The sequence below is a fragment of the Callionymus lyra genome, chromosome 11 (genome assembly GCF_982586985.1).
Source record: "Callionymus lyra chromosome 11, fCalLyr1.hap1.1, whole genome shotgun sequence".
In the NCBI taxonomy this organism is placed as follows: domain Eukaryota; kingdom Metazoa; phylum Chordata; class Actinopteri; order Syngnathiformes; family Callionymidae; genus Callionymus; species Callionymus lyra.
In genome coordinates this window covers 18,921,613-19,035,068 of record NC_141828.1, presented here as the reverse complement: position 1 = coordinate 19,035,068, position 113,456 = coordinate 18,921,613, and the positions used below count along the sequence as shown (strand labels likewise).

Here is a 113,456-nt window from a genome sequence, read left to right as displayed (position 1 = left end):
TGATTCTCATTCAGTCTGGCTCTCTTTGATAAGACTCTTGACGCCCCTGCTTTATATTTATTTATTTATATAGGCAGATGTTATGTTATGTATTCTCTGAGCAAACAAAAGAAAGCAGAAGATGAAATATAATGCAGAGATGCCTAAATTCATGTTAAAAAAAATATGTATTTTCTTATTAGATAATAGATATAAGTAAAAACAATTTGGGATTTGTTTGGTGTTTTCATGTTGCAGCACAGTGTTATCAGCCTTCATAAGTGAGGAAAACAACTCCAACCTTGTTCTACATACATTATTTATAGCAGAAGCTCTGTGTTCTTCAGTTCATACTCAGTTTTCTCAACTCCGAGAAGATAAATGTGGCTTTTTTTTCCCCCCAAAGTTTCCTCTGGAAAACTTATTCAGAGAACAGCTGGTGTGGTGGTAGTTATTTTTGTTTGGATTTTTTTGTTTGCATCAAACGGGAAAACTTCAGAGATCTATTATGCAATTGTAGAAACTTGAGAGGAAGTCGCCCGCTCTGTAACCTGAGCCTCGTCTCCGGAGACAGAACCGAGGAGACAGCAGCCACGCAGGAGGTCGACTCGGGCTCGTGGATGAGGGAACGCTTACGTCTGTGCCTGCAAAAAACATCCAGACTCACCGAAGCACGTCCACCAGGCTCAAGGACACGTTTGCAGAGGACATTTTATTCGACGGCGCCATTGGTGCAAATGTCTGATGGGCCGTGGCTCGTCCTTTGACCCCTCCTCAGCCGAGCGGAAGGGGGACTGGAGAGGACGACAGGGAAGAGTTCTGTATGTCAGTTTCTTCCATTAAAAAGTTGAACATCTAGATGCCTTCAGGTAAAATGTATTTTCTCAATTTTAAACTTTAAAATCTAAAATACTTACATGTACTTTTTACCTTAAAATAATGTAAAAATAGTTTTCTTACTTCTTTACTTTCAAAATAGTTAATGTTTCCTCCCAGATTTTGTATTTTTCTTATTGCAGTTACTGAAGTTAATGAGAGACTCTCACAGCCTCTACTATCTCCCGCCCCCTGCTGTGAGTTAAACCAGATTATAATCCATGTCATCACATCACAAAGACCCACCTGGGGATAAATGGAATAACACAGAGAAACATGACTTAATTGACTCATTTATAATTATCCTTTTGAGATACATGTGATAAGAAATAACCCTGGTAATGCTGAGTCATCAGAGAGTGATTGATTTTTGTTCATCATTTCTGTCCAATAGTTTGTTTAGTCATCCATTTACTATCAATCAATCATGATCATACTGCATTTATGACTAACGTGTGTCTGTTATTATCAAATATAAGATCTTTATTGTTGATTTCATTCATGATTCAGTTAGTAGTAGAACACATTTCCTATCCTTCCACACTTGCTGAAAGAAAGAAGCCTCTTTTTTTATTGTTAATAGCTTGAATGAACCATTTCTTGCCGCGTGGCCGCCGGTCCCCCAAGCTCGAAACACCCTTTTATTTGTTATAGTACTTTATTCCCCTATTTACACGTGCTGACTTGGCAACAATAAATCAAAGGAATGAGTGTAAATGAATACATTCCAGCACGGCTTGAACCTGTTCCTGTCCCATGTGACTCGGCTCAAAGTGGAACACAGTGTAGGGGAAAAAAAAACATAATTACTTTTCTTGTATAATATACAAACAATGTCCGAGGCCCGACGAAAATCCGCTACACAGGGTCTCAGACTAATAGCTTGTTTGACTCACCTATCATGGTTCGCTTATTTAAACAAGTTTCATGTAAAGAAATGCTAAATAAATGTATTTATTTGTGAACAATTCATCAGTCATCTCATCTGAAGTTAGTTAAATGTGCATTTTTAAAACAACATGAAACTGACAGCTTAGTTTATACTATGGAAGTTTGAATAGTAGTGATGGTCTGATGAAGCTTCATGAAACAGTGTCATGTTGTTTAGAGGTCAGTAGGTGGCGCCATCCGTTTAAAAATGATGTGATGTTACATTAGAACGGTTGTTCAAAGTAAACTCAAACAGAGCAGAGACCGCCATATAGTGGACTCTGACATAATGACACTGCTTCATGTAGCTTCATCAGACCATCACTTGTGAAAAGCTCTTCTTCAGGTGCAAGAGTACATTATTTCTTACCGGTGATACTTCGATTTATTCTTACAAAAATACAAATGTGACACTCCTGCAATCGGTTAAACAAAAACAAAGTGAACCACAAGTTGTCGAGGTGTCATTGTATTTAGAAAATGATGACACACGAAATAATAGTGCAGAGACCGCCATCTAGTGGACTCTGACAATAATCACAATGCTCCATGAAGCTTCATCAGAACATTAATAGTAATTGGTCTAAAAACATTACTTATCTGCAATTAATATGCCATTATCAAGTGTCTGTGCTAATGTAGTGACTAGGAGTTTAATCATGTAATAGTCTTCCATATCCCTAGATGGCAGCAGGTAGGAAAGTGCATTGTACGTATCATTTTTTACAATTTTTGCTGTGGTGTGCCTCGTACCTTGGCTCAAAAAACATTCAAAAACACTTGATTAATCTCGATACTGGGCCGATATGAGCCCATGATTTTAATCTGAAACTTATGTTGATTGAAAAGTGTTAATAATTTTTTTTTTTAAAAAGGGTTGCTTTTTTTTTTTAAGACATGTGCATAGACAGAAGATGAAAGTATTTTTATTGAATACGGACAGTAATGAATCCCTTGAGACACGAGCGGTAAATAAAAGTCAGCAGATTCCTGGTATGGCTCCTGAAACAAAAGACCTGTGCATTGTATGATGTTGAGGAGTAATCCAAAAATGTGCCAGCAAAGCAGTGCAGATAACCACATTACAGGAGAGTCATCATCAGCTGAGCGGGGAGCAGAGAGCCAGCGAGAGATTACACTTTCATCGCTCTAGTAGCCGGGGGCTGCGCTGAACACAGCTAAAGAATATACGATAAAATGATAAAGTGAAGTGACTAATGCGATAATGAAGTGTTGGCGGCGAAAATCTATTCTCGGTGATGACATCGCGGCGCTTTTTACGACGAGTAGGTAGGTGAGTCTGATAATTGTGTCAGATTGAGTCCCACGCCTTTGAAGTGGACAAAAGCGTGTCCGACCCAGAAATGGACGGATTTGGAAAGAGAAAGAAATGACAGCTGGTGAAAGTCAGTGGGTCTCTCCGCAGCAGGAGATTCCTAAATCTGTCTTAGCCCGAACATCAATGGATAAACAGCTCTGGACTCACTTCAAGGCCATGTGACCTGAGAGACGAAAAAAGCGAAAAAGAATCTGTTTATTTTCTCATGATAGCTTGTTATGACCCTGGGTATGCTTTATTATTATTATTATTTTTGGACATGAAGCTTCTGTTTCTTCTCTTCAACTTGGCAGCAGGTGTAAAAGGGGCATGGTCTTCTAAAGATAATGGCTGTGTCCCAAATTGCGCACTTACACTTAGTATTTTGAGTGCACAAGTACGTCCCAAATTGAGTGTTGATCGATGGACACCTTCCACCCTCAACGGCATCTTAGTGACGTAGATGACGCTTAACGGAAGCTACGTCAATGACGGCGTGTATTCGGAGCAGATATTGGCGTTAATATCTTGAGAAAACACACATTTTACCACAAAAGATAAGTAATAACAAAACACAACTTTAAAACTTGTTTCAATTGGCGAAAAGTGCTGTGAAGTGTGGATGATAGTGTTCCAAAGACCGGTTGTAATCAGTATTATAAGTGTGTAGTGCCAGTGTTTGATTTGAGACAGTACTACCCTGTCAACAATTTTCGCACTGGCCAAGGTTGTGCACTTTAATTTTGTACTGTAAACCAGTGCACTCGGAGAAGTGCGCGATTTGGGACACAGCAATAATGCGGTTGTTGACAACATTAGTGTGAGTACCTGTGAGGAAACTGAGTTAAGTTGTGTTTTTGTTATGTCTTGTGTTTTGAAAATATTTTATATTTGTTCTCATTTTGACTGGCATTACAGTCCAGAAGCCCTAATTTAATTTGTGTGAACTTTTTCATTTATCAGCGCATTTTAGTTTTTTGGGACATAACATAATTTGGGGGCCTGTCAATTTTTCTTTTTTTTCGTCTTAGTTGGCAGTTTTGTTTAATAGCATAAGAAAGGAAATTGGATTCATTGATTTTTTTTTTACTTTGAATCCAACCCTAGCCAAGTTGGAAGCCTGTTGTAAATGTGATTTGTTAGTTGTTGCTGCTCATTATGACATTAATGTTTCTTCTTATTTGAAAAAGGCCAAGTTAAAGATCGTGTAAAGCTGGTTGAGTTGGGTCTGATTCCTGGATTAGATCCTTTAAAGGGAGATAAAATGGTGTTACGGACCCACTTCAGGGTATTTCAGTGCATGCTGGCATGACAAGCTGAGCTCACTCTAGTGCTCCGGATACATGAGTAGGAGGTCCAGGGGATGCACTGTTTTAGTACTGTACCAGACATCTGCCCTGTGATGGATTTTTTTTCTCTTTAAAATCCAGTAACTGGCTTAAGACGTTTAAGTCGGGGCTGGCGGGAAGCTTGACGAAATTCACATTACCCGTGAAATCAAACACAGATTTGGGGTCAAATGCATTACAATGTGCTAATCTTCAAGCTCGCATGTGTATGTGTCATTTTGTGTGACCAGTCGAAAATAAAAAGTAGATCAATGTTCATAATGATATGGTGACCAATATAGATGCCAGTGTTTGAGATAAAGAACAGTTATGATGAATATCAAATATAATTTGGAGTAAATAAATATATATTGGCAAAGCGGACTGAAGGCATTTCCAATTTATACGACCGTTTAGGGTCTATATATATACATGTATATTTATATATATATATATATATATATATATATTAGAGTTTGTACTTTAAATAACACTAACCAAATTATATTTTGCACAAAAACTTGTGTTCAAATCTTGATTTGTTGAGGGGGGGTAATTGTTAACAACTGTTGTAAATGTATGTTTTTTTTGTGTCATTATTTAAGCATTACATTAATTTGATTGTTTTAAAACTGCTAGTTTTCTTGGTTTGTTGTTTAAGATTTGTCCATTAGGAACATATTGGCACATTTTCTAGTAAAAACTAGGCATATGAAGCTTCATGAAGCAGTGTCATGTTGTTTTGAGGTCAGTAGGTGGCGCCATCAGTTTAAAAAAATAATGTGATGTTTCATTAGGACAGTTGTTCAAAACTAAGGAAAATACTGCAGAGACTGCCATCTAGTCGAACTCTGAAAATAATGACACTGCTTCATGAAGCTTCATCACTTGTAAAAAGTAACGGCAAAATAAAGTTAATTTGTCAACTTTTCATCATGTGTAAACATTAATTTATAACACATATTCACCACAAACACATTGTAGCTTCTATTATGATGAAGCAGCTGGTGCTGTGGTGATGGAATAGAGGGGGGCTCAAATCAAATTTCGGATAGGGCCATGTAATGGGTGGGCCAGATACATGCATCTTGGTGAAGCTGCGCATTTTTACAATGGGTTACCAGCATTTTTATATCATCTCACCATCAATGTCTTGGTGATATTCCATTATATTGTCTATTGTTATTTTAAATAACGCAATCATTTTTCCTTATCTTCAACTGTGACTCTTCTATCTGTAACTGCTTCTTATAAAACTCGTACATTGCATGTTTGTGTGGTTTAAACTTGACATGCAAGGTCTGACTCTGTAGCACCACATACCGAGGTACCGTTGGATTATTTTCTGACAAGAATGTTTCTCTGTTGGACTGCAGGTCAGAATTCCTGCCCCTACATGCATCAGTGAGTCTGTGTCATTCAAGATTATGTCCCCAGGAGCAAAGTACTTCCCGGTGAAACTGTAGTTTTTTTCGCCACAATTGTTAACCAACACAGTTTTAGGCACCAAAGAAGGTCGTAATTCATGATTTATAATTATTATTATGCTTTTGACCATTGCCTTTATTGATTTTTGTAATTCACTGCAATAATTTGTTTTATCTGTCGTCCTCTTTTAGGATTCCAGTAAGACCGTGAATGAAAACACCATCAAAAAAAAATCTGATCAACAATGCGAGTTTTCCAACATGGTGACGACATCAGGGCGCCACAGAGCATCTTTCCATCTCGCCCAGACTCCGGATTGACAGCCGATGATCGAGGACTTCCACATGCACGCTGGAGATTAAAACACATTCATGATAAAATCGACAACTCCCTTGTGCCTGAACCAATGTTCTCACATCTGTCGTGCATCCACCGCGACGTCCCTGCCAGGTTTACATCCTGTCTTGTTCTGTTGGACAGGTTACTCTCTGTGGAGTTGACAGAGCTTGAAGAGAGGGACGTGAACCAGCAGCACAGGTCTTCACTGTCCATGAAACTGTGTGCTTCTAAGCAAAAAGAGAAACAAGATGGTGGACGTACGGGTTTTTTCGGGAGTCAAAAGAACGGCGATCAATGTGGAGCACCTTCTTTAACGGTGCAACTAAAGAACAAGATGGAAACTGATTCCAGATCGTCCACCTGGTGTCACTTACAACACTCTCTCAGTACCGGCTCAGGTACGGCTCCTCAACCTTCCTATCTCAAGAGTGAAATCTCAAATGAGCCACTGATGTGTGTGTTCTTCTCAGCGGCTCGTATTTTCCAAAGCCTTCTGCAGAAAATCATGTTAGGAGTCGTGGCTGTTTGATCCACGGCTTCCTTTTTGTAGTCTTCCCTTCTTGTTTTCATCTGTTCCTCATGCATTCTTAATCTAATTCAGCGATTTCGTTTTGTGCATGCAACGGAATGAGATAGTTACACAACAATAAATAAACAGCAACACACAAACATATTGTTTATGAAGTAATATTTATTACATTATCATTTATTGTGGTATATTTTTAGCTCGGTGTTAGAATGATCATTAAAGAAACATTAATTTAAAATATACTTTTTTAATTTATGAAGCTTCATGAAGCAGTGTCATTATTTTCAGAGTCCTGTAGATGGCGGTCTCTGCATCATTTTCTCTCAGTTTTGAACAACTGTTCTAATGAAACATCACATCATGTTTAAACTGATGGCGCCACCTACTGATCTCTAAACAACATGACACTGTTTCATGAAGCTTCATCAGACCATCACTATAAAATGGTCCATTTCATGGCAGAAGTATTTTTATATATCGCCCACATTCATTTATTTGTGGCTTTCTATGGTGTTATTTAATATTGTGACTTCTTTATAGACAATAGACATTAACAGGTTGTTTTTTTAAACTGCTTAATGTTAATCTGAGGGACTCAGAGTTATAGAGGTCAGAGAGGTCATCTATCTGTTTGACTGATAGATCATGAGTGATGAAGAGATGGATGAAGGGAGCACATCTGACAAAATGTGATCAATTCATTTAAAAGTCTGTGCAAAAAATATAATGTAGAGATTAGTTCAAAGAACAATATAGATCCAGATTTCCTGAAGAAATCATTAGTCCTAACAGTGTTGATATTATATTTAAATGATTAAACATATATGTTAATATTTTATGACAGAGCATGTTTTTTAATTGGTTATTTCATTCCTACATGTTCGTTTAATGAGTGCGAGAAAGAATTTTGTCTCTTAAAGATATGAAAGGAAGAGTAAAAAACAAACATGGATTCTCTTGTTTGATCCGTTGAAAATGGCAGAACTGCTGTTTGACTCGCGGCCACCCGGAGCAGTGAGTTCACCCTTTTAAAAAAATATCAGCCAAAAAACTTTTTCAATTATTTATCAACATTCCTCAGGTCGATATACAGAATTAATTTTCCAGCGCCACCCACAACCTTTTTCTTGTTCTTTTGAACCGCCGCGTTTGTTCAGGTGCCACCTGCTCACCAATTGTTGAGTTTTTTGTGTGTGTCTGTTTTGTTTTGGTTTTTGTTGCACCGGTGCTTCGAGGAGCATATGATGGTCAGTCACGGCCCGGTGAGCGTCTCTCCATAAAAAAAAGGCACAGGAATGAGGTTACAGGTGCAGGATGGATGCGCCGTCATTTCTACATTATTCATGGACCACACTCGTCTTCCCTCTGGCTCCTCTCCACCAATCCGGAGTGTGTCCGTGGCCCGGTTGGTGATTTGTTCATTTGCTCTCCTCTTCACATCATAAAATCCTGAATGAAACCCGAGAACATGAGAAATGTGATATTACCCACTCTGTGAGGAGGCGCTTCACTCATCCCGACATCAAATAAAACAATAAACCTTTGGATTGAAAAAGAAAGGGGGAAAAAAAAGATCTATTTCAGATTAGAGAATTGTCCAGTGAGAATCCTTTTTCGCTCTTTTATAACCTTTTTATAAAAGGATTCGACTTCCCAGATGATGTTCAACACTGGTTTCGATGACTCTGTCTGCAGAGCGGCGCCGAGCTCAAGTGAGGGATCAAACGGAGAAACGACGGGGACAGGGCTCCGGCTCGGGAAGGAAACGTCGTTATCATTCCCACTCCGAGTCAAATTCTCCGGGAGATTTACCACAAACTCTCACCCTGCAAGTAAGAGGCTCATCATTTTTCACAGATTGCAGAATTAAAGGTGCTGTCAAGGGGTGCTCGGCGGCGAAGTGGTTAGCTCGATCGCATAGCAACACAGTTGCTAGTTAGCTAGACTACCAGCGTCCTTTTTTAGTAGAGTTTGTTTGTTTTCTGAATAGATTTTTGCGTGTCACTCACATTTGTTTAAATGCTAAAGTCTTCCTCTCCAAGATGCAGTAAGTTCCTCATCATCACCCCGTCTGAAATTTCGGCGAACGAGAGGTTACGAGATCGGAGTCAATTATATCTTAATAATGGCTTCACTCCTCCTACAGCCAGCTGTAATCACGCTCCACTTTGTTTATACAACGAGCCCCTTTGAGGTGGAGACTTCCATGATTGATGAACCCGGTGACAAACCCAGATGCTTGACCAATCACAGCAGAGTGGGTGTGGTTATGGTAAACACAATTTAATATTCAGTTTTCAGTGGGCGGGGCTTAAGGACATTTTCTAATGTAAATATTTAAATGAAAATAAACTTTTTTATACAAACAGACACATACTGATGAGTACAGCAGAGGTCCAACATCTATTTAAGACACACTTAAACCAACACATTAGTTTTAAGTGGACCAGTAGAACAAGAAGATGTAGGACACGGAATTTAAAAAGGATGAGAGACACAAAGACATTGAAACGCTTTATATTTCAAGCATATCAAAGAAACAAACAGTGGATTCCTGTTCACTTTAAGCCTGTTAACACCCCGAGGCAGAGGCCCAGTCCATCCTAAGCAGTAAATACCCAGTCAAAAAATTGATGAATGCCCAGACCTGTACATCAGGGGAAACAAAACAACTGCTTTAACACAAGAGTGCCGTCTCCTCGGATCCAGAGGTGGCTTGAGAGAATAAAACCATTTTTATTAGGTTGTAAAAAATCCTTTCAGGCATAACCTCTCTAGTCAATACAATGTGTAACTTTACAAACAACTTGGATAATGTGTTCATAACACCCCACTTGACAGTGTCAGCTAATGATCCTCAAGAGTTTAATCAACCAGATGTGTTTCTACGATCCACATGTTGATCCCAACTCCATCCCAGTTGTTCTCTGCCTCTTCCCCGGCATGGATCTATACCTGGTCCTCAGACCAGCTATTTGGAACTGAATAAGCCTCTTGGTTGGGAGGTGAAACGTCTAAAACTGTTCTTGGTCCAATTGCCTTGATTTGGAACCATTTGGATGGTGTGAGTGTTGTTGTGCCTGTTGCCCCGAGCAGCTGGGAAACAATTAAACCATGACTAGGACCTTCATCATACCATTTCAAATTTCAGGTTATCTATCTGCTGAAATCTAATCAAAGCACAAATTAGTCTACATAAACAAGTGTGTCTCCTCTGCATATACAATATACAAAACCCTGCTGCGAAAATTCTGACCTGCTCTCGTAGAAGAACTCACATTTCCCCGATTGCATTACTGGTTGGGGTCTTGCTTTGTTGAGAAGATTGGAGTGTCAGAACCTAGCACCAATTGTTCCTCCCACTCTTCATAAAAAGCTTGTAAGAGGCAGCCATTTATTTTTCTTCATTGATTTTCTACACACGTTTTATACTTTTAATTGAAGTACAGGTACAGAATACAACTTAAGTGCAGTGATGTGACTAGATGTCATTTATTATTAACAACCTATCAAATGTCAGTTTTTACATTTGTGATTGTGACTAAGATGATTTTTTTTCTAAAGTCGTTTTTGACATGAAAAAACTTTCATATAAAAGTCTGTATAAATCGATTTCCAGAACTCATGTGAAGGAATACTGGGGTAAACAAAGAATCAAAGCCTTTTCAACCAACCAAGTGTGTCCGCCATCATTTATTTATGTTTTTTAGTTCAATAACTTAGTAAATAAAATTATTTAAAAAATGTACAATTCACAAATATTAATGATGTTTGTTTATTTTTGTGTTCCAATTAAACTTCTGCTCAGTCATTACACCTTCAACGCTAAATGATTCAAAATTCCACGAGACCCTAGCAATGTCTGAGGACAAGAGGATACTGTTGACTCTAGCAGCTTTTTAAAACAGGTATTTCGATATATTTGGGTTTTAAATTCAAATTCTAGCAGTTAAGACTTCGTCAAGAGTCATGTGGTCTGTAAACACCAGATTCAAGTACTCTGACAATACTACAAATATATACTTGTTCCTACTGTATCACAATGTATCATATGCTATAACCGTGTTGTCCCTCTGTCGTGATAAGTATCGCATCACCAGTTTTTTGCCAATATAAAGCTCTAGTTCAACTATAATATAATTATTTAAAGTGATGTATTTCTATCATTTTTTTTTTTTTTTTTTGCAAAGGTTAATCAGGTTCTAGTGGTTTTAAAGAGAGATGCTTTTCCAGCTTCCCAAGTCCTAATAAAAATCATAATAAATGGCTGCTGACAAGGACAAGACGGTCCAGTGAGAGGACAATCTAATGTGCAGGTCTGCCCTGGGAGACGTATATTTCCCATGTGAGTGAAGCTGTTGTGCCATTATCTGTGGCTAAAGTGTAATCCCACCATGCAGCCCACACCTCTGAGGAAGCGCTGAAGAGGATTCTCCAAGGTTAAGCAAGAGATTAAGGATAATTCTGAACAGATGAATTTTCGCCTTCTTCCACAGGATTAGTGTCAATGACTTGTACTGAATTCTTCCCACTAACAAGCAGCTTATTGTAGATTTCTTCTTTTTATTCACCTCTTCATCCTCAGGAGGCCTTAGAGCTCTTCAGGCCAGACTTCATCAGTCAATCCCAGGGTCGGGTGAGAAGGATGGAGTGTAGGGCGAGGTCGAGGCGAGGACTGCAGACCCCCGAGCTGGAGCTCATACAAGTTCTGAGGGAGGAACCAGACAAGCAGAGGAAGAACTGTACCACACCGGACCCACTTAGTGGTGAGCTCGATTTTTTTATTGAACTTAATCAACATTATTAAAAAAAAAGTGTCATTAATTTTGTCATTTTTTATTTATTTTTATTTCTAAATACTAAAAACTTATAGTTGATTAAAACAATATCACATTAAGAAAAAATAGAAAATGTTCATAATTCGTTTATTTGGTTATTCTATTTTATTTCAAAATTCTAAATGTTATGTAATAAGCGTTGGAGGTTAACATTGCTCTCAATATGGTTGCGACTCTGCTCTCTGCTGGTATTTTGTAGATACTACAGTTATTTCCAACTGGCACATAGATGGCACATGGCTATAGTTCTACTCATAGGAGTAATAGTAGTTCTAGCAGTAGTAGTCTTAGTTCTACTAATATTAGTAATAGCAGTTCTAGCAGTAGTAGTGATAGTTCTACTAATATTAGTAATAGTAGTTCTAGCAGAAGTAGTAATAGATCTACTAATAGTAGTAATAGTAGTTCTAGCAGTAGTAGTAATAGTTCTAATAATAGAAGTAATAGTAGTTCTAGAAGTAGAAGTAGAAGTTCTACTAATAGTAGTAATAGAAGTTCTAGTAGTAGAAGTAATAATTCTACTAATAGTAGTAATAGTAGTTATAGCAGTAGAAGTAATAGTTCTACTAATAGTATTAATAGTAGTTCTAGCAGTAGTAGTTATAGTTCTAATAATAGAAGTAATAGTAGTTCTAGTAGTAGAATTAATAATTCTACTAATAGTAATGATAGTAGTTCTAGCAGTAGAAGTAATGGTTCTACTAATAGTAGTAATAGAAGTTCTAGTAGTAGAAGTAATAATTCTACTAATAGTAGTAATAGTAGTTCTAGCAGTAGAAGTAATGGTTCTACTAATAGTAGTTCTAGTAGTTCTAGTAGTAAAAGTAATAGTTCTACTAATAGTAGTAATAGTAGTTCTAGCAGTAGTAGTGATAGTTCTACTTATATTAGTAATAGTAGTTCTAGCAGAAGTAGTAATAGATCTACTAATAGTAGTAATAGTAGTTCTAGCAGTAGTAGTAATAGTTCTAATAATATACGTAATAGTAGTTATAGTAGTAGAAGTATAAGTTCTACTAATAGTAGTAATAGAAGTTCTAGTAGTAGAAGTAATAGTTCTACTAATAGTAGTGATAGTAGTTCTAGCAGTAGAAGTAATGGTTCTACTAAAAGTAGTAATAGATGTTCTAGTAGTAAAAGTAATAATTCTACTAATAGTAGTAATAGTAGTTCTAGCAGTAGAAGTAATGTTTCTACTAATAGTAGTTATAGTAATTCTAGTAGTAAAAGTAATAGTTCTACTAATAGTAGTGATAGTAGTTCTTGCAGTATAAGTAATGGTTCTACTAATAGTAGTAATAGTAGTTCTAGCAGTAGAAGTAATAGTTCTACTAATAGTAGTAATAGTAGTTCTAACAGTAGAAGTAATGGTTCAACTAATAGTAGTAATAGAAGTTCTAGTAGTAGAAGTAATAGTAATACTAATAGTAGTAATAGTAGTTCTAGCAGTAGTAGTAACAGTTCTAATAATATAAGTAATAGTAGTTCTAGCAGTAGAAGTAATAGTTCTCCTAATATTAGTAATAGTAGTTCTAGCAGTAGTGGTAATAGTTCTACTAATAGTAGTAATAGTAGTTCTAGCAGTAGTAGTAATAGTTCTAATAATAGAAGTAATAGTAGTTCTAGCAGTAGAAGTAATAGTTCTACTAATAGTAGTAATATTAGTTCTAGCAGTAGAAGTAATGGTTCTGCCAATAGTAGTAATAGTAGTTATAGCAGTAGAAGTAATGGTTCTACTAATAGTAGTAATAGAAGTTCTAGCAGTAGAAGTAATAGTTCTAATAATAGAAGTAATAGTAGTTCTAGCAGTAGAAGTAATGGTTCTACTAATAGTAGTAATAGAAGTTCTAGCAGTAGAAGTAATAGTTCTACTAATAGTAGTAATAGTAGTTCTAGCAGTAGAAGTAATAGTTCTACTAATAGTAGTAATAGAAGTTCTAGCAGTAGAAGTAATAGTTCTAATAATAGTAGTAATAGTAGTTCTAGCAGAAGAAGTAATGGTTCTACTAATAGTAGTAATATAAGTTCTAGCAGTAGAAGTAATAGTTCTAATAATAGTAGTAATAGTAGTTCTAGCAGTAGAAGTAATAGTTCTACTAATAGTAGTAATAGAAGTTCTAGCAGTAGTAGTAATAGTTCTACTAATAGTAGTTCTAGCAGTAGAAGTAATGGTTCTACTAATAGTAGTAATAGACGTTATAGCGGTAGAAGTAATAGTTATACTAATAGTAGTAATAGTAGTTCTAGCAGTAGTAGTAATAGTTCTACTAATAGTAGTGATAGTAGTTCTAGCAGTATAAGTAATGGTTCTACTAATAGTAGTAATAGTAGTTCTAGCAGTAGAAGTAATAGTTCTAATAATAGTAGTAATAGTAGTTCTAACAGTAGAAGTAATGGTTCAACTAATAGTAGTAATAGAAGTTCTAGTAGTAGAAGTAATAGTAATACTAATAGTAGTAATAGTAGTTCTAGCAGTAGTAGTAACAGTTCTAATAATATAAGTAATAGTAGTTCTAGCAGTAGAAGTAATAGTTCTCCTAACATTAGTAATAGTAGTTCTAGCAGTAGTGGTAATAGTTCTACTAATAGTAGTAATAGTAGTTCTAGCAGTAGTAGTAATAGTTCTAATAATAGAAGTAATATTAGTTCTAGCAGTAGAAGTAATAGTTCTACTAATATTAGTAATATTAGTTCTAGCAGTAGAAGTAATGGTTCTGCTAATAGTAGTAATAGTAGTTATAGCAGTAGAAGTAATGGTTCTACTAATAGTAGTAATAGAAGTTCTAGCAGTAGAAGTAATAGTTCTAATAATAGAAGTAATAATAGTTCTAGCAGTAGAAGTAATGGTTCTACTAATAGTAGTAATAGAAGTTCTAGCAGTAGAAGTAATAGTTCTACTAATAGTAGTAATAGTAGTTCTAGCAGTAGAAGTAATAGTTCTACTAATAGTAGTAATAGAAGTTCTAGCAGTAGAAGTAATAGTTCTAATAATAGTAGTAATAGTAGTTCTAGCAGAAGAAGTAATGGTTCTACTAATAGTAGTAATATAAGTTCTAGCAGTAGAAGTAATAGTTCTACTAATAGTAGTAATAGTAGTTCTAGCAGTAGAAGTAATAGTTCTACTAATAGTAGTAATAGAAGTTCTAGCAGTAGTAGTAATAGTTCTACTAATAGTAGTTCTAGCAGTAGAAGTAATGGTTCTACTAATATTAGTAATAGACGTTATAGCAGTAGAAGTAATAGTTATACTAATAGTAGTAATAGTAGTTCTAGCAGTAGTAGTAATAGTTCTACTAATAGTAGTAATAGTAGTTCTAGCAGTAGTAGTAATAGTTCTACTAATAGTAGTAATAGTAGTTCTAGCAGTAGTAGTAATAGTTCTACTAATAGTACTAATAGCAGTTCTGGTACTAGTAATTATAGTTCTACTAATAGTAGTTCTAGTAGTAGTAGTAATAGTTCTACTAATAGTAGTAATAGCAGTTCTGGTAGTAGTAATAATAGTTCTACTAATAGTAGTTCTAACAGTAGAAGTAATGGTTCAACTAATAGTAGTAATAGAAGTTCTAGTAGTAGAAGTAATAGTTATACTAATAGTAGTAATAGTAGTTCTAGCAGTAGTAGTAACAGTTCTAATAATAGAAGTAATAGTAGTTCTAGCAGTAGAAGTAATAGTTATCCTAATATTAGTAATAGTAGTTCTAGCAGTAGTGGTAATAGTTCTACTAATAGTAGTAATAGTAGTTCTAGCAGTAGTATTAATAGTTATAATAATAGAAGTAATAGTAGTTCTAGCAGTAGAAGTAATAGTTATCCTAATATTAGTAATAGTAGTAGTAATAGTTCTCATAATCGAAGTAATAGTAGTTCTAGCAGTAGAAGTAATAGTTCTACTAATAGTAGTAATATTAGTTCTAGCAGTAGAAGTAATGGTTCTGCTAATAGTAGTAATAGTAGTTATAGCAGTAGAAGTAATGGTTCTACTAATAGTAGTAATAGAAGTTCTAGCAGTAGAAGTAATAGTTCTAATAATAAAAGTAATAGTAGTTCTAGCAGTAGAAGTAATGGTTCTACTAATAGTAGTAATAGAAGTTCTAGCAGTAGAAGTAATAGTTCTACTAATAGTAGTAATAGTAGTTCTAGCAGTAGAAGTAATAGTTCTACTAAAAGTAGTAATAGAAGTTCTAGCAGTAGAAGTAATAGTTCTAATAATAGTAGTAATAGTAGTTCTAGCAGAAGAAGTAATAATAGTTCTACTAATAGTAGTTCTAGTAGTAGTAGTAATAGTTCTACTAATAGTAGTAATAGCAGTTCTGGTAGTAGTAATAATAGTTCTACTAATAGTAGTTCTAACAGTAGAAGTAATGGTTCAACTAATAGTAGTAATAGAAGTTCTAGTAGTAGAAGTAATAGTTATACTAATAGTAGTAATAGTAGTTCTAGCAGTAGTAGTAACAGTTCTAATAATAGAAGTAATAGTAGTTCTAGCAGTAGAAGTAAAAGTTATCCTAATATTAGTAATAGTAGTTCTAGCAGTAGTGGTAATAGTTCTACTAATAGTAGTAATAGTAGTTCTAGCAGTAGTATTAATAGTTATAATAATAGAAGTAATAGTAGTTCTAGCAGTAGAAGTAATAGTTATCCTAATATTAGTAATAGTAGTAGTAATAGTTCTCATAATAGAAGTAATAGTAGTTCTAGCAGTAGAAGTAATAGTTCTACTAATAGTAGTAATATTAGTTCTAGCAGTAGAAGTAATGGTTCTGCTAATAGTAGTAATAGTAGTTATAGCAGTAGAAGTAATGGTTCTACTAATAGTAGTAATAGAAGTTCTAGCAGTAGAAGTAATAGTTCTAATAATAAAAGTAATAGTAGTTCTAGCAGTAGAAGTAATGGTTCTACTAATAGTAGTAATAGAAGTTCTAGCAGTAGAAGTAATAGTTCTACTAATAGTAGTAATAGTAGTTCTAGCAGTAGAAGTAATAGTTCTACTAAAAGTAGTAATAGAAGTTCTAGCAGTAGAAGTAATAGTTCTAATAATAGTAGTAATAGTAGTTCTAGCAGAAGAAGTAATAATAGTTCTACTAATAGTAGTTCTAGTAGTAGTAGTAATAGTTCTACTAATAGTAGTAATAGCAGTTCTGGTAGTAGTAGTAATAGTTCTACTAATAGTAGTTCTAGCAGTAGTAGTAATAGTTCTACTAATAGTAGTAATAGCAGTTCTGGTAGTAGTAAAAATAGTTCTACTAATAGTAGTTCTAGTAGTAGTAAGCCATCATGAATAAAGACTGTGGCTAAAGCCTGTGATAAAAGCACCACAATGACAGTTGAAATGATTCTGACTGCGGTCGGTTCCGTGGGTCACGTCTGCTTCATGCTGTGTCAATATTGATTTGGGTTGAAACACAAAGGACTGTGTCGGACGCGTCACCCTCTGTGTTTGTCCAAAAGAGACACAAACATGGCAGTTCACTCCAGTTTACATAATGGATCTGCAAATGAATCCTCAGAACTCTCTGTTTGTGTGTCCTAGATAACCTTTTCAAGCCCAGGGAGAGGTTTATATCTGGCAGAGAGATGCAGCTCCGGTCCCGGCGGTGAGTCTTCCACGCAGTTAATGTCACTTCATATATATGAAGCTCTGAATGTCTCATCCACCCAACAACAGTGGAAGCCCTGACAGGAGTTATGAGTGGACCTCAGAGGTGGTTATCTCTGCACTTCCTTTCCCTTTATCTGCAAAGACACCTGATGTGATGATGCCCTTTTGTAGAAAATCTTTCACCGCAGACACAATCTGACTGCAGCTATCTCTTTACAAATTGGCTGCTGAGAGAGTTCTGTAAGACCAGCCAACCACTGTGTCTGTATCTTATCATTAACATTTCATACATTTTAAAGATAATAATAATAATAATAATAATACCAATAATAATACTAATTATAATAATAATAATAATTATTATTATTATTGTTATTATTTTCTTACAGTAATTACTAGTAATAATGATGATAAGAACAACATAAAATCATTTGAATAATAATGATGCTAATAGTATTAATAAGTCATTCATTTAACATGTCTCTGTCTGCAGGATGTATAAGCTGTTGCCTGAGGTGACAAAGAAGAAAGAAGACGAGAGAAGGAAGGTCGTGACACAGACAAACCGATTGCGAGCTGAAGTCTATAAAAAGGTAAATATAAACCCCTCAGTCTCCTCAGCTCATTTATAAATAATCTTCATGAGTCAGTGTTCATGTGCTTATTTTTTAAATAACAACAAGATGTTTAAATAGCTGTTTAATCTTTTAAAAAAAACATATTCCAGAAAATGTGTCTGGAAACGATATGAAGTATAAGTAGTTCTAGTGGTAGGATTAGCAGTAGTTATAGTAGTGGGAGTAGAGGTAGTTGTAGTAGTAGTTGAAGTAGTAGTAGTTCTAGTAGTACTACTGTTAGTTGTAGTAGTGTAGTAGAAGTTCAAGTAGAACTAGTGGTAGTATTAGCAGTTATGTTAGTAGTAGAAGTAGCTCTTGTATAAGTAGTAGCAGTAGTAGTAGTTCTAGTAGTAGTAGTAGAATTAGTAGAAGCATTAGTTGTTGTTATAGTAGTACTAGAAGTAGTATTTCAAGTAGTATTACTAGTATTTGTTCTAGTATTAGCAGAAGTAGTTCCAGTAGTAGTCGTAGTAGTAGTAGTAGTAGTAGTTCTAGCTATATGCTAGTAATAGCAGTAGTAGTTGGTTAGGTAGTACTAGAATTAGTAGAAGTAGTTCTAGCAATACCAGTAGTAGTCATTTAAGTATTACAAGTGTTATTAAAAGTAGTTCTAGTAGTAGTTGAAATAAACTGAAACTGAAGTAGTAGTAGTAGTAGTTCTAGTAGTACTACTGTTAGTTGTAGTAGTTTAGTAGTTCTATCAGAACTAGTGGTAGTATTTTTATTTATGTTAGTAGTAGAAGTAGATTGTATAGTAGTAGTAGTAGTTCTGGTAATAGTAGTAGAATTGGTAAAAGCAGTAGTCGTTGTTGTAGTAGTACTAGTAGTAGTATTTCTAGTTCTACTAATACTACTAATAGTAGTAGTAGTAGCAGTAGTATTAAATTCAAGCATTCAATATTCTGATGGCACTGATATACTTCCATACAGTAGTAGTTTCCTGCTTCTATTGAAGTGGTCGAACGTTCAGGCAGACTGCCTTCTTACCAGCAGAGGTCGCTATTTGACCGCAAAAAGAAAATGCTTTTAAACTTTGTTTTAGAATTAAATTATCTCAGTTGTGTCACCTTTTATACAAATTCATATCGCATGATACTTTCAAGTCTCATCCTAGTCCTCAAATATATGTATAAATGTCATATGTGTCGTCCTCTGACAGTAAAGACAGTTTGGGCAACAGACTGAAGTATTTAGGACACGGACTGTCACTCAAAGTCGCTCAGCTTCACCTGAGCTCCTATTAGAGCTGAGCTGCAACACTTGACTCGCTGTCAATCATGAGCAGGTGTGAGAGGAACGTGAAGGAGGGTTTTCACTTTCTGGAATTATTACACAGTTGTTGCACAACAGAGAGTCTAGAGTTCAGACGTGTTGACACCATCATTGATCTCCTGCTGAGTGACCTGTTAGAAGCATCTGATGCAGGAACGCTTGGATCATCTGAAGAATCATCAGAGTCTGGAGGGAAAAACACGTATTTTTAGCTTTAAACTTGAACTATGACATGAGCTTTAGAACTTTTAGTTTGATCTTGATACAAATGTAGGATTATTATTTCATTTTTATTTATTTTAAGCTGCAAATCCTGTTTTTTCATACATTCAAAGACTAATAATCTTGAATAAAATCAGTTATTTTAGAGGTTGAGATTAAGCGTCAATAAACTCAATTAAAAAAAATGACAGTAAGAAAAACTCGTTGAAATTTAAAAAATATTTACCTAGTTAAAAGTTCTTGAAGAGTCTTGGTTTTCAGAAGGCCACTAGATGGTACTAGATTCTATAATATTTGCTACTATACAACTAATTCAAGGTATCTATTTCAAACTGAAAAAGTCAAGACTGAACAGTTATGGTTCAAGATGTCGCTAAAAAAAAGGAAGATAATTCCAAGAAATACTTAATGTTTGTTTAATGTACAGACCAAGAATAACATATTCATTATTAAGGACAAGTAGTTGTTGTTCATTTCATGTGTTGACATAATTGAATTCAACTCTAAACATAGCCCAACACACTTGTTTTATCGCATTGTTCTTATAAAAGACATTTAATTTAGTCTGAGTATATTTTAAATACATTTTACTTTCTTAAACAGCTATTTATATGTAAGACATTGGAATTCATTTTTGGTAATACTTCTGTATAAAGTAAGAAATATTGACCAGAAATGAACAAACTCTTTCTTATTTTGTTGATTTTTATATGTTATATGTTGTGTTGCAGAAACTCCTGAACCAAATCCTACAAAGATGAAAAAAAACAACATAAAAAACACCAGATGGGAATTCTGAGTGCGTTCCTTCTCTGGTCATATTTTAACGTCAACTTGAATAAACATGGACGATTCTGAAGAAACATATTCATATTTATCAAGTCATGTCAGGGCATTAGAGTGCTCTTGTTTGTACTATAACGTGATCCAGGACCTGACAAATGTGGTTTGACACAGCTGAGCTTTAAAAGGTTTCACGGATCTGTTTTTTATTTTCCAGGAAATAAAGTGCTTTCAGCTTGACTCCTTTTTTGTGTTTATCGTAACATTCAAAGGAGCTGGATCAATAAACATGATTGTATTTGATTGTTACCAGGCTTTTAATCACTCTATTTATTGTGATTTGAAAAGTATTTTGGATAAAATGGTCTTACAATTGTATTAGCTTCTGAAAATCAAATCAAGGACCATCATATTTACCAGAATCAATACGCATTATCTGCTTTTATTATTTTCTGTGCACAGAACAATTGATTTATTGGTCATTTTGCATCATAGAATAAAATAAAACATCTCAAGGCCACTGCGGAACCATCGTCCTCTAGGAAACTGACTTTCTGGTCGGAGCACGTCGGAAGCGTATCGGTGAGGTCAAGAGTACAGTCAATATTTTTAAAAATGCAGAAGAAAAACTAGCCTCACGCCTGCCTCGAGGCTTCTGGATCCTCCCATCCGGACCCGTGGAATTCCAGGCTAATCGAACTCAGGAGACACCAAGAGCCAGTGAAAGGGGCTTTTGTCGCGAGGCCCCAAGCTTGAGATGACATTGTAACGAGAGGAGACTTGCAGGTCAAGGACTGATATACAGTCGGGGGGGAAACACTCACATATCAGTTGAATTTTTAAAATAAAATTCCTTTAAAAACAAAGCTTAGACCTAATCCAGTGTTGAGAAATTTAACTTCAATAGTCCTCTAAGCTTTAGGAAGTAAAACTGTGAATGTCTTTTAAGAGTTCATGTTTTTAAAAGAAAATAATCAGCAAAATTCATCAGTTTTTGGTTGTGTCTTGTGCTGAGGCACAGTAAAGCATAAAGTAAAGCCTCATACACTTTCAACCGTTTGCCTCCAAACAAAAAGTTTTCAACAGAAGCGGGAGATTCTCTTAGAAGAGCTTTTTCAGCTGCAAAACCACAAACTGCTAAAAGGCCTTTCTTTCTTTATTCTTTGTTTGTCAAAATTCAAGGACTCTGCAGTAAAATACTCTCATGAAGATACTTTTGCTTCTCCTTCTCTTAATTAACCATCTCAAATTGCCAAAAAACGTTTTATTAGTGATGGGTTGATGAAGCTTCATGAAACAGTGTCATGTTGTTTAGAGGTCAGTAGGTGGCGCCATCAGTTTAAAAATGATGTGATGTTTTGTTAGAACAATTGTTCAAAACAAAGGAAAATAGTGCAGAGACCGCCATCTAGTGGACTCTGAAAAAAATTACACTGCTTCATGAAGCTTCATCAGACCATCACTAGTTATTTGTTCTACTTGTTGACGGGGTTTAGATGACAGTGAAATGCTTGCAAGTACATAAAAAAAGTTGAAAGTCCAAAAGTTTCCAAGAGAATTTCAATTTATAAGCCACAGGTTGTCAGGAACTGATCTGGTCTGATGAAGCTTCATGAAGCAGTGTCATTATTTTTAGAGTCCACTAGATGGCGGTCTCTGCACTATTTCCTTTGTTTTGAAGAACTGTTCTAATGAAACATCACATCATTTTTAAACCGATGGCGCCACCTACTGATCTCTAAACAACATGAGACTGTTTCATGAAGCTCCATCAGCTCATCACTCTCAGGAACCTCTTACAAGAACCATAGAAATTGTTGTCTTGTGTATGTTTTTAAAAATGACACGTTGAAAATATGATAATAACTGTCAAATACCTCCTTGGAAAATCTTCCAGTCAACATCAAGGACCACTGAAGAATAACCAGCATGTCACTTATCTAAAAAAAAAAAATCTCCTTCACGTTCACCTCAAGTGGGGTCACCATGGCGTGTGTCTCACTCAACATGTTGACATGACGAGGACACAAAAGGAAAAAAAAAAGAAGAAAGATTTCAAGTGAACTCACATCAATATTTATGGACCTGTATCTGTGTCACCAGCAGAACAGGTTTTGCTGTCCTGCTGCCAGTTCTGGCTGCTGAGCACAGACTGACAGGCTGTTGCACACGACCAGAACATTTCTTATAGGCGGCCGTGCTCTCTCTGTCGCATCTCTGGGGCTGCATGTCACATAGATGTCTCCTCGTAATGCTGACTTTAGTCTGATACCCCTTGACCGTCCTCCCGTTCGCTCTTAGTGACTCAAACGCCCCGGGGGATGAGAATGATGCATCAGTTTAAGATGCCGTTTCATGTAAGTAAGTAAGTAAGTCATTTATATTTGTGGAGCGCTTTTCCAGACTAAGCGCTTAAACAATCAAAACAATACTCAATAAAATATATACTTTAAAAGGTCAAGACAACACAGAGACAAACACAGGAGTCTCAGAAAATCAAGGAAAAACCTGCACAAATAAAAATGTTTTCAGATGTTTCTTGTAGGAGTCAGTAGACTCCATACATGCATGATCATCATCATCATCATGCTGGCACTGTCATCATCATGGTGGCATCATCTTCATCATGGTGGCATCATCATCATCATGGTGGCATCATCATCATCATCATCATGCTGGCACTATCATCATCATGGTGTCACCATCTTCATCATGGTGGCATCATCATCATCATCATGCTGGCACTATCATCATCATGGTGTCACCATCTTCATCATGGTGGCATCATCTTCATCATGGTGGCATCATCTTCATCATGGTGGCATCATCTTCATCATGGTGGCACCATCTTCATCATGGTAGCATCATCATAATCATGGTGTCACCATCTTCATCATGGTGGCATCATCTTCATCATGGTGGCACCATCTTCATCATGGTGGCATCATCATCATCATGCTGGCACTATCATCATCATCGTGTCACCATCTTCATCATGGTGGCATCATCTTCATCATGGTGGCACCATCTTCATCATGGTGGCACCATCTTCATCATGGTAGCATCATCATAATCATGGTGTCACCATCTTCATCATGGTGGCATCATCTTCATCATGGTGGCACCATCTTCATCATGGTGGCATCATCATCATCATGCTGGCACTATCATCATCATGGTGTCACCATCTTCATCATGGTGTCACCATCTTCATAAAGGTGGCATCATCTTCATCATGGTGGCATAATCATCATCATGGTGGCACCATCTTCATCATGGTGGCATCATCTTCATCATGGTGGCATCATCTTCATCATGGTGGCACCATCTTCATCATGGTAGCATCATCATAATCATGGTGTCACCATCTTCATCATGGTGGCATCATCTTCATCATGGTGGCACCATCTTCATCATGGTGGCATCATCATCATCATGCTGGCACTATCATCATCATGGTGTCACCATCTTCATCATGGTGGCATCATCTTCATCATGGTGGCACCATCTTCATCATGGTAGCATCATCATAATCATGGTGTCACCATCTTCATCATGGTGGCATCATCTTCATCATGGTGGCACCATCTTCATCATGGTGGCATCATCATCATCATGCTGGCACTATCATCATCATCGTGTCACCATCTTCATCATGGTGGCATCATCTTCATCATGGTGGCACCATCTTCATCATGGAGGCACCATCTTCATCATGGTAGCATCATCATAATCATGGTGTCACCATCTTCATCATGGTGGCATCATCTTCATCATGGTGGCACCATCTTCATCATGGTGGCATCATCATCATCATGCTGGCACTATCATCATCATGGTGTCACCATCTTCATCATGGTGTCACCATCTTCATAAAGGTGGCATCATCTTCATCATGGTGGCATCATCATCATCATGGTGGCACCATCTTCATCATGGTGGCATCATCTTCATCATGGTGGCATCATCTTCATCATGGTAGCATCATCTTCATCATGGTGTCACCATCTTCATAATGGTGGCATCATCTTCATCATGGTAGCATCATCTTCATCATGGTGTCACCATCTTCATCATGGTGGCATCATCTTCATCATGGTGTCACCATCTTCATAATGGTGGCATCATCTTCATCATGGAGGCATCATCATCATCATGGTGTCACCATCTTCATAATGGTGGCATCATCTTCATCATGGTGTCACCATCTTCATCATGGAGGCATCATCATCATCATGGTGGCATCATCTTCATCATGGTGGCACCATCTTCATCATGATGGCACCATCTTCATCATGGTGGCATCATCTTCATCATGGTGGCATCATCTTCATCATGGTGGCATCATCATCATCATGGTGTCACCATCTTCATCATGCTGGCACCATCTTCATCATGGTGGCACCATCTTCATCATGGTGGCATCATCATCATCATAGTGTCACCATCTTCATCATGCTGGCACTATCATCATCATGGTGTCACCATCTTCATCAAGGTAGCATCATCATCATCATGGTGGCATCATCATCATCATCATGCTGACACTATCATCATCATGGTGTCACCATCTTCATCATGGTGGCATCATCATCATCATGCTGGCACTATCTTCATCATGGTGGCACCATCTTCATCATGGTGGCATCATCTTCATCATCATGCTGACACTATCATCATCATGGTGACACCATCTTCATCATGGTGGCATCATCATCATCATGCTGGCACTATCTTCATCATGGTGTCACCATCTTCATCATGGTGGCATCATCTTCATCATGGTGGCATCATCTTCATCATGGTGGCACCATCTTCATCATGGTAGCATCATCATCATCATGCTGACACTATCATCATCATGGTGTCACCATCTTCATCATGGTGGCATCATCATCATCATGCTGGCACTATCATCATCATGGTGTCTCCATCTTCATCATGGTGTCACCATCTTCATAATGGTGGCATCATCTTCATCATGGTGGCATCATCATCATCATGGTGGCACCATCTTCATCATGGTGGCATCATCTTCATCATGGTGGCATCATCTTCATCATGGTAGCATCATCATCATCATGGTGTCACCATCTTCATCATGCTGGCACTATCATCATCATGGTGTCACCATCTTCATCATGGTGTCACCATCTTCATAATGGTGGCATCATCTACATCATGGAGGCATCATCATCATCATGGTGGCACCATCTTCATCATGGTGGCATCATTTTTATCATGGTGGCATCATCATCATCACAGTGGCATCATCTTCATCATGGTGGCACCATCTTCATCATGGTGGAACCATCTTCATCATGGTGGCATCATCTTCATCATGGTGGCACCATCTTCATCATGGTAGCATCATCATCATCATGGTGTCAACATCTTCATCATGCTGGCACTATCTTCATCATGGTGGCACCATCTTCATCATGGTGGCATCATCATCATCATGCTGTGCACTATCATCATCATGGTGTCACCATCTTCATCATGGTGGCACTATCTTTATCATGGTGGCACCATCCTAATCTTAGTGGCATCATCATCCTCATGGTGTCACCATCTTCATCATGGTGGGACTATCTTCATCATGTTGGCATCATCTTCATCATGGTAGCATCATCATCATCATGGTGTCACCATCTTCATCATGCTGGCACTATCATCATCATGGTGGCATCATCTTCATCATGGTAGCATCATCATCATCATAGTGTCACCATCTTCATCATGCTGGCACTATCATCATCATGGTGTCACCATCTTCATCATGGTGTCACCATCTTCATAATGGTGGCATCATCTTCATCATGGAGGCATCATCATCATCATGGTGGCACCATCTTCATCATGGTGGCATCATTTTCATCATGGTGGCATCATCATCATCATGGTGGCATCATCTTCATCATGGTGGCACCATCTTCATCATGGTGGCACCATCTTCAACATGGTGGCATCATCTTCATCATGGTGGCACCATCTTCATCATGGTAGCATCATCATCATCATGGTGTCAACATCTTCATCATGCTGGCACTATCTTCATCATGGTGGCACTATCATCATCATGGTGTCACCATCTTCATCATGGTGGCACTATCTTTATCATGGTGGCACCATCCTAATCTTAGTGGCATCATCATCCTCATGGTGTCACCATCTTCATCATGGTGGCACTATCTTCATCATGTTGGCACTATCTTCGTCATGGTGGCATCATCATCATCATGCTGGCACTATCATCATCATGGTGTCACCATCACCATCTCCATCATGGTGGCACCATCTTCATCATGGTGGCATCATCATGCAGACTTGGCGCATATGTGCAGCCTACTCCCATCAGTATGTGTGAATGGCTGTCAAAGCGCTTTGTGACCCTGGTCTAGAAAGGCGCTATATAAATAGAGATTATTATCATCATCATGCTGACACTATCATCATCATGGTGTCACCATCCTCTTCATGGTGTCACAATCTTCATCTTAGTCTCACCATCTTCATCATGGTGTCATCATCATCATCATGGTGTCACCATCTTCATCATGGTGGCACCATCTTCATCACGGTTGCATCATCATCATCATGCTGTGCACTATCATCATCATGGTGTCACCATCTTCATCATGGTGGCACTATCTTTATCATGGTGGCACCATCCTAATCATGGTAGCATCATCATCATCATGGTGTCAACATCTTCATCATGCTGGCACTATCTTCATCATGGTGGCACTATCATCATCATGGTGTCACCATCTTCATCATGGTGGCACTATCTTTATCATGGTGGCACCATCCTAATCTTAGTGGCATCATCATCCTCATGGTGTCACCATCTTCATCATGGTGGCACTATCTTCATCATGTTGGCACTATCTTCGTCATGGTGGCATCATCATCATCATGCTGGCACTATCATCATCATGGTGTCACCATCACCATCTCCATCATGGTGGCACCATCTTCATCATGGTGGCATCATCATGCAGACTTGGCGCATATGTGCAGCCTACTCCCATCAGTATGTGTGAATGGCTGTCAAAGCGCTTTGTGACCCTGGTCTAGAAAGGCGCTATATAAATAGAGATTATTATCATCATCATGCTGGCACTATCATCATCATGGTGTCACCATCCTCTTCATGGTATCACAATCTTCATCTTAGTCTCACCATCTTCATCATGGTGTCATCATCATCATCATGGTGTCACCATCTTCATCATGGTGTCACCATCTTCATCACGGTTGCATCATCATCCTCATGTCGTTATGATCAGTAACATATATTTTTGGTAAAAGGTGATTTAAGGTGTAGTCTTTGAATTTGCATAAGCTGCACAGACAAGCCTGCCTGACCCAGAGCAACCATCAGACCGAACCAACCAAGATCCTTTGTGACATAAACACAGGAATCTGCAAGTCAAATTTTTACATCTTGAAATACTTGCATTTTGCATTTATGTAGCTTTTTACTGTCTACTTGGTTTATGAAAACAATGACAAACAATGCTATTGTTTTAGATATTTGTTTACAAACAATCATTCGTTTAATCCAAACTATCCAAAACACAAATAGTGTGTTGTATGTTGAAATGGTGATAGAACAACGTACTGATAGAATACTGTTAAATAGAAATGAGTCTCACAATTTGTTTGGAATTATTTTATATTTTTACAGGAATGTGAGGCTTAAATTAAACATTTCACGAATCTGGTGTAAGGGCCATAAATGGTCCCTTGGACAGACTTTGGACATTGCTAAGCTAGCTATGAAAGATTTAAAATATTGTTTTTCGCTTCTCAAATTTAGAGGAAGTTAGAAGAGTGTTACTACAATTCTGTTGCACCATTGCCACATGCAGCATAAACATTTGTTTACAATTAAATATAAAGACTGTTGAGTCAGTTTCTTGTTTTATCTTAAATTAAATTATTATTATTAACTTATTATCAGTATTTCTTATAAAAAACAGTTTATATTATTAAAAAAAAAACACGGTGGGTTGTCAAGGTGACTATTGACTATGACTATTAAAGATTTAACAATCATTTAAGGAAATAAGAAGAAACAAGTGAAATAGTTATGAAGTGCTGCTTAACATATATTTTAAATGAGTCAATTTAATCTAGTTAGCTGGGATTGACTTATTTTCAAAATGTCTGTATCACACAAATAACTATCTCATGATTTTTTTCTCACCGAACGTAGGAAGTAAACATCGACCTGAAAGGGCAACATTTGTGGAAACCTCAAGCTTCTATAGACAAAATCCATTCACTTTAAATGTCAGCGCAGCCCCAGACACACACATGGTTACGATAAAATATGCATAACTCTGACAGCATCCTGAGAAAAGTAGTCAAACATAAGGAATCACCTTGGGTGCTGCTCTTTCCAGGCTTATTTGATGCCAGTTTGAGAAGATAAATTCATTTTTTCCTGGAGGAATAAAGATGCTGAAGTTGGAAAAAACATTACATTAAAGCAGTTTGTCTGGTTTCTCCGAAACACATAAAAGAATAACAGCCTTAATGTAACGTTTGTTCCCTTAAGTATAAATAGCCCTGTCGACCAACGTGTACTCAAATTGGTGCAGAGAAGATTAATTGTTTTAATGATTCTATATTTATCAGATTGACTCGCTCTTGGCAAGAACTAAGGAGACAAGAAAGTTTATTTTTACAGCGTCTTTAAAAGAGCCGTTTGATTTAGAGTGGCTTGAAATTAAAGCACGGAAAAAAAAAACTTCAGAAGACATTCAGCTGCTGTCATAAGTCTTTTTAAAAGAGTTGTATTGTTCTTGAGATGAAAATGTATATATAAAACAAATCGTGATTATGAAGATGAAAAGGGTCTCTAAGATGGCTCTTGGGAACTCATGTATGTCAGTTTAAATTGGGAAACTTTTTTTTTTCTTTTCGTCAGTCTCATTCATTTTACAAAATGTCAACCCCAAAAATGTATATAATGAAAAATCTATCAGATAATAATCTATTTGTTCCTTGTTTTTTTTCTTTTCTTTTGTTTGTTCCTGACTTCAGGGCGGATGCTAGGACCCAGCGGATCACGAGTGCACATGGCTACTGTGGCCATGCAGAAGATGCCGCTTCACGTCTCCACAAAATCCTCTCATTCTGTGTTCCCCTCCGTCTCTGTCGTGTCCTCTTCTTCTTCTTCTTCTTCTTCTCAGCCCCACAACCTTTTTTTTTAACATCAGCACCAACAACGCGCATGTTGCTCTGAAACGCTCCCGTGTTGTGTTCCATGAGTGGCGGACAAAACTTTTCTTCAGCGGGAGTGACAGCTATTCTTCGGTCGCAATTTCTGTGGAACTCGTGGTTCTTGTCACCTGTGCGAGAGGAGGTTCGGGCGAGATTCCCTTCAACATGAGGACCTGGCGGCGGCGGGTTAACTTTCTCATGGTCGCCGTCGTCTGGTGCTTGTTACCGGCAACAGAAAGCGCTGACGCCGCGGTTTACAACTCCCTGGAGGGTAAGTGAACGCACCATCTCTTCCCACTAATTGTATTGTCGTTTGAATTTTTATTTAGTAGCAGCATAAAAACAACAATATTTGACATTACACTGTGGTGTAAAAGGAAAGTTTGGACTAGCCCTTATGTTGATACGAGGGTAAAACAATAATAGGAAGTAATTCTGATGGACAGAGCATTCAAGAGGTTGAAGCTTCCTCTGGTTCTAAACATACCAGAATAAACAGGATGTTGTTATTCACCGGTAGTGAATGAATAAGCAAACGCATGAAAACATTATTTGTGAGTTGAACACACACACACACTCCTCTGTAGTGATGCCAAATTTACTGTGCACAGAGATAGAGCTGTGTAGTTGCAAGATCTTGGAGATACACGATATATTGTAATATATTGCAATACTATTGGAACCAGAATATATTGGTATTATTGCCCGAGAACTTGATTCTGATGTTGCTGAATATACAGAACATACATGCCTCTTGACAAAGTCTTAACTGCTTTCACTGCTTTATAAGTCCTGAAGTCGACTGTATCCTCTCGTCCTCAGTCGTCGCCGGGATCTTACAGGATTTCATTGTTCCCTTGACTAAGGATTGTTGACATCTAGAAGCATTAGTAAATTAAAACGCCCTGAATTTGTGGTAATTGTAGAAAAAAAGTAAGTAAGTAATATTTATAGAGCGCTTTTCCAGACCAGGGTCATAAATTGCTTAAACAATCAAAACAATACTCAATAAAATATATACTTAAAAGATCAAAATAACACAGAGGACATCATAGGAGTTCCAGAAAATCAAGGAAAAGCCTGCACGAATTGAGTCAAAATTAATTTTTTTATACACTTTATTAAAATATAAATACTAAAAACTATAATAAGAACAAAATGTTATAAGCATAAAAAAGGCTAAAAGCAAATAAAATCGATACAGTTGCGTTAAATATCAATAAAGTGTTGTGGGAAAAAATAGTTGCATATTGATGTATTGATATTTTATCACACCCCTGAACATAGACCATACAAATGATGTAATAACCTGACTGGTCTACTTGTCGAACAAAGCAAATTCAGTCAATGATCGATCACAATGGATATCTCAAAAATGATCCACCAAACGCAACACAGAATCTCCTAAAATTAAAGTAGCAATAAGTAGAGTGTTACATTTATATCTATGAATCACAGAATATTTGCTATTCAATCATGTGCAGTATTTCTATAGCTTTGATTTTTGACCTGAAAATGAACTAAAAGTTCAAAAAGAGGTTGTAGAAAAGCGGAAGTGGAAGTCTGGGCAGTGGAAAACCAATACGTCAGGACAAGAAGAGGCAGTCGCTGAACCACACAATCTTTTTAGATTCTTTTTTATAACTCTGTTGCGAAGAGAGTCGTGAACGAGCTGTTTAAAAACAGTGTTTATATTGGAGTAAACTAAATAGGCCATCCAAGATCATGGAATGTATGAACTGTTACTGCATTCAAGTCTAACCTTGTTTATTAAACACACCTGTGGATGTGTGTACGAGTCACCATAACAATGATGTATCTAGATTTATATTTCAATAATTCAGGTCATTCCTTTATTGGACATGTTGGGCAAATGTTGCTACTTTAATGAGATGAAAAAAAATAGTTTCTCTAGGCTTTTATGTCATTTAAATAATTGATCTTGTTGTTCTGTAAAAACAAAAACAGCCAAAAAAGGCATGGAATCAAGAAATGAATTATTAATTTAGCTGCTTCTCTAGTTTCCTAAATAAAAGTAGTAAGATAAAGCTGTGTATGCAGAAAGCACCAAGGTGAGTTTCTTTACTTTACTCACGCGATGATTCAATGACGGAAAATCGTTTTTTCAAGTGAAGGTTGAGTATATGATAACACTAGGCAGTATTCAAACTCACTTTAAAGCATTCAATCCTAAATTCTCTTTGCCATTGCATAGTTTGTTGTATACAAATTTTTTGGGGGGGAGAAAGAAATTATTTCAACAAGAAACTAGCATTATAATTACTAATTCACTTTCCCTTATTCATATTTCTGTAGTGAAGACTCAATTTAAAAATGACGATGTTTCATTAGAAAATAGTGCAGAGACTGCCATCTGGTGGACTCTGAAAATAATGACACTCCTTCATAAAGCTTCATCAAACCATCACTACATTAAACTGCTTTACAGCAGTGAGTCGGAGAAAGTGTTTTCCTATGAAGTACTTATTTTTCATCTAAGCAACAAGACAAAACCAGAAAGAAACTTGTTGCTCAGCCGGAAGTATAAGTAATCCCATTACTATAATGGTTTTGTCTTCTATTTAAACCAACTAATTTTGCTAATCATCTGTTCTTTAAATCACACAGTTGATCACAAACTATAAAATTTAGATGTTAACTAGTCATTCGGTAGCTAGTTGTCTCATTCTTGACCGTCTATTTTAAAACCAATCATTCTGTACTGTTTTTGTGAGCAGAAAACTCAATAAATAATTAGCGAAACAACCAAATGACCTGGATTAGTTTTGAGGACATCGCCTGGTCTCCATGGTGCCTTTGACAAAAATAATTAGCAGGATTGGACACATTGTCTTTTTTTTGTCGAACCAAGCTTGTGGAAGCTTAACCTTGCCCTGAGCACAACAACACAATCCCAATTCGCTTAAATCAGGTCGTAAAATTCTGCTGGTGGGACGTTGGCGGAACATCTATACAGAAAAATATTGGGCTGATATCAATGTTTTGTTTTTTTTAAAAAAAAGCAGTGCTCGGAATCGGTTACTGCTTAATTAATCCTGAAAAAAACCCAGATAAATTCTCTGTAGTTGTTTTGTGATATTTGTGATGAATAAATGTACACATTTATAAATTTAATGTTGAACTAGACAGGGACAGTTAATGCCTTCATGACTAAAAAATGTATTTAACATTTAGTTTTAGATGCGGTCTAACTATTGTTAGACTGACAAACTTGCAATTCTGATTCCTTGGTTTTATAAAGTTGGGTGAAATCACGTCCTTGGCTAGGATAGTCTTGTCTATTCTGGCTTTTGTAATTAAATGGCAACTCATGTGTTGATTTAAGTGTTTCTTAAGTAGATGTTGGACTCTATTGTACTCGTCAGTATGTGTCTGTTTGTACAAAACTCTGTATTTATCAACCCACTGTAAACACATCCTTTATCTGGAGATTAAATCTTGTTTACTATAACCAAACTCACTCTGCTGCGATTGGTCAACATCGAGGTTTGTCACTGCGCATCATCAATCCCAGAAGTCTGCACATCCAAGGGACTCGTTGTATAAACAAAGCGGTCGGGATTACAGCTGGCTCGAGGAGGAGTAAAGACCATTATTACGTCATAATGGACTCGGCTCCCGTAACCTCTCATTCGCCCAGATTTCAGACGGGGTAGAACTTTATTTAGTAATAAGTTCAAAACATGGTCATGATGAGGGACTTACTGCATCTTGAAGAGGAAGTCTTCAACATTTGAGTCAGGAATGAGTACAGAGCAACCCAAAAACAACCATAGACAATGTATTTGATCTAGTAAATATGATATAAACCAAATATATTTACTGTATTATGAACAATACAATAGAGCTTTCAAATGGTATTTTATTGGGGTAGCTATGGAGATACAGGCTGGCTGCTGATAAATGATATTATTTCTGAAAACCATTTAAAAACGGAAACTCATTTTGAATCATCCCTGTGTTCTGGCTGTCATTTGACATTTTAAAAGCAGCCTGGCATTGATTTTCGTGTGCCACAAAGGAACAACATTCATTAAAAAAAAAAGCAGTGCTCTGTTAAGCACTGCAGGTCTCTGACCAGCTAGAGTGTCTTTCTCCTACCAGTTCGTACATCAACATCAGACAGCTCCTTCGACTTATAGTGGAAGAAAAAACAATATGAACATAGGGGCGACAGGCCCTTTTTAATACATGCTGCCGTCGCTAATGCTGCTTTTGATATAAGGACAATACACACCGAGACTCAGAAACAAACAGCTGTGATTGACATGCCTGTGTTCTTAACTACATTTATCTTTTGAAGCGAAGCTTCAGCGGTGCTGTTTACTGCTTCTTCTTTAGGCTGACACAATGTTCTAAAAATAAGACAAATGTATTATTTAATGGTGAACAAAAGACGAACAAGAATGTCGATTGATAATTGAGGTTGAGAGAGGCATGGAGATACTTTACTTGACTTTATTTTAAATCAATTAAAATGTGGGTCTTATTGGCAGTGTGTGTTTGTTTCTGTGGGAAAAGAACGACACAAGTTGCGTGACGCAAGCTCGTGAGCTACATGAGTATTCGTACCTGGCTAAAGCGCACATCAATAATTTCCAACACATAAAAGGTCACCATCCTTCATGTCAATGAATCTAATTTCAGCCGCTGATGTTTGAAGCCCAGTCATCCAGACTAACCAGCAGAATTCTTATTTTTCATCTTTTGATGACGGGATAGCTTTGAGAGAATATTATATAAAGTGATGAAAAAGAGTCCTGTGAAGTAAAGGTTAGGTCTTCTTCACCTTCAGCAGTTTCAGATGAAACATTTTTTTCACCAGTTAAAAGAATATATTTTGAGGAATGTATCCATTGCTTATGCTTTAATTCTTTTCACGTTCACTACCGTAAACTTTCATTTGTGGTGATATTTGTATGTGATTTTTAAATTAAGTTTTGTGGCTAGAATCAGCCTCTAAAGAAGATCTTAAACTTCTTAGGTCTCTCTATAAAGCCATGTTTATAATAATATGACATGAGGAGCTTATCATGTTTCAAAGGACATTAAAAGTTGTTTTAAGAAAATAATGCTCTTCAAACTGGCATGTTTTCAGTGCGATTTATTCTTTTTAAATGTAATGGATCCATGCGCTCTGACTTTGGATTAAAGAGTGGCCATCGATTCAGAACATTTCTTTAGGTGTTTACTGTTATATGATCATTTCAAAAGTATAAAAAAACAGTAATAATCACTAGTTCTATTTTAACCTTATTGAGATTTTCGTTCTGTTTTTGTAAAGGAATGAACCAAGTAGTACGCCCCAATAATTGATCACATTGGGAATACAAAAAGGAAATTATTGACATTTACAATTATTTGACTTCGGATTAAAGTGGATAAGGATGAGTTTGATTTTCAAAATTAAAGCCATTATTCAACGGTGATGTTGTTTTTTTCATTAAGTTCCACGTTGGCAAGAAGAAGTAGACGACACAAGGGACATGATGGAAAAATATTGTAGATTAGGGGTGTATAACTCAATCGCACATGACTTTTATTCAATTATTAAATCAACACGTACCTAAATGATACCTAAAGCAGACACATATATATATTGTCTAATCACCATTTTCCTTAATTATAGTGTTTGTTCTTCTTAATCAAATGAATTCCAGTTTTACTTGTTTTATTTCTATTGTCTCTGTTCATGATCAAACTAAAAGTGTTTCCCATTTTTAGTTGTAACCAACATGGAATATGGGACTTAAAGTATTTTAACTGGTGCACCGTTATCAAATATATTTTATTTTGTTTATCATTTTCTCTTGGCACGTAAAATTGATAAAAATGTGTTGTAAATACTTCTAGCGTTGGTGCTTGCCTCATGAAGTGTTGTCAGCCTGGTTGTATAGTTTGTTTAAAAGCTACTCCACACAGTATGAATAGTTTTGGAACACATCCAGGTCTCATCCAATCACAGAAGTTGAACATCTATGGTGTTTAACCCTTTTGTTTTCAGGTCTTCGGGTCACCTTGACCCAGAGTTAATACATGTGTTTTCCCTGGGTCAAGGTGAACAATCCCCCTGGCTTCCAGAAATACATATGCAGTGGTGGCGGTTGTTCCCCATGACCCAGACACAACACATGGGATACCACAAACACATTTGTTTTCAGGTCTTCAGGTCACCTTGACTTTGACATAACACAAGGGTTAACTCTTTTTCCTGTAAAAGTTTATAAAAAAGTTTACCCTTTTAATATAGTTAAAAAGGATTTATCATTTGTTTTATTGTTATTGTTATCATGATATCAAACTAAATAACATAATTTATTTATTGATTGCTTATGATTCGGCAGTTTCCTTGAAGGTGCTGGTGAAGTGGTTATCTGGGGCTACTTAACATCTAGTGTAAACTGTAAGATTTCTTTTCTCTTTAGTATGAAATCCATTTTTTCAATGTTGTATTTAATTCCTTCTTAAATCTTAATCACTCTAAATAGTACCTCCAGATATGTTCATGTCATTCACGTATTGATGTCTTGGTTATGTTTTGTTGCTTCCAGTCTCAGACCACATGCTGTGCAATCTGATTAAAGAACCTCAATCTTAAAACCAAGAATCCTGTAGAGAGATTATTATTAAAGACTGGGGGTTGTAACAGGACTTTCAGGGCTCCGATTGATCACTGGAGGAGTTTCAAGGCTTGATGGTTTAACTCCTTTATTAAGAGGGACATTCTTGGTTTCTAGCATCTACTATAGATTTGTTCCAGCTTTGACACCATCAATTCAGAACATTTCATTAGGCGTTTACTGTTATATGATCATTTCAAATGTAAAAAAAACAGTAATAATCACATGTTCTATTTTAACCTCATTGATAAAGAATTTTGTTATGTTTTTTTAAAGGAATGAAAAAAGTCGTACGCCCCAATAATAGGACACATTGGGAATACAAAAAGGAAATTATTTTCACCTTAAAATTCCAATAATAAGTAATGCATACTCTATTATTTTGCTGTATGATACATTTTATACAATCCAGATTCTATAAATTATATTTAAAAATGCCTTTTAAAATTCAAACAAGTCTCATCTTCAGTTGTTCATTATAAAACCACTTTTTATTTCTCTGTATGAAATGAACTGATTGTGGGTCCTATGATGCTAATGCTAGAAAAAAGTCAGGGATCATATCCGTTAATCCATACGGTCATTTACATGTTCAAACGGTGGTCGACAGAAATCAATATACGTTCCAAAAAACATGGGGATTAACCCAGATTTAGGTTGAATTTCAAACGTCCCCTAAGAGGATAAACCCCCTGAGTATGGTCATCAGTGTTGTATTTCTCAGCTGTTGAAAGAAGAAGCTTTTTTGGGGGGTTGGAGGGGGCGGGCGGTGACAGATGTGGCTTTCTATTTTTTTTCCCCCCAAAATAAATCTTCAGAGACCCAAAAACCTAGATCACTGCACCCCAATGCCAGGGTCTTAAATGACTACTTTCTGGGTTTGGTGTTGTTTTGCATTTGGCAAAAATGTCATCAGACATTAATCTTCTCAACAGAATTAATATCTACGCATGTAAAAGCTCTCAACATGCAGTGAGGGTAAGACTGGCGGGCTCTTCTCTGGTGGACCACGACGAACTTGGCTGTATTTGGTGATTTTAACCCTTGTGTTAAGGTGACCCGGGGGCTCGGAATCAAATGCGTTTGAGGTATCCCTTGTGTTATCTCTGGGTCAAGATGAACAAGCTTCCACTCAGGGAAAACGCATGGGATACCTCAAACACATTTGTTTTCGAGCCACTATCGACCCAGAGACAACACAGGGTTTAAAGAAACATCGGAATCTGATGGTAAATCGGAAACAATGTCAACTGCATCACAACATATTCATTTTTATCTATTACAATTCGTATTAGATCAAACTATGGCTGTTAATATTTTGTACGTTACATGGGTGTTTGAAATACTTGCAACTGGTTCAAATGTATTAATGTAAAGATCCCAAATGTAGTAAGATGGGAAAGAAAAGGGAAAGAAAGTTAGAAAGAAGAATTAATTCTATGAACAGAAACATCTTAAGACATTCTTATTAGTGCAGGCTTGTCCTGATTTTCTGGAACTCCTGTGTTTGTCTTATGTGTCTTGGCCTTTTAAAGTATATATTTTAGCTGTATATTGTTTAAGCACTTTATGACCCTGGTCTATAAAGGCCCTTTACAAATAACCTTTACTTATTTACTTACTTACCATCTGTTCTCATTTGACTTGTGGGATGTGGGAAAACGTTTGTATACATTTGTCGGATAATACATTTTATAATGCGACGGCGCTCTGCATAAAATCTACTCAATCGGCTGCTAGACAATGTAGAGAATAAAGGATCAATGGATAACAATCATAAAGCTGCTCATGTGTTCACCCTGATAGTGGAGCTTGGAAAACCGAGGGTGAAGCAAATAATTATTTTTTTATTTTTGTGGATGAAAAATTAATCTTAATTTATCTCTGTTGAAAGAAGTGTAGAATTTCCGTACATAAATTGCCTTAAGCAACAGAGAACAAAGCCATAGTATAACCCAACTGGCTCTCATTTTCCCCAGTCTTTTAACGTGGTTAAACTACCGACCTTATTCACAATTCTCTTTCTAGTTCAATTCATCACTTTTCAACCATCCAAAGATTGAATTGAATCGCACTCCACTGGCCTTATTGAAGTATTGATGTCAAATTTCATATGTGGTCTCCGAACTTGCTGCTGTGTAGCATGAACTGCACGAGCCGCTTAAACCAACAAACTATCACAAACACTTGCTTGAACCTCATGAAAGCTACGTGGTCTTGTTTGTGAATTGCCACACACAGATGAATGGAGATTCTGGGCCACAACGGGAGTAGAGGAAAACTGTCAACAATTACTGAGGGAGGTTTAAAGACAGTTGTGGTCGCACAGAAGCGATTGCTGGAGTTTTAAACGAATGACAAGAGACTTCTGGCAATTTCAAACCAAGCGCCACGGTAAGAAGAAAGAAGAATAAATTCCTTGAAACGTGCCTCCCAGTCTGGGATTGAACTTTGGTTGCAACAGGAATGATGTTACACATGCTCTTCTCAGGAGATTCGGGTACAAGCTCAGACATTAAGATTCTCAACGAAACCTTAAATAACCTCTTTTCCATCTACACGTGTTTTCTTTTCACGGAGATGAGAAGAGACGTTGTTGTGTTTTATGGATAAGGTATAGCCTTGTAAAATTTTATGAAGAAAAAAAAGTTCATGTTGGGCCACTTTTAATGTGATTCTTTCTCCCTTTTATTTGTATAAATATCCATAATTAATGAACTATTAAAAGTTAGAATGTATTAATTCATTGTATCTAAATGGGTTTATCTATTAGAATAGGATAATGGTTCAGTTCTTACTAAAGGTGATATTCAACAACCAAGAGGGATAAAATATAAAGAAAATACTCCAAGATCTATTTAAGAGACGCTTAAATTAATGCACTAGTTGCCCTTTAATAACAAATTAATGCTCCCTATTGGTGGTAAGAGAAAGGGGTTAGAACAATGATCTTCCCATCGACTGAAACTTTTTTTCTCTCCGGAGCGTTTTTTAAAGGCAGAATTCCCATAAATGTTGGAAAAGTATGTATAATTGATGCTATCTGATTAAGGATGTGGCCAGACTGCAGAGACGGAACAGGAGAGGCCTTTTTCCTCTTGGCACTGCAGTCAACTTTCTCCTCCACCAGGGTAGTCTATGATTTATGTTGTCTGGAAATCCTTGTATTTTTATGTCCGGAACATTATTGTTAGTCTTGAATTATTGAGCATCGCGCAACAGCAATTTCAACCGTAAAACGCTGACCTGCTTGAAACCAATATGGTGTAACTTTTTATATATGAGAGGAAAATAATGTTTATTCTTAATTCACCTGTTTTGTTTTTATTTCATACTTGCTTCTTATTTAAGAATCTTTAGAAATCAATCATTTAGTTTCTGATCAGAACCTCTCATCATCTAAATGTTTTTTTTAATTTATTAAAACAATATTTACAATATTATTAAATTTAAACAGCCTTTGTTACTTGTACCTCAAGTCTTTTACCCAAATCATATTACTTTATTTCCATTATCTTAGCTTTGTTTTATCGTGTTTGATGCTTAAAATTATTTAATTAAACTGACTTTTGTTCACATTGGTTGTCTAGAAAAAGAATCACTTTTAAGTAGTGTTGTGCGATATTGAAGTATTGCCCACAGGATGTGAATACAAGAATATATGTATAATAAAAAAACATTTTTCATCCCTTGTTACTTTAACTCCTCTTATCTATCATATAATCAAGTTTTTTTTAAAATTATATTTCCATCATCGCTCTTTAAATCCACCTTCATTCCTACCTGACAACAGTCAGCAAATGTCCAGATTGTTTTTGGGTCACCGTGTGAACAGTTTTAGTTTAAGGACAGAAACGCTAAAGTGAATGGTTGGAGCAGTCGCCTCGTGAACACTTAAAGTCATTGAAGCAGAAACTTCTGCTGCTGGGTGTTAAGATATATAAAAATAGTCTGGATAGCTTTTGACACGTAAAGCTATGGACAGAAGGTCAAACAAATTGAAAACTAAACCTGTTATTCCATAACTAAAAAATCAGTATTTTCCTGTATAATTTGAAATAGTTAATTTTAAACAAATTACATCTTAGACATATGCAAGAGAGACTGAAGTCAACGAAAGTTTTTTTCCTCTCCTTTTTAAGTGCATCAGCTTTTCAATGTTTATTCCACCAAGGGATACCACAAACACATTTATTTTCACGCATTAAGGTCAGCTTGACCCAGAAAAAACACAAGGGTTGGTTTGTATCTTTGAAGGTTTCCCTATTAACTCCTGTTCATGTTCTTTCACAGCTTCTGTTTCGGATCCAACGCCACTCCCTGCTGATTCATCTAAAGTACAACGTTATGGAACCACTGTACCTCTGCTGCTGAAGGGGAAAACGCGCCAGCCCCTCAGCCTGCTCAAGCCTGGGGTAAATATTCTCAAACCGCTGGAAAAAAAAGATGATTAAAGATCACTTTAGAGGACATTAGAGTAGAACAAAGCGTGTGCTTTTTGTTTGATCTAACCACTTGGTATTCTCTACCCCCTTCTGCTTCTTTACATCCTTAGATCAAAAGTTTGTTTTCTTCATTCTTGGTTGTTGCCCCATTTTTATCCGTCCGTGCTTTCTAGATAATAGACATGCATATGTGAGTGCATGTGCTCAGTCAAGACAAATAATTATTGCAAACTTGTCTCAAGAGAAGTCAAAAAGAACGTCTCATGATTAATCAAGGCATAAAAATCCATTCAATCTCAGCTTTTCAGGTGACAATAGTCAACCTATATATGTGGTTTTATACAAGATTAAAGCTATATAAAAGGAGGTCATCACTTTCTTGCAAAACAATAACAAAAAGCTATTTTAAAATTAAGGATAGTTGAATAAAAGGTACTTTTTTACTTTTTTAAATGTAAGTTTTGACTTTTAAAATGTAATTCATGACTAAAATATATGTTAATAATGGTGTAAACGTGAGTTTTTCAAGTGACTATGACACATGAAAGATAAATACTTGAATAGTAAAACGATATTTTTAATAAACTGATTTAAAGTTGGAAACATTTTGCAGGTGAGGTCCAAAATTGGACATCCTAAATGAATTTCTTAAAGACTATTCTTAAGTAAGGCACACAGGAAGTGGTTGACTTCCTCCGGGAACAAATGGGAATTCCCCTTTTCTAACATGTGTATTGTATCATTCGGAAATAAGGTCAGTCATGTTCATTAGAATGTTTATCAGCAGGAAAATGTCAGGGAATAAAACTGCGAGAATCAACTGTTGGTTCGTGTCTACTGCTTTGCACGGCTGCTGACATTTTCAAAAATGAGCTAAATAGTGGGTATCATGAACTGACCTTTGAGAAATAACACTGGATGCTAGCATAGCTAATGGTTGTCTTATCTCTTCGGCTTACAGGGCGGCAGATTAATTTAGCCTGTTTGTGTTGAAGGTTATCAAGCATTGGTGGGAAACAGAGTTTTTTTTTTGTTTTTTTGCTGAATATTTGAACCGTGCAAAAATACATTTGACCACAGAAACAAAAACGCTGAGGCTGAGTGAAAGACCACTGACAAAAGGTTATCAGCCCTGAAGGCAAAGTCACCAGGCCTAAGAAATGTCAACACAAGCACAAAGTTTATCTGCGAAAAAAATACGCCCGTGACCGCTGAGGCTGCAGAGATACACCGTCAATCCGCAGCACATTTAAAGAAGCATCAAAATGTTAAACACTAAAAAAAATTAAATACTTATTTTAGCTTTAAGGGGTGTGTGCAGTTAACTTAAAACTTTCAGAACTTCAGAATGTGCCAGTTAGATTATTTATTTTTGATTCATTTTTTTTCTGACCTGTTGTGTTTTTGTGTGATTGTGAGTTGATGGAATTTTTCGATGAATATTCTCAATCAGAAAATTTGATAATTTTTGTCTGATATTTACATTTTTGTTAAAAAAAAGGTTCCATTTTTATTATAAAATTAAGACTATAACACAATAAGTGATCTTTTTTATTAATTTTTCCATTTGACCTAGTAATAAAACTGATTATTTCCAAACCTGTTGGATCAAATAAAGAGCCTAAAGATATCACCACACAAACCACGGACCTCTTATCTATACTGTCAGATAAAAAAGGAACATTTATGGTGTTTTGTTGCTAAATGTAAAACTACATTGCACGTCACCAAAATGTGTTTTTGAGCTAATCTCCACGTCTGGGAAGAGACGGATGTAGAAGGTCATCATCCTGTTCCTCCAGCCCTATTGTGCCTCTCACATCCTGCTTAGTATGTCAGAATAAGGTGAAATACACATGTGGATGTTGAGTTCCTGGCAACTCATCAACTATCTTTTTTTTTCTTTTTTCTGTGTGTCAGAGTTTCCCCGAGTCGCTCCACTTGCTGATCGAGGCCGAGGGCCAACAGCTGCTTCTTCTACTGGAAAAGAACAAGTGAGTGGATTTATTTGAGTTTCCTCCGTGTAACAAGGATATTGGAGTTCATGGTTAATAGTCATCCTGCACGGAGAAGTGGTTATGTACCGACTAGCTCTGATATTAGTCATAGTGTACATGCTGGGAAGTAATACGTCCCCGGGCGAACCAAAAATAAGCCAGAGAAGTGCTGGGAGAAATGTTTAACCCTCTTTCCCTCCTCGAAAACCACTTTTAAAGATGTGGAAAAAGTCACCCAAGGGTCAATTAAGGGCAACTAATGTGTGGATTTAAGTGTGTCTTAAGTATATCTTGGACCTCTATTGTACTCATCAGTATGTGTCTGTTTGTATAAAACTCTCTTTTCATTAAAGTATCTACGAGTGCTTAAGCCCCGCCCACTGAAAACGTTTTTTCTGGAGATTAAATCGTGTTTACTGTAACCACATCCATTCTGCTGTGATTGCGCAAACATCAAGGTTTGTCACTGTGTGTCATTAGTTTTGGAAGTCTCCGCCTCCAAGGGACTCGTTGCATAAACAAAGCAGGGAGTGATTACAGTTGGCTGGAGGAGGAGCGAAGCCATTATTATGTAATAATGGAATTTGCTCTCGTAACCTCTCATTCGCCGAGATTTCAGATGCGGGGGAACTTTATAAAGTAAAAGTTCAGAATATGGTCATGATGAGGGACTTACTGCATCTTGGAGATGATGTGGGTAAGTCAGGAAAGTTGGTTTTTTTTGCATTCACAAGTTCAACACTAGGGTCCTTTATAAACATAAAGTTTTGATAATAAATTTCTTCTTAACAAATGGTTCCAATTGATGCGTTTTTAACACTAGAAGTTACCAGTGTCCATGTTTGGCCTTCAATACATATTTCTCCTCTGTTATCAAAGTGGCACAAATACAGTTACTCACCCTTTTTTCTTTACGCGACCTTGAGTGACCTCAGTTCAGCTGTGAGTCATCCATCACCAGCTCCAGCCCTGGAGTGGGCTGCCTACCCCATCCTGCCTGTTCCCTGTCAGGCCAGATGTGTCCTCTGATATCGCTTCATCAGTTCAGCCGACGTGGGACAGGTGGTCTCTGACCTCGCTGCACGTCTGCTATGTCTGGGCCGGAGAGACGTCGAGGAGGAGAATAAATGGTTGAACTTTAAAAGACCATTCAAAATGCAGGCTCGGTTTTTCGAAGTTTAAAACTTAACCACACGGTGGAAAAAATTAAGCTGATATGAATTCCAATCACAGCATTGAGATCTCAATATGAATGTCCGACAATTAATTTTAATCATTTTCTTTTCTATTTTCCATACATTTTTTTATCTTCCCTTTCTCCATCACAAGAAAACATGCTGACTTCACGTCATACCTATTGGGATTCTAACAGGTATAGAAAAGCATCTTGACACCAGATGAAACGGAGAAGACTTTATCCACCATTACCTGTTTTGTCTGGTACATTATACAAACATAAATGTTTATACTAGGGTGTTATTAAATATCGATACAGCAATCCTTTTTTTTCCCCACAATACACTGGATCAATTTCTAAATAAACAAAGAAAAACTAAAATTGATTGCTTGTGATTCAAATCACATTTTATTTTACAGTTCAATAAAATAATTTAATGTAGAATTAAAAAGCAAATATTCACAGTATTTGTTCATGTTTGGGTTGTAATTTCACTTCCGTTACATAGCAGCATTCCTATTGTCCTCCGCAAAAATTCCGCAGATCCCGTCGATGACTGAGGACAAGAGGATACAGTTCATTCCAGCAGTTTTTAAAGCCAATGTTTTCACATATTCTGGTTTAAAAATGAATGAAAGCAGTTTCGACTTTGTCAGGAGTCATGCGGTCTCTTAATTCTGAAACACCAAAGTCAAGTACTTGGACAAAACTACAAACATATCCTTGATCCTACAGTATCACAAAATATCGTATTGTTGACCCTGCATAACCACAACTTCCTTTGCTCACCGTGTCTTGTACATAGTAAGTAATGCATGTAATGAGTTGTTTTTTCACCTTGTTTGGCTCTAATTAGTCCGTTGTCTGGCACAAGTTTATGACCACCTGTTCCAAGGCCACTTTCATATCAGTTTGCTCTTTAGTAAAACAAACATGCCACCAAATCCAATTAATGACCAACTGTTTGTCAGTTGCTTGGCTGCAGATCAGCAAAATATTTGCTTCAGCATAACAAATATAAATCTTCTGACTGCAGAGCAGTGGCACTTGTATACCCCGTGTATGACGCGCCGCTGGGGAGGAGCATGACTTGCACATTGTTAGGTTTCAACATAAACGGCATCCATCACAAAGTTCGTCTGAAAGTATCTAACCACCGGGAATAACCTTTTGCACCGTATGTGCAGTAAAAATCGATTCTCTGTGTGTAATGATTACCAATACATTTGCCATTTGATTGACCTTCTGTCCACTGATCTTTTTCCAATCAGTCTGTTCATGATAGTATTGCAACCAAAGCTTCTAATATGATGTTATGTTCAGGATGCCTTGCAGTGATTTATGAAATCAAATTTTTCAGGGAGTACCGTAAATTCCGGACTACAAGCCGCTACTTTTTGCCTACACTTTAAACACTGCGGCTTATACTACGGTGCGGCTTATTCATTTTTTTTTCGTGGCGGGAAAAACATTTTGCTCAGCAACAGTAGACCAATAGAATGAATGAGTAACTTTGTGTCAGCAGCTCCCTCCCGACTACGAGGAGAAACTTACTTCATTCCGCACATTCACTCAAACAAAGATAGCGGAGAATTCCATCGGGCCAGATGAAATCATAAATATGGATGAAGTACCTCTGACGTTTTGTAACGGACCTTCTCACATAACTCCTCGAGAGATCGTCACACACACATTCTTCATGGGGCGGAGCTCTGGTGCGGACTTGGTGACGCTCCAGAGTGACAGCATTAATTATAACAACACTGACCACACATGAAGCCGTTGTAGAAGTTAATCAAAATATATTTACTTAATAACATTTAACAAAAAGCGTTCCTTAAAGGAGGATCAATCAAACATGAACAAAACAACGAACACCCACGACACCCCACAGTCAAATCCCCGCGATCAGTGTCCAATGTTCAAGTCCATTATTGTCCAGAAAAAAGGCTGCGTTAAGTGAATCCTAGGTGAGGCGCAGAGACGCAGGACGGCCTGCCGTGAAGTCGCGTTTATCCGCGCAATCACTGCGTTACGATCAGGTGTAAAAAAGCAAACTACTCATCCGTGATGAAGAAATAATTCCCCGGTTGAAGGACACGGACAGTTTGTCCACCTGCCTCGTGCTTTTGTCGCTGGTTCCTCGGACTGTAAATATCTGAACAATGCTTAAGAAGAATAACACAGTGCTTTATTTATTTAAGTGTAAGAAATGGACGTGAATTACCGGTAGTTCATTTTTTTGGCTGTTTAAACCTGCGGCTTAAAATCCGGTGCGGCTTGTATAATTACAAAATTGATTTTCTTTCTAAAATTTGAGCATGCGGCTTTTAATCGGGTGCGCTCTGTAGTCCGGAATTTACGGTAGTTGTCAACCTTCTGGTCCTTTTTTTCCTTTTCTTTTGTTTTTTTTAACCTCTTATCGAGCCAAACATACTTCTGTTGGATCCACTTGTCTAAATTGTGCGTGGCACTGGGAGTGCTTGAGGTTACTGACTGAAAGGTTAAAAAAAGAGACGTAAACAATTTCCTTGCTTGTTGGATTTCGAAGCGGTCAAATGGTCACCTTCCTGGGGGGGGTTGTACCAAAGGTCAGACCCAAGACAGTTAAGGTAAAACAAGTTGCATCCAAATATCAGCAGAGTCCAGAGTTTCAAAGGTTAAGTCTTTCTTTTTAGCTTCCAAATTCATTTTTCACATATAATTTCTTAGGTTATGATAAATTAAGGTGATATTTTATGTAAGAATTCCAAAGAGGTTCATATAAACGGTTATATTTAGACATGTATCAATGCAGGAAATTCTTATATACATAGAAATATGTCCGTTTTCTGCTTCTCTTTGATGACATTTACATTCTTGTCAAATATAAAAAGGTTTGGAAGGAAAGTATTTTCCATTGAGCAGCAGTTAAAATGTCCGAGTATATACCATGGCAGAGTTAGTGTAGTGCAAACAGAACTGGACAGAGGTACAGACCACAGTCGGCTTGATATATAGCATTGATCACTGGCACGGTTGGCCTGCTCGAAATGATTAATGCTGCTCATATGGGACGGTCCACATTAGTCTTGATTAAAGACTCCAATAGCACTGTCTGGAGGACCATGTGTGGGCGTGCAAGCGGGACAAAAAGCAGACTTAAAGTCACGACAAGAATGACTGTACAGGTTCTGTGTTGCAAAAGGTTAAAGTTACCAGATCATATTTAAGATAAGTTCAGAAGACCGGATATTAACCAACATATAGCTCATCAAGCAACACAAGAGTGGACCTCGGATATAACTGACGCCACAACTGCCATATGAAGCTTTATTAGAAGATTTCACCGAGTCATTTCAGTGCTTTTCTTTGCTCATTTTGATGAAAACCCCTGAAAAACATGTTTTCCCGTGGCAGGATAAAAGGAGGAAAGAGTACCATTTGAAACATCTCAACAACATCATTATGTTCTTGAGAAAAGAAAACATCGCACGGCAACACCTTTAATGTGTTTTCTACTAGGAAGAAAACACTCCGTTTCAATAAGATGTCTGCAGATCTCGATAAAAGTGCAGAAACACAAAGAGGCTCCTGATCCACCTCAGCATTCAAAGGAGGTAATAGAAACAGTGTTGCTTTTATTTTGAAGTATTGATGTGATTGATGTCATTTTTCAATTATTTTGAATATACCTAGTTATCTCTTAGTTTCTTTTATCTGGACCGGTACTGCTATCAAGTACACAACTAAGAAATAATTCTGAGAGTGCAGCACTTAGCCAAGCCGTTAATTCCTTCCATAATTTCATTTCCACTCCACATGTTATTGTCCTGGTTTAAATGCTTATTATTGATGGGTTGTTTGTCCTCAATGAGTTTTAAGTGGCGTACAACATTATTTGACTAGCCTTAACCGAACATAGTTTTGAAGCACAGACGCACTGAAGTAGTAAGTCGCTCATCATGATGATGTTTTTGAAGTTATTACTTTACAAAGTTCTCCCCCATCTGAAATCTGGGCGAACAAGAGGTTACGAGAGCAGAGTTCATTACGATGAAACGATGGTCTTCACTCTCCTCCTCCAGCCAGCTGTAATCACTCCCCGCATTGTTTATACAATGAGTCCCTTGGAGGTGGAGACTTTGTGGATTGGATGAGTGAAAAACCACCAGGATTGGTTATCGTAAACAAGATTTAATCCTCAGAAAGACAAGTTTTCGGTGGGCGGGGCTTATGCACATTTTCTAATGTTAATATTTCAATGAAAAGAGAGTTTTGTACAAACTGACACATACTGATGAGTACAATAGAGGTCCAAGATCTATTTAAGACAAACTTAAATCTACACATTAGTTGCTGTTTAATGCTTTGTTTTTTTCAGTCTTGTTTGTGCGTATGAAGAAAAATTATCAATCTAATCCTGTCCATGATGATAACAATAACCAACTAATAACCACAGAAATGAAGAAATACTATTATCACTGTGATGTCCACCATTATGCCAGAATAATCATAAACACAACTATTTTCAAAACACAATTATCTTACTAACCCTTAACAAGTTTTGTCAAGCTAATGACAACACGTGACAAAAGTAACAAAAAACGCTGAAAAATAATATAATAATGTTTTGATATCTACAGTATAGGAGTTTATTGTCTTCTCAGGAGCATGTTCCAGAAATAATTTTGTCAAACTTTAAAATAATGCAGGTGTAATGTTTGCAAACTGGTGAAGTTTCAAGAAGCTTTCAACCTTGAGAAGTTTGTTTACAGATTGAGCCTCGTAAAGTTCAGGTGGCGCAGTGAAAGTTAAGTGATTGCTTTGAGCTTTATATACCATTATGTTGTGTAAACGATGTCAGCGATGTTGCTGATTATCAAAATATTGATCGTCGAGCCTCCTTTTGAACGCTCCGTCTTTTTTCTTGTGCTTATTCAATCAATGTATCTGTCCCTTCCATCATTTTTCACCTAAAATAAGACGACTATTACTGTTGAAAAACTGTTTTTCTCATAATCATAGATTTTTATATTTCCACCAAAACGCACTTTCATAGTTTTTATTGTGTTTTGTCATAACAGTCGAATGAAGCTATTTTTTATTTTTAAGTCTCACACCGTACTTCCTCTAAGTCTAATTGAATGTTGCTCCGGTAGCTTCAAGTCGCACAACTTATCTCTTCAGTTATCGATTCATTGGCCCGATTTCTTATCCAGCGTGACTTTGCCAAAGTGGTTTGTTTTGAGCTTGGAGCCCACGCTAATCACATCTCGCCTCCTGCCATCTTTAATTAGTTGGCTCAAGAGTTTTTTGGATAAGGGAGAATGCCCTCAGAGGATGCTGTCCACGTTGAAGGACAATAAGTAAAGGGAAAGACTGCTGCTTGGGGGAATCTGGGTTCTGGAATAACCCCATATTATGGTGTGTTTTTGTTTTTCCAAGAGGATTTTATAATTATCTTGGTTCCCAGTTGAGCACTGTAGTGTTTTTCCTTCAAGTACTACATTATGATGATGCATTTCTAACACTGTGTTGTAGGACAGCTAATGTGTTGATTTAATTGTCTCTTAAATATATCTCTGACCTCTATTGTACTCATCAGAGGGGATGATGATTTAAAAAATGAATAAGACTAAGAAAAATACAATAGAATATTTCAAAAATATATGTTGTTTTTGTTTTTCTCATGCTTTTAGTGACCAATTTAATACTCAATATTTATTTTTTCATGATTATAAACTTAAGTCTTTTTTACCTAAATCTAGCCAATCGCAGAAGGCACCACAACATATTAACCAATCAGAAGCAACATAAGGCGGGTCTATCTTTCATTACAGCATCACTACTTACACAGAAATAAACTTGTGTTCGAGTCACTGTAACTTAACATCATTTTACAAATACAGCGATGACATCATTCTGCTCTCAAGCTAACTATCGCTTGTTATTCTCCACTCATGAGTCTTAAATCTGTTCTCGCTAAATTTCGGTAGGAGGAAATAAAAGTTTGGCATTTAATCAGATGCTTCTTCCTTGTAATCCTTTATTATCACGGTCATACTCTTTAAATCCATGTTTTCTAATACTTTTTTTTTTTATTATTTATTAGTTCATTCATCTTTTCTATGTCTATTAATTGTTTAAAACGAATTTAGATTTTCAGCCAATTGAAAGGTCACAGATCATTAAATATGGGAGGTTAAAGATTTTGAATATAGAATTTTAAATAAATTGATAATTAAAAAGTGATATTTCAGCTCTAACTCTTATTTCAATGTCAAAGATGACAGGTTTTTGAAGCTTTGAATCAATATTCGGAGATAGGAAGTCTTCAGCATTGGAAACATGTGAGTGAGTGAGGAAAGTTGGGTTTTAACATTAGTTGCCATCTAAAAAGTTTTTGACTCTCATTGTCTCTCAGAGTGTAATTTAGTAAGATCAGGATTCCACATCTTCAACTTAGGCTAAAAAAGAAGTTTGGAATGCAAGATGTGCCCCCTTAAAATGTCTAACAATTAAATATAGTTTTCCCCTCATTAAAGCTCTCATGATCAATAAAAAATAAATTAAAAAACAAATATAATTTTGGAAATTGGCTTTTAATAGATGCCTCTAAAAAGGCTGTAACATCTCTCCTTAGTGACTCCCTTTACTTTACAAGCAATCCAGTGAGAGGAAATTGATCAGTCTATTAAGGTAAATCACTTATTCAGCTTTTTGTTTTATATCATAGGGAGGTGAGTTTATGGGATGTATATTAATCAAAAGGTATCGTGGTGATTCCTGTGATGATTCTTTGATAAACAAAAGCTTCTTGAGTCATCTTTGGAGTTTTCTACGTCAGCATTATCGTCACATCTTTTCTCCGATTGATCAATTGAATCGAATATTTGATTAACATTTATTTAAGGGAACTCTGCCTACGGTGCATTTTATTTATCTGCTTTGGCATCCAGTTCCAGAAAGCACTTAGATATTACATTTGTCTGGCGTGCACGGAGAAGCAATAAAGTTAATGTATGCCATGTATTTTAAGTGGTGTGGCCCACAGACACAATCCCATCCTTGCTGCCACAGATGACCTTTTTTTCTTCTCCCAGAATCCTTTAATAAGAAATTCTTCTCAAAGCAGAATTCACTTCGAGTGCGATTCTCCGCCTCTTTTTTTTTTTTTCTTTTTTTACTTCCACACAGAGAATACATCCTTTGTAGTGTGCCCATGAGAAATAAGTTCTTCCATTGCTCACACGGCAAACTGCTGCTTCTTATGTCTGAGGTTTCGAGAGTCACACATGATTATTGGCAACCGTCTCCGCTGTGATTTGAAATCTCTGTCAAGATGTTCGCCAGCGGGGTCACTTTATGTCACGGCAGCCTAATGTGTTACATTAAATCGCTGTAATTGCCCCATTAAATAATTAAAGTATGCTGACCCATCTGACTTCCATTTGTAAGGGTGTAAAATATGATGCTTTATTAGATAAAATACATCATCCATAAATGCTTATTTTATTCTCACTGCAATATTATATACCTCACTAGAAGAGATGCAGGCGTCTTCCAAAAGGTATTAAGACATAAGTGTATGAGGCATCATTTGGAAAAAAGGCATTTCTCAGTTTTTATTTAAATTCGAAACAAATCATTTCCAAAATGATTTGCAGTCTATGGGAAAATCCAAAGTTCAATACCATTTCAAACAGTCCACGCTGTGCTAAAGCGTTCAAATGACCCAGATTAATTACAATTAACAAGTAACACTTGTTTTAATCAACTCAATAGGTGAAAAACAGCAGATACTTGCAGATGGTTTGGAGACACAACCACAACCTGTGGCTGCATATTGTGGCTACTCACTAGTCAGAGGAGGTGTTATAAGGCCATAATCTAAATCTTTTCAAGTTCCTCTAGCCACAGTTCAAAGTATTATTAAAAAACACAGGACGTTGTATATATATATATGTTCTACCCATGGTGCGTAGGTTTTCTCTGGGCACTCCGGTTTCCTCCCACAGTCTAAAAACATATCGATTTTGATTGGGAACTTGGGGAAATTGACCGTAGGTATACGTTTGTTTGAATGGTTATGTGTCTTTGTGCGCCTTGCAACCAACCACCCAGGCGTCCTGTCCAGGGTGTCCCCCGCCTCACGCCCTAATAAACTGGGATAGGCTACAGCCCCCCTGCAACCTCTATAAGGGATAAGCGGTAAATAGTATTGCAATATATATATATATATATATATTATATATATATATATATACTTTTTTTATATATACTTCTCAGCAAGGTTTCACACCTTGACAATACTTCAGTCAGTGTGGAGTGTGTTTCGTTGACGTCCAGCTGTGAAGACAACAAGGCCAAGAGGAAGTGCATCACGTGGCGTTACAAATGGGGAGGAAGAGTTCTTACACAAAGGGGACTACGTTGTGCGGTGCAGTGTTTGACAATAGCATTGAAATCTTGTAAACACAAGAGACAGTGGAAATTCCTGTTTTCAGCAGGTTTGGAAATGTGGCAGAAATGCACTTCATTGTTTCAGGTTCATAACCGAAGGTTTATTCTGGGGAGGAAATTAATGTATAAGTCAATCAAGGATATAAATCTATAAGAGAACCACATGCTGTAAATGAACTGCTGATCCCTTTCAAATACACTAATTATCACTGTAACTTAATGTTTCTTTGGAAGGTAATGAAGTGAACAAAGACATGATCGTAATCAACGGACCGATTTGAGAATCAATGTAGTTTCCCCTTCAGAGGCTTGACAACTTAATGATGTGTGGCATCTTTAGCGTTGTTGGGAGAATCCTTCAGTGCACTCAGGAAAAGTGTGGATGTGGAGTGTTTGCAGTTTTTGAAGGTATTTTCTTGGGAATGTTTCACTTCTATCATGTTGGAAAAGATAACGTAAGGTAATTTAAGATTAAGGTTTTCAGTACATTAAAGCCACATTTCATGAACCCTTGTGTTATCTCAGGCCTGAAAACAAATGTGTCTGCTGTATCACCTTGACCCAGGGAAAACACAAGGGATACCTTAAATACATTTGTTCTCAGGCCTTTGGGTCACATTGACCCAGAGATAGTAAAGTAAGTAAGTAAGTATTTTTTATTTTTATAGCGCTTTTCCAGACCAGGGTCACAAAGAGCTTAAACAATCAAAACAATATTCAATAAAGTATATACTTTAAAGGTCAAGACACAACTTGTCTTAAACAGTTTCTGGTTAGTTTTCTGCAGTGTTGAACAAAAGACATGTCTTTATCAAAAACAACACCCAGGTTTCTCAGGCTCAGTTTGACAGACTGACTTAATTCTCCCAAGTACTGACTCAACCCTGGAATCTTATCATCAGGAGCAATCACAAGAGTTTCAGTTTTGTCCACATTTAGCTGTAGAGTGTTTTCACTCAGCCATTGTTTGATTTCTAGCAAACAATTGACTAAGCTGTTCAGCCTTTGGGGCTCAGTTGGATCAAAAGAGCAGTAGAGCTGGATGTCATCAGCAAAAATGTGATAAGAAACATCTGGAAATCTCTGAATGATTTTACCGAGGGGAATCAAGTACAGCAAAAACTATAAAGGACCCAGAACAGAACCTTGAGGGACTCCACACAACAGATCTGCCGATTCAGAACTCATTTGATTGGCAGATACACTAAAACTGCGCATAGAAAGGTAAGATGGATGATCAGCAGGATCTGGTGATCAACTGTGTCAAAGGCTGAAGACAGATCCAAAATAACCAGAACAGTGAATTTACCCGAGTCAGCCGACATCATGATGTCACTGGACACTTTCAATAAAGCTGTCTCCGTAGAGTGATATTTACGGAAGCCAGACTGAAACTTCTCATGGATGTCGCCCTGATCCAGGAACAAAGACAGCTGCTCAGACATATCAAGATAGCACATGGGTTAAAGTCTCTGTAGTGAGGTTTACATTAGATATTCTACATGTTTGGTTCTTTTGTGGCACCAACTGAAATGCTTTGGTAGTATCGATACATGCTTTACCTTTGGGTCCAAGTTTCGATACCAAAGCGTGGTCAAAACTTGATAATGTGTGGATTTCTTTTCCCTGAAGAAAAATGGATAACTGACAGTGAACATTAGAATCATTTGTTACCTTTTGACAGGTGTTCTTTTTCACTAGAAATCATTTCTTTGGGGCTTTTTTCCTCAAGAAAAAAGCTTCTAGTGGAAATTCACTGATGCTGTAAAGTCTATCTCAAGATTATTAAGTGTGATGTCATTTTATTTCTGCCAGGATTGATCTTAAAAAAAAATTGTATGGAAAAAAAGTATCATTGAGTACCCGGTATCATAGTGAAAGTATGGGTATCAGTATTGATGTCGAAAATGTTCGATCGATACCTAGAACAATAAGATTTAATTGTGAATTATTTTTCCAAATTTCACAGTATTGTTCAGAAGAAATAAAAGTTGAAAAACGTTCTTGGCCTGTATTTACAATTCCTGTATTTTCTAATTTTAATCAGATTCAGCTCGTCTAAAAGTGCCATCAGAACATGATATCATACTTGTTTGGATTATTATGTGTAATAATATTAAAGACTTGTTGGCCAAATTCTGACAACACTCAACATGATTCTGTGTTTTTAACCTCTTCTCCATTTGTTTTTTGTCCCTCTTAGAAGTAGCAACCATTATAAATCTTTATTTGGAGGATAAGATGTGAAGTCAAAAAATATGCTTCACAGTGGTGTGAGGTTAAATTCAATCTCCTAGGCGAGGCGGAGGGAATATGCCTGAGGGAGAAGCCATGACTGAAGGAAAGAAATCAACTCAAACTAGAAAAACTTCCAAAAAATCGAAGCCCACATGCGGTGACTGCTCAAATGTATCTTAAGGCACCTTTCTTACGCAGCATGGGGTCTTTGATTTAGGGTTTTGAGGAGTCCTGGTTGGAAGTGCAGTTGAAAAGCAACACATTTTTAAACTAACTCAAAATCGCCGAGATACAGTACATGAAGAGACCTTTATTTACTTTCACATATTTAGCCGTTTATTTAGAAGATTTGAGAGGGAAGAGCAGAAGAGAAGCTTTTGAATGAGGACTTTAAACCTTTTTTTTTACTCCTCTGCCATGGATGCATATTAAGAACAGATTTTTATATTTCTCTAGAACATCCATTAGCCACTCAAGTTCAGCAAGTACCACTTAAAATCATATTAATGTTATTTTTAAAATTGATCCATTTGCAGTTGAATAAGAGGTGCATTATCGTTTTAATTATCTTTTTTCAAGGATGCATTAGTCATAGACTAAATGTCCCTTAATAACATATTCATCTTTTTTTTTTTCAACAACCTCAAGCCTATTATTTACCATTTTCATGGGCCTTTTTTATTCTGGGGGATGTAATCTTAAAAAAAAAAGAATTGTTAAGTAAAAAATGTAGCTTGGGTAAAAAAAAGGATGGAAAGATCAAATGCTTGAATTGCATCTTGTCTTCCTCCTAATCTTCTGATAAACCGTACTACGTTTTTGACACATTAGAGAGAGAATTCATTAAGAAATGGGGAAAAATAGGGAAACAAACTGTTTCAGAAGTTGTTGAAAGAGGTGATAATAGTGTGGCAAGATTAAGAAGATAGCAATCTGTTAGCAAATCATGTTGACAACTCAACTAATTTACTAATAACTTAAACGTTTTTTTGTATTTTGTCCTGTTTTTCGACTTTGCTCCTGATTAAATCGTCAGGGTTTTTTTTTAATATTAATTTCAGTATGGCTTTGATTTATTATTCACTGCCATGTTTTACTTTTACTGGGCTTTGTTTCCACTGATGCGATGACTTCATTGGTCGGGGGCACCACACTCAAACTGTCGAGGGAGATCTGAGAACCGTTTGAAGAATCGCACCTTCATCATCTGATCGTTGATTTTTCTTCTGGTTTGAATGGGTTTTGACAAAGATGTGAGGTGGAAGTTTCAGCCCAACATCTCCAACTGACTTGCTGATTTGAAAAGGTTTTTTATTCACTTATAACATACAAAAAAAATCAGGTTTCTAAAGAAAAGATTGTAAATGTAAAAGCAGGGAGACCACACATTCCTCTGCCAAGGAGTTAATTTTACATGAAAAATTATCATTGGCTAACTGTCAGGTTAGAGCTCTAACATAAAGCCTAAATAAACAAATGCTTCAAAGACACACACATTTTACTTGTACAAGGAGAGAGAAATACAGAACATAGATTATAATGGTCTGTTAAATTTCACTATGAAGCAAGAACTGTTTCACTTTCATCTTTATGCCCCATCGTTTGTAAATGTATTAGATTTTTTTTATAAGAAATCCCAACAGAGTATACTTATGTACTTAGAAAAACAGAGAAAAGAAAAAGCATTTCATTTTTGTTGCAGGTCTCTGGACAGATCCCTCTATCTTTGTGTTTGAGTAGAAACAATTAGTCCATACAAGTTTAAAACCTCATCTCTTTTTCCTTCTTATCGTGCTTTTTGTTCGGTGGTAGTTTGTTCTTTTCCAAGTTGAGCACAAGAACAAACCATAGGAAGGCTGTGGGGTGAACCCCTCGGCGGGAGAGGATTAAAATAAATCATTGAAGTCTTCAAAGGATCACAGTTACTATTCAAGTGGAGCAGTATTTCCCTTTAAACGGATCAACGCTTCAGGCTTTCATTAAAAAAAACTAATGCTTACATGAAGCTTACATGTAACTGTACTTCGTAAGACACCTGTAAAAAATGTGTGAATAAGGCATCATTCAAATGAAAATGGATGATGTTTAGAACAAATACTTAAAGATTTAGTAGAAATTGTGCTTTTAAAAATACATGCAGCTCCATCATCTTTTCAGGCTGCCTTTTCCAAACTAGAAGAGCATTGCACAAAAATAAAAATGAAAAAGTGATGAGTCCTGCCAGAGTTTTGATCACAGGCAGATTCAAATCCTTTTAACATCAGAATTAATGCAGCGGGTTCGTAGGACTGCGCTCCTTTAAGCTGGCTTTCTGAAGAATCCCACTGACATTCTGCACGAGAGAATTTGTGTGGAATTACAACTCGCATGACACAAATCCTGACTGGAAACCGTTTTCAGGAGAGATTTCAATTTGCCATAATATTATCATAATATGCTTCTTCTTTTTTTTTTATCAATATAGTGACATTCATTTAGTTTCTATCAGACAGATACCAGTGACGTAGGTTGAGTGATGATTGACAAACTGAAGACGTCACCAGCCTATCAAAGGGCACACAGAGACTATTTAATTGCATAATAAAGTCATAGCAAATTGGTTTAGAACTAATAAAAAGTAATATTTTCAACATTGATTATTCAATTATTACTTTCTTGTGGTATTTTTTGTATTTATTATTGTATTTTCTATATGCTACAATAGTCTGAAAGGATGTCAACGTTTACAATTTTGTCTACATGTGTAATTGAGGCTTGTAACCGTTGTGTAACTGGTAACCCAAATTTGCTTTGTTTAACCCCTAGAGGGTTCTGTTTCAGTTCAAACACCTTCTAATCGCATTACATCAAGGACCTTCCAGTAGCTACCAGACAAAAATAGTTTATTCTTGTAGACCTACTACAAGTACTAACTAAATTATAGCCAACATAACCAATACATCTTCATAACGTTTATGATTTACATTAACTATATTTTAACGACTATCAGGAACACTCAAAATTTTCATAAAAACTGTCAGTGGGTCTTTATATATTACTTGTGGTTTTACTTATTTGGCTCAAGCTGATTTCATGTTGTACACGCTCAGAAATCTGTCAAAATGGGGCTCCATAGTATTACTCCGTGAGTCACTGTAGTATTACTCCGCTAGTCACTGTAGTATTATTCCGCGAGGCTCCACAGTATTACTCTGTGTGTCACCATAGCATTACTTTTTGAGGCAACGTAGTAGTTATTCGCAAATCAAAGTAGTATTACTGCGTAAGTTAGTCACTGTAGTATTTATCAGAAGTTACCAGAGTATAACTCCGCAAAACAGTTTAGTATTTTTCTCCGAGTCACCGTAGTATAACTCCATTAGACTCTATTGAACTATATTTATTTTGTAATTAACAGACTTCAAACCCTGTGTAAGTAGATTAAACACTTCTGTATGAATAAAATATATATATTTTTTTATCTTATATAAATCGTACATAAAAACTTATTGACACCACAACCCTACATCACATGACCAAAACATTCACGCCTGATTGGTCAACAATCGCTCAGCGTCACTCGTAGGCTTGTGAGATGTGAACGCTGGTTAGGTATAAAAAGAAAGTGGTTATTGTTTTGTTTTTTTGTTTTGTTGTTATTTCTGTAACCATTTACTCTCTAGTGTCAGGACTTAAATCCTCTGTACAGTGAGAAACATCTTCCATGTGTCTTCCTCTGACCACATGCCCGACACCTTTTTTTTTTTAAAGCGGATGCCCTCTCTACAACGTTTTCCAAGGACGGCTCCAGATGGTTCCATGTTACAAACCATCTGGAGCCGTCAGGTTAATGGTGAAGCATTGTGTGACATGAATGGATCCCTCTGTGTCTCCCGCAAACCATTTGTTCCCATTAGCCGGAACGCCTTCATACGTGTTATGATATAAAATCTAGCGCTGACGGGACATCTGCAGTAATGTCACCTTCGTATTCCCGGGACGGGAAGTATTGACGTGACATAGAGCTACAACTGAAATAAGTTTTTAAAGATTATTTCAATGCTAGTGTCAAGTCATGATGTGAGATAAATTATGTATTTGTTGATCTCTTGTTTTCAAGCATTGGGAAGGATGTAAATCCTAAATTTTGTAAGTGTTTTTTTTTTGATAACTCTAAAGAAAGAATATTCTGTCACACTGGGTATCTTAAAATAACTCACAACAAACCAATCGGGGGTTCATCTTCAATATAACTGCTTCTACTCGGAAACAAGCCAAATTGCAACTACAGCAGGGAGTCTTGAAGTCAGAGGGATAGAAGGACATGTAGAAAACTAACAAATTCACCAAGAGTCGCTCCAGAATATTCAACCACATCATCCCTACAAGAAATCCCATATAAAATGTCTTGCCGCCCTTTTATTATTTCAAATTCACACCATTGTTGCTCTTTTTTTGTGTGTCTTTCAGGAGTCTTTTTGCCGGTCATTTCACTGAAACGCACTACAAAGAGGATGGGAGTGCAGTCACCGGCACTCACAACATCACGGTACGATGGACTTCAAGTGTTTTTGTCACGGATGCTTCAGTTGATTCAAAGTAACTACATTTGCTGACTGGACTGCATTGACTATTTAAACAAACGGTTTTCCACCCACGCTTACTTGTTTTTTCCTCTGGGTTCCTGGGTTTAGTCCCACATGACGAAACATACATGTGTATACTAAATTGTTGTGTGTATGGTTAATGTAATAATTGGTATGTATGCCCTATAATATGCTGGTGGTGAGGCTTGATTTATGTAAAAAAACCTATTATACTTCAAGATCCTGGGAGTCTCCAAAACTTGGCAATAGACAACATTTGAGGTTCTCCTGTCACTTTCGTCATTTTCGCCAACACTGATGACAGTATCCAGTTGACCCAAAAACTTTGGGTTTCTTTTTTTATAAGAAAGAGGAAAGAAAGAAATTGGGGGAAAAAAACCTTGTCTTACCTCTAAAGAAAGAAAAAAAACATGTTGAGTGACTTGATAAGGCTGGTTTGGTTCTTTGCTTACCTTAACTCTGGAGATAGAAATAAAAGAACAACACCGATAAAACAAATTTAGTTTTTTATTTTAAAATGATTTGATCTCAGAACGTTGGAGACCTGAAAATTTGTAAGCAAAGACTTTGAAGGATTTTAAATCTTTAGCATTTGTGGGCGCCAAATTCACGCCCATTGTGGCCAAAATTGTAATGTAAAGCTATCGCTGCGGCAGATGCTGACCTTGTATCAGTCTGAAATCTTGCATGGATAATCTATATATACAATTGTTTAACTACTATTTATATACAAAGCCTGTTTGAGCGCAAAATGACTAAAAATATGGACAGCCGCAGTCTACCCCTGTGGCCACAATAACTTTCCAAAAATCGCAACCGTATGAGAGCGTATGGCAAAAAAACCTAGTTTGGTCGAGGACCATGACTAGCTATGACTCAAGGCTCTATATCAACTCCTTCCCCCTCGAAATTGCAATTTTTCAGACATTTTTCTGTGGGACGGACAGACAGACCATGTTTTTTTATCACAGTAAAGAAGCAAAAGAAAGTGAACAAATGAGTTATCTTCGCCTTACCTTGCTTATTGAAAAATACCTTATAATGTATTTTCAACGTTGCATTTTCTGGCTGAATTTTTAAACACCGGGTTGTGATAACACCACATTGTTTACTAATCTATTTACCATTTATCGCAGTGAAACATCTGCGGGGCTACAGTGTGCACTTAAAAAGATATTAAATCAATAAAACATGTTTTAAATGGTAATGGCCTTTTGTAAAGTCCTTGGAAAAGCAATAGTGGAGCTCATTTGAACTTAAATGGAGCATTTATCTTGACTAACGTTAAACTAAACTATTCTTACAAACAGTTTAATATTTAGATGCAGTTGATCAGGCATAAATGTATAAATTTACTTTTTAAAACACTTGTTTTTTGTTTTTAAATTAAGTGTATGGATGGATGGATATAAATGTATTGATATAAATGGAGGAAATTTCTTCCTAAAAAAAGACTCTTTAGAAAAAGATGAAAAGATGATTCGTCGACTGGTTGTTTTTGCACATTCGTCCACTGGCCCGGTTGTTTGTAAGCTGTTTTCATGTGCAGGTTTGACTTTCAGCCAACGTTCCCATCAGGCCTTTTTTTTTTTTTTTTTTTGACAGAATCTCCTGTTTAGCTGCTGATCTCCGCTTAACTACTCGTTTTTAATGCGCAAAAATCTGATTTAAACGTCTCATCAAATATAGCTAGAGATCTGTAATGTCTCAGGAAAAACACTAAGTAAAATAAAGAATGATTCTATTTGATGTGAATTTTATAGACATGTTTTTTATGAGTATTTTCTTCAGACTGGCCATAAACTGCATCTCATTTACACAGTGAAAAATGATCGACATTTGAAACGATTGTTGCTTTTCTTTGGCTGATTGAATAAGCTGCAGTCGTTTGTGCCTTGCATCACGTTTGTTTTCTCATAGTTTCATCAGTCCTATGATTTTGTGACAAGTCTTGTGGCGAGGATTCAAATACTTCAAAAAAAAAAAAAAGGTGAATTATTTCAAACAATGACTTGACGTGGCTGCTGGGATGAAACCAGAGTGCCTACTACCACTCATTAGATTTTTATTTATGATTTTATTAATTTTTAAATGTGTTTTTGGAATCGGAAAAGCGTTTCCATCACAGTAGGCTGCCTTTTTATTTGGTCCGATTGAAGTGTCATTTTAATTGAAGTGTGTATTTAGGACTTTGACAGGTTGAAAGAACCTCTCACGGCGGTGATTGACACGTCTCTTTACTCACAGATTCATGGGAGCAGCTTTTCTCCTTCCTCTTTCATTTGACGCCCGAGAATGTTACCAACATTGCATCAGGCTGACAAACAGACAAACTTGATCCAAGATCTTAATACCAGTTGTCATCTATGTGGAAAATTGAATTAGTTTCGTTTCCGGCTTTCTCGAACGGACATGTTATGAAATATAAGAACCTCCGGCTCAGACAAAAAAATAAATCCTTTAAAATCAAATCAAAGGAATAACAAATATCACCAAAATACAAGAAAAAAACAATATATTTTAGATGATGTTTGAATTTTTTAAAAATATTTTATAAAGATTTCCATTATATACAATAAATATATGTGTCAAAATTTTCTTTTTTTTTTAAGAGAAAATGGTTATTGAAGGGGATATTAGAGCAAAACACAGTAAAATGGTTAAAATAAATTAAAAACACAGGACAAAACTACAGATAAAACTGGGACCAATAAAATAATTTGGCGATAAGCAGTTTGAATGGTTTATAATACAAAATTATTTTTTTCCCATCAGAATGTTTGAGGAGGTAAGTTGTTTAGGTTTCATGAAACCGATTTGAGGTTTAATCATATTATTGGTTCAAAGATTGTAGAGCAGACAGGGACATATAGTGGCCTTTTAAAATGACTATATCATGAACTCTCATTAGTACTATTTTTAAAATATATACTTAGATTATTACATTGTCTTTGTTCCTCGTAAATGGAATTTATTTTTCTTTAATTCTTTAAACTAACTGGGAAAATAAATACCGTATGATTATTACAACACTGATACTTTGTGGATACAATAATTGATGAGCTGATGAAGCTTCATGAAACGGTGTCATGTTGTTTAGAGGTCAGTTGGTGGCGCCATCAGTTTAAAAATGATATGATGTTTCATTAGAAAAGTTGTTTAAAACAAATTAAAATAGTGCAGAGACCGCCATCTAGTGGACTCTGATAATAATGACACTGCTTCATGAAGCTTCATCACTAGATACAAGAGAAATCTTGTTCAGAGAAACAGAATTCAAGTATGCTTTAACTTCATTCTTCTATTACTTACTTATTATACATTCATGACAAATGTTTGGCAAGTTGAAAAAAATGTTTGATTTATTGGAGGGCTGATGGACGGTAAGTGGAAGTCTGTATTTGCTCTTGACAAGAGTTCCTTCCTCCTCTTATACTTGGACAGCTGTTTTTTTTTTTTCTGGCTTGAGCAGCTTCCAAGAGTGCGCTGGAAGAAAAAGCAATTACCATATAACTGTCCCCTTCTGTTTCTTGTCTCATTACCTTTGAAAGCATCATGGGGATTGTTACTGAAATGCTGTAGAAAACATGGTGCAGATTGCGATGTTCTTCATCAGCGCGGTCCCTCTGAAACTCGTACAAAAGCTGCCGGTGCGTGGATGTGACAGTAGCTTTTATTTTTTGAGGATTTTCATCCATATTTAATTGCTGGTTGAAGATTCCATTGTGTGAAGCTGAAGGTTTTTCCTCATGAAGAATGTGTCTCTTCCAGACCAACTGTTACTATCACGGGGAAGTGCAGGAGCGCCTGAACTCGGATGTCACCTTAAGTGCCTGCGCAGGACTTCGGTAAGCAAATCTTAATTGAAGAAGCAAACAGATCGCTGCCCTTTAAGCGCCAGTGATGTGTTTATTTACTCGCAACTCAAGGAAAATGTCAGACCTCAGAGGAATTCATTAAATATCTGTCAGTAATGAACGTCTAGTTCTGTGATGGACTTCATTTTAATGACGTTAAAGGTTATTGAAAGTTGCCGACAAGGCAGTAAAAGAAGCTTTAATTTTTTTATGGCTTCATTTAATATAAATGGACACGTCAAAAATGTAAGTAAATACCGTTTCCTCTCAGATCATCATTAGTTACAAATGCTGATTCAGCAGAAAGAGTCAGGTGTCTCAATCTCGCTGGTGGCCAGAATAATATGGAAGTAAATATATCAGACTTTAAATATAACGTTTTTACATAATCTAAATAAGACTTTAAATAATAAATAAACAGTAAAATAATATTATTACATGCATTTAAGTCACAGCAAAGTGAAATACTTGTAATTTTCATTATTTTCTTCTATGAAAACCCTCAACAAATAAGATTTTTTTTACACATGAATTTCACAGTGATTTAATATATATATTTAAAATAAAACGGACACAGCGGTGAAAAAATAGACTCAGGGACTCATTCATTCCTCAGGCTATTATATTGTACTATTCTGAGTTTGGGGGCAGGAGTGGAGCGAAAGTATCATGATGTTCTGTTCTATGTTAGTCTTTGTATCCTTTGTCCTTGTTATTTTTTCTTTGATCTATGTTCTTTATCTTTAGACTTAGATTGTATCATCTTGTTCTTTCTCTTTGTTCTTGTTTTTATTTTTATGAATAATTGCTGTACTGCTGTGTCTAATTGGAAAAAAACAACAATCCTGAGGGATCAATAAATGTCTACATCCCTACCTAAATTAAATGTAAAATTCAATGTGTAAAACAATTGAATGTAAAGAAATTCAACGTAAAACAATAATCAAAGTAAACACATTCAATGTTAAATTAAAAGGATATGTAACAAAATTATATGTCAATAAATTCAGTCTAAGAAGTTAAGTGTCCAGCGAGAAGTATGGAAGTTAATGTGTGCCATCACTTTTATTTTCATTTCTGACGCTGAATTTCTACACCATCAAAATACAATTTTGAAAAACCATCAAATTCGAAATGCTGTTATTTTTCTCAACGCTGTTTCCTTTTTTCCCCTCAATGCATTAATACATTCATTCAATACGTCAAAAAATTCAATGTTAAATTCAAAATCTGATTTTGATGCTGTAAAATTAATTCAAAGTCTGGTGGCACAAATTTACTTGAAATGAAATCAACAATGTGTGCCAAACCAAAAATTTTTCAAAGAAAAGTGCGTCAATAATAAGGTTAAAAAAAAAAAGGATAAAATAAAATAATACATTAATTTAAGTCGGAACAAATGGATCAAATGACTTTGATTTTCTTCTGTAAGAACCCTCAAGACATTAAGAATATTGCATCGCACACTATGTGTGATGATGAACGACAAAATGTTGTGTGTTGGTTTTTTTATTTTTATAATATTACTAACAAAATATAAAAATTTGAGTGTGTCAGTTTAGAATATTCTCTGTTATGGAGAATAACAGGAAGACTGGTATTTATCCCAGGTAGCACAAATAATGGCTTATTTTAATGAAACCTTTCCCTATCAGACAAATTAAAGTTTTAAAACTCATTACAAAAATGATTTGTTCTCCTGTTCGGTAACTTCTGAAACATTCATAAAACTAAAAGTTATTTTGGCAACCTGTAATTGTAATTTTGTGTAATTTAATAATGTAATAATTGTGTAATTTGTGGCGTAATCATTACCCAGAAAGCACCAGAAATACAGCCGCAGATGTAAGTGAAGTCAAGAAAGAAGATTTTAGTCGAGGATGAAATAATCTTTGTGTAACTTCTGTTATGAAGCAGAGTTGATGATGAATATGTTTTAAGCTAAAATGAGTATCTACAAAGAAAGTCTGTTCACATTATTTTGTCTCCTGCAGAGAACAACAGCAATTCTTATAGCAAAAAAATAAATGCCTCCCTGTGTCCGCAGCGGCTTCATCTCACTGGAAAACAAGACGTTGATCATTGAGCCGATGTCAGGGGATAACAACGGGGTCCACTTAATCTTCTCGGTGGACGAACTGAACCTGACCTCTGGATCCTGCGGCCATGGCTTCAACACGTCCTCCGTTGGCCCTGAGAGGGAGTTAAAAAGGCCGTTCCAGTCCTTCCACACGAGGGTGAGATTAGAGCTGTAATCATCAGACTTGTGTCGGAGCCATCAGACGTCGTACTTCGCTGCCATGACCACGAGCATTTAGGGTTTAATTGTTCTGACATCTAGTTGATGGAGGATAACAACCAGAGAGCAGTGTGTTGGCTGGGATGAAAAATCTGGATCGTTTCCCTGATGCGATGTTTGGACGTCACGTTCATATTCATATTCATCGCAGCTTGAATCCCAATCGGAAAACTCATTCACCTTGAGGTTCTCTGTCCATATGTTCGAGAATAAACATCTTTAACGAGTGAATTCAGACTTTATTTAATATTATTCTTACATATCTGTTAACTTTTTTATTTTATTTGTTTGACTCATAAAACACAGGATGATTCTGCTCCAGCTTTAGGTGGAAATTGAAGATCACTATGAGAAAGAAAAATAATGTTTTTTTATTTTAATATAATTTATATTATTGACAATGATGAATCAACGATCAAATTATTAATCTTGAGGCTCCATTTAAAGACAATATATCATTTAAAAAGTCCTATAAATCCACTGTTGTTCCTTTTATAACAGAAACTGACTTATTTTCTAAATTAAAATCTAATAATTTTCCTTCACATCAGTTCTTTATTCTCTTAAAAGCTCATTTTAGCTCTTTAAGATTTTCAGCTTTTGATGAATTGAATCAAAGACGTTGAATCTAAAACTGGTGACTTTCGCTCTCCAATGTGAATTCATGGATCTTTTTTTCGTCGTCTCTTTATTAGGTAAATAAAGTATCTATCTTTGTCCACATTTTCTACTCACCGCCTCATCTCTTTTATATACATTACACCGCTTTTCTGCTCATCAATCAATTAAATAATTGGTCAATAATTGTCTATATATATATATTATCTTAAATGCAGGGATTTAGAAACGACAGAATTGTGCATCAAAATAAAAGAGGGAGCTCCAGAAAAGACACACATTTAGACGTTTATCATCCATTTATGAAAACCTGCAAATGATTTGTCTTCCTCGCCTGCAGCACAAAAGACACGCGCAGAAAACGACCAAATACGTGGAGCTGATCATCGTGGCCGACAACCGAGAGGTGAGGCTTTGGTTTAAGTTTCTCTGCAAATGTAGGTCAGTGTGCGACCGGCAGCGCGAGCTGGTGGACGCGGCTGCGCTTTTGACAGGAAACGCTGAACAAGTCCCTGAGCGGAGCAGCAGACAGGAAACAGGAAAAGGCCATGTGGACACAGAATAGAGTCTGTGAAAGTTGACAAACTCATCGTAAAGATTTCCTCCCAGTGGGGATGTCTCTTGCCAAGCGACCTTAGTGTGAAGAAAAGGAACACGAATATTCTCAAGCAAAGTTCACATCCAGACAAACTAGGCTGGAAACGGTAGATTTTGCTGCAAAGAAAGTTAATGAATACTATTAATATATTCCATGTTTGTTTCTGCAACAAGCTTAAAATAATTTATATTAGCTTAAAAGTTTATATTATTGACTTGTTGGTTCGGTACATCAATAATATAGATTTGATAGAAGCATACTGGCTGAAGAAAAGCATGTTTTAATATAGAATTAAATATGTCCAATGCATATTTGAAAATAATAATTAAGATGTATTCACTCCAGTTTTTAATTGTGTTACAGTTGAGCTCAAGCTGTGCAGGTTCAAATGTAAAAAATAAAAAAAATGGAATTCTTATTAAAGGAGCCACTAGTTCAACAGAGCACTATTGGAGGGAAGTAAACAGAAATAGTAGTGAGACGCATTGTAGCTCAAAAAGATGTCAGAGCAGTTCTTGTATGAATAACTTGCAGTAACTGGCATTTGAGAATAACCTCCATGATCCTGTGTGCGGCTGAGCTGGATGAGAAAAAGAACAACCGTAACAAAATGACCTTATGAGCTACCTTCAGCTACTTGTGTCATGCTCTTTAACGGCTGTCTCTGGGTCATGCTCAGGCTGCGTCCAAAGTCTACCAATTACCCCTATCCTTACCCTAAAGGACCCTCCGTTTTGCACGTGCCTGTAAGACAGAGGGGGTGTACCAGGAAGGTGGGTGATGTGGTCCGGCAAGTGGACTGTACTGGAGTAAAAAAGGAGGCGGTCCTTTTGGTCCAATATGTGGCGGGGCTGTATTACTAGGGAAGCCGGTAACAGAGCCTATGTCCATATCTGTAGTATCAGGGAGGCCGGTAAGAAAGTGTAGTGATCAAGGGTTAGTGGGTTAGGGTCTATGTAAGTAAGTAAGTAAGTAAGTAATATTTATTTATATAGCGCTTTTTGAGACCAGGGTCACAAAGCGCTTTAACAATCAAAACAATACTCAAAAAAAGTAGATACTTTAAAGATCAAGATAATACTGAGAACAACACAGGAGTTCGAGAAATTCAAGGAAAAGCCTGAACAAATAGAAACGTCTTAAGATGTTTCTTAAAGGAGTCAGTAGACTCCATCAAGCGCAAAGAGAGAGGAAGATCGTTCCAAAGCTTAGGAGCAACAGCCTGAAAAGATTTCTCTCCTCTGGTCCTGAGCCGTGTGTGGAACCATAAGTAGATTATGATCCACAGACCTCAGAGCCCGAGCTGGGGTGTAAGGCTGGATCAGATCAGTGATGTAAGGAGGAGCCTGACCATGAACAGCTCTGAAAGTAAGAACCAGAATTTTAAAGTTGATCCTGAAAGAAACTGGAAGCCAGTGAAGAGTTTTAAGGATCGGAGAAATGTGAGTTCTGTATTCAGTTAATACAAAACTCTGCAGTAGGAATTCTGACCTGCTCTAGTAGAAGAACTCACGTTTCTCCGATCCTTAAAACTCTTCACTGGCTGCCTCTTTAAAATTCTGGGTCTTACTTTCAGACCTAGTCATGGTCAGACTCCTCCTTACATCACTGATCTGATCCAGCCTTACACCCCAGCTCGGGGTCTTTGGTCTGTGAATCAGAATCTACTGATGGTTCCTCGCACACGGTTCAGGACCAGAGAGAGAAAGCGAGAGAAATCCTTCCAGGCTGTTGCTCCTAAGCGTTGGAACGATCTTCCTCTCCCTCTGTGTTTGATGGAGTCTACTGACTCCTTTAAGAAACATCTTAAGACATTATTATTTGTGCAGGCTCTTCCCTGACTTTCTGGGACTCCTGTGATTGTCTTATGTCTCTTAATCTTTTAAAGTATATATTTTAGCTGTATATTGTTTTTGTTTGTTAAAGCGCTTTGTGACCCTGGTCTAGAAAGGTGCTTTACAAATAACCTTTACTTATTAACTAACTTAATATTTATAATATGAACTGTTAAGTGGAAAGATTCCTCAAACTGTCAGCACTGAAATGATCGCTGCATGAACACGAGTACATTTTAATTCACTTCATCTACAAAGCTATTTTCATACTTAATATTGATACATAATTCCATCATTTTATCACAGACTCTTACAACACAAGTTAAATGTTCTCATGTTCTTTTTAAGTTACAAATAACTAATTCATATGAACAATGAAAACTGCATCATGATATGATCATTATTTTATATACATTAAATCCGTTCTAATGTTTAGTTGTATTCTTCTCTTAAAGACTTAAATAACAGCCACTGTGGTTTCTGGTGCCAATAATTACGTGTCATCTCAGTTTCAGAAACAAGGGAAAGACGTGGAGAAGGTGAAGCAAAGACTCGCTGAGATCGCAAATTACGTCGATAAGGTAAGATCTCTTCTGCTCTTTCGGACGAATCCGTATTCATCAGAGAACGAACATGTGAGAAAATGATTTAGAACCATTTTGATTGAGTTAAAAAGGAATTAACGTTTGATCTCCTTCAGTTCTACCGCCCGCTGAACATCAGGGTGGCGTTGGTGGGCTTAGAGGTCTGGAGCGACTCGGATAAATGTCCCATCACTCAGGATCCTTTCGCCACCTTACACGAGTTCCTGGACTGGAGGAAAGTCAGGCTGTTGCCCCAGAAACCTCATGACAACGCTCAGCTCATAAGGTAAGAAGAAGTGAAGAGATGTTTTTGTCACCTGATATTGAAAGGAAAAAAAGGAGAGAAGCAGAAAAGTGGTTATCTTATGAGACGTTGGTGACAAGGGTAGAAGTGACTTTTTTTTATATAAAAAAATCTATATATTACGATGTAAATCTGACATCTTCATTCAAGTTTATTTGTTGAAATGCAAATATTGGAATAAAAACCTGACATTTAAAAAAATCTTGTTTCACCTGTGATTTGACTCAGAATAAGATACTTTGCCTCGATGTTTTCGAACTTATTTAAGACGACCATCAGAGTTTAAAAATTCCTGTATATCACTGTAATGTTGCCTTTTAAATAACTGTGTTACATTTAGTGTAATCAGATATTTTGACCAGTAATAAAAAAAAATATATTTTTTAACTTGACAAACAACCAAGTTGAATTTTAACTTCTGCTTCTTTTTTTTCCATAATTTATGAGAAGGATAAGAAATGTACTTTAGAAAATTAAATACACGTGTTTATTTTTAACACCCCTGAATCTTAGAAGAAAAAATAAAATGGCAACATTATGAATAAATATTGATTAGATCGAAACTAATTAAAAGTTAAAGCTCCTCATTTCTCTTGTCACTTCAGAGACTTAAGAGTTCATTCTAAATTCCGTATTTAATTGGCAAGAAGCACTTTTATTTCCTTGTGTCAATATCTCACTAACCTCGTTGACACAGGTTTATTTAGAAACATGTCTTAAAAAAAACATCCGTCTGAGGTGTTGTATTCAACCTTTGCCTCTCTTTTTCATTCTAAAAATACTGCTTTGGAATATTCATAGTGAGATTAAAAATATTCCCTGTCAAGTTGACAACAAAGCATTTTTTTTCCCAGTTTCATATTTTCCTTTTTTTTTTTTTTAACTCTGTTTGTCTTTGTCTCCTGTCGTTCAGTGGGGTTTACTTTCAAGGCACCACCATCGGAATGGCACCAATAATGAGCATGTGTACTGTGGAGCAGTCCGGAGGTATCGTCATGGTGAGTCCATGAATAAAATATCAACCATTGATCACAGAATGTTTTGAACAAAACTAGTTAAGCATTGAGGCCCGGATTGTTTTAGACATTGACACCAGCGGAGAATCAAATATGGCTGTTGGTGCAAAGACAAAAAAAAAAAAAAGGGCCGTTATTATTTTTGTTTTCTTCTCCGTTCATGGAAAGCCTGGGAGACGTTTGGGGTAAATCAAAGTCATCGGTGCCTACATGAAAATTCATTTACATCTCTACAAGATGTGATAAATTGCTAATGTCACTTGGAAAAGGGGCGACATATTTGCGTCGCCTCTGGTGCACCAAATTACCACACAGTGAAAATCAGGACCCTGCTGGGTTTAATCTCTCGGCGTGGCCCCCGACAGCCGGGCTGAATCCAAGTGGTTATCAGATCAATCCCATCAGGGCCCCCCGGAGCAGATGCGGACCCACATTAATAGATATGTTTTCTGCTGGTCACGGCTCAACCGAGGCTCCTCCAGATGTTTGTCTTCCCCATTACTTACAGATGGCAGATGGTTTGGATCGAGATTAAAGGGCCGTGAAAGCAGTTAGAGGGTGGTCACATGAGATGGACCGTTTCTCCAGCCGTACACTCCCATGTGTGTTAATCATCCTATAATACTTTATTAGTTGCACATGTTTGGGTTTGTTTTTTTTTTCCTGGTTTTTAAGAAACTTTCTGCGGATGTTTACATGCGGATCACTCGGTGACTAATCTATTCTTGGAAATTATTCTTTTTTTAATCCAACAGTGTCCACATGGAAATAAATTCTCCTAGGAGGTTCATCAAGATACAACACTTAGGCTGGTGCCTACATGGACGAGGGAAAAGTGGTTTATGTGGATGTAGCTGCAGAGTTAAATCTGTAATCATAGCAGAATATTTATTATATATAATATTTATTTTTAGTTTAACTTGACATATCCTCAAAGTCTTTTCTTCACTCATTTTCTACTCGTCCTCATGTCGTCTAAGGGTTGGGATTATTTTCAGAGTAATCTTTTTCTTTTTTAGAGTTATAGACAAAAATTAATTTTAACGTCGCGACTGGACCTCAGTTTTCGTCCTCTTTATCTTTGTCCAAAAAGACACTTAAAAAAATTAAAATACCTCCATACTGCTCGTCTGTAACGTCTCTCTTATTGTTTTGAAACCACAAACATTAGGAATTGTTACATAAAAATGGATCTTCTGCTAAAAACAAGCCTAAAATATAGACTTGTTTATTTGTCTTCTGAACAATTTCTCATGTCGAAACTTCAATACGATGGAAGTTACAGTCGAGCAGTTTGGAGGTATTTGGATGTTTTTAAGTGTCTTTTTGGACAAAGATAAAGACAAAGACAACTGAGCTCCAGTCGCTAAATTAAAATGAACAAACATTTTTGTTTATAACCCTAAAAAAGGAACAGATTACTCGAAAATAATCCATGTTAGTTGATTATTTTCCCAGTAGTTTGTCTTTCTACACGATCATGAGGCGAGTGGTGATGACTGCACAAGTGAAGACTTAGATTGGCTCAGAAATAAATAAGTTAGAAATTGCTTTCCAATCAGTATAAGACTAGAAAAGACCAGCCAAACGATCACTGGACCTGAAACACCCCTTTTTATAGCTCAGTCATTTTACCTGCAGGAGTTTTACCTCGGATCGTTTCCCATCATGCTCTGTTGTTTCTTGGTTGGAAGACTGACCATGTCTGCACAAATGAGAATTGAACTCTCGTTCCCAGGTCGTCGTTTTTAATGCCATGCATATGGTTTATTTATTCTCTGAGCAACAGCTTCCTCCTCACATATGATTGGCTCTGCATGACTAATGAATGATGAAAGATGAATTCCATGAGGAGAATAAGAATTAGCAGGAGTTGAGGAACAAATCATGAGTTCTCCTCGTTCCATTTAAACTTCCTGCTTATTTGACCCGTCCTGATCGGACCCTCTCGGTTGTACCTTAACTTTGTCGACTTCTCTTCGTAGGATCACTCGGAGAATCCGCTGGGTGCCGCCGTGACGTTGGCTCACGAGTTGGGGCACAATTTCGGGATGAATCACGACACGCCGGAGCGAGGGTGTGGCTGCCGGATGACGGTGGACAGAGGAGGATGCATCATGACTCCCTCCACTGGGTAGGAACTGTCAGCAGGAATCTTTGAGCTTTCTTTTCTGAAATAATGGAGCGAAGGAACGTCACGTTTATTAAGGGTTAAAGCAGAATTGTTGTAAGTAAGTGAGTAATAGTTATTTTTAAAGTGCCTTTCTAGACCAGAGTCACAAAGCGCTTTAAAAATCAAAAGCAATACACGTTTTAAAAATAAATAAAAAAACTCTAAAAGCCAAGACATAAGACAAACACAGGAGTCCCAGAAAATTAGGAAAAAGCCTGCACAAATAAGAATGTCTTAAGATGTTTCTTGAAGGAGTCAGTAGATCCATCAAACACAGAGAGAGAGGAAGATCGTTTCAAAGCTTAGGAGCAACAGCCTGGAAGGATTTCTCTCCTCTGGTCCGGAATTGTGTTCGCGGAACCACCAGTAAATTCTGATCCACAGACCTCTGAGCCCAGGCTGGAGTGTAAGGCTAGATAAGATGACTGATGTAAGGAGGAGCCTGACCATGAAAAGCTCTAAAAGTAAGAACCAGAATTTTAAAATTGATCCTGAAAGAAACTGGCAGTCAATGCAATGTTTTAAGGATCGGGGAAATGTGAGTCCTCCTACTAGAGCGGGTCAGAATTCTCGCTGCAGGTGAGACAGCTCCTTCTTTTTTAGACACGAAAATAAAAAAAAGTTACAATAGTCTAAAGAGAAGACACAATTGCATGCATTATATGCTCCAGATCGTGTGGTAACATCATTTTCATAAGTTAAGAGACTTTTCTCAGTTGAAGGAAATAGTTTTTAGCCATTTTTTGCAGTTTTGCCCTAGAGACATGTCTCTATAACACCTTCTATACACACTTTCACTTTGTCCCCTCCTCAAGTAGAGATATTATGTTGTAATCTCAGGATAAGATGGACATAAATGGTAGGAAAATAGTTGAAGAAGAAAAAATAAACTTGCACGGCTTAAATTAAAGAAGTTGTTTACTAATAATAACAATAGAGTCACTAATAAAAGACTATTTAATCTAATCTTGCAACGTTTCAGACTTGAATCTAAGAGATGAAGATTCTCCAGCACTTCCACATGACCGAGCAAAGCAGGCTTGAATATGAACAGCAGACTTTCTGTGCACTGACTTCACCTTTAAGCAAATCTCATCTCTCCTTCATATCGCCGACTTCTGGGCTGCTGATTAGATTGAGTCTGTGAAGCTGTTAAACTGAGGGGAGCTTAGATGATACATATTGATGAGCTCTGGATCACATGGCATCGGGTCTTATTCACCTCAAGTCAAGTCAGAAATGTGACTTCAGAAGAAGGTCGGATTTGAAGGATTTTGATTAACAGAAGATCTGCAATATTCTCTTTAATTACTTAGATTATCTTTTTCTTTTGTTGGTTGAATTTCCTTTCAATTGCAGCGTTAAGAAAAAAAAGTGAAGACACCCTGGGTAGAGGACAGTAGAGGACAAGTTTATTTTGGAAGTGTTTTGGATTGTATCCTAGAAATCTTTTGACATATCATCAGCCCCTGTGGTGCATAATAGAAAGCTGGATCTTAGTTTCTTGTGTGTGTTGTGTGACTGAGTTCTGGATCGTTACTGCCACCTGCTGTCCTATTGAGCTCATTTCTGTCAAGGAACAATAAAGTTACATCATCATTTGGATAACTAAATAATATTAGGTAATAGGAATATTTTAAAAAAAACACCCTATTTAGGTTACAATTGCCAGCAGGGGTCGAGTTCTGCACTCCCTGAGTGCCTTTTTAGTTATTAATAGTATTATTATCAATATAGATGGATAGATAATACTCAATTAAACTCCTTTATTCATGGGAACATCTGGAGCTTTGGCATCTTAAGGAAACCTTCCAGGAGTTTCTCTGCATTTATACCCACTTTGAGTCGTGGCTCATAGCTCAGTATGATATAGTACTTTTAATTTATTATTGGCTGACGGGATTTGTAATTGAAATTAGTTTTTTACATAATTATTTTGAGGTTGCGTTTATTTTTCAGTTACAAACGACCAGTTTTAGCTAAATGGGTTTTTAATCCTTAGATACATTTGCAAGAATATTTGTTCACAATAAAGTAATAAACCTCATTGTCAATTGCCGTTAAATGGTTGGAATTACCACTTACACGTAAGAATGTTATTTAAAAGAAATCACCGTCGCACAAACAAGCTCATGAAATGTTGATCAAGAACAACAATCACCTCGTCTATCCGGCTCATATAACAGGATGCTTCACTTTTCAAAGTTTGCCTCAGGTTGCGTCATTTCCAGATATATCTGGTGACGTCACTCTCACGACTGGGGGGGACACGGTCGTCTAAATGTGCTTCAATGACTTACAAGATTGTTGAATAATTTATCATAGAAAAGGGTGAGGAATGCTGAGTCAGCTCTTTATAACACACCAACATGTTCAAATATGGATTTCTTTGTAGACTTTACTGCATTAGGGACAGGAAACGAACAAAAATAGTTTGTGTGTGTGTGACGTTGAGAGGTCAATGTTGTGAATCGAGTTGCCCATGGTCCTTCCAATATCCAGCAACTTTGCACAGCCATTGAAGAGTAAAGGAAGTAGAAGAAGCAGTGCTGGAGAAAAAGGATTAAAGCTCTTATGCAGGGCATTCGGACTAACCCTTGAAACCCTTTGCATGACACTATCAGGAGAGTAACCTCAGCAACAGGCTCCTCTCCATGCACTGCGGAACGGAAAACTTTTAAGACATCTTTTGTACCTTCTGCCATAAGGTGCCACAACAGATCTCTCACTCATGCTTAACATGCACTTTTTACTTTTTGTTGTCAACTTTTGAATTATTTATTTACATGTCTTTTTATATGTTCTCCCCTGGAAGGTCAATAAAGTATCTATCTATCCATCTATGAGGCTACAATCGACTACTGACTAGTTTTCTGAGAGTGTGAGTCTTTATTTTTGGTCAGTGTATTTTAAAAAATCTTAAATCTCAAGAGTCTCTGACTTCACTCTACCATTCCAGTTTCATTAATTCTATTGAATCTCTTTTTTTTTTTTTAATGCTCAGATCCTCTGTTGACCTCCAGCAAAAAAAATGCGAGCGGAATGTTGAAACACGAGTCGTGTGGCTCGCTTCACCACCGACTTATTCTCCGGGCGTGCTAATGGAAGAGTTGTTGGGCTGAATCTCAATGATGTAATCATCAGTGGCACTGCCAGCTGTAATCAGGGCCGGGCACACACCAGGCAACAGATCTGAAAAAGAGGTGCTTTTAGTCGGGGATGTAGTTCTCCACCAGGAGACTTGGTTTTTCATGGAAATTGAAAAATGTCGAAAAAACAATCGTTGATCGTGTTCAAGCAGATTTAAATTAAGCCCTTTATTCTTTCTATTTTACTTTAGTTTGAAAAGCATTTCCAAGTTACTAGTTATGTAAGTCTATAGGAGTGTCAACGTTTGAAAAAATGTCGTACACCTGTAGTCAATGCTTGTAACCGTTGTGTAGCCGGTTTTACGCTGTTGCGCTTTATAGCCACTATAGAGTTATGTCTCCATTCAAATACCTTCTAAAACCCATTACAGCAAAGCCTTTCCAATAGTTGTCAGACTAAATTAAAGTCTAATTTTATGTGGTTCACATCCCTTAAAAATCCGCCATTTACACATGTAGACATTCACACCCCTAATCTTAAAGGGGTCAGGAAAAATCCAAAGTTGCCCAAAACTATAGAAAAGGAGGTGAAAAGACAGTTGTTTTTTCCTTCAGCGGTCGCCAGAGCAGCATCTTCTCCACCTGTAATTGGCTTGTAAATCCTCTATAGTCCCTGTAGTACCTCTTTTATTCCCATCCTTATTCACCACATCTGTGGACTTCACAGAGTTTCTTATCCTTCCTGGTCCTTCCATCTCCAACATTCTTTTTTCAGCATTGTCTCCCTGACTTTTACTATAAATATCTCCTTTAAAGTATATACTTTATTGAATATTGTTTTGATTGTTTACGCGCTTTGTGACCCTGGTCTGGAAAAGCACTATACAAATAACAATTACTTACTTACTTACTTACATACATGAGACTTGCTGAGTCAGCATTATTGTGAGAATATAATCGTGGTTGAATTTTTATATATATATATTGCTTTATTTAGCTAAAGCACCGACAATTAAATGTCATTTAAATGGACCATGTACTTCTGAATTAAACTGCTTAAGTAGAATAAAGTTTTACCTTACCTTACCTTACCTTAGAAAGGTATTGAAATGTAGTGGAGACAGAAAATAATTTAGTCAGAATTGGTCGGAAGAGTTATTTGTCATTTTCAACCATTTACTGTCAAAAACAATTTCGCTCTTGAGCCTCTTAAATGAACAAACATCTTTGTAAAAAAACAAAACAAAAAAAAAACACTAAAATAAAGTATTTTGGACCAAAGAGACATGATTGATATCTTCTTCTTATTCCCACTGCAACTGACATACTTTACTACTAAACAAAGATGAATATGACTAATTAGGTGGTGAGTAAATGTCGTGGCGAGCCAAATTAGTTCCACTCCAGAACCGTCCACCTGGAGAGCGCGCCGGGCTTCTTGCCAAAATCGTCCAGGGAAACTTGCACTTCTTTCCTCGGTGAATTGCTCTGACAGCCAAGCTGCCATGTGGTGTTGGTTGTGATAATAAACCCCTTCAGGGACGTTTGATTTCCAAACGTTTCTGAGATTATTTAATGATTTCAGACGGTTGTGAACACGATGGTTGGCTTTAATGGCTTTTTATACGCAGGCTGCTGTGAGCAGATTTGCATTCTAATGGAGCACAGATGAGCATCACAGGTTGAGGTGAAAATTCATGGGGATAATCAAAGATTATAATGTCAAGAAATGTTACTAACTGTTGTTTAATCCCAATTATCACCTCTGGATTGTTTTTGTTTGTTTAGAATTATGTTTAATTGTTATTTGGACACTTTCATGGTGAAAACAAATGTGTTTGTGGTATCCCTTGTCTTATATCTTAAGTATCTTGACATTCTATTCTATGTTAATCTTTGTATCCTTTATCTTTGTTATTTGTCTTTGATCTATGTTCTTTATCTTTAGACTTAGATTGTATCATCTTGTACTTTCTTTTTATTTCTCTTTGTTCTTGTTCTTGTTTTTATGAATAATCGTCTGTATTGTTGTGTCTAATTGGAAAAACAATTTCAAGATCAATAAAGTTCCTACCTATATCTGGGTCAAAGTGACCCGAAGACCTGAAAACAAATGTGTTTGTCGTATCCCTTGTGTTCTCTCTGAGTTAAAGTGAACGACCTCCCTGGTATCTCTAAATACAGGTCCTTCACAATTGATACCACTAACACATTTGTTTTCAAGCCTTTGAGCCAAGACCCAGAGAAAACATAAGGGTTAAGAAAGTTTCTTAAAGGAAATGTACAAAGTAAAAAATACAAGTAAAAATACATTGTAAAAGTTAGAATTCATGGTAATTCATGTCACTTTTATAAAGTTGAAAAACAATAATTTATGTTTTGGTTCAAACAAGTCAGAGCAGTGTCAAAAAACTCAATAATGTTCAATAATTGTCTGTAAACTTTATGGCATATAATCAGAATAAAGAGGTGACCTGCAGTTGTAGTAGTTTAGCAACATATGTTAAATTTAAGAAGGCTTTTGTTGGAAAACCATGAAAGTGAAGTGAATTTTATTGGAGACTTTGCTTAAGGAGAATAAATGAGGATTTATAAAGCCTCCAATAATTGTAGAGAATATCCTAATGGAACTCAAACTTCCTCTTCAAGACAGTTTTTTAAGTAAAAAATCCTTCAGCCTGTGACTTAGACGGCAAAAAGTTTTTGGTCCCTTTGTGTGATGAGTTCGACATCCCTGCTTTAGACTCGTCTTTTTATTGTTTATCCACTTCAAAAGAGTGTGTTTTACAAGGATTCTTATCTGTTACTTCATGTTGGATTGATTTGCTTCGCTGACCGGCACATTCAGCCGGTGGCTCTGATTCTGTCCCCGATTTGGGGATGCAGGGAAGTTTCTCGTCATCCGTGAACAATCCGAGAGGATTAGAGTTCCACACTTACACACACACGGAGAGGGCACCTGTTTCCTGCGTGGGGGTCACCATATGACCCATCTGGAGGTCAGGCCATCTGACCCAGTGTCGTTTTGTGAACATGGATGTGAATTTTTTCGAGTCAGGTTCGACGTTTAGTTTCATTTTCTGTACAGAGAGATGCATGCAGACACACGTTCACAATTTATCACGTAATGTTTCCTTGGGATTCAAGTTATTTATACATAAATACACAAAATAATATAGAAAGAAATTCAATAAATCGATAATGAAATTAGAAACATTATTATATAATCACATTTAATTGTTAATTTTAAAATGTAATAAAATATGAAATTTTTATTTTTTTATTTTTTTATTCATTATTTTATGCCATTTTATGGTATTGTCTCTTTTATTTAATTTATTGTATTTTATTTTATTAACCATTTTTTTTTTATTCTACTTTATTATTTCACATCTGTATTCTGTAATGTCTTCACAACCAATTCCTTGCAATTAAAGTTTTCTGATTTTTTTTATTTTAATACAAAAATCTCATTAAACTAATACACAAAAGACTAAAAAGGTGGATTTTAATCCCTACCAAATTTCTCTACGCACATCTGAATAGATTCAGTACCTGGCCTGATGTGTGTGTGTGTGTGTCTGTGTGTGTGTGTGTGGTCAATTGTATTGTGTATTTGATCTCTTAGCAGTCAAACATTCTTTTGACAACCATTTGAGATTTAGTATTCCAGTTCCCTCTGGAGCAGATTTCCTGTACCCTGCTAACAGCAGTGAAATATCCGTGCACTTCCAGCAGCCAAATCTCCCCCTGGCATTGGCAAGTACCCACTCTTCCCTCCCCCCACTAGCCCACTGCCAGACTCCACAACGATGTGTGAAACATGGAATTTCCAACGAGCCTTAAGCCCTTCAGACACGCTCTGTGTACATCTTGTTGTGTTTGAGGATGATCTTTCACTGAGCTTCAACACACGCTTGGATGTTCACCACAGCAACTGACAGCCTTTTCCTTTACAAGCAAATCTCAGCCATGGTCTGTTTGAACCTTTGTTTGCTGCTCCTGGAATCTTGTGTTGTGTGTCGGCATCAGAGTAACACATGAATATATCAGTGTGTGCTGTGGCTGCAGGTCCTTGAATTAGCTGAACCTATGAAGTCGATGTTATCTCAAAGGAGAGACAAAGTTAGGGAGGACAGATCGTTTTTTGGGGGGGCGTTTGGTGAGTTGAGGCATGTTGGAAGAAGAATGTCAGGAGAGAATTGTACGACATTGAGGTTCATGATGTGTTGAAAGAGGAAGAAAAGTTGAAGAGTGTCTTGGGAGGACACACAAGGTGATGCTCAAGGTGGAGGAGGCTGACTTACTTTGAAAACCCCTGACAAGAATAGCAGAAGTAGAAATTATTATTATCAGTAGTAGTAGTAATAGCAGTAGTACTTGTATTAGTAGTTGTAGTAGTATTAGAAATGGCTGAATTAGTTGTAGTTGTAGTGGTACTAGCATTAGTAGTGGTAATACTACTAGTAGTAATGGTACTAGAAGTGGTAGTACTAGTATTAATAGTAGCAGTACTAGTAGTAGTGGGAGTACTAGCAATAGTAATAGTAATAGTACTAGTATAAGCAGTAGTAGTAGCAGTAGTGGTAGTGGAAATAGTAGTACTACTACTAGTAGTAGTAGTAATAGTAGTAGTTTTGGTAGTACTAGTAGTAGTAAGTAGAGGTGGTGGAAGTAGTAGTACTTTGTAGCAGTAGCAAAAGTATTAGCAGTAGTTGTAGTGGTGGAAGTAGTAGTACTAGTAGTAGTGGTGGCGGTGGTGGTAGTGGTGGTGGTGGAAACAGTAGTAGAAGCAGTAGTAGTAGTGGTAGTGGAAATAGTAGTACTACTACTAGTAGTAGTAGTAATAGTAGTAGTTTTGGTAGTACTAGTAGTAGTAATAAACGTAGTAGTAGTTGTGGAAGTCGTAGTATTACTACTAGTAGTATTAGAAGTAGCAGTATTAGTACTAGTATTAGTAGCAGTAGTAGTACTAGTATTAGTAGCAGTAGTAGTACTAGTATTGGCAGCAGTAGTAGTAGTAATAGTAGTAGTGGAAGAAGTAGTAGTAATAGTAGTGGAAGAAGTAGTAGTAATAGTAGTGCTAGAAGTAGTAGTTGTGGTACTGGTAATAGCAGTACTAGAAGTTGTGGAAGTAGTAGTTGTAGTAGTCCCCGTAGTACTAGTAGTAGACAATAGTAAAATAAAAATTAAATGAAAACTATTATTGCAATAAATAAAATAAGTGCCCACACGACAGAAACAGCCAAATGGGTTTATTCTAGTGATTATTATTAGTATTTGATGAAATTGTGACTTCAGTTGATCATGTTTCCGTAGCTATCCTTTCCCGACCGTCTTCAGCACCTGCAGCAAGAAGGACCTGGCGGCCAGTCTGGAGAAGGGCGTGGGCATGTGTCTGTACAACATGCCGGAGGTGAAGGTGCTGTACGGCGGTCAGAAGTGCGGCAACGGTTACGTGGAGGAAGGAGAGGAGTGTGACTGCGGCGAGCCGGAGGTGAGTCGGGGGAAAAAAAAATCACCGAATTGCAAGTCATTAAAGTGTTTCCCTGATGTGGAAATAATGACTCTTCGAATCCTTGAATCGACTGGAAAAGACACAAGCGAAAAGAGTTTCAATCGACACGTTCTTTCTGTATCACACATGTTCCGGGTGTGGACGGGTTGTCCCGTTGACGTGTTGCCGGGCTGACAGCCCATTAATCTCGCCTCCCGCCGCTGTTGTGACAGAGGAAACAAACTCAAGTGCGCCTGGTGGGGGGGTCGGGGGGGCTTTAAATAAAGCCTTCTGTGGATCTGTTGAGCAAAGGACACACTCTGACGCACGGCTTCCACCTACACACTCTTTGTTCCTCGCGCGCACAAAGTGCAGAGCACCTGAGGAAGTGGATTGAATTTTAAAAACGTACGCTAGGTTTATTTGCTCGCTGCAGTTTGGATTTATAAACGTTTTTTCAATCTCTTTATGGCTCAAAAAGTGGCAGAAAAGACATGTTTATCTCGTCAAGTCTCCGCCGCACGTCAAATCTAAAACACATGAATTCTTGTTTGTGTGACTCTTGAGGTCAGCTTGATGAAAGCAGGAATCTTCTAAAAAGGAAGTGTGCTCTCCTGACCTGTGAAGGGAAGTGAGGGTCTCCTGAGTGGAGATCAGGTCCACATGTTTTTCAGGATCTCTTTTTTTCTTTTCTATCCAAGGAGTGTATGAATCCATGCTGCAACGCCACCACATGCATGCTCAAGGGAGACGCCGTGTGTGCCCATGGGCAATGTTGTGAAGACTGCAAGGTAGGAATCGACGCCAGGACGATGGAAGATGTTTCCATGTCTCAACGGGCTTTTCTTTAAAAAAAAAAAAAAAAAATGTTTTGGCAGCTCAAGCTTGCTGGCACCATGTGCAGAGAGTCCGGGAACTCCTGCGACCTGCCGGAGTTCTGCACCGGCAGCAACCCCCACTGCCCTGCCAACGTCTTCCTGCACGACGGTCACGCCTGCCACAGTGTGGACGGATACTGCTACAACGGCATCTGTCAGACCCACGAGCAGCAGTGCATCACCCTGTGGGGAGCAGGTGAGTGAAGTGAAAGAAAGAAAGCCTGACACTCACTTCAAAGAAAGAAAGTCCGATGGTCAAATGAAAGATCAGAAGAAGGAAAGAAACTCAAATGATCTGATAAAAGAAAGAAACTTAATTATCAAATGAAAGAAAGAAACTCAAAATTGAAATGAAAGAAAGGGGTAAAAGTAATCGAATATTGTCAAATAAAGAATGAAGAAACTCAAATATTTGAATGAAAGAGAGAAGGAAAGAAACTCAAATGATCTGAGAAAAGAAATACAGATCAAAGATAGAACACACAGATGGAAACACTGATAGTCAAAGAAAGATGAAAAGAAACTAAGATGGTAAAGAAAGAAAGGAACTAAGATGGTCAAAGAAAGAAAATAAATTAGAATGTCAAGAAAGAAAGAAAGAAAGGAACTAAGATAGTCAAAGAAAGAAATAAAGGAACTAAGACAGTTAAAGAAAGAAACTAAGAAAGAAAGAAAGGAACTAAGATGGTCAAAGAAAGAAAATAAATTAGAACGTCAAAGAAAGAAAGGAACTAAGATAGTCAAATGAAAGAAAGAAAGGAACTAAGATACTTAAAGAAAGGAAGTAACTAAGATACTTAAAGAAAGGAAGGAACTAAGATAGTCAAAGAAAGAAAAAAAAAAGGAATTAAGATAGTCAAAGAAAGAAAGAAAGCAACTAAGATAGTTAAAGAAAGAAACTAAGAAAGGAAGAAAGCAACTAAGATAGTTCAAGAAAGAAAGGAACTAAGATGGCCAAAGAAAGAAAAAAAAGGAATTAAGATAGTCAAAGAAAGAAAGAAAGCAACTAAGATAGTTAAAGAAAGAAACTAAGAAAGGAAGAAAGAAAGGAACTAAGATGGTCAAAGAAAGAAAGAAAGGAACTAAGATGGTCAAAGAAAGAAATGGAGGAACTAAGATAGTTAAAGAAAGAAACTAAGAAAGAAAGAAAGGAACTAAGATGGTCAAAGAAAGAAAATAAATTAGAATGTCAAAGAAAGAAAGGAACTAAGATAGTCAAAGAAAGAAATAAACTAAGATAGTCAAAGAAAGAAAGAAAGAAACAATTATAGTCAAATGAAAGAAACTAGGCTTATGAACCATTGTTAGCATGTTAGCACCACTGAAGTCAAATCATGTAAACAAGAATCAGTGGAGTTGTGTTGATTTGTAACATTCCAAGTGACTCAGGCTCTGACTCGTCCCTCCAGGAGCGACTCCTGCTCCGGGGATCTGCTTCCAGAGAGTCAACTCAGCCGGGGATCCGTACGGGAACTGTGGGAAAGACTCCAAAGGCTCTTTTGCCAAATGTGACGCGAGGTAACACATCGAACTGTTAGCAAACAAAGTTTAGTCGGATCAGAGAAAATGTCGTTATTTTCATCTTCTAATTGTAAAAAATAACAACCTGTGAGTGAACTCTGTATTCAGTCAATGGTGCTAATGGCTACAGAAGTGATTGTGAGTCTTTCATGTCCTCAGGGATGCAAAATGTGGTAAAATCCAGTGCCAGGGCGGAGCCAACCGTCCCGTCATCGGAACCAATGCCGTTTCCATAGAAACCAACATCCCTCTACAGGAAGGAGGTCGTATCCTCTGTCGGGGGACTCACGTCTACCTCGGGGACGACATGCCCGACCCGGGTCTGGTGCTGGCTGGTACCAAGTGCGGAGATGGAATGGTGGGTCTTTTGGACTGTGACTGCTTCCTGTTGACTTTCAGAATAAAAGCATGCGTTGTTTCTTGCTTAGAAATATTGGTGCAGCTGTGTTTTGAACAGACCATGAAAAGTATCACTTTCCCTCCATCCATCCATCCTTTCATTAATCCATCTATCCATCCATCCTTTCATAAATCCACCTATCCATCCATTATTACATATTTTATTCTTCCATTTAACCACCTTTTCATCCATCATTTCAATCATCTATCAATCCTTTTATTTACCCAACAATCCATTCAAATCATTTCAGTCATTTATCCATCCTTTCACCCATCATTTAATATGCTCATCCATCCATTCTTTCGTCTTTCCATCATTTCATCAATGAATCCATTCATCCATCCTTTCCTTCATCTATCCATCCTTTCATCTATTTATCCTTCCATCAACCTTTTTATCCAACAATCCTTTCAACCATCAATCCTTTCATCCAACCATCCATCTTGTCAACCATTCATCCATCCTTTTATCCATCCATTCATCCATCCATTGTTTTCATTTATCCAACCATTTATCTAATCATCTTCTCATCGACCCAACATTTTATTTATCCTTTCATCCAACCATCCATCCTGTCAACCATTCATCCATCCTTTTATCCGTCCATTCATCCATCCATCCATCCATCCTTTCATTTATCCGACCATTCATGTAATCATCCTCTCATCAGCCCAACATTTTATTTATCCTTTCATCCAACCATCCATCCTGTCAACCATTCATCCATCCTTTTATCCGTCCATTCATCCATCCATCCTTTCATTTATCCGACCATTCATCTAATCATCCTCTCATCGGCCCAACATTTTATTTATCCTTTCATCCAACCATCCATCCTGTCAACCATTCATCCATCCTTTTATCAATCCGTCCTTTCATTTATCTTTCAACCTTTCATCTAAACATCCACCAATCATTTCATCCAGCCTTTCATTCGTCCATCCTTTTATCCATCCATCCATCAAGCCATATTTTACTGAGATGAAATATTTTTTTAGATCTCTTAACATCTCAGCTCTAATTTGCCGATCAGTTTTTTTTAAAAACTCTTTTTATGTTTCACAGATATTTCCAGTGTTCAAATGCTTCTTGTCTTCACAGGTGTGTTTGAACCGTCAGTGCCAGAACGTGAGTGTCTTCGGAGTACACGAATGCTCCGGAAAGTGCAACGGACGCGGGGTGAGTGATTTTGGATCAACCTTGTGTATCCGGTATCCAACCTAGAATAAACAAGAGTGGCCTAAATATTTCTTCAAGGATTGTTTGTATGAAGTGCAGACGAGTGATGAAGGTGAACAGTGACATGGAAGGATTTATCGTTAGAGCCAAAATAAAATCTGTGTTATTTTAACCCTTCTTTTTATTGAGCTGTCAGACTTCAGAGCCTGGAGCGTCTTCTCTACAACTGTTGTACATGCTTGATAGTTTTGATGAGTATCCTCCCACACTCTTCTACGATCCTGAGGTGTTTGTGGTTCTGACTCAGCTGCACATCTAGCTTTTCACATCCGTTCCTTCGCTAAATCTGGAGGACGTGACATCGTACAGACACATCACCTTGGTGTTTTTTCCTCTGTGAAGCCATTGCTTGAATGACGACTTTTGTTTTGAGCAAAACATGATGCGGTAGATTTTTAACCTGCCTCACTTTTTTCTTCTTCTCAGGTGTGCAACAACAAAAAGAACTGTCACTGCGAGGCTCACTGGGCTCCACCTTTCTGTGACAATTCAGGATTTGGGGGAAGCATTGACAGCGGACCCATGAGATTTGCAGGTCACCTTTTTTTTCTGACTCCTCTAAGTGGTTTTTCTGTTCTTTTGTATGACCTCGCCGCTCCGTGCATCACGTCTTGTGTGAGTATTAAAGTGTGTGTGTTGTTGTCGTTTACGGTATCAGCCGACAGCGTGATCGTCACCGTGGTCGTCCTGGTCGCCCTGATCGGTCTGCTGATGCTCACCGGGGTCGTCTATCTGAGGAGGAAGACTCTTCTGAGCCTCCTCTTCAGCAACAAGAAGAGCACGCTGGAGAAACTCAGGTGACGACGTGGATGAAATACTCAAATTTGAGCTATAATTTGATGAATATTTGACACTTTTCTTTTTAATCTTATCATACTTATGTACACCTTAATTCTCCCAGGTCGATGGAGGCGTGCAGACCCACCAGTCCAATCCGCTCTCAGTCCATATTTAGGTCTTCATCACCGCAGCACAAGACGCATTGTAAACCTGCCACAGCAAATATTTATAAGGTGAGTCCTTTAAAACATTTCACACGTCCAAAAGATGCTTAATTTTTCCTAATTATTTTATTTGTTCGGCTTTCTTCTCTTGCTGGTTCGTCTAGTAAACTTCGATATTTTTATATACTAATATTTTAGAACACACTTTAGTCCAAATAAACTCAGGATGCTGTTATCTGTCATCAAAATGAGCTCAATAAAATAAAAGAATATACTTAAATTTGTGTTGTTACAGTTGAAGCAAAAATATACATATTTTTTTAATATTATTTCAATACTTCAATCGCTGCAGCAGAAGATTCTCTTTATACAATTGCTCACTATTGTATTTCATATACTACGCCTGTTCGTGCGTCCTATTAAGGGACAAAATGGCAGCAAAGGTCAAGTTTCCGAATCAAACCTTTTGTACTGACAAAGTTCAGACGGCGATCTGTGACATCCCAAAATTTGGACGGCCTCAGTCTTCCTGTTCAGCAACGTTCTGAAAAGCGCGACCTTTCGGCCTCGATAGCGAACTCCACGACCTCGAAGGTCACTTTTTGTGCGTCCATTCCACCTAATTTGGGGTCGAGGAACATTTTCGCCGCTTGACCCGATGTGCCAACCCACCTACCCAGTGACCCTTCACCTGCCAAACTTTACTCCCGCATGCTCTCTCTCCGATGCCCTTGGCATTTTTCTGCATCACTAACTGACAGACATTGTCTCATATTTTTCATAGTAAAGAAGTATTTTAAATGAAGAGTTCACTAGGGTTGGGTATCATGGCCAGTTTCCAAAATAATTTCAATTTTTATTCATAAGGTTCTGAATGGATTCATTTTGATTCCATTCAGAATCTTTCTTGATAATATGTAAATGATTTAACTGTATTACAAACTAATTTATTTTTGATCCTCATTTTAAACAGCAGTTATACTTCATGCATGCTCTGCCCTCTAAAGGCTTTCGCTGTAGGTTGCCTGAATCGTGACATAGTGAAATGCGTGCACCCGACAAGACATTTAAATTCAATATATTTTCCATTACCGAGTCATTTAAACGTATATTATTCTGATTTGTTTTGGGCGGCCTCAGTCTACCCTTTCGGCAATAGCAAAGTTAAAAAAAAAATCGCCCAAGGTGCCAACCCGCCTACCTTGTGACCCTTCGCCTACCCAACCTAATTTTTCGTTAACCCTGCCTCATTCTCTCCCCGACAGACTGGGACATGTAGGCATTTTTCTGCGTTCACTAGGGCTGGGTATTATGGCCAATTTCCCAAATAATTTTGATTTAAATTTAAAGTTTTACTTCATGCATGCTCTGCCCTCTAAAGGCTGTCGCTTTGTGTTACCTGAATCGTGACGTAGTGTAAGGCGAGCACCTGACATTTAAATTAAATATCTTTTCCATTACAGAGTCATTTAAATGTATGTTATTCTGATTTGTTTTGGGCGGCCTCAGTCTGCCCTTTTCGGCCACAGCAAAGTTCTAAAAATCCAACCCGCCTACCTTGTTACCCTCCCCTTACCCAACTTAATTTTGCCTCGTTCTCTCCCCCACAACCTTGGACATGTAGGCATTTTTCTACGTTCACTAGGGCTGGGTATTATGGCCAAATTCCAAAATAATTTTGATTTAAATTCAAAATTTTACTTCATGCATGCTCTTCCCTCTAAAGGCTGTCGCTTATGATGTAGTGTAGTTTAAGCCCCTGAGAAGCGATTAAAATTTATTTTCCACTACCAAGTCCAGGCATCATTTGAACGTATGTTATTTTGATTCTCTCTGCTTGTTGTGATGGAAGCTAACATTAACGCAGGAAGCATCGTTACCGTGAGACATGCATTGCTTCAAATACAAATTGAATTACTTTTACTTCTCTTTTTTTTGTCCAAAATTGTCTTCATTTATCAGTGGATTAAAATGTCATTATTACGTGTAATAATGGTTAAACCAAATCCCACTATTGTGGTCTTTGCAGCCGTCTTTCCTGCGGGCGGAGCCGCTGCTTCCTCCTCACAACTTCCACTCCCACAGCCTGCGCCGGCTCCCGCTCTACCAGCCTCTGCAGATCAGTCACCCCATGCCGCTGTCGCTGGGCGTGGGTCAGTCCACGCTGCCTCCTCTGCCCGCCAAGCTGCGACTGCTGCCGCCCTGCTCCGCCCCCCCGCCGCAGAGGATGCCGCCCTTCCTCAGTCTGCCGCGACGCCCGACGTCGTACCGCATGGAACAGGTGAGCTTATGAACAGTGTCCCAGGCCTTTTGAACCTGACACGATCTTAGCGGATCAATAATCAACATTTTTGGATCAATAAATAGAAATTTGGTTTTCAAATAATAAGTACAGTAAATTAGAAAGCTACTTTTTGGGTTAAATGTTCTTTATCAAAGTCACATATGTAAGTAAGTAAGTAATTAATTATTTATATAGTGCTTTTCCAGACCAGGGTCACAAAGCGCTTAAACAATTAAAACAATACTCAATAAAGTATATACTTTAAAGGGCAAGATAATACATCATGGTTTTTCATGGTTTTTCTACTTGGACTAAAAAAAACATTTTTTAAAACCAGGTATTAACCATTTTATTTGATTTATCTTAAATCATATTAGATACATTTTTTATCTTGATATCATGACATATAAATATTATTATTAGGGGCTTGAGAAAATATTGGTAAAATTATGTATCGCAATTTTTTTCAAGCCTTATCGATATTGTGTTTAAACTCAAATCATTCAATTTTTTTTAATTACAATTATTTCACGGCGTCGCTTCATTTTCGTGTTGCAATTATACGTCCGGTCACTAGAGGGCAGCGGTCATTAAGTCCTCCGCAGATAAAGGAACAAAGAAATCCTGCAAGTTCCGGGCGATAACTGAGGACGAGAGGATACAGTCCGCTACAGCAGCTTTTAAAGCTGTTGTTTTTGGTTTCAAAACAATTGAAAGCAGTTACGACTCCATCAAGAGTCATGTGGTCTGTGAGTTCTGCAACACCAGAGTCAAGTACTTTAATAATACTGCAAACAAAACAACATAATAAATCTAATACAATGGATAAAAGGTTCCGAAAAGGGGGAGAATCTTTAATGTGTGTCAAAGTATATCGTATTTGACACATCCTTGCAGAATCTGCATCAAGTCATGTGACCGACTTGAAGAGGATGACGACCCGTAAACAGGATTCATTCTGATGTCGATCTGAAAAACAACTATCCTCCTCCCTCCGTCCTGCAGCAGCAGAGAAGCTGAGCGTCCATTATGGCTGCAAACATGATGCCAGTGTTGACTAATAATCCGCTCACAGCTGCCAAAATCTGTCCCGGCAACAGCCGGAAACTCACCACAGAACTGGTGCTCGAGGGGCTTCAGTGCTGTCAATAGAAAACAAGCTGTTTCAATCATGTGTTTAGTAACCATCCATCGTGTCGAGAGAACGAAGAAAACTTTGCATTTTATATCGATAAAGAAAAGTGTGAAGTGTTTTCCCGAAGTGCCTCCTTCAATCCTGGGAGTGTGTGGATGAAAAAGGCAAATTTGGAACTTGCTAAAGATCAACTTTTGTCCACTGAACTGTTCCTGTTCTGTGGTTCTTATCACGATGACCTGCTTCATGTCTGAAGGTCGTTGACCTTGTTCTGGTGAGACAAAGACATCCCTCACAGTCACTTCAGTGAGAGTCGTTCGTCTTCCTGACAGACCATCTCTCATTTTGAACTTTACACAAGTTACCAGCACCTTTCGTCACCGAGCTGGATTTGTTTGTTGTTACTGCAGCTTTAAAGACCTTTATTTTGAAAAACAGAAATAAGAATCAGAAAATATTTATTGCCAGAATTAAATACATTTAAACAAGTTAAAATTAGATGAATAAAATACAATAACGAGTAGGGGTTTCATAAAATATCGATACAATCGATATTGATAAAATATCGATAATTTATTTTATTATTATTTTATTTCTACTATAGTTCTTTTATAGTTTATAGTTCAATAAAGCGTATACAATTTAAATAAATTGATATTTAATTTACAAATAACAAGCAAATATTCACGTGTTTGTTCATTTTTGTGTCGTCATTTAACTTCAGCCAGATAGAGGGCAGTTATGTCCTTTTGCCCATAAAGAAACGATGTAATCAAGAAATAATTTTGATGACTGAGGACAAGAGGATACAGTGGACTTCAGCTTTTAAAGTTGATGTTTGATTTGAAACATTTCAAAGCAGTTACGACTTCATCAAGAGTCATGTGGTCTGTAAATTCTGCAACACCAGAGTCCAGTACTTGACAATACTACAAATGTATACTGGTTCCTATAGCATCGCAACATATCGCATTATTCGCCCTGTATCGTGATATGCATCTTATCACAAGGTTCTCCTAATAATAAGATAAAATAAAATTAAGAGACATAACATAAAAGTTGCATATATAGTTAAATAATTGATTAATACAAATAAATCTAAATACATTAGATTAAATGACGTCAGACGGTTAGAGTTATCGAAACTATTAACCCATTTATTATTTATACTAACTCTATAAAAAAAATCCCCTTAAATTATTACCATGTTATTATGTTCAGTTTTGTTTGTCTTTTTCTTTTATTTATACTGTTTTCACACTAAGAAAAAAATAGATTATTATTTCGTAAAATGTTAAGTCTAGACATTTCTCCTGTGAGGTTACAGCGCCCTCTAGTGAAGCTACCATCTTTTCAAAATCATTAATTTTTCAAAAACTGTTAAGAAATAAAACTTCACAAAAGTTAAAAAATACTTTTATTTTTAAAAGAAATATATATATTTGCTTAAATGAATGTTCATCTCCCACAGGACTTCGAGAAGCCCCACCCGCCACAGAAACCACTTCCTGCCGATCCTTTAGGTCGGAGGACTCGGATCAACCACAGAGGATCCTACATGGGGGTCCACAGCGGGACCCTTCCTCTCCCGATTCCCATTCCCACCGTTCCTCGACCCCCGTCCATCCCTGTGCCAAACAGGTAAATCAGTTACTATGTTTACTATTAATCTTGTTGTTATTGTGACTAAAAAAAAATCCAACTTCCTTGTGTTCCAGACCAGTGCCGGTGCTTCCGTACAGACCCCCTAAGACGGAGTGCTGACCCCCCTCCTTCAAGGCTGAATGAGCTGACCACTAGAGGGAGACGTTACATGGGATTGCACTTTTCTCCCCTGTCGGGCGTTTTTAAGTCCTGGTGCTTTCACCTGTCACAGGTGACCCTTCTCAGGAACCAAAGGAACTATTTATCTATTTAACTATTTAATTGATGAACTATTTGATTTTTTTTTTAATACATGAACATTGAAACATTAGTGAATAGAAATGTTTTTGAAGATGAAGGGAAATTGAGCACAAATGAAAATACAAATTGTTTTCATGATTTCTTCTGGTGCTGTTTATACCTTTAGTTTTGGCTACTTGATCCATTGCTTTTTCATCTATTAACATGGTGCTTTTATTGTTGTTGTTTTTTATTGCAGAGTTCTTTGCTACATATATGTTATTATTTCCTTCCAAAAGTCGATTGATTGAATATTTTGTACAAAAAAAGCTTTAACAACAGATTGTGTCACATAAAACTTTATTTAAGGTTTTTGTTCGAACCTTTTCTTTGACATATAAACACTTTTATTCCCAAGTTAGCGAACGATACATACAAGAAGTCATGTCAATTGTGCCACACTGCCCCCTGTCGACCATTGTCATTTATGTAATTCACAAAAAGTAAGTATTTATTTCATTTTTGTTAGTCATTTTCACATGTTATATGTTAATTTAATGTCAATAACATCCTCATATACGCAAATATTTTTTAAATAGCCAATTTAAAAATGTCAAGTTGTAACATTGTTTACATCCCTCTCCAAAAGTCAACATGTTATCTAATCGCTTAAAGATTCTTCACTCCTCTTAAGTTTTTACTGTGTGTTCAAGTGTGGAAAAAATGGTTTGAGTGTGTGTTTGTGTTGTTCAGCAAGAGGTTGTGTGTTTGTAAGTCCTGAATGAACAGTTTGAGACATAAATGTGTAAAATGTATATGGAAATGTAATTTATAAACTGTAAATATTGTGGAGTTATTGCATTATTTGTTATCCGATATAATAATCATTATTATTATTATTATTATTATTATTATTATTATTTGGAAGAGACGAAGTGATATGAAAGAAATGCAAAATAAAAGCTATTGAATGACTTTTTAAAAATATCTGTGATGATCTGATTTTAATTCAACATGAATTCACAATTTTTAACTCAATTTTCTTATTTTTTTACCAAATTCAAATGGGTTAATGAGGCCTCATGATACAGTGTCTTCATTTGGAGGCCACTAGATGGCACTCTCGGTTTGAAAATGATGCCCGGGTTCATGAAATTATTGGATTATAGCCTAACATCGAGTGCCATCTAGTGGTCTTTCAAATGAAAGTCACTGTATCATGACACGGTGACTGGTGATTTATTATTATCATGAATTAAACATGACTCTAGCGATGAAGTACTTTGATGTAAAGATGCTTCAGTGGCTGAGAGAACACGAGGAGCTGCCAGAGTCGATTCGTGGCCACTTGAGAACAGTGTGTTGTTGTCGGGAAGTGCTTGCCAAGACAGGAAGAAGTTCTCAAGTCAGTACTGGCAGCTTTATTTGATTTTCGCTCACATGTCTTTTTTTTTTTAAGCAGATTGTTTCAGTCAAGCTCTAGAGTCGCTCTCGCACTCGAGCAGATTCCAGAGTTCTGCATGTCGGTCCACGTCCAACACGGCGCAGATTGACGCCCAGCAGGTGGTCCATCTGGTCCTGCAGGCGGCCGATCAGATGGACGTCGACGTCCTCTTATGAAGTGGGCCACAGCTAGTGATGGTCTGATGAAGCTTCATGAAGCATTGTCACTACTTTCAGAGTCCACTAGATGGCGGTCTGTGCACTATTTTCCCTTTTTTTTAAACAACTGTTCTAATGAAACATTTTTAAACTGATGGTGCCACCTACTGACCTCTCAACAACATGACACTGTTTCATGAAGCTTCATCAGCACATCACTACCTCATACACTAGTGTGTCATACTTGATGATGACTCAACCCCTTAAAACATTCTAATCATCAAGTGTTGCTGCTCAAAGGCATCACATCACGACTGATGGCTGAGACCAAATTTGCCAAAGTATATTTCTCAAACCTCTTTTCAAATCTTGTGTGGTACTTATTTGTTTTTATGCGTTTATTACTCATGCATAGATGAGGCTTGATTAAACAACTGGTGTTCAAAGGCCACTACAGGGCACTGAGCAAACTATTTTGTGGCTTTTATAATCTTGATGATTTTCTTTTTGTGTCTTTTTTTTTTCCAGCTCTCATAGTTCATCACATCTGCGACTGAAGCAAAACTTGAAAAGTCAGCTCAGTTCAGTTAAGCAAACATAAGACTGCGACTCCACCGAGTCATCTTCATCTTGTAGTTTCATTGCTGAGCATCTTAACCAAATGTTTTTCTCTGAGTGTTTTCTCGATGACCTCCTGATGATCATCACTTTGAATTAATGTGTGGACGATAACAAGATCATTTGCTGTACAAAAACACTCTTAAAAAGGCTTAATTGTTTTTTTCTGATTACGAAAGTCTACCTAACAATGTAATTGTACTTTTAATAATAATTTAAATCATTCTGTACGACTGTGTGGTAACAGTTGTTAACATGTTCTAGTCATAACCAATATACTAGATGACACCACAATACTTTTTCTACAACCTGCCACGATTCGAAAGCCAGAATCTCCTTCAGAATAAATAGAAAAAAACATTTTATTTCCATGTTCACAGCAAACCATGTCGACACATTTACACAAACCTGCCAAACGATTCGACCAAAATGTCGCCTTTGACCATTTTGTGTGTGACACAAAAAGCTTATTTGGACTCGTCTGTGTATAAAGAACTTTCGATCAACAGTAACGGTCCTTGAAAAAAACAACCATTTTTGGAACCCCTTTTTCTTTGAATACAAAAAATGTTCGTCAATAAAAGATCAAAAGGCGCTGCAGGTGATAAAAGCTTCATTCAGCATCGGCTGCCATTGCGTTTTACGCTGCCGTCGCGGTCAGAAAAGTTCCACCGTCTTGCGGCCCGCTCAGGTTTGTGCGTCTCCTCCTGTGTGCGGCCCCAGCTGCTGCAGGAGGTCCAGGTAGAGCTTGACCCGCAGGGCGAGGGACTCGCTTTTCACGCCGCGCAGCAGTTTAGCGTAGACGCTCTTGTACGTCCTCAGCTGCTCCTCGTCCTTTTTACTGGAGGGAATCGAGTCGTCAGGCTCGGACGGCATGTTTTCTTTTTTTAAAAAGCTTTTCTAATCACCTTGTTTTGCGCCTTTGAGTCGACAGAAGTCGGATGGTCTCCAGGAGCAGGAAGGAGAAACTGGCCTCGAACTCGCTGGTGATCTTCAGCACCTCCTGAAGGTCCAGCCCGAGAGGAGGTTCGGCCGAGGCCACGTCGGGTGAGGAGGCAGCCTCTATGTTCGGGTCACTCTGAGGAAACACTCGTGTTAGCGTTAAAGTCAGACTTCTTCATGTTAAAGCTTTACTCACGAGCTCCTCCTGCAGCTCCTTCTCGATCAACTTGAAGGCGTGACACGTCTCTGGCATGATGTCCAGAGCAGCCGAGAGGCTCTTCAGCTTAGCATCACCGCTGGTCTTACCTGCGGAGATTAGATTAGAAATAATAATAATACATCACAAATATAATTAAGGTAAGGTAAAACTTTATTGATCCCTCAGGAGGTCTCCTTCGGCAAATTGTTTGATTAGTATTTATTAGTATTAGTATCATTTATTTTTTTACTTTTTCTAAAGAAGATTATTCTACTTGAATGTTCTTTTATTGTTTCCTCCATTTATACTGCATTTTTAAACCAACTCTAAAATACAGTTTATATATTAATCAATCATTAATACATTTATCTCGTCTGTGTGTTTTTTCTGTTGAGTTTTTCCAAATATCAAAACAGGATTTTATCAAGATGTTTTTAGTACCATGTACAGTACACAAATAATTAATTACTTTGATAGTTCATTGTTATTTTGTGTATTCTTTTATGTCTTCAAATTAACAAAAATAGAAATGAACATTTAAAATTAAAAAAGTATTATCAAGGTCAATATCTTAGTTGCCGACTATACTTGAGGCTTTCTGAACATTTGGAAATTGTAAATTTATTGGTAAAAAAAAATTGAATATTTGTATTTACATTGAAACATGCATTATAATTTACACTTAACAGTTTCATGTTTTAAAATCGTTTCAAAAGCCAACTAAAGCCTCAAAGCACTGGAGTTGTAGAATGAGTCAAATACATTTCTTTATATTCATAATTTTACACACATGCAACAACGGACAGCAGCCTCTGATTCTATAGTTTTCCCAAAATAAGTGGTTGTTTTTCTCTTTCAACTGCAGGAAGCTGAGAGAAAATTAGTTTTTTTTAAAGAAAGAACCTTTTTTTTACACCCTCACAACTCTAATCTGAGCTGCTGCATGTTGAAATTTGGAAGGAAATGAATAAAAGGTATTGACAATAACCTGCGGTGATGTATTTGGCGAAGGTGACTCTCTCCAGCACGGCGCGCAGCAGCTCACACGGAGCGTCTTTGAGGCTGGCCAACAAAGTGACTGCAGTTCTGTAGTAACGCTCTGCCAGGCTGCGATGTTGCTTCCTCAGGTGTTCGTTCCCGACCTGTCGCACGACAGAACACGTGAACACACGCTTTCTCTCTCTTGCTTCTCGGCGCACTGGGTGACCTGGATCAGTAGGAATGTTCCGGACTGACCTGGTTCCTGTAGCAGCTGTGATACATGGAGGCCAGGCGGTGGTGGATGGTCGCGGCTCTGTACTGGTAGAGCGGCTGTCGGGGCGACTCCGTCTGCAGGTCACAGTACCTCAGAGATTTCATCATGGCATCGGTCACTTCACGCTCCACCTGCAGGGACCAGAAATATGAGTCAACTTTTAATTCAGATTTAGTATACTTTCTAGACCATAATGTGCGACAGATTATGAGGCGCAGATTGTTCTACTGTGTCACTCATAACCTCGGCTGATAGGCTTAGTAAAACTCTGGGGGCTCCTGATTACGAAGCCTTGCGCAGTTATATGACAAACCCTCTGGAAGTAATACTACAAACCCTCTCGGAGTAATACTACAAGCCTCTCGGATTTATACCACAAAGCCTTATGAAATAATACTACAAAGCCTCACTGAGAATTACTATGAAGCTTCAAGGATTAATACGACGAGGCCTCATTGATTAATACTACAAAGCCTCTGAGAGTTATACTAATACTACAAAGCCTCTCGGACTTCTCCTACGATGCCTCACTCAGTATTTCTATAAAGCTTCAAGCTCTAATATTACGAAGCCTCACTGATCAATACCATGAAGCCTTTAGGAGTAATACTGAGAAGCCTCTTGAGTAATACCACAAACTCTCAGGGATTAATACTAAGAAGCCTGACTAAGTAATACTATGAAGCTTCAAGTATTAATACGACGAGGCCTTGTTGATTAAAACTACAAAGCCTCGCGTTTAAATAATACAAATCCTCACTGATCAATACTATGAAGTAGGAGTAATACTGAGAAGCCTCTTGGAGTAATACCTCAAACCCTCAGTGATTAATACTACGAAGCCCAACAGAGAAACACTATGGAGTCTTGTGAAGTTACACTACAAAGCCTTGCGAAGTAATACTATGAAGCCTCGTAGAGAAATACTATGAAACCTAGAGAAATGTATACTACAAAGCCTTGCGGAGTAATACTTTGAAGCCTCTCAGAGTAATACTATAAATCCTAGCAGAGAAATACAACAAAGCCTTGCGAAGTAATACTACAAAGTGTCACATTGTAATTATCAGAGCCCCTTGGAGTAATACTGTAAAGCCTCGTTGTGTGGCTTAGTAGCTTTCCAAAGTTGTACTACAACATTTTGCCAGATTTCCAAGCGCCTTGTACCACATTAAATTGGTTTGACGTCAATGAGAGCACTGCTGAATTTTTGAGAAAATTCATGAATTTCAAGTGTTTGTAGTTTGTAAAACATGGTAGTTCTAGTGACACCAACCTGCGCCTTGGTCTTCCTGGACAGCGGAGCATAGTCCTGCAGAAATGTGGCCAGATTGAAGAAGGTGGTGGACAACTCCCAGTTCACGCTGTCCCACACGCCTGGATGGTTTTCTCTGACTGCCAGTGACCTCATGGCTCGCAGGTAATAGTCTATAGCCTGAGAGTACGAGTACAGTTTCAACACTGCATGTCATGTTGGCAGAAAACCTTTGGCAACTCACCTTGTCGTAGTAGCGCGACTCCTCCGGTGAGAACTCTCCTCGGCCCTGGTCGTCCGACATGAAGCAGTGGGCCTGTGCGCAGATCCTCATCAGCCGCCCGGTGTTGCACAGCAGCAGCGCCATGTTGGTGCTGTCGCTGATGGCCTCGAAGTTCTTCATGCCTTTCTCGAAGAAGGAGAAACTCTTTTTCCACATGTCCTGCTCCGCCGCCGACACGGAGAGCTTGACTGGAACCAGAAACATCAGGAGATTCGTTTTGACCCTCATGGGACTCACAGCGGGTGTTTGAATGATTCTAAGTGATGTGGACAGGGATCTTAAACGTGTGGCACCTGGGCACCTCATTTGAAGTTTTTGGAGTGCTGGTTGTACTTTGGTAGACTTTGGTACGCTACAAAGCTGCACCACGCTTCTCTGTAGTAAAATACTACTGATCTATAGTATTACTCAGCTAGGCTCTGTAGTATTACTCCGCTAGCAGCCCTAATAAAACTCCACTAGGTGCTGTAGTTTTACTTCACTAGGCGCGGTAGTATTAATCCGCAAAGCGCTGTAGTATTATCCTGCAAAACATTATAGTATTACTCTGCGAGGCTACGCAGTATTACTCCACAAAGCGCTGTAGTATTACTCCGCCAAGCATCGTTGTATTACTCTGCGAGGCTCTGTAGTATTACTTCATGAAGTATCATAGTATTACTCTCCAAAGTGCCGTAGTATTAGTCCACTAAGCCTTGTAGTATAACTTCCTGAAGCTTTGTATTCTAAAGACTCAGCCAGATTCGACAGCACCGTTAGGCTTCATAGAAAAGAGCCTTCCTGAGTAATACTACGCAGACTCAGAAAGAAATACTACCAAGCGGCATCACAACCATCAGTCATGCAGTACAATAATATGCATCTAACATGATAAAAAATACGATACATACGTATCCAATGAAAATACACAATCACAAAAGAACCCACAGCACATTAAAGAACAAAGTATAAATCAAAAGTTTCATGGACGTGCATGTCCTGAGGCTAAAAATACTTTTTCTCTAGTGGCCCCCCGGCCAGTTAAGTTTGAGACCCCTGATCTGAGAAGGACTATCTCTGATCGACACGTGTAATTTTTTTCTTCATCCTACCTTCTTTCTCCGAGAGCATGGTGGCGGCCTGGTTCATGTAGAAAACTCCCATCTCATTACAGATGTTCCCGAGTCTCTTCAGCACCTGAGCCAACTGATCGGACGAGTCGTCCTTCAGGACGTCCGACTGGAGCAGCTCGTACGCCGCCTCGTAGCATTTGCTGCTGACGAACAGCTGGTACTCCGGGTCCATGGACATGTCCGTCGCCATGGCGAACGCTGGAGAAGAAAGTAGAAAAAAAAAAAAAGTTAAGTGTAAGACTGTGAGGATTGTGGACTCACTCACCCTGGCAGCTGCTCTCTCTGTGGAGGCTGTGGAGGATCTCCTGGTCGTCCTCGGTCTGGTAGCTGTACTCCTCCAGGTACGCCGCTCGGTTGTTGGAATTCTGGGCCAACATCAGCTGAATGTCGCCGCACAGGGACAAACACTGGGTGTGGAAGTGCAGCACGTGAGGGTGCAACGTGCCGCTCACTGAGCAGTAGGCGTCTGAGGTGAGACACGTTTGAAAACCATGTTAGTAAATAGACACTATTTTTTCAACCCTGATCTAATAAATAGCCACAATTAAAAAAATATTATATATATTTTTACTCTAGATTCTGTGATGCGTGTTTTTGTGTTGGAAAATTGATTGTGAACTGACCGTAACACTGCAGAGACAACTTGACGTAGCGCAGGGCTCGACCGTATTTCAGGAGATTCGCCGACGCGTCGGACAAAACGTAGTACGCTTTGGAAGCTTTGAGGAAAAGCTGCAGCTTCATGTGGTGCTGCCATGAGCCGGGGATCATCCCAGACCGAGTGGGGTGCTTCTGGTTTCTCTGAAGAGGCCCAGCTGAGAAGCAAGCGATCAGTATATTAGTGACAAAATAAGGTTGTTTTTTTTTTATTTCAGATGAGTCGGTTCAAACCTCTATCAATGACGAGTATGATTCCCTTCTCAGAAGGACAGGCTCCGATGGCACTTCTGTCCTCATATTTGAGTGGGATGGGTGTGCTGGGGTCAGCAGCGGGGAGGTCACTCTCCTTCTTGATGCTGCTGTCCACAGCTTTTAGACCCTGTGATAACACCACATCATTATTTTTGCCGGCTTTCCAATCATTTTCTAATCATTATTAGTTATTTTATGGTTTACATTTTTTTTTAAGTTAAATAATTCATTTATTATTCAGATTAACACAAATTGGTTATTTTTAGTGAATTAAACTTCCAGCCCCTAGACGGCAGCCATAGGAACAATGACTAAGGATGAGAGGAAACAGTCAGGCTGATGTTATAAAATTATTTCTTTAATAAGTAAAATCAGCTATTACTATTGTGAAAGCCATACACGTAAATTCTGCAAAGCCAGAGTCAGGTACTTGGACAATACTACAAATGTATCCGGTTAGTACAGTATTGTTGCCCCTGTATAGCGATATGTATCACCAGTTTCCTGCAAATACACACCGCTACTAACTACTGTTTCACCTATTCTCTCATGACTGGCAGCAGAGTGGAAAAACAGACCAGACAGAGGTTGAAGACTCTTACTTCAAAAGGAAGTATAAGTCTAACAAGCAGGAAAAGACAAGACGATCTTCTATATAAATAAGTATCAATGATCACATTTTGATTTAACTACTGTTACAAGTCATTGAACCTGCCTTCAGTACGTAGGTCAGCACATGCCTGCATCGCTCCTCTTTGTCTTGAGAAGCAGGGAAAGCACAATTTGGCTGCCAAGATAAAAAAGGAAAAACATAATATTGTTATTCAACTGCATCTGAAATGTGGAGAGGTTGAAGATTCTCACTCTGATCAGCTGAATAGATTTGTATTTCTCCGGGACGGACAGTTCGTCTACGGAGCGAATTATAGCCACCGCTGAACTGTCGTCCGGCAAGCTGGAGCTGTTGCTGTCGCTGTCGTCCTTCAGCTCCTCGTCCTCCTCGTCTTCCACTGCTTCTTCATCGCTGTAGCTGTCCTCGGAGCCGCCCGCCCCCAGAGAGTCCTTCTCGTCCTCCTCTGGGACTTCGTCGAGCTGGAACAACTCTGACAGCATGTAGTGTGCAGAGGCGATGATCTGAACCGAGGGAGGAAGGCAAGTCTAGAGTCAGGTTTGGATTCAATCTGTATTTCTTATATACAGTATATATATATATATATATATATATATATATATATATTGTATACATATATATATATATATATTGTATACATATATCAAAGGAACCTCAAACCCAATCACAAAAGGGCTGAACAAAATGTACTGTACATTTGTATAACTGGCCACTAGTCTTTACATACATTTTTTTCATTTTTTCCAGTTTTTGGAAGATTATTCTTGACACTTGTCATCTCTGGTGGCTCTTCTGTCATGATGCTAGCACAGAGTGAATCAGTTTTGACTTGAATTATGAGCCAATCTTTGTTTTTAAGCCTTTGCGGGCCACATTAAACCAATTGATGTAGTTCATAAGACTTGTTTTATTCATGTTAATAAAAAATAATTCTTATTTTAATTCAAAATAACTCAACACTGGATAATTATGGCTGTAAAAAAAATACAACACTGATTAAAAATCTCAGACAAAACATTTATAAAGCTCAACACAACATTTGAACACAAACGTGTTTTTGCCATCATACATGGATTTACTCCACATCTCACATTCCCGACCACACTCACCTGCGGGTGTCTTTCCTCATCCAAGAGTTCCACACAGTTCAAGAGCAGAGTCCTGATGGTGCCGTAGTGCTTTTTGTTCTGTCTTGCTTTCAGCATGAGATTTCTGGCAACTCTGAACCACAAACGGACAGAAGATTATCACAGGCCTCATGATGCAGCTGTGCAGTGAAGACACGTTGTCTGTAATCCACTTATTTAGTTAAACATTTTCACACTTTAAAAATTAAAACACTGTTTCATGATACACTACACAGCCATTTCATCAGGCCTCATCATTAACAAGAGTCTGAAAATGTCAACATTTCAAGATCTTTTTGATTAAAACTAAGATTTATCAAGTGTTTATAGAAACAAACAATAATATTATATGTGGTCAACAGCTTATTGATTTCCTGAAGTTTGATTTCGAGTTTGAGTTGTACAAAGACATTAATTAACAAGAATGTGGTAGAAAATAGTTTGACACTAAATGACTGGTTGGTCCGAGTCACGTACTTATAGAGCAGCACAGCCACAGGAAGAGTAAAAGGATTCTGATTCTTCTCTTCTTCAGCCTCCTCACACAGTGTGGTGAGGTCGTAAAGCTTCACGATGTCACTCCCACTTGCTGCACATTGAAAGTAAGAACATTATTATTACAGTTAAATGGTCGTTCTGTGGTCAACACTTTGACCTTTCAAAAGCCAGTAGGTGTGACCCTCTTTGGTACAGTTGGACTTGAGGAAGGAGAGGATGTTCTGTGCGATGTCTTTGACCACCCTGGTGGAGAAGGTCGAGTTCTCCAGATGAGGAATGTCCTCCGTCTTGATCCTCTCATATTTCTGCGCGAGAACATGTGGTCAAACACAGAGGACCAGAACCTGGGAGAGCAAGGACTTACCTGAACGATTCCGTTCACGTGGAAGCACATGACGAGCTCGGGAACATTGCACATGAGATTGTCGAGCCAGTAGTCGATACCCGTGAGGATATTAATGGGTTTGTTATTGTCCCTAAAAGAAGAAAATAAAAAATCATTGATGCTGCAAAGCTACATTTTTAACTTAAAACAAATGATCTTGAAGCGTCACCTGAGTCGCAGACTGACGGCTGGGTAACGACCACCACCGAAGATCGGCATGTTGGACCCGACCAGCATGTGGATATCCTCAAAGGTCCACATGATGTTACGCACAAAGTCGTTTCTTAAACCCTGGAAAGACACAATATTTAAAACAATGTTTTGGAGATTTTTGGAAAATCCATTGAAAATAAATCTGTTGTGTTACCTGACCATCTTCTCCTTCATTAAATAGAGTTAAGAGATTTTGCTCTTTCGGTGTCAAAGATAGTTGGTCCAAGGCAAAGACGCCGTGGTCGGGAACATCTTGCTGCACCGCATTAAAAAAAGTCATTGTTTTTGCCCCTAGTAACTTTATAAACTTGATTACAACTAACCTGCTTGTGATCATCTGACCCTTCTGTGACTGAGGAACTCTCTGTGGTGTTTGGCCATGAAGAGCTGTAGTCCTCCGACACCGTTTTTTCATCGTCATCGAGAGTTTCTGAGACGGGCTCAGCGGCGGCATCGCCATTTAAACTATATGAGACACAAGTGTATTTACAACAGCAGTCACGAGCGATAAAGTGAAACAGTGAAAGTCCTACCTGTAGTAGAGAAACTTTGACAAAATAGCTTTTTGATACCAATGCTCTTTACTCTTTTTCTTCCTTTGCCACTTCTGATCTATTAATCTCTGGTAGAATTCTTTCAACCACGTCCAGTCACCCGTCTAAAATACACATGAACAACAAAGCGTTCGGTTAAACATGTCGCATGAACATCAGCGGTGACACTTTTATAGCACCTGAGAAGATCTCATGAAGAGCTCCTGAATGTCCAAATCATCCAAGAGCAGAGTTCGGCCCACACGGTGGACAGCCATACTGACGTGCGACTTGCTGTAAGGAATTTTCAAAAGCTTCTTGATGTTCTAAAACAAATAAAAATATATATATAAATACATCAGTGTTTTATAATTAAGTTGTTATTAAAAGAATGAGAAAGTGATACAAACCTCAGAATCCGCTACAACATCCACATCGTCCCCTATACAGTCGATGAAATCGTACGCCATTCCAAAACTGAGGGGGGAAAAAAAGAATTCAGTCATTTATTAATTTTTTTGAAGGTTATAGAGCTGGAGCCTATCCTAGCTTCTTCAGGGGAGAGGCAGGGGACACCCTGGACAGACTACTGAAAAAATATTACAATTTTATATAAATATTGAGAAAATGTCAACTGCATTTCAGTTTATGACAAGATAAGTAAGTAAGTAAGTAATTTGTATTTGTATAGCGCTTTTCCAGACCAGGTTCACAAAGCGCTTAAACAATCAAAACAATATTCAATAAAGTATATACTTTAAAGATCAAGATAAAACTGATAACACAACAGGAGTTCCAGAAAATCAAGGAAAAGCCTGAACAAATAAAAATGTCTTAAGATGTTTCTTGAAGGAGTCAGTAGACTCCATCAAACACAGAGGGAGAGGAAGATCGTTCCAAAGCTTAGGAGCAACAGCCTGGAAGGATTTATCTCCTCTGGTCCTGAACCGTGTGCGAGGAACCATCAGTAGATAAGACATTAGAATCATGATAACAATTCCATGACAGTAGGAAGTTTAGTGACGTTTAAACAACACGTATCAGATAGAAACTCATGGAATACGATACCTTGAAAAGGGCTTGCTTTTGCTACTGGAGCCTAGTGCGGTGGCACCTGCACTGCCCAGCTGCGGGTTGTCTCTTAACCAGTTCGCCGGGGGTAACTTCAGGTCGGTCTTCTCCTGTGGAAGGGCATAGCTGGTGGGTGGGGGGGCGGCAGAGTACTTGACCACCGCAGAGCTCTTTATTTCACTGGTGCTTGGTACTATGTCACAGTCCTGGAGAGTGTTGCTCTCTTCTTGTACTGGCTCCATTGGAGGCACAAGTTCACAGTCGGTAGCTTGTGTGTTCATGCTGGAAACAATAAAAGAACAATTGATAGTGAATTAATGTCAAACTGATAAAAGGAGAAAAACAAATACACAACTGACAGTCAACATGTTCGAATACAACTTGCTACAAACAACTGAGACATATGGGGATCGTTAAGCGAAATACAAAATTAAAATAAACCGCAAAACACTCGTTTCAAACATCTTAAGTACACTTACGTTCAAGGAACTGTAGGACTACATGATGAGAAATGTTTATTGCTTCCATCTCAGCTGTAGTCAAACACTCAAGACCAGAGCCAGTGACAACTTCCGGGTTCACATTAGACGAACTTTTAAAAACGATATTTTAAAAATTACAACGGATTACAATTTTAACTCATTACTTGTATCCATTCGTTGTATGGGTTTTTATTGTGTAAAAAAATCAACAGTCTGTAAATATTATTGTTAAAAGAGAAATCGAACCGGAAGTAAATAAGGCGCTCCTTCTTTTCTAGACGGATCGAGAACGCTGTTGAATTCTTTAAAAAACACATTTTAAAACGACTAACTTTTTCCCTATTATTATTATGATTATGATTATTATTATTATTATTATTATTATTATTATTATTATTATTATTATTATTATTATTATTATTATTATTATTATTATTATTATTTTGTCTTTATTTAACGATTCAAGGATAATTTCATTGTATATGAATAAAAAGAAATTGAGTACTTAATAAGACATTTTACTTAAACTTGTAAAATGCTTCTAAGGTATTTTTTTTTTACGTTTGTAATTTCTTTTAAAAATTGCAGTAAAGTAAATTGAAAGACATATACGTAGTTGTCTTCCTTATAAACAGTTGGATACAAGTACTGTACAACGTTTAAACAATTTGCAAAAACAATATAAACTAATTTGCACTTTGATTTAATAGTTACAATTTATTTACATTATATTTTATTATTTGTCATTGGGGTTGTATTTATTTATTTTAGTTTAGTTGCTAGTTATTTCTAAATTCATTTTTTCTTATATTGGATGTTGTATTGTTTGCTGAAAGCGACACAATTTAATAGCACAGCGATGTCAACAATGTTTTGCTTTGACAATAAATAAAGAATATTATATTTGATTATATTCTACATTAAACTAAATAGATGCAACCTAATATTCGTTAATAAATATCGAATTATTTGGTATATATCCAAAAATAAAGAACAGAAATGTTGTGGTTGTCGGTGATTGGACCTCCTGTCTCTCAGCTGCAGCAGCGATCAGCTGATGTGTGTGTCATGTGGGCGGAGCCACACCATTTTACTGCTCTTTCCTCTGGACCTCCTGGCACTCGGAACAATATCGTTTTTTAAACCTCGAGGAATCAACATTAGTTTTGGATCATCGACGATGGAAAGCTGGAAGAGCCACGCGAAAGTGAGTTTCCAGCGCAGGGACCAGAGGGAGAAGCTTCCATACCTCGGCGTGTTTTCAAGCTGTAAGAAAACTTCATTGAATCTCAATAATGGTCGAATATACTAACAAAGTTTGCTTCTCATTCCCAGTGTCTCAGCTGGAGGAACGATTCGAAGTTCGCAAGGAGTTTTTAGAGACGCCCGAGAGGTAACTATCCAAACTTAAGTTTTATATTTAAACGTTTAAAATCTTTTTTTTTTCTTTGGTCAGACTGGATGAGTGTGGAGTTGAAGGGAATAAAGTGAGGTTGCTTCAACTTCAGCTGAGAGAAAGTGAACACCTGGCGGAAAAGGTGAGTTTCGAAAAGTGTGTAACATTTTTAAAAAGTTAAACTTGTGTTTATTATAATTAAAAACTATTTCTCTTGCAGCTTTCTCAGACCGTGTCTGACTTGACCACAGTTTTATATTTAAAAGATGCTGAACTACAGCACTGGCACTCAAGGTAACTTTCAGGTTGTTTTTTTAAGTAACACAACGTAACAATGTGAGATTTCCCCCAAAATTGTGCGTACATTGTTTGTACACACAGTCAAACTGTATGATTTGACTTTAATTATGTATGTATGTATTATTTTTAAAGCTAGTTTTTACTTGGTGACTTTGCCCCTTTCTTCAGCTAAGTAGGCCGAAGACCTTTGGTTCTATTCATTTCTCATAGTGGAGAATCAAAGCCTGTATACTTTATTAACAGTAAAATCTTACGTATTGGGGCTTTAATTATGTGTTAACACCAAGCATGACTTCTTGCTGTCTCTTAAGATGCAGCTAAAATGAGGAGGCAAGTCATTTAAGGGAGGGTCTATTGTCAGTGGAGAATCAAAATGGTTGACTTGAGTACTCAACTCAACTTTATTTATAAAGTGCTTTAAAAACAACAACAGTCATTACAAAGTGCTATACAGTGACAAGAAAGTATAGTTAAAACACAAAAAAGGTAAAAACAATATCAAATAAAACAAGTAAAAAGCACTTAAAACAGCTGAGAGTCTCATGTTGTGTTAGTAGTGGTATTGTGTATTTATCTAAGCATAGGCTACTGTACAAAACCGGGGGCTCTGATTGGTTAAGGCGACATTTTGTCACTACACATTTTGTATGAGTATATGTTAAACCATGTTGCCAGGAAGTGGACTATTCGCGGCTCTATGTTGACTTGTAAAAAACCTTGAAAAGAAGACGATGAATCTTTGTTTTTTTTCCCCTGGTTTCAGTGTCGCACGCCAACGCCAAGAGATGCTCACTCTGGCCAAAGGCAGCAAGACTCTGAAGACGGAGCTCCGGGACCAGGAGTACACCGTCGAGCGCCAACACCGGGAGCTGCTGGCCCTTCAGAAGGAGCGTTCGGCTCTACAGGACACGGTCGCACGAGCCCACCGAGAGGAGGAGGAACTTCTCCAACGATGGATGGCGGAGAAGATGCAGGAGGCCGAGAGGCTGAACAAGTACAACGATGCGCAGGAAAGGTCGGTAGAAGACGGTTTAACAACACAACAAGAGATCATTTTTTTAACACTATGTTAACTTTAAGGTGGCAACGCTTGACTCAACACCTGAAAAAGCACATTCGAAAGGAAATGGAAAAGACATACGACCCCATTACGACCACCGCCTGCAGCTGTGCATCTGAAACCTCCGCTGCAAACCGTGAGTTAACTTTTTTAACTTTTTTAGATTAACAGGTTATTTTAAGGTCGTGAATCTAATTCAGTAGTTTACCGAAACCTCTGTGATGCTTTATTGATGAATCAAATGTCTGTTTTAACAACAAAGATGACATCACTACTGTAGATTGATGAAGACTCCTGAATGTGACCTTTGAACTTTTTCAACAAAAGAAGCTTAACACAATCAAAGTTCTAACCCATCCCTGCCCGTGATGTGGTTCATGTAGTAATCAAAGTTGACTTTAGAGGACTTCATTTTCTCTCTTTTCTTTCATGCCTTTATCTCGTATGTATTTGTTACTTTATTCTTTTATGATTAATATAGAAAACTCTTTGAAAAATGAAGTAATTTACAATCAAATTACAGCTTATGGTTGATTTAATAAACACATTAATGACACAATTTACAGAAATTCATGGGGTTTTTTTTATTGCTACAATATTTTTCTTGTATTATTGTGCTTATATTTTGCTAAAATCACTACAACGTTCAGTTGTGAAAAAAACAATGTGTAATTGGAGATATTTGGCAGAATCAGATCATTAAAAAAATAAATGAAATCAGGTTTTATTTAACTTAACTAACTAAATTTGTGTCTCTTCAGGAATGAAGGCGACACCGGAAGTCTACAAGGGCCAGTTTTGTCAGTCTGCCACTAAAGTCTAGCAAGTCAACAATGACCTTCAATGAGGCTTTTTTTGTGATTCCAGGGACTGATTTCAATCCGTGTTTTATAATAAAAATAAAATGTGTTTAAGTGTGAGATTTAACTTTGTGGTAACACGCTCATGACTTACTGCTTTTGAACTATAGGACGTGTGATCCTGTGTCATAAAAATTAATATTTCTACGAGTTTTATAACAATGTAACATTTCAAAGTGTTTTTTTGTACATGTTGTGATGAAAATAAAGTTTAACATTTGTTTATTTTTAATCAATTGCTGGCATTCATTCTTTATGAGATCTTTTATTTTATTATTAATTTGATTCCGCCTTCTTTGTTGAATGCGTCGTCATGGTCACCAGACTCTTTTGACAGGGTAGGAGGAAGTGAAAAGCAGCGAATGGAACAATGTTCTTTTAGGAAGTTTTAGAAAAGTTGTGTATAGTTGCTGGTCTCTTTTGAATCATGCTGAGGCAGACAAACTCATCGCCTCAACCCTCACACAGTCAGCAGGTACGTTTTATATTATATATATTTATTGGCTCACAGGTTTTGAGTATTTAATGTCATCCAATATTTTCTGTTTAAAGTGTATTATTTGATTCAAAATGATTTGACAAAACATGGTTCAGTGATCATTTTATTACATGTTAAAAGAAGAACTTTAAACACACAACAATATTTTTGTTTGTTTTTTTTAGACACAAAGGGAGAATCCTTTCTCTGAGCATGACAACAAATATGCATTAAAAGACAATATCGACATCTTTAGTCAGGTGAGTACTGGATTCAGAATTGAAGTGCAGTATTTGACATGGTTTTTTTATAAGCAGGGTGTGGGACGCAGGAAACCTCTCGGCGTCATCACACAGTCCAGAATCATTTGGGATGTCAGCAGAAGTCAAAGTCCCACATCCATCTACCGGACCGACTTCACCAGAACCCAGACTGTGCAAGTCCTGACCAGCCACAGACGGTTTCCACGCAACCATGAAAAGAAAGCAGCTTTAACTCCTCAAGTGGAGACGTACATGTGGTTTGGACAATAGAAATTAAACAATAGATCGATGCATTTTTATTCAATCGTTTCCTGGTAAAAATGCATTTATTTTTAAATAATGAAATGATCCCTGTTTATTGTTTTCGGAGTAAGAGTTTTATATTATTGTTATAAGATGTAGAAAACGACTTGAAATGTTACTATTTATAAGTTGACCCCTAGATGTCGCCAAAAGGCTGTCAATGACACTCTAGAGGGTATTTCATTTTGATTTTTGTGTTTTCACTGTCATGTTTTTTTATTGTAAAAAACTATTTGAATGACCACAAACATTTTCTATCTTAAGTAAATAGACAAATAATATATATTATTGATTTTTTTTTTTTTTTTTTTTAAAAGCCATTTGTCTCAAAATGTCATTTTGTGCTCTACACACACGAGTAAATCAATAAACAAGTAAAAGATAACCAGGTTTTTCTTTGGAAAAAATCTTAAGATGGTAGTTTTATTGATGTTTATTTACATCAGACATCATTCTCTCCTTCAAGAAGAGGGAACGTGGGAGCAAATGTTAGAAACACTGCTGGAGGAAAAGCACTTAAGTAATAACAACCACTCTCCTCTGAAGCTGATGTTTTTTTCTCCAGAGATCATTCTGACCAGCTGCTTTCTGTCTTTAAGTTCTCACCAGAGAGATGTTTCTCCTTCTTCCATCTCAGCTCCAGTAATTAGCTGGTAGGCTTTCCCAGTCTGACCTTGACGGTGTTTGTTTTAATGTTTGAAAGAAGGGAGACTCGAGACCATGTATCTGGAGCCGCTACAAGTTGTGACTTCAGCGATGATCTCACACTGACAATGGATCCAAGGACTGTTGTGTACATACTTTAAAGAAACTGTCACAAAACATGCACTTGAGAAAAAAAGCATCCCATTATCGACTTTCAAGATCTAATGAGAGGATCGCTCGTGATGTTTTTCTTACTCATTATGAGGGAAAGCAGTTTATTGAACAGGTAATGGTGTAAATAAATTCTAACCCAATCTCCGAGTGATGCAAGCGTCTAATCTAAATTCAGATAAATCTAAATCTAAATAAAAAACAAAGTAAAGTGTACTATTTACAATTACAGAGTCTGAGAAGACTCTTATTTTGTGATTTTCCATCACAATAATTTATTTAAAAAAGGCATAATTCCAAATCCTGCGCAAGGAAAAGTGTTTATTTAAATAAGTAGTGTAACTTTGGCCTGTGAAATGGAAGATATGAGTTAATACAGATGAATTTTCATGTTGATATACATTAGTAACCTACGTGATCCTGGTGTTAAAGATAAGATAGTGAACAAAGATCATTAAATTTAGAAAAGATAGGTTCAGAGGCAAAACAAGAACACACAAAATACCACAACACCTTCCCATTATAAGAACATCATGACTTATATTATGTAATCTGACAAAGCCAATAAAGTATTGCATATTTAAGTAACTAGAAACTAAAAGACATACAGTAAATAAAAACATCATTTATTACTCATACAGTAGTGAAACAAATTACAGGTCGTTTTTTTCAGTTTGTTGTTTGTTTTACTGTTTAAAACGACTAGATGTTTATTGGTTTGTTTGGACACATATAGTGACAAGAAGAAAAATAGCTCTTAGGAGATCAATTACATTTTTATGTTGATCAATTTTCCATGTTTTCTTGATACAAACATTATTTATTCATTTATTTTCATCAATCTTAATGAAATTGTACTGAAAAACACTGTAGCTTTTAGGCTTTCCATGTTTTCTTTTCTACCCATTACTTACATGATACACAGGGGTTACTGCTTGAGTTAAAAAAAAAATCAACCATTGCTGTTTAAGTCAGTTGGAATCTTTAATGCATCAAATGTTAAATTATCAGCACGGTTAATTCACTCCTGCTCTAGAGCACCCTTCATCAGAGGAGGAGGAGGAAAAATCGAAGGCCAGTTTTGTGCTCAACAGTTAGTTCCCTGCTGCCACTTCTAGTCCCGGCGGGAGCAGGAATCGTCCTCCTCAGACGAGCCGCCGACACTTCATAATCAGAGGCTCTCATTAGGTGCGTCAGAACCACGACGGCTTTTAATACCTCGTCGAGAAACGGAGAGAGCTCTCCAGAAGATTGCCGATCGTTCGATGTTCAACACAAATACCACGGAAGGGTGTAACCACGAGTGTATGGTAATACCTGCTGCAAAGGATATCAGACCTCCTCCCCAGGACAAAAGAGCCATCACCGTAAACAAGCAGTGGAGCTCCGGAGCTGCCTGCTTCATGAATATTAAACACAACACTTTGAATCCTACCTCTTTGGTGTTGGGAGACCCTCCTCTGAATTCTTACCATCGGGGCTGTGATTTATTCATAGATGTATGTGTCTCTTTGATGCGCAGAGTTGAGAGGTTTGTGCACCTGTTGGAGGGGAGAAAAAAAAAAGAAGATGTAAATTCGACAGCTTTGTTGAGAAATAACAGCCACGAGAAGAGTCTAATGAAATCTGCTTGAAAATGTCAGTTTTTGGCATCTGATGTGAAGCAGTGAACTTCCACATTCATTTGTTCATTACCTATTCATTACCGAAGTGACACGCGGAGACGGTTGTCATGGAGATGCTGCACTTAATTCACATATTTCATAGATTTCTACTTCTTCTCTTGCCAATTAGAACTAATATGTGGCTGCCAGGATTTCCTCAGAGTTTGGTCTCTTGATATCGTTCCAAAAGCATCTTTTGCGCTCGTTTGCTTAGAGTATTCACCACGGCTGACATTTAGCAGGGATGTGCACAGAGAACCGTGTTTAAAGTGATAGTTCATCCAAACTTCACTCGTTTTCTACTCACCCTCATGGCAAATAAGGGTTGGGATTATTTTCAGAGTAATCGGTTCCTTTTAGGAGTTATAGACAAAAATGTTTGTTCATTTTAATGTAGCGACTGGAGCTCAGTCGTCTTCATCTTCGTCCAAAAAGACACTTAAAAACATCCAAATACCTCAATACTGCTCATTTTTAATGTCCATCTTGTATTGAGGCTTCAACATAAGAATCTTTTATAAGTTTGTTTTGTCGCGGAATCTCCTAGTCGCTCCTGCTACAAGTTTATCCTCATTCAAACGCATTGCAAGTGTTGGATTTACGCTGATAGCTTGAAAAGTATCTGAAACTCAAGTCTACTTCATTAACTTGAAGATTAGTTTGTTTTCCTGGCAGTGGAATGTTAAAAACTGCCCAGTTTTCTAACTCCTTTTTTGTAATGTGAAACTTGAGTTCAACAGAAAGTGGAGGAGGCAACCGATCGTCAAACATTGAACATGAATATATGAATATAATTCAGCCAATCATCTATCCTCACTACAACATATGTCACTGAGATAGAACTTTCCACGCAATGTTTTGTAATACACACACACGAGACAGATGGTTCAGCACGCTAACCAAACTCCAAACTTCATTTTCTGCTCACCCTCATGTCGACTAAGTATGTTCATTTTAGTGCATCTTTTTAAGTGTGTCATTCTGGACAAAGTTAAGGATGACAAAAATTCAGCACCAGTTGCTACATTACAATTATCAATTTTGCCTATAACTCTAAAAAGAAATGTATTACTCTGAAAATAATCCCAACTCATTCCACATGACTATGAGTAGAAAATGAGTGAACTTTGGGTGAACTATCACATTAAATCCATGTGTTGTGTATGTGATTATTCTTTGCACTAGAAGCCTCCTCGACCCGAACTATTGCGTTCAAATGATGGATCGCTTTGTGTGTTATTGAGAAACAGGGTTGCAGATGTTTTAATATGCACATTTTTTTATTTTCTGCTGAGGACGGAGATTTAAAGCTAATGTATATTTTATCAACATACAGAGATTCATTCTGTGGCCAGCGCTGTTTTACTGTTAAAGTAATTGAAGTTGTACCTCATATTTAAGGAGGTAATAAGTGAGGTAATATTAAATATTGATTCAGAGTCACTGCTAACGTTAAATAAGGCTTCGATTAAATATTCAACACATTTAATTCCCAGCTAAACGTATAATCTTTTGCATAATCACACTATAAACAAAGAAAGGTGTAAAGTGCACATGAGGAACGAGAGCGAAGCAAAGTAATGGAATATGGTGATTTAGGCATGATAAACCGATTCAAGGTTACTATGAAACATTCATTTGAATTAGGAAAAGAGGGTAGGAGCATGAAAAAAAACCCTTCTTTAAAGATTAACATAACCCCTCGGAGGTGTTATTGTATCCCCGTAACCAAGTCGGGACTCCAGCAGGTGCGGAACAGCTCGCGCCTGCTCTGAGTTACTGCATTAAGTCCCTCAAATTTAGTAGCACAATCATGAGCCTCTCGTTCACTCTCTGGAGAAGAAGAATTGCTTTGCATTTTAAAAAGGTCAAACACTCAGATCTCTGCCAGGAGGAATTGAAGGAAAAAATAATGTCTCTCTGCAGAAATGTGAGGTTTCACACTACTGATCCTCACCACTGAACAGATTAGAGTGTGTGTGTGTGTGTGTGTGTCTGCCTTTATGTGCATGAAATCTGATCAATTTATGGACTGTATTCATGCTCAACATTGATTCAGAGAACTACGGTTAAACCTTGAGAAGTGATTATGTTATTGATCTCCAGTTGATTTGACTTGCAGTTTATAACATCGAATCGAGTCTTTAAAATGCAACATTTAATTTGTGCAAAACCACCGAGAGCTTATCAGCGAGAACTGATGCTGTTATCAA

The 113,456-nt window shown here is 37.4% G+C and overlaps 5 protein-coding genes across 5 annotated transcripts; 4 read left to right on the top strand and 1 right to left on the bottom strand.

The window, feature by feature from the left end:
- Positions 1–6,103: 6,103 nt before the first annotated feature.
- Positions 6,104–20,221, top strand: LOC148069542 (uncharacterized). The gene is made up of 6 exons (XM_087803240.1): positions 6,104–6,596; positions 8,423–8,559; positions 11,280–11,493; positions 17,099–17,162; positions 17,661–17,760; positions 20,010–20,221. The coding sequence occupies exons 1-6, from the start codon at positions 6,104–6,106 to the stop codon at positions 20,037–20,039; spliced, it is 1,038 nt and encodes a 345-aa protein (XP_087659366.1). The 3' UTR covers positions 20,040–20,221.
- Positions 20,222–29,174: 8,953 nt separating this feature from the next.
- Positions 29,175–91,885, top strand: adam12b (ADAM metallopeptidase domain 12b). The gene is made up of 23 exons (XM_087802205.1): positions 29,175–29,572; positions 40,236–40,357; positions 42,308–42,381; positions 58,694–58,772; positions 62,602–62,678; positions 64,735–64,924; positions 65,945–66,010; positions 68,547–68,618; positions 68,738–68,907; positions 69,839–69,923; positions 71,927–72,075; positions 80,523–80,700; positions 81,402–81,491; positions 81,579–81,774; positions 82,988–83,096; positions 83,259–83,457; positions 84,601–84,678; positions 85,165–85,273; positions 85,397–85,535; positions 85,640–85,751; positions 87,712–87,963; positions 90,573–90,742; positions 90,820–91,885. Exons 1-23 carry the CDS (start codon positions 29,467–29,469, stop codon positions 90,863–90,865), a joined length of 2,868 nt encoding a protein of 955 aa, XP_087658331.1. The 5' UTR covers positions 29,175–29,466; the 3' UTR covers positions 90,866–91,885.
- A 1,657-nt stretch (positions 91,886–93,542) lies between these two features.
- edrf1 (erythroid differentiation regulatory factor 1) lies at positions 93,543–104,173 on the bottom strand. Its single transcript, XM_087802850.1, has 25 exons — positions 104,101–104,173; positions 103,619–103,903; positions 102,961–103,027; positions 102,751–102,876; positions 102,551–102,675; positions 102,341–102,482; positions 102,172–102,273; positions 101,974–102,095; positions 101,784–101,895; positions 101,577–101,724; positions 101,399–101,510; positions 100,904–101,015; positions 100,028–100,297; positions 99,879–99,950; positions 99,143–99,290; positions 98,875–99,066; positions 98,517–98,717; positions 98,231–98,449; positions 97,101–97,327; positions 96,878–97,036; positions 95,583–95,732; positions 95,335–95,488; positions 94,344–94,453; positions 94,114–94,283; positions 93,543–94,046 (listed from the first exon to the last, which is right to left on the bottom strand). The coding sequence occupies exons 2-25, from the start codon at positions 103,900–103,902 to the stop codon at positions 93,893–93,895; spliced, it is 3,678 nt and encodes a 1,225-aa protein (XP_087658976.1). The 5' UTR covers position 103,903; positions 104,101–104,173; the 3' UTR covers positions 93,543–93,892.
- A 1,024-nt stretch (positions 104,174–105,197) lies between these two features.
- LOC148069539 (autophagy-related protein 16-like) lies at positions 105,198–107,858 on the top strand. The gene is made up of 7 exons (XM_087802827.1): positions 105,198–105,371; positions 105,439–105,496; positions 105,560–105,641; positions 105,720–105,793; positions 106,563–106,814; positions 106,880–106,995; positions 107,621–107,858. Exons 1-7 carry the CDS (start codon positions 105,284–105,286, stop codon positions 107,680–107,682), a joined length of 732 nt encoding a protein of 243 aa, XP_087658953.1. The 5' UTR covers positions 105,198–105,283; the 3' UTR covers positions 107,683–107,858.
- Positions 107,859–108,104: 246 nt separating this feature from the next.
- On the top strand, positions 108,105–109,390 carry tex36 (testis expressed 36). The gene is made up of 3 exons (XM_087803141.1): positions 108,105–108,194; positions 108,383–108,457; positions 108,515–109,390. The coding sequence occupies exons 1-3, from the start codon at positions 108,147–108,149 to the stop codon at positions 108,728–108,730; spliced, it is 339 nt and encodes a 112-aa protein (XP_087659267.1). The 5' UTR covers positions 108,105–108,146; the 3' UTR covers positions 108,731–109,390.
- Positions 109,391–113,456: the final 4,066 nt, after the last annotated feature.

Bases quoted from the DNA above. Each gene is read 5' to 3' on its own strand.
- LOC148069542 (XM_087803240.1), top strand. From the start codon at position 6,104: ATGCGAGTTTTCCAACATGGTGACGACATCAGGGCGCCACAGAGCATC. The intron at 6,597-8,422 runs GTACGGCTCCTC...CTCTGTCTGCAG, and splicing joins CTCTCTCAGTACCGGCTCAG to AGCGGCGCCGAGCTCAAGTG. The intron at 17,761-20,009 runs GTAAATATAAAC...GTTGTGTTGCAG, and splicing joins GAGCTGAAGTCTATAAAAAG to AAACTCCTGAACCAAATCCT.
- adam12b (XM_087802205.1), top strand. From the start codon at position 29,467: ATGAGGACCTGGCGGCGGCGGGTTAACTTTCTCATGGTCGCCGTCGTC. The intron at 58,773-62,601 runs GTACGATGGACT...TGTCTCTTCCAG, and splicing joins CCGGCACTCACAACATCACG to ACCAACTGTTACTATCACGG. The intron at 85,536-85,639 runs GTGACGACGTGG...TAATTCTCCCAG, and splicing joins AGCACGCTGGAGAAACTCAG to GTCGATGGAGGCGTGCAGAC.
- edrf1 (XM_087802850.1), bottom strand. From the start codon at position 103,902: ATGAACACACAAGCTACCGACTGTGAACTTGTGCCTCCAATGGAGCCA. The intron at 103,028-103,618 runs GTATCGTATTCC...TTCCCCCCTCAG, and splicing joins AAAAGCAAGCCCTTTTCAAG to TTTTGGAATGGCGTACGATT. The intron at 95,489-95,582 runs GTCAGTCCGGAA...GTCGTGCGACAG, and splicing joins ACAGCTGCTACAGGAACCAG to GTCGGGAACGAACACCTGAG.
- LOC148069539 (XM_087802827.1), top strand. From the start codon at position 105,284: ATGGAAAGCTGGAAGAGCCACGCGAAAGTGAGTTTCCAGCGCAGGGAC. The intron at 105,642-105,719 runs GTGAGTTTCGAA...TTTCTCTTGCAG, and splicing joins GTGAACACCTGGCGGAAAAG to CTTTCTCAGACCGTGTCTGA. The intron at 106,996-107,620 runs GTGAGTTAACTT...GTGTCTCTTCAG, and splicing joins TGAAACCTCCGCTGCAAACC to GAATGAAGGCGACACCGGAA.
- tex36 (XM_087803141.1), top strand. From the start codon at position 108,147: ATGCTGAGGCAGACAAACTCATCGCCTCAACCCTCACACAGTCAGCAG. The intron at 108,195-108,382 runs GTACGTTTTATA...TGTTTTTTTTAG, and splicing joins AACCCTCACACAGTCAGCAG to ACACAAAGGGAGAATCCTTT. The intron at 108,458-108,514 runs GTGAGTACTGGA...TTTTATAAGCAG, and splicing joins ATATCGACATCTTTAGTCAG to GGTGTGGGACGCAGGAAACC.